This window comes from Artibeus jamaicensis, unplaced genomic scaffold, assembly GCF_021234435.1.
Source record: "Artibeus jamaicensis isolate MK-2021 breed Jamaican fruit bat unplaced genomic scaffold, CSHL_Jam_final contig_700, whole genome shotgun sequence".
Classification (NCBI taxonomy): domain Eukaryota; kingdom Metazoa; phylum Chordata; class Mammalia; order Chiroptera; family Phyllostomidae; genus Artibeus; species Artibeus jamaicensis.
In genome coordinates, this window is record NW_026521930.1 from 9,690,342 (window position 1) to 9,804,748 (window position 114,407).

The 114,407-nt window shown below is 53.5% G+C and overlaps 9 protein-coding genes and 1 non-coding gene across 28 annotated transcripts; 4 read left to right on the plus strand and 6 right to left on the minus strand.

Annotated features, from left to right (window-relative positions):
• Nucleotides 1–1,089: 1,089 nt before the first annotated feature.
• On the plus strand, nt 1,090–53,878 carry MAPK8IP3 (mitogen-activated protein kinase 8 interacting protein 3). Of its 11 annotated transcripts, none has more exons than XM_037157145.2 (31): nt 1,090–1,579; nt 16,861–16,981; nt 19,358–19,428; nt 19,722–19,813; nt 28,353–28,497; nt 32,099–32,345; nt 33,325–33,427; nt 33,650–33,768; nt 41,006–41,017; nt 43,157–43,214; nt 43,521–43,673; nt 44,563–44,644; nt 45,885–46,015; nt 46,608–46,664; nt 46,746–46,916; nt 47,679–47,805; nt 47,968–48,063; nt 48,208–48,366; nt 49,031–49,196; nt 49,514–49,696; nt 49,787–49,976; nt 50,077–50,196; nt 50,272–50,352; nt 50,438–50,505; nt 50,621–50,769; nt 51,206–51,377; nt 51,458–51,571; nt 51,747–51,785; nt 51,908–52,087; nt 52,195–52,344; nt 52,420–53,878. In XM_037157145.2, exons 1-31 carry the CDS (start codon nt 1,262–1,264, stop codon nt 52,539–52,541), a joined length of 3,996 nt encoding a protein of 1,331 aa, XP_037013040.2. In that variant the 5' UTR covers nt 1,090–1,261; the 3' UTR covers nt 52,542–53,878. The 11 variants fall into 11 exon arrangements, with proteins under 11 accessions (XP_037013040.2, XP_037013041.2, XP_053527721.1 ...); XM_037157146.2 differs by having other exon boundaries at nt 28,356–28,497; XM_053671746.1 differs by lacking the exons at nt 51,747–51,785; nt 51,908–52,087; nt 52,195–52,344; nt 52,420–53,878 and adding an exon at nt 25,709–25,732 and having other exon boundaries at nt 51,458–51,589.
• A 41-nt stretch (nt 53,879–53,919) lies between these two features.
• On the minus strand, nt 53,920–55,440 carry NME3 (NME/NM23 nucleoside diphosphate kinase 3). 6 transcript variants are annotated; one of them, XM_037157163.2, is made up of 5 exons: nt 55,005–55,440; nt 54,793–54,923; nt 54,595–54,696; nt 54,400–54,512; nt 53,920–54,289 (listed from the first exon to the last, which is right to left on the minus strand). In XM_037157163.2, the coding sequence occupies exons 1-5, from the start codon at nt 55,438–55,440 to the stop codon at nt 54,172–54,174; spliced, it is 900 nt and encodes a 299-aa protein (XP_037013058.2). In that variant the 3' UTR covers nt 53,920–54,171. The 6 variants fall into 6 exon arrangements, with proteins under 6 accessions (XP_037013058.2, XP_037013057.2, XP_037013056.2 ...); XM_037157162.2 differs by having other exon boundaries at nt 54,781–54,923; XM_037157161.2 differs by having other exon boundaries at nt 54,408–54,512; nt 54,595–54,923.
• Nucleotides 55,433–56,790, minus strand: MRPS34 (mitochondrial ribosomal protein S34). Its single transcript, XM_037157158.2, has 3 exons — nt 56,385–56,790; nt 56,189–56,231; nt 55,433–56,104 (listed from the first exon to the last, which is right to left on the minus strand). The coding sequence occupies exons 1-3, from the start codon at nt 56,703–56,705 to the stop codon at nt 55,812–55,814; spliced, it is 657 nt and encodes a 218-aa protein (XP_037013053.1). The 5' UTR covers nt 56,706–56,790; the 3' UTR covers nt 55,433–55,811.
• Nucleotides 56,791–56,799: 9 nt separating this feature from the next.
• On the plus strand, nt 56,800–60,412 carry EME2 (essential meiotic structure-specific endonuclease subunit 2). The gene is made up of 8 exons (XM_037157137.2): nt 56,800–57,079; nt 57,399–57,535; nt 57,967–58,062; nt 58,823–58,914; nt 59,095–59,188; nt 59,357–59,472; nt 59,609–59,798; nt 59,888–60,412. Exons 1-8 carry the CDS (start codon nt 56,842–56,844, stop codon nt 60,056–60,058), a joined length of 1,134 nt encoding a protein of 377 aa, XP_037013032.2. The 5' UTR covers nt 56,800–56,841; the 3' UTR covers nt 60,059–60,412.
• Nucleotides 60,413–60,501: 89 nt separating this feature from the next.
• On the minus strand, nt 60,502–66,614 carry SPSB3 (splA/ryanodine receptor domain and SOCS box containing 3). 3 transcript variants are annotated; one of them, XM_053671749.1, is made up of 8 exons: nt 66,545–66,582; nt 66,192–66,320; nt 65,096–65,233; nt 62,262–62,442; nt 61,961–62,148; nt 61,776–61,878; nt 61,562–61,687; nt 60,502–61,303 (listed from the first exon to the last, which is right to left on the minus strand). In XM_053671749.1, the coding sequence occupies exons 3-8, from the start codon at nt 65,219–65,221 to the stop codon at nt 60,963–60,965; spliced, it is 1,065 nt and encodes a 354-aa protein (XP_053527724.1). In that variant the 5' UTR covers nt 65,222–65,233; nt 66,192–66,320; nt 66,545–66,582; the 3' UTR covers nt 60,502–60,962. The 3 variants fall into 3 exon arrangements, with proteins under 3 accessions (XP_053527724.1, XP_053527725.1, XP_037013031.2); XM_053671750.1 differs by lacking the exon at nt 66,192–66,320 and having other exon boundaries at nt 66,545–66,614; XM_037157136.2 differs by having other exon boundaries at nt 66,192–66,586.
• A 152-nt stretch (nt 66,615–66,766) lies between these two features.
• Nucleotides 66,767–71,911, plus strand: NUBP2 (NUBP iron-sulfur cluster assembly factor 2, cytosolic). Of its 2 annotated transcripts, none has more exons than XM_037157140.2 (7): nt 66,767–67,025; nt 69,316–69,434; nt 69,585–69,783; nt 70,491–70,645; nt 70,777–70,887; nt 71,046–71,115; nt 71,681–71,911. In XM_037157140.2, exons 1-7 carry the CDS (start codon nt 66,929–66,931, stop codon nt 71,824–71,826), a joined length of 897 nt encoding a protein of 298 aa, XP_037013035.2. In that variant the 5' UTR covers nt 66,767–66,928; the 3' UTR covers nt 71,827–71,911. The 2 variants fall into 2 exon arrangements, with proteins under 2 accessions (XP_037013035.2, XP_037013036.2); XM_037157141.2 differs by having other exon boundaries at nt 66,941–67,047.
• A 1,299-nt stretch (nt 71,912–73,210) lies between these two features.
• Nucleotides 73,211–76,417, minus strand: IGFALS (insulin like growth factor binding protein acid labile subunit). Its single transcript, XM_037157135.2, has 2 exons — nt 76,328–76,417; nt 73,211–75,289 (listed from the first exon to the last, which is right to left on the minus strand). The coding sequence occupies exons 1-2, from the start codon at nt 76,341–76,343 to the stop codon at nt 73,488–73,490; spliced, it is 1,818 nt and encodes a 605-aa protein (XP_037013030.2). The 5' UTR covers nt 76,344–76,417; the 3' UTR covers nt 73,211–73,487.
• A 14,081-nt stretch (nt 76,418–90,498) lies between these two features.
• HAGH (hydroxyacylglutathione hydrolase) lies at nt 90,499–109,936 on the minus strand. Its single transcript, XM_037157215.2, has 9 exons — nt 109,825–109,936; nt 106,550–106,716; nt 105,974–106,038; nt 103,875–103,992; nt 102,899–103,007; nt 99,003–99,106; nt 98,608–98,709; nt 91,284–91,363; nt 90,499–90,804 (listed from the first exon to the last, which is right to left on the minus strand). The coding sequence occupies exons 1-9, from the start codon at nt 109,895–109,897 to the stop codon at nt 90,705–90,707; spliced, it is 918 nt and encodes a 305-aa protein (XP_037013110.2). The 5' UTR covers nt 109,898–109,936; the 3' UTR covers nt 90,499–90,704.
• LOC119058286 (U6 spliceosomal RNA) lies at nt 101,622–101,727 on the minus strand. Its single transcript, XR_005084221.2, has one exon. It is a non-coding gene; the product is annotated as a U6 spliceosomal RNA (small nuclear RNA).
• A 179-nt stretch (nt 109,937–110,115) lies between the features above and the next one.
• FAHD1 (fumarylacetoacetate hydrolase domain containing 1) lies at nt 110,116–111,696 on the plus strand. The gene has a single exon (XM_037157216.2). The coding sequence runs from the start codon at nt 110,323–110,325 to the stop codon at nt 110,986–110,988; it is 666 nt and encodes a 221-aa protein (XP_037013111.2). The 5' UTR covers nt 110,116–110,322; the 3' UTR covers nt 110,989–111,696.
• Nucleotides 111,697–114,407: the final 2,711 nt, after the last annotated feature.

Genomic DNA, 114,407 nt, shown 5'->3' on the forward strand with positions numbered 1-114,407 from the left:
GAGAAACTTGTATTTTAGAATAAGTCAAAATCCTTTCCATTAATTACTTGTTTTGACTTTGGTCACAACTCGTACTACCTGTGGAGCCCTTAAGCTGAAACTCTTGGGTTCATGGTGTCCTCTTTCTTTCACAGAAAGAAAAAAATCCTTGGGAACAATTTATTTTAAATTCTGTCCTAAAGTATTTCCAAGTTCTAAGGAATAGTATCTCAAGGGAAAGAGAAGCAGCCCGGGCAAGAGTCAACCAAAACAACAGACCGCAAAATCAAACCTGCAAAAGCTGCAGATATTGTTAATTTTGAGGTAAAAAAAAAACAACCAAACCCTAGAGATTTAAAATAAGTAGCTAAAAGTGGGAGAAATGAGAGTCTATCCAAATTGATAGACGATAATAAAATTATATAGGAGTACAAATTTAAAACGTAACCATTAAAATTTATAACTCAATGGATGGGTTAGATAGGTTACACGTAGCTGAAGTGAAGCTGGGAAATCTGAAGGAGTTACACACAGTGCAGGACATCAAACAGATGGAATGAAAGAGCTCAGCGGCTGCATTTTAGGATAATAGGCAACTTGCACTTAACTGGAATCCCAGAAGGGACAGTATGGATGGTAGCCACTATGTGAAGAGAAGCTCTGAATGCTTACTGTGTTGGCGTGTGCACTACAGTTTAGTAACACTGTAATGGTAAATCAAAGTACACCAGGTCAGCTCCATGGTCACATCTAAAGGGGAGGGTGGGCTCACAGATGTTCGTTTAAGTCTCTAAATCGTACACAATTGCCTACATATGCTCTTGGGACATCTACTAAGTCACTTAAAAGTCCGGGCCAATGTCTGAGAGCTGACGGGAACACGGTAAATGTCACAGGCGCTGGCGGTCGGACAGTGACTCTAACTGCCTGACCGGAAGCGCTCTCCCCTGCTACCCGGAGCTTCCCGTCCAGAGGCCCGCTCCCTCCTACTGAACTGCCCCTGCGACCCCTAGCGGTGCGGCGCCAGAGGGCTGCGGCGGGAGCGACCTGCAACATTCCCACTCCCTGGAGGGCGGGACTTCCTAGAGGCGGGACTTCCTGCCGCTGAGTGAAGGGCGCAGCATCAGCACCAGCAGCGGCGGCGGTGACTGAGCTCTGAGGCTTTTGCGCTAGCCGCTGCGACCCAGGCGACTGGCCGCGGCCTGCGGATTCAGGGCAGTCGGGGCGGGAGAGCAGGCTCTCCAGCAGACAGCAGGCCGCGCTGGCGGCAGCGGTGGCCGCGATGATGGAGATCCAGATGGACGAAGGCGGCGGCGTGGTGGTGTACCAGGATGACTACTGCTCCGGCTCCGTGATGTCAGAGCGGGTGTCGGGCCTGGCAGGCTCCATCTACCGCGAATTCGAGCGCCTCATCCACTGCTACGATGAGGAGGTGGTCAAGGAGCTCATGCCGCTCGTGGTTAACGTGCTGGAGAATCTGGACTCGGTGCTCAGCGAGAACCAGGAGCATGAGGTGGAACTGGAGCTGCTGCGCGAGGACAACGAGCAGCTGCTTACCCAGTACGAGCGCGAGAAGGCGCTGCGCAAGCAGGCCGAGGAGGTGCGTGGGCCGGCCGCGCCGGGGACCCGCCCGTGGACCACTTACTCCCCGCCCCGCCCGGGGACCCTGTCCCGCCAGCCCATCCCAACACTGCTCTCAAATTACTGGGGCCCCTAGCCCGGCCCAGGGAGTGAGCCCTGGCCACCCCCCTGTCCTCCGACCCCTCTCGCCTGCTCCTCCAGCCTAGAGGCCAGAGCCCGTAACCACTGGGTTTCACCGGTGGAGCTTGCAGCCTAAACAGCCCCTAGTCTCGGGCCAAGCCTCGGTTTCCCCTCAGTACCCACCTCTGGTTCCAGACTTTCAGTTCTGTTTGTTTTTCGCAAACTACATCCCAGTTGCTACCTCTTGTTGCTACAATTCTAAACCCTCCCAGAGAAGGGATATTTGAGATTCTTAAGGTTCTGCAGAAGAGGTATGCTGTCAGACCTCTTCCTTGTCCCTAATCTAATGTTTTGAAGGTCTGTGACATGGATCAATTTGATAATTGATGTAAACACATGACTAAAGTTACAGTTAGGCTGCTTCTTTGGTACCAGGTGAAGGACTCCAGGTCTCCGAGGTGATTTCTTTGCCCCGAAGTTCCCTCGGTTGGGAAGATTGTTAACTTAGGTGGAAAAAGGCTGAGAAATTTCAATCTGGCTTCTAAGGAGCTAAAAGTAGAGTTTAGAAATACTTATGTTCTAGGATACTTCCATGACCTGGAAATCAGTTACTTGTGAACCAGCTAGGAGAACCATGCATTGTAGGGAATGCCACTTAACTTCATTCATTCACCATCAAATATTTAGCAGGATGTGGTAGACCCCAGCAGATGTGGGATGTATGCTCCGGTTTCACTTTGCCTTTGTGACCTTGTGCATGCTGTCTGCCCCATCTGCATTTTGATTTTCCATCAGTCAAATGAGTCTTTTGCCCTAGATAATCTCTAAGGCCTAACATTCTGTTAGTTTAGCCATTAGTTAATGCTGTTTGATGATTAGGCGGTTTCTTATTAAATGAGTTAAACTTTCCAATTAATTTGGCTGAACATAGTCTCGACTTTACCATTGAAATAGAAGATTATTTCAGTATTTTACCTTTTATTTGAACCAAAGTGGTTTATACTCTAGTTTGGTTTAAAGCATGTTTATAAAAATTAACACTGCCTTGTATTAGTCCTACTTTGATTCATTTTGCTTTCATGCGTCTGTCAAGAAACTGTTGTCTATTGATTGGGCTGCCAAGCTCCACCAAAACTGATTTAAAACTCAAGGGGATGCAAAAGTTCATAGGATTTTAGAGTTCAGAGCAGCCCTAGGCATTTACAGGGGAAAGAACTGAGGCTGTGAAGTAAGCAGACTGTACCAGCCCTGGCCGGTGTGGCTCAGTGGATTGAGCACTGGTTTGCGAACCGAAGGGACTGTACCAAGGTCACATGCCCTGGAAGAGCCAGGCCAGGACCCAGTCTCTTGACTCCTGGTTTAGGTTCTCTTCTTGTCATGCTGCCATGGAAAATCAGAAAGCTGCACCCCTTGATGGCTGGAGCACTGGGGCTCCCCTTACCCACCCATGAGGCTATGGCTACCTCTCTTGTGTGGGGAGTTCCTCCCACTTCTCTGACCACTCTTGGTGGCCATTGGATGCCTAACTGAGGTTGCAAGTTTGTATTCTTTCGTCAGTACCTATGTGGCCAACATGGTGGATGAGAAGGAACTAAAAGAAGAAAACCAAGATGGACAACCATAAGACTGAGAATCATAACCTCTAGTTTAAGATTAGTTCTACATAGATTAGAACTAATCTATGAGAGAACTCTGCTCTGCTCTTTGCAGTTCAAGTGCAACCACAAGCAAGTATGCTTCTGACCTCTCACCTCCACTCCCCTGGACTAAGAGCTGGGGGCAGTGTGCTTGTGGTTTGGAGGAAAATGCCTTCAAGGCTAAATCCCACCATTGCCCCAGCTATTAGGAGAAACTGCACAGAGCTTCCTGAGCAGAGAGCCATGAAGCAAATGCCTGGCTAGCCAGCAACACAGCTTAGATTAAATGTGATTAGATGTCCACCCTTAGAAAGACTGCAAAGTGATGTTACAACTGAAAACAAAAATCTTGTAACCATTTTGGCTTTCTAGCTCATTTATGAAACCTAGCAGGCATTCACTCTCAGTTTTGTGGAAAGGACCACTGCTGTGTGGATTGGCCTCCTTTTCTAGGCAGATATTAGGATCACAGATGTGTGTCTGATAGCACAAGAGCTGGCACGTCATAGGCTGCAGACATGTTCATGTTACAGAGTATCTCCGGCACGCGGACCACTCTGCTCCAGAAGGCTTAGTCAGAGCTGGGTAACCTGAGCTGCCTGCAGCCTTCTGAGCAGACAGAATCTTCACCGTTTTTTTTTTCTTCAAAGTCTTGAGCACAGCAAATAACCCTGTCCTCTGCTTCTTGCCGGTAATAACAGCAGTGAGAAATTGCAAGTATGTTCTGGTCCTAGCATGGCTCCTTGGTCCCAGGACTGCTCACTCAATGGGAGTGATGGTAACTAGAGATAGTGGAGTCCAGGGAGAGGGCCTTGGGGTCTGCAGATGAGCTTAAGTGCCCGAGCTGCCCTTGGGAGCCGCCTGCGCGGTGACCAGTCTTCCCTACTCTGGCTGCAGTGGCTACCTCTGTAAAGCGAGTGAATTGTCAGACGTGGCAAATCACTTTCATCTTAAGTGCCAAGTCCCATCACTGGCTCTTGTTTTTCTGCAGAATTGCTGCGAGGCAGATGTAGCGGAGTCAGGGAGGAGCACCCTGATGGATGTTCAGGGCAGCTTTGGTTGGTAAGCACTGGGCACCTTAGTCTGTCCTTGTGCAGGCTTTACCCTTGTAATTGAGACCAGAGAACCTCACTCAAGCTTGCAGAGCTGATTGGACCTATGGCTGGCTTCTGCAATTTCTACAGAGGCCTAAAGATCTTGAAAATTTAAAAAAAATCCAAGCTCTTTCCCATTAGAAAAGAAGGTTGAAAGTGGGCAGTTGACTGGGACAGCTGGAGAGCATGTAGATGCCCCTCAGTAGTAACCCAAGGGACAACGAGGGGGGGGCTCCATGCGCTCTTTCCCTGGGCAGCAAAGAGCCCCCTTCCTTGCTGTGGTCAAGGACTTAGCTGATGAGAGGAAAAATCAGCTAAGCTGAGAGACGGGTGTGAGTTTAGCAGCCATCATTTGCCTTAAAATCTTCTTTGCCCTGAGGAAACTACTACTTATCACAAGCAACCCAAGTGGATGCTGTTGAAGAGATACTGTGTGGCCATTTGCTGATACTGCAGCATTTGGAACTGTGTAAGAAAAGCATCCGACTGGAGGGGAGTTTGACCCCAAACTGTCTTCTAGTTATATAAAAGTAACCCATTTCATGGAGGAGCACTCAGGTGGGATTAGGATGGAGGTGGGGGGAAACTGTAATCCTGCTCCACAGAGATTATCATTTTGCCTTTTTTCATAAGTGAATTGATACATTGAATCAGAAGGTTTTCTTCTTGTTGCCCAATTAGACATAGTAAATTCATCACTGCTTGGACAAGGTATGTGATTTCTCTTTCTGCCATGTTGTAGTGTTAAGAGCAGTTTCTAAAAAATTGTGTGTTTGTTTTAGATGAAGCCATTACGATTGGGTGGCCTGAGCTGCCTTTCCTAGTTGCCTCCAAATGTTTGCCCAGTGTGGCTGTGCCAGAGTGACCAGAAGTACACCAAAATCTCCCCTCAAAATGGAAAAAAAAATAGGTGTAGAGCAGCAAAGAGAGGCACTCTTCGGCTGGGGCGAGCACGTAGACAAGATGCCCACTTCGGTGTGGGGGCCTCTCCCCACTGCTGCGCCCCGTCTGCCGTGGCAGGAACCCTCTGGCGGCAGTTAGACAGTGGGGTCGAGGACTGGTAAAAGTTAGCGCTTCCAAACTGGGATTTCTAAATTAAATTTAATATCTGGTTCTTTATTTGGAACGATTTAAAGCAAAGTTGCAAAAATCATACCTTTCACCCAGATTCCCAGATGTGAACTTTTTCCCACATTATTCTCTGTCTGTCCCTCCCTCTCACTCTGCTAAGACCTTCAGGAACTCGTATGTTCCCGTGGTCCCCCCTGTTCTGGGTCGAATCCTCACTTTCTACTTTTCATGAACTTGATGATTGTGACATCACAGGCCAGTTATTCTGTAGGATGTCGTTCAGTGTGGCTTTCACGTGACCTCAAATGAGATTAAGGGCACCCCCAGAGGTGATGTTGAGCTTGTCTAAGAATCTCTTAAATCTTTACTTGTACACGGCAGGGTGTTGGGGAGATACACAGGTGTGAGACGGGGTTCCTTTTCTCAAGCTCCATTCATTGCTGAGGCTGGGAGGATGATGAGGGTGAGAGGATGGCCGTGAATGCGTGAAAAGATAACTGCCAGAGGCCAAGCCAGGAGCACTGTCAGTGACAACGCGGACTTCCCAGGCATTCGTTTCCCGAGCTCCCTTAAAAGTCAGGGTCCTGGGGCCATCCTTATCACCTCTCATATCTAGTTGCTCACTAAGTTCCAGCATTCTTTTGGTCCAATTTTTTGTTTTTATATGCCTTGTTTTTAAAAAAACTTGTTTTTAATCCTCACCTGAGGACATTTTTTTCATTGCTTTTAGAGAGAGAGGAAAGAACGGAGAGAGGAAAACATCAGTGTGAGAAAGAAGCATCATTTATTTGCCTTCCATACACTTCCAGGCTGGGGATTGGCGCCTGGACCGGGGATCCTTTCCGGTTACAGGACGATGCTCTAACCAACTGAGCCACACCAGCCAGGGCAGTATGCTTTCTTTTTTAAATCTTCCTTGTACCATCCTGGTTCCAGTTGCCACTATCACATTGGTCTCCCCAACCACTCTCTCCTCTCCCAAACCTTTTCCAGCCAGAGTGAGCTTCTATGGAAGCAGATCACACCTCCCTCTCTCGCTCATCCATTTACTCAATGAAATACCCTGAGTGCCAGGCTTGGCTGCAGCCTCTCAGGATTCCGCTCCTTTCTGTCCTGGGGCAGGCACTCGGGTGGGGAGATGTTGGAGGGGGTGCTGCCATACATCCAGATAGTGATAAAATGGGGACGTGGATTGTAGAGTGAAAGGTGGGAATGGGGACTACTTTCAGTAGACAAAGGGACTTCCAGGAGGGGACCCCTTTCTGCTTGAACCCCTGCCCCACTGCACTTATGCTCCTTTCCGCCCTCTCTGCATGCTGTTCCCACTGCCAGCCCACTGGCCGGTGCCTGTGCACATCTGGCACAGAGACTGTGTGCAGCACATTTAGATGCTGGCCGCTTCAGTGAGTGAGCGCATGTGGGGGGTGAAGGTTCCCAGCATTCCGGTTGGCCCGCCCCAGACCTTCCACGCTGCCCCGACCCGGGGAGCAGGCCCCGCACCTGCGCCTTGCACCCCAGCATCCCCACACCTTCCTGCTTCACCAACCGTCAGTGCCCTTCTGGTTCTTTTCTCCCTGATCACACTCCCCAAAGAAATGCTAGTCATCTCAGTGTGTGTGTGTGTGTGTGTGTGTGTGTGTGTGTGTGTGTGTGTGTGTGCACAAGGGGAAAGCTGCTTTCCCCGACCTCTGGGCACATTACAAGGAGCTGTTCTATTTCGTTCCGGAAGGTCAGGAACTCTTCTCTGCAGTGTGAGTGTGAAGCAGCCGTCTGTCCAGCACAGCTTTCTGTGGTGATGGAAACTTCCATTTTGTGCCATCTAGTTCAGTAGCCCGTGGCCACACAGGGCCACTGACACTGCAAATGTGGCTCTGAGGAGTGTGCGTGTGGACAGCCCCGTGTGGCTGTGGGGGCCATCGTACCGGGCATCGCAGCCAAACCCAGTCAGGCTCGGTCACTTTTCTCTTTATTATTATTATTATTATTTTATTGTTGTTCAATTACAGTTGCCTGCATTTTCCCCCCACCCCAGCCAAACCCACCTCCCTCCCTTGCTTCCACCCTCCCCCTTGGTTTTGTCCATGTGTCCTTTATAGTTGTTCCTGTAAACCCCTCCCCCCTCCCCTGTGGTTACTGTCAGATTGTCCTTAATTTTAATGTCTCTGGTTATATTCTGGTTGCTTTTTTCTTTTGTTGATTAGGTTCCAGTTGAAGGTGAGATCATATGGTATTTGTCCCTTACCTGGCTTATTTCATTCAGCATAATGCTCTCCTGATCCATCCATGCTGTTGCAAAGGGTAGGAGCTCCCTCTTTCTTTCTGCTGGGTAGTATTCCATCGTGTAAGTGTACCATAGTTTTTTGATTCATTCATTTACTGGTGGGCACTTAGGTTGCTTCCAGCACTTGTCTATTGTAAATTGTGGTGCAAATCCAAGACACACAGAGAGTCCTAATCTCTGGAAGATGCTCAAAGGAGGGATCATTTTCGTTGCGTCAGTGAACATGTTCCAGAAAGAAGGGAGATAGATCCCAAAGCAGTGGGTTTTGTTACAGGACAGAAGAAACTATGTGAGACAACCAAAAAAGAAAAAAAAAAGAGCGCCAGCTACTTAGCAAACAGCAGAGGTGCTAAAATCCTTGAAAGGCTGAGAAGAGGTCTGGTGGGAAATCCCAGAACCCAGAAACTGTCTGGTGCTTGTGACCCAGAGTGAAATCTTTGGCTTCCTTTTCTTTTCTTTTTTCTCGAAAACAACTTTGTCGAGGTCAGCGCACTAAACTGTACATGTTTGAAGTGTGCAATTTGGTGAGTTTTGACACATCAGTGCCCAGAAACCATCCCCACAATCAACGAAGATCACCATCACCCCCAAAGTTTCCTCGTGCCCCTTCGGAGTCTCTCCGCTCTGCTTTTTCTACCCCTGGTAATCACCTACCTGCTTTCTGTCGCTGTGGATTAATTTGCATTTTTTTAGAACTTTATATGACTGGAATTGTGTAGTATATTTTTTTTCATTCTTCTAGCTTCTTTTAGTCAGCGGAATGATGTTGACATTCATCCAGGTCGCTCCTAGTTATCCTCTTACTCATTCATTACTTTGGTGCTGAGAGGTGTCCCATTGGGCGGGTGTTTATTCGTTTATTCGTCCTCCTGCGTTTGTCAGTCCCAAATCCCGGGATAACGGGATAACGTGTTCTGGAGGCTAAAATCGGTTGGTGGCCTGCCTCCAGCAGGTGTCTTAAGAAAGACACCTGTGGTGTCCTAAGAAAGAACCCTTATTACCCCCATGAAAAAGTCTCACCCCAAAGAAATAAGATATTTGCCAAGACATTAAGAGTCTGCCTAGGCTCAGTGTGGACCACCTCTTATGGACAAGAGACTTGGGAAATGCCAAGTTAAGTGGGACAGGGGAGACGGGGGCTAGGAGGTTTAAATTCGGATTATCAGCAGTGACATATTCCAAGGGGCACCTCTCACTAAAGTTTCCTCGGTGCGCCCACCCGGCTCCCGGGTTCTCCAAACTCTCTGAGTGCTGTTCCCGCTCCGCTTCCTCTTGGATTCCTGTTCCCCGACCTTACCCACTCCAGCCTTCTTACCACTCCTGTCCTCTCGGGAAACAAATACCCAGATCAGGGCAAAGCCCCTGGGTGCTTGCTCATGCATGTGGCTGTGGGCCTCTCTCAAGTTTACAGTGTTCAGTTCTGGACTAGAGCCTTCGTCTGCAGAAAGGCCCGCTACGAGCTTCCTTAGCGTGTCTCCTGTTAAACTGTATGAGAAGCCAGTATAAACTACTAAGATTGCTTTGGAGAATAGAGTTTGCTTGAGTATAATTTACGCCCAAGGAAATTTTTTCCAGGGTGGGATGCTTACAGTTTTTTAAAAAATATTTATTAATTTTTAGAGAGAGGCGAAGGGAGGGAGAAAGAGATGGAGAGAAACATCAATGTGTGGTTGCCTCTCATGTGCCCCCCACTGGGGACCTGGCCAGTAACCCAGGCATGTGCCCTGACTGGGAATTGAACTGGTGACCCTTTGGTTCACAGGCTGGTGCTCACTCCACGGAGCCACACCAGCCAGGACTTAACAGTTTTAGTTTTATCTTTCTTTTTCTTATTTCCACATGTACCAAACTTCCATATGCTATGTTTAATATATAAAGTATATGTTAGTATTTAATATATAGTATATAAATAAGTATACACTATATAAATATTTTACATACTTACACATACATTTTTTCTGTCTTACTAACTCTCGAAAATTCGTGTGAGTTAACCCAGTGCCATTGGCTGGGATTCTTATTAGGCAGGTGCTGAACCAGCGTCCCTTTGACATAACGTGAGGGACCTTTGCCTTTTTTTATGAATTGAGCCAGGTTCTTGGATTTCTGCCTGTTGGCCTGGTCTCTCAGACATGCGTCTAATACTTGACTACAGAAACGCCCTTCCTGCGGGTCGCCCAGCGGGCCTCGGGGACAGCTCCCGTAGGTCCAGGCCCCCCACGCGCGTCCTCCTCCCCTCACCTGCATTCTGGGTCTAAGTGGTGGCAGGTGTGAGGAATGGAAGAAGGAAGCCGGAGAGGAGCGCCTGTGGCTTCAGGGCTGCGGAGGGTCCGCGCAGCACCCGCTGTGAGCCCCCCGGGAGATGTCCGGTCGGTCGGGAGGCACCGTCGGTCCCGGGAACTGGCCGTCAGGAGAGGGGCGTCTCCTCCGGGCACAGGGCCTACACCAAGCCTCCCAAGTGTCTGCTGCTCCGCCTGCCCTAACATAAAAGACCCCCAAAAGCATTTTCCTTCTGGAAATTCGCTCTGCACCCTCAGTCCCAGGAAGGAATTAAATGATCAATAATGCAAAAGAACAAATTTTTTTAAAAGATTTCATTTCTTTTTATTTTTAGAGAGAGAGGAAAGGAGGGAAGGAACTTCCATCAGTTGCCCCTCTCACGTCCCCAACTGGGGGGCCTGGCCTACAACCCAGGCACGTGCCCCGGCCAGGAATGAACCGGCGACCTTTCGGTTCGTGGAGTGATGCCCAACCTGCTGAGCCCAAAGGAACAAGTCTTGGATTCCTGTTGGGTTCATTTCTAATTAGCCAGAGTTGAGTGTGACCCTGGCCTAAGGGACATCTAAGAGGGAAGAATTAAATTTAATGGGATAATTTACTTTGCTATGAAATAACCCTGAGTTAGAAAAGTCGCCCACACTCTACTGATCGTGTTCTTGGAGCGTGTTTACCTAGTGAGTTCTCTTGCATTCTGGGAATTTGAAATATGGGTTTCTGTTGTCATAACTTTATAGTTGACATGAAAAGTCAGTTTCTTTTTTTTTTTAACATTTTAAAAAAATATTTTATTTATTTATCTTTCAAGAAAGGGGAAGGGAAGGGGAAAGAGTGGGAGAGAAATATCAATGTATGGTTGCCTCTTATGCGTCCCCTGCTGGGAACTGGCCTGCAACCCAGGCATGTGCCCTGACTGGGAATCGAACTGCAATACTCTGGTTGACAGGCCCGCACTCAATCCACTGAGCTACACCAGCCAGGGCAAAAGTCAGTTTCTTAACTTTGGGAAGAATGGTCTTATTCCTGCAATACTGAGAAAAGCTTCCTTGGAATCCTAGATTTTGGAAGAGCCCACAGTCAGGGTATTTCAGTTTGTATCTTGAATTCACCAAAAAGAAAATTCAGAAAACCAAGGTTGAACTGAATTTTAAAGTAGCACTTTATTAAAGAGGAGGGGGAGGGAATTATATCTTAAAAACAAATCTACAAAGGGACTCCCAGGTATACTGGTCTTTCGAGGTCAGAATTAGGTGTTTCACATTTAGGTGTTAAGGCTAAGCCGGTGGGTTTTCAGTTGTGTGGTTGCTTGTGGGGGCAACTTGCCAGCAAGTCCCCCCATCTGCCACGGGTGAAAGTAAACTACCAAGACGTGATCTGCTTGGGGAGGAGAGGTGGCCAATCTCTCAGAGGAGAAAGACCAGGAGCCTCTTCCTCAATGGCTTTTATTGGGTTGTAATACACAGGAATACAGGCGGCAAGAATCAAACAGTAGATAACACCTCAAAGAAATCTGAGGGCTTAGTCTGATGTCAGGAAAGGGGGTTACAAAACTTTGGGAGACATACTCATTTCCTGCTCGGATTCTTATCATATGAAAGAAAGCACTCTTAGCAAAGCAGGTTTCACAGGACTTTACGAATTCTTTCTTATATATACCTGATCGCCCCGGATCCCGCTCTAGCTGGCAAGGGGCTGCACCGCCTTCCCCATCATAGGTTTTCAGGCTTAAGTGGATTAGAGCCAGGAAGCACTTCTCCCAGACAGAAATGGGGACTCAGGCTATGTCAGAATAGCCAGGGGGCAAGGATCCATCACTCCCTCCTTGTTGCAGCCCCCTGAGTCCTTCCTTGATGGCCTTGGAAGTGATCCTGTCTGGCTTAGGTTGTCCCTCCTCTGAGGATCGGACCCGTCACGGACTAACCGACCATGCATTAGGGGCAGGGGATGAAGCAGAGCCAGTGTTTGCTACCAGAGACAGGCTTTGTCTCGTAAGTGGCTCGCATTCTGGAGGTCGCTCACTCAGCCTTAGCCATGGGCGTAGTTACAACTCCTGAAACCAGGCAGAGCGGTTCCCAAAAGTTGCTGTCACTGCTTTTGGGGGCACTTAAAGGTTTGTCATAAAAGTAACCTTAAACATCCGTGGGTTTCCATGTACGACTTGACATTTTGAACAGACTTGGTTAGACAGATGATAATTCCAAATAAACTCAAATCCGTAGTATGTGTAAGGGAGAGAGAGAGGAAGAGAAACACTGATATGAGAGAGAAGCATCGATGGGGTTGCCTCTGGTACGCACCCCAACCGGGGTGAAACCGGCAGCCCAGGCGTGTACCCTGACCAGGAATTGAACAGACATTTCGGTTTTTAGGTTTTCACCCCAGCAGTTGAGCCACACCAGTCCGGTCGAGACATGCGTACAATCCAGTGAGCACCGTGCGGACCCGCTCAACCTGAGTGCGGGGGCTACATTTTTATTCTCAGTTTCATTCATGTTTTCTTGTAGTCAGCTTCTACCTTTTTTTTTCTACTTTACTTTTCTTACAGAAGACTTCCTTAATAGACTTAACTTAGTTTCTACCCTACACTGTCCCCGACTGATAAAAGTTCTTGATTCTTTTCAATCTAAAGTAAGCGATCTGTAAATAAAAATATTTTTTTCTTTGAAAACACCTTTTGAATTTTTCTCACTTCAGTCCGGTTTAAGAATCCCCTACTGACGTGGTTCCCCACCCGCCCCAGCTCCCTCCCTTGGGTTGGAAGAGAATTTTGATTTGCAACTTCGTTTCCTCTTCTATTTATTTGACACCAGCGCAAACTTCTGCTTTATATTCGGCCCCATCCACTACTCTTCACCTGTCAAGATAATTTTTACTTCATCTCAAGTCAAGCCCTGAGCATGGCCTCATAAAAAGCAAGGACTAAGTATATGTTTGGTCTTGGCCAGGCACTGCTCCTTCACATCAGTGACTCCTTATAATACTTGATGAGGATTGTGTATTCCATACAGTTAAATGGCTAGCTTCCATTTTTGCTAACTACAGTTACCTTAATGACATTGATTTTTTTCAAGAGGGGAAGAAAGAGGAGGATTTCTTTTAAGCTATAGAGCATCATGTTGTGTCGGTAACATTTTCTTAAAACCTAGAGCCCCTACCGGTCCCTCACCATTGGCCCGGGAAAGGTGCCGCAGACCTCTGAGATGGGGAGGGTCTCACACTGGACAGTGGTGGTCCTCACCCGGCTCAGGCGCCCCTGGAGCCCGGCAGGGAGGGTGAGGCTGGCCAAGGCCAGGGTCCCCTTGAGTCTGCTGGTAGTCCCTTGTGGGTTTCTTGGGGCTTTCTGTTCATGCAGGGGCTTGCACCCTGTGAGCACTCCTACCCCTTGTCAGCTGGTAGTGCCTGGAGGATGGAAAGGATGTCAGTCACCAAGGCCTGAGCATTCCTGCCCCACGGGACCACCTCTGGCACCAGGATTCCATGTGACCAGGGAACCACAAACATCCTGTGTGTCAACCCACCCTCGTGGGATCCATCTCCCTGCCTCTACTGGGTCTTTGCCTCTGGCCTTCAGGCTGTCCACGCACACAGCTGATATAGATGTTATCTCTCTAGGTTAATGTCTCTGTATTTCCTGATGCTGAAAGGCCTTAAAATACCATAGTCAGAGGATTTCGGCATGTGACCTGGTTTGGGGCCAACTTCATCAGGAATATATAGGCCTGGGGATTTGTTGGCATGACAAGAGTTTTTGGCTATGTTGGATTTCAATGATCACCTATCTGGATAGATTTAGAAAAGTCTGTCTGGCCCTGGCTGGTGTGGCTCAGTGGATTGAGCGCCAGCCTGTGTGAACCAAAGGGTTGCTGGTTCAATTCCCAGTCAGGGCACATGCCTGGGTTGCGGGCCAGGCCCCCAGTAGGGGGCGCACAAAAGCCAACCACACACTGATGCTTCTTCTCTCCCTCTCTCCCTCCTTTCTCCTCTGTCTAAAAATAAAATAAGTAAAATATTTTTAAAAGTTTGTCTGACCTTAAGAAAGTGGAGGGGCTTTTTTTTTTTGAGGGAACCGTTTTCTCCCTGCCGCAGCAGGAAGGCCAACCCGTATGTCCTGAGGAATCAACCGCTTGGTTCACAGGCCCGTTGAGTTTTCTTACATTGTCTTCAGTTTGAAAATCTTTTTAGCTGACTCCCAAATATCAAATACAGGTAATATGATGAAATATAGATGGGAAAAACTTATAGTGAAATGATAGTAGCCTTTTCTTTGTATAAAACCTTCTTGAGGTAGGACAGTGATTGCTCTTCCATGTCCCAGCTTCAGCTGCCCCATCACAGTTCTTCACTGGCTCAGGGTGGGTTTTCACCGCATCCTGCGTCTGGCCTTGAGCATTTGTGATCAGAAATAGGGACCTCCTCCCGACGGCCACAGGACTGCTGCTTTCTGACGGGCTTATTCAAAATATAAATGTGTGATTCGGGATGATTCTCAGAGTATCTAGAAGGATAAACCAGTGGGGATAACCAAGCAAAAATGTTTAAAAGGAGACTTCAAGAGGGTGAATACGTATCCGCTGTTAAAAGACGTTGTAACACTGCAGGCCTTTGGTACTGGCTCAGAAATAGATTGAAATATATATTAGAATTTAGCACATGATAAAGGTAGCATTTCCAAACAATGAGGAAGAGAGAACTCGTTAAATAAGTGAACAGCTCAGAAGTAAGTAAACCTCTGTATACACGCACAGCAGTGCATCCTGGGGGCAGTACCTGCAGCACACGAGGCCGGCAGACTTGTGATGGGTGTAGAATGAAGGTGCTTACCCACCATTCACAAAAATATGAACGTTTGGTGGGAAGTGGCCCAAAGGACATAGGAGCTGTTCACAAAAGAAGTGATGTACATCAGGTCCTCAGCTAACGCCCTTTTCTTCAAGGTCATTTTGTTATAATATTGATAAGATGCCGTAGGAACTTAACTGTTGTTTAGATCAGTTAGCCTATGGTAAAATGCCTTTGTTATAAGTTATTGCACTTGAAGTCGCAGAAGCTGTTGACATGCATGTGAGAAATGACTATTTATTACCAATAAATTTATGAAAAATATTTACCAGCAATCAAGGAACTGGATTTGCTAGGCCATTTTCCTACCTGTGAGAGGGGCAGCAGTGTCGTTAAGCTGGTGAGAGCTCTGGGGGAGGGGACCACCCCTGTGCAGGGCGCAGGAGTTGGGACGCCCACCCACCCAAAGGGTCATCAGCAGTGTGGAGCCACGGCCTCAGATAGCAGGGAGTCACCGGGCAGATACACAAGCAGTAGTGGTAGTAACGGACGTTTTAAAGAGCCATAGGCCATCAAATGAGTAAACTGTGGTTCATGTACACATACAGTGGAACACACAGCTACTAAAAATGGAAGTGGCAGAATCTGTTTCTTCGTGTAGAAAGATGCTCCAGTTTAAACGCAGGAATAAATCGGACACGAAACACTGTGCAAAGTGATCGCGGTCTGCCCCACACACTCAAACACTCACTCACACACACAAACCTGCCCAATTTAAACTGGGCGGTAGAATTATGGTTTTTAAGAAATACTCTCCTTTCTAACTTAACATTCTCATATGATTTTTTTTACAAAAGCATATGTTGTTTATGCCATGCTTTTAAGTTTTTTTAAGTAATAGGAATTAAAATGACCTAATTTAAAACATATCTTTACCAGTCAATCAAGAGCACTTGTTCAACTTTCATATGTTGGTTATATCCACGGTCATTCAAAACCACTGATTTCTCCTGGCTGCGGGGCATTTTCTTTTTATTCATATTACTTAAATTACTGTGATGTCATTGATACAGACTTTCTTCCTGAAGCCAAGTCTTCCCTTGCCCACCCCTCCTCTGGGATTTCCACCCTCTCAGTCCCAGCACAGAGTAAGTCGTTGTTGGGACGGGAGCCACCCCGCCCCACAGCGGTTTTCAGCACAATGACCTTCGAAACTCTGCAGGCAGAGGAAGTGTCTCTAGGGCCCAGTGTCAGGGTCGGGGGACTGGGTGTAGGTATCAGGGGAAACGCAGCTGTGGCTTTCCCAAGTTAATCGACCTTTCGAGATACCCCAGACCTAAAATCAGTGATGTTTCTTATTGCCATCTGAGAAACTCTCTGTCTTAACCCAGCTGATACTAGTTCTCACTACAAATGAAATGAAATTTCTCAGTAGTATTTTTTCCTGTACTGTGATATCGAGGTGTTAACAGCTCCCCCTTGAGGCTGTCACAGGAGTTGTAGCTGGTGGCATCCATGTGGCTGCCAGTGCTCATCCCTGCCCCCACCAGAGGCTGGCTTCACAAGCTGCTTCAGTGTGAAGCTAGGTCTCCTCCTATGACCTTTCAAGAATTTCTTTTACTTTTCAAAGGGCTTTCTTTTCACTTGGTTTGATAATTTTGCTCAGAAACTTAGCACAAGGACCAGCTACATAATTTGTGGGGCCCAGTGCAAAAATGGAAATGCAGGGCACCTTGTTAAAAATTTCCTGAGTTCCAAAATTAAACCAAGAATGGGGGCCTCCTGTGTCTTCCCAGATGGCTGGTTACGAGGTTACAGAGTCAGTCACTCTTGCCCCTGTGGTCTGTGTCAGGGTTTGCCTGAAGAAGGTGACAGGGAATGTGACGTAAAGGGAAGCAGGTTTTGGGTTGGGGAGCCCTGCATTATGGCCCGAGCCTGGTCTTTCGCTTTGGTCCTTGAAGCCCGTGGCCCTTCCAAAAAGGGCTGCTGCCGCCTGACCACCGCACGTTCATGACACCGGCTCTTTCCCTTCCATGTGCAGAAATTCATTGAGTTTGAAGATGCCTTGGAACAAGAGAAGAAAGAGCTACAAATCCAGGTGGAACACTATGAGTTTCAGACCCGCCAGCTGGAACTGAAGGCCAAAAACTATGCAGATCAGAGTAAGTAGCCGGCCAGGGTTGAAATCGCATTGTTTGTTGTTTTCGGACCCGCCCCAGCTGGGCAGGACGTGGAGAGCCTGTGATAAACTGAGTGAGAAAACCCAGTGATAGCCCGATGTTATTTTCTCTGGGATTCCTTCAACCATTACACTGCTGTGTATTTCTGTAATCAGCCTCCAGTTCTTCGTGGAAATGGAGTAAATAATTAAGGCTCCTTGGGTGATGCCGCACTGTTGCACATACTGCTTGTCTGACCCCAGATCACAGGTCTGTGACCCTCGTGTGGTCCTTTGGGACAAAGCTCCCCAGCTGCCTCCCCGCCCTGCAAGGCTCTTGTCCACACCCCACTGAGGAAAGATCGCTGTTTTGTGACCTGGAAGTTGGGCTTGATGATGCAGCCCCCTGGAGTGACAGTTCCTAGGACCTGATTAAGGTCCCTATAGGTTCCTTCCTCCTCCTTGCAAGGAGAGGGGAAGAAAGGGGCTTTTGATTATTCTTGGGATAAGAACCGTTCTTTTCAGAAGTCTTTGTTGAAATTGTACTGTCAAAGTTAAAATGATCTGTGTGATTTCAGTTTTCTGTAGTTAGAGGTTTTGATGATGGAGACCTAGTTTGCTGCGTTACCTAGTTCCCTTGGATGGTGGGAGCTTTCATTTCCCTGAAAACTTAAGATAAAAATTGGGAAGAAAAATGGTTGGATGTGTTGGGTCTATCCCTGTCCCAAACCAGGACTTAAAGGCCAATCCCCCACAGGGTGGTGGTGAGTTCTGGGCAACCAGTGGTCCGTTGGCTGCATGTGTGTACAAACACACCCGTGTTTGCATGCCTGTGTTTGCACACCAGACGCGAAGGAAAGGCCCAGCTTAGGCATGCACAGGTGAACCCTTTCTGTAACCACACAGACTCCTTAACATTCGATTTGCTTAGAGTACTTTTCATAGTGAAACCTTTAAACACGTAAGCGCCAAATTACAGATTGAAGTCGATCCCTTGGTCAGTGCCAGGAGCGGGAGCCAGAGGGGAGCAGAGGAGGAGTCTCTGGGCAGCGGTCTGTACACTTGCCCCAGCGGAGAGGTCAGCAGAGGTCGTGGGACTCTGACCCCGAAGTTCCCTCCTGGGACTCGTGCACAGACGGCCAGCCCCTCCCAAGGCTGGAGCAGCGGCCGGGGGTGGGGCCTTCCTCTGGCAGTGAGTTCTATGTGTGTACGTGCCAGAGTCTGTAGGCACTTTGAGCTCTTCCAGGGATGACCAAGCTGTTACTCTGCTTTGTGCAAATACCTGTTGCTCCTCAAAGTTTGGTCCTCTGACCGGCGGTGTCAGCATCATCTGAAGTGTTAGAAATGCAGGCTTTGAGGCTCTACCTGTTGGTAGGGAACGACCTTGGCAGTGTAGCCTTCAAGGACACTGCTGGGGAATCTGCACCAGGAACCGTGGGACAGGAGAGCATAGGGACTGAGTGGGGTGCTGAGTAGTGTCGCTGTTCAGTCAGTTTACAGCAGTAACCAGAAAGTGGGGCACATGGAGAGGCTCACATGCTGAGGGCAGGGTGCGTGCTGGGAGGACTGCCACGTGAGTTCTGGGCCCATGACTGTCGTGTGTTCTGTCCCCGGCTCTGCATATCAGCTGTCCCCTCTTGGTGGGACTACAAGGACAGAGTTGCAGTTTGAACAAAGGACCACAGATGGGAGGTTTTTGGGTCCAGCGGCACGCTTGCCCTGTCGGTGAGGTGTAGGGGTGTGGTCACCAGCTGTAGCTTCCCCTCAGAGCAGTCAGGTGGTAGAACATATGCGGGCCAGAGGGGACCATCCTGTCACAGGGACTGCCAATGTAGGGGGACACAGCTGCCAGCCTGCAGGTAGTATAGTCATGACTTGGTTTTTTTAGCCTTTGGTATACCCGTGTAAGGGACACTGTGTGTCTGTCGTGTGTCTCAGATGTGGGTACGCTTTGGCTCTTTACCATACCTTAGAGGTTATTCACTTATGAATTCTGCCTTTCTCCACAGCCACTTGCTCACTTCTGGTCTACACTTCACACATCCTGTGAGTTTTGCCTGCATCTCTGAAGCTGCTAGCTAACTTCAGCTTAGGTAGTAATGCTTCCTGTGTTTCACCTGTCCTGTCCCTTTGTGTAGCAGAAAATAGCTTCAAATAACGCAGCACACAAACGATGCACACCCCAGGCCAAGTCAGAATCTGCATTCTAGCATCCCAAGGGCATTCTCTCCTGCTGCTAGCAGCCTCTAAGCTTCAGATGCTGCAGTGGTCTGCACCAGGCTTGTCCTGGAACCCTCCACCCTCCACCCAGTAAGCCTAGAGCAGGACGGAATTGTGAGAACTGGGTCGTGTGGTTGACAAACAGCTGTTTGTTTTCCAGTTTCCCGATTAGAGGAGCGGGAATCAGAGATGAAGAAGGAGTACAACGCTTTGCACCAGCGACACACAGAGGTAGGTGCCCAGCCATGACCTCCAGCCCACACAGGCCACACTTGGAGTGAAATCACAAGAAAGCAACCACTGGGGCGGCCGCTGACCTGGGGTTGCCTCCTTGGCTTTTCTTTTCCTGGTGTTCTACTGCCAAGCCAGTAAGCTGTCAGCCTCGTGCTGCTCAGGCTCCATTTTGCTGAGCTCCGTCATTTGCACCAGAGCACAGCAAGTCGAGGACACTGTAAGTTAGAGAGGGGTTGCAGACAGGCCTTGGGCAGCAGGCATTACTCACACAGAGGTGTCCTTCTCCACAGATGATACAGACCTACGTGGAACACATCGAGAGGTCCAAGATGCAGCAAGTTGGGGGAAACAGCCAGACTGACAGCAGCCTGCCTGGGCGAAGGTAGGCAGCGCCAGAGCCTGCGGAGCGCAGTGGTGCTTCGTCGCAGGGGAGGCCAGAGAGCTGCACCCTCCTGACTCGGGAAGAGGGGCGTCTGGTCGGAGCGTGTGGCTTAAACCAAGAATGCGTGCTGAGATTTTCCCAGGCACTAGAGTAGGGGCGAGGGAACGTGGGTGGACCTCCGCCGGCCTGCGTGCAGTCACCAATGCCCAGGGGAGGTTGTGGACAGTTGAACCTAATACTTGCAGATTCCATTTTTGTGAATTTGCCTACTCACTAAAATTTATTTGTAGTCTCAGAATCAACACTTGCAGTGCTTTTAAGTCATTTACAGACACGTGCAGGGTGGTGAAAAGTTTGAGTCACCCAATATACATGATGCCCATTAAGGTCAAACAAGGTACCACTTCCTGCTTGTCCCAGCCTCATGAAGAGATGCCCGAAGGACGGAGATGGAGGGTGGGACAGTGTTGCGCAAGTCTCGTTCAGTGGCCCCTGCATCCGAGAGCTGCACTCCCGCTGCAGGGCAGACAGTGCTGGTGCCAGCAGGTTGAGAGGCCCTGGCTTGTCTGAGCTCAGGAGCTCAGTGCTGGTTTATCAGAGGAGTGGGGGGGAGAAGCCTGCAGAGGCCAGGCTCCTTCTCCATCTTCTGTACCCCTGGGTCAGATAAACCCAGACCACAGTCCCCAAAGGAGCAGATGGTCAGAGATCTCCAGGGTGTTGCCAGCTTCAGGGAGTTGGCCCATGAGCGACCAGAGTTGTTGACCTGGGCTGGGGAGGTTGGTACCAATGTTTTAAGTCTCTATGAGGCAGGATGAGGGACTGAGGTGAGCATCCCAGGCCCCACAGACTGTGCTCAGCCACGGGCCCATTTCTAGCTGTGACCCCGTGTTCCTGCAGGCAAAGGCTTACAGCTTCTAGTCAGGTCACATGTAGACCTTGTTGGCTACGAAAGGTTTTTTTGTCCTGCATCCTTATGAGGCCATATCTGTAAACAACTAGACTCAGATCCTTCCTCGTGGGCATCCTCAGTTATTCTGTGGGTCACTGTGGACAAAGCTATTGCTGTACTGGAGTCTTCAAATGTGAAAACAGAAACGTGCTCTTTGGGACTTTCAGTCAAGATGGCAGCACAGGCAGACATGGCTCGCCTCTTCGCACAACCACATCAAAATTATAACTAAAATACAGACCAACCATTCCTCAGAACTGACAGAAATTGAGTTGAATGAAGGTCTGACAACTATGGAATTAAAGAAACCGCATCCATCCAGACTGGTAGGAGGGGTGCAGGCGCAGACAGGCTGGTCCCACATCCACGTGTGGTGACTAAAAAATTGGGAACGGTATCCTGGGAGCGAGTGGTCTTAGTGCCATGCCAGGCCCCAGACCACGTTTCCAGTGCCGGGAAGATAAGTTCTCACAACCTCTGACTGCAAAAACCAGCGGGGATTGAGGTGGCGGAAGAAAGTGCTGGAGCCCCAGGCAGTTCTTAAAGAACCCACACACAGATGCACCAACTCAGACTCACTTCCCCTGGGCTTCAGTGCTGGGGAGGAAGCTTGAAGGGCAACAGTGGTGTGCAAGGGGAGGCTGAGGTGTCTGGCATCCAGGCGAGCAGAGGCCATTGTCTCTTTTCTGGGCCCTCCCCCTACAGAGTCTACAGACTGATGCCATATCTAAGATTCCATCAACCTGGCTAACACTGTTTGACCCACCTTGGAGATCTCCAGAGACTCCACCCCACCCAAGCTGCTTTTCCATATGAATGGGTGGTCAGGATTCGTGCTTCACAACTTCCTAAATACTCTCAAGCAACAGCTGGCCTCAGTGAGCCCCAGGCCCGGAACTAGCAGCCTAGATTCACAGCCTGACTTTGCTTGGGAATCTCTAAACCCAGCACAAGTAGCAACCATCTCAGATTACTTTACAGCTCAGGCAGGGTACCCTGGGAAAAATACCAGTGGGGGCTGATCTTGCCCTGCACTATCCGGGAAACCCCAGGGCCAGTGCACCCAGTGGACAGTAACAGACCCTGTCAAAGCACCACATCCCTGCCCCTGCACAGCTGATCCTCCTCTGAGGGCAAAGGTTGGTGGTCAGTGGTCACAGCCAGTCCTTGCAGCTGATTGGCCTGGGTAAATCCCTCCCAGTGATCTGCCCACAGAAGCCAAGGCTCAACTGCAAGAGGAGAGTGTACTCAGCCCACACCAAGAGCACATCTCAAGTACCCAGCTTTGGTGAGGGGAAGCTGTGTCACTGGACCCTACAGGACACTCACTACATTAGGCCACACTAGCAAGACACGGAGTCGAAGCAGCTGCACCTAATACACAGAAACAAACACATGGAGGCTGCCAAAATGAGGAGACAAAGAAACATGGCTCATATAAAAGAACAGATGAAAACTCCAGATAAAGAGCTAAATGAAATGGAGATAAGCAGTCTATCAGATGTAGTTTCAAACACTGGTTATAAGGATGCTCAAGGAAATTAGGACCTCAGCAGCATAAAAAAGATCCAGTCAGAAATGAAGGAAATACCAGTTGAAATAAAGAATAATCTATAGGGAAACAACAGCAGAGTAGGTGAAGCCAAGAATCAAATCAATGATTTTGAGCATAAGGAAGCAAAAAACAAGCAATCAGAACAAGGACAAAAGAGAATCCGAAGAAATGAGGTTAGTGTAAGCAGTCTGTGGGACAACTTTAAGCAAAACAACATTCTCTTCATAGTGGTGCCAGAAGAAGAGAAAGAGCAAGAAATTGAAAATCTGTTTGAAAAATATAATGAAAGAAAACTTCCCTAATTTGGCGAAGGAAATAGACATGCAAGTCCAGGAAGCACAGAGAGTCCCAAACAAGACTGATGCAAAGAGGCCCACTCTAAGACACATCATAATTACAATGCCAAAGGTTAAAGATAAAGAGATGGGAGGTGGGTGTAGGAGAATGAGTGAGAGGTGAGGGATTAAGAAGTACAAATAGGCAGTTACAGAATAGCCTTGGGGGTGTAAAGTACAGTATAGGAAATGGAGCAGCTGAAGGACTTGCATGCATGACCCGTGGACATGAACAAGTGTAGGGGGAACGCCTGAGGGAGTGGGGTGCTGGGTGGAGGGGAACAAAGGGGAAAATCAGGACAACTGTAATAGCATAATCAGTAACATGTAATTTAAAAAAGAAAAACTAAGGAATATGTATTGTGTACGCAAAGGCTGAGCAGGGCCCAGGAAGGGGGCGCGATGGGAAGAGCAGCAGCTTGCAGCTGCCTGTGGGGAGTAGGGCCCACAGCTGCTGAAAATGCCCCTGCCCTTGAGACGGGCATGGAAGCTGTCCCCTAGCCAGCCCCGAGGCCTGTGAGAACTGGGGTGTGCATCAAAGACTGTTAAACTACAGAACTCTGCAGGAATTATTCCTGTATCAGGTATATGTGAAAGTGGGGAATACAGATCTCCAAGCTATGGTTTCATGGCTTTGGGCATTTTCTCCTGAGCACCCTATGAAACCTCACTCTTGGTACTCATAAGTTAGTGAGGGAATTCCAAAAGCACTGCCTTGGAATGCTATTCTGGAATCAGGGGTCTTCGTGTTGTTTGGCGGGAAGGTGAGCAGGGCAGTCTGAGCCGGGGCATCTCTGGTGAGTACTGGGCCCTGGGCCAGCCCCCAAGCTGCAGCATTCTAGAGCCCTGAGGCCGTTTCCCCAGCAGCTTTCTTCAAGGCAGGAGCCCCTCGAAGGTCCTGCAGTATTGGGCCCAGGGAGAGGGGTGCAGTTTTCCTGGGAGCCAAGGATGTGTGACCTCAACCCAGGGCTTAGAGGCCATGAGCATTCAGGGTCCTAAGTCACAGTGGTCAGTACTCTGGGCCACAGGGTTTGCTACAGAGAGAGATGCCCCCAGAACCTTAGGATGTTGTAGGCTCAGCCAAAAGCAGAAGCTGCGCATACTCCATGGCAGGGTCCTGAGGGTCCTAGTCTTCGTCGGGGGCCGAATCCGACCTCCGATTCCTCCTCTGCATGGAAGAGGCGCTGTGAATGCAGGATGGGCTGTGCTTTCTGTGGCAGCCCCCGTGTGTGGTGGAGGCAGGACCATGTCTGGGAACCTGCCGTCAGTATGCGTCATTTGGCAGAGTTTGGAGGAGTGTAGCATTGGCTCCTCCGGTGTGCTCACCTCTCAGAGTTATGCTTTAGCCCCCATGGCAGGCAGGCCTGTGGGAAGTTAGCATCTTCTTTCCCCAGAGAAGCCCCTGGCCCTGTGGCACTGTCTTTGTGGTCATGAATCCTGGACCTGCATGCGGTGGCTCACAGGGTCCCCTCTGAGGCCCCTCAGCAGCTCTTGAAGACTCTGTGTTGGACCTCCTCCTCCCCAGGGAATTAGAACAGACTGCTTGTAAGAAGCCCTCCAACCTGCTTCATGGGGGATGGGGCCTGTGGGTCTTTTTTCTCCGTGCCAGTGGGGCCTTTGGAGCCCAGAGTAGACAGCAATGCCTGTGGTGGGGTGGTGCCAGGTGGGGGCTTTCTCCACACCAATCTGTGGCCCACAGGAGCTCCTTCACTTGTAAAGCAAACCCTCTGGCTGTCCAGGAGAGGCTGGGGCTCTGGTCCAGATTTCTGCAAGTCTGGCAGAAAGGGATGCCTGGGGCCCCGGTGTGCACCCTGTGTCCGGTGTCACTATCATCTCCAGGCCCTCGGCGCTCTCTGTTAATAGACCTGCCCGATCCAGAGTTGCCACCTTGTCAGAGAGATGCCTGCTGGAGGAAGAAGGTGCCTGGGGCTGCCAGCCACAGTCCTGGTGAGGGAGGTCCGCAGCTGAAGGAGGAGCAGGCTCCCGTGGGGTAGTGGCTGGAACAGCACTAGTTTGGGAAGCAGGGCACAGGAAATAGGGGTGGAGCACAGTGTATTTGGGCGCCCTCCCTGCCTGGCCAGCCAGCTGGAGGCATTTAGCTTCATCAGCAGCCCACGGTTGGTTGTGCCGTGTTTGCCACAGCAGCATCTGGACTCCAGCCTTCCCTGCAGCCGTTCCTCCAGGGCCCAGACACTTGCTGGGAGCGAGATGTTCTGAGGGCAACCATGTGCCCCTGGACCGGTTTCCAGGTGAACAGACGTGGATGGCCACCACCGCCTCTCGTTTTCACAAGGACACTCACGGACACAGAGAGAGCGTGAGCTCTCTGTCAGTGTGCTGACACTGGCCTCTGTGGGTCTCACGGGGTCAGACATTCCTCTGTGACCCGTGCTGCTACACTGATGGGCTAAGGGGGAGGCCCTGCCTGTCATCCTGGACCACTCTGCCCTGGGGTGCAGCCTCTCCTGCCACAGCGCGGGACCTTTGGGGGACACGTGTCTATCTGCCCAGCTTCTTCACTCGGGCCCCCTAACCCCTCCACGAGGGCCCACCCTCAGTGCCGGGGAGCCTCTGGCTGCCACTGACCCCAACAGGCATTTTCCTTCACTCCTGGCCTGGCTTCTGGAACTGTGTGTTGTTAGAGTAAAAACCGCCGTGTGCTTGAAACGCTTGGTTCATGGACACGTGTGGCTGTGTGCTCCGTCCCCGCATGCCCATGTGCACACGTGTGGTGAGCCACATGGAGAGCACACTTGCCCACTGCCCTGTGCTGCGTACACACTGTGACCTGCTGACCTGCTGCACAGGCCTCGTTTGGGACCTTCCGTCCAAGCTAAGAGGGTCACGTGTCTGTGTGTTGTGCGTCCGTACGTGTAGATGTCTGCATGTTTCAGCATCTGTCTCAAGTGTGGAGTGGGGCACCTGCCTGGGTCGTCGCACATGCATTCTGTGTGTGGGCAGATGTGTGTCTGGGTGTGCTCTCTAATGCTGTCTTCTTGTCTTGCTCTCTGTGCTGTCACTGCCGTCCGCTGGCCTGTGTATGTCGCTGTCCACAGTCCTCGTCAGTCGTGGAGGAAAAGGTAAAGCCTGAGCAGTGTTTGCGCCGTCACTCAAGGTGCTCGCGGGCCTCCAGGGTTGGGAAGGTTAGAATTCTAGTGGTTCGGAATTACAAGCACAGGAGGTTCCCGAGTCCACCGGACACATTTCCTGTGGCCTTGTTACAGACCACATGCTCTTGACAGGGCATTTTGAGGGCCACGCCACTGAGGCGGCGGCAGGCGGGCCCGAGCTCCCCCAGATGGCCCTGCAGTAGATGCTGGTGCAGGGGCTCCACTCAGCGAATGTCCATGCGCCCACGGGTGGGACCGTGCATCCAAAGCTTGGGGCTGGCACTGCCATAGTGGGCAGTGGGGGAGACCTTGTGCTGTGGTGTCAGACAACCTCGCTTAGTCACTTAGGGCCCTGGTCCCAGAGCCAGCAGTGTGACCGTGACTCCGCAGGCAGCATGACCTTTGCAGATAGCACGACCCTCTTGGGCTGCAGTCTCCGAAGGGGAGGAGCATAGGTTTCCCCTGAGGGAGCTGCAGGGACGAAATGAGAGGAGGCACTGGCCAAGCTTCAGGCAGAGCTCTGGGCTGTCAGTCAGCAATGCCCAGCAAGCGCTAATGGGGCCCAGAGAATAGGCCCATCTGAGATTCTATGGGGAGCAACAAAGAGATGGTGAGACAGAATTCCTGGTGATGGGTTCTGTTGGGGGACAGGGGTCTGGCTCTGTCCGGGTGTGGTGTGTGTCTGCGCACAGAGCTGTGGGAGCAGGGTACGGACAGGTGTCCCCTGTCCTTTGAGGATGCCACACTCTGCCCCTGCCATTAGCCTATAGCATCTGGTGACAGCTAGGATTGAACTTCTCTGGGAACAAGGGGCCCATTGTGTGCACTTCACCCAAGGTCAGAGGAGCTCCCCATTCCAGCACTGGGAGCCCCAAGGAGGAAAACTGAGCAAAAGACAGACTGAGAGCCCCAAGGGAGCTGGTGGAGGTTGCAGCCTGTTCTCCCCTGGCCCCCCTCCTCCAGGGACCTGCTGAGCATGGGGCAGGGGCTGCCTTCCCAGGTGCCTCAGTTCTTGAGGGCGGAGTTGAGTCAGAGCCCGAGTGAGCGCTGAGCTGTGGGCCACTGACGTCTTGATGCATCTGCAGACTCAGAGCTTTCCAACTTAACGTCTTTCTTAGGGTCTGAGTTTCTTCAACTTTTAATTGACGTGACTGAGAAAGTTTCCTCTGTCACAGGTGTTGAGAGCTATGTGAGGCACTTCCTGAGAGGCCTTGGCCCTGAGCCTGCCCCTCCGCGTGGCTCCCTCAGGCATCAGCAGCCCCAGGCCTGTGGGAGCCCACTGCTCCTCCGCTTCTGTCCCTGCCACAGACCAGCTCCCGTGACGGGTCAGCCAGGTGCCCCTGGGTCCAGGGACCCTGCTCTACGGGAGACAGCAGCTTCCTGGACGGGACAGAGGAGCTGGCCACAGAGGGGCTAAAGCTGGGCTTGGTTCACAGGTTTCGTGTTTTATCCTGTGTGGCGGCCCCAGCTAGAGAGACCCCTCCCCCAGGCTGGACTGTCCGCCCGGCCACAGTCAGTTCTGGTCAGCAGGGGTTGCCCTGCTCCCCTCTTCATCACCTGCATCCACCCAGCAGCACAAGGAAACCCATTATCTCTCTCCAGAATATTCTAGCCTCTGTACCCAGCTCCTTGGAACCCCTGAGGAGGTCCCTAGCACCCCTTCCACTTCCTTCTCGGGGACCAAGCTCTGAGCGTGACAGGCTGAGGTGTGAGGGGCCGTAATGTGTGGCCAGCACAGCCCTGAGCAGCGCGAGCCCTGGAGACGACGGTGCCTGGGGTGCAGTGCGTCTGCTCTGGGGCGGGGTGGGAGCTGGCCTTGTCTCCTCCACCACCAGCGCCCGATTTGCCCTCACTGGTACTAAGGGCCACCAGTGTCTTCTCGGGGACGAGCCCAAGTCTAGGCTACCAGACAGTCCCAGCCTCCTAGCACAGCTTTGAAAGAACCCCTCCCTGGCGACAAGGGGAACAGCGCACAGGGCCAGAGAAGGGGCCGTTGAGGGGGTGACCCCTAGCACAAGGTCAGGACCCGCTCCATACTCTGTTCAAACATTTTTTTCAGTGAGGTCCCGTGAGAAAAACAATAAGGAGTAGGGACGGGGACTGAGAGGGGCAGAGGCAAGTAACAGAACAGAAGCAGAAAAGCAACGAGAGCCGATTTTTCTGCCTGGCTCCACATGGCGGCCGTCACTAGCGGGAGCCGGTCAGCGCTGGCCCCTCGCCGGTACTGCTTCGGGGTGTCTCAGCGTACACAGCAGGTGTCTGTTTAAAAATCAAAACGAAAAATGATACATCAGAACATAGCAGACAGGGAGTGTTTCATAGGGTCACAGCGAAGCAGCCTCCCCTGAGCGTGCGCATACCTCTGATTGAAGAGCGGCTGTAGCCAGGAGGAGACGGGAGGCTCCCACGTGTGACAGGCTTCCCAGAAGACCACGGCCTCACAGCAGCCGACCTCTCCCCCGAGCCAGGCAAGGGATGTCGTGTAGAACAGTGCCGTCCGCAAAAGAGGCATCCGCATGTGCAGAGCGTGTAGTTCTTTCGCGAGCCACGGTCTGACCCTCCGCTTCCTGTCCTCTTCCTCACATTTCAGCAGGAAGGAGCGCCCCACCTCTCTGAATGTCTTCCCCCTGACCGACGGCATGGTACGTGCACAGATGGGGGGCAAGCTCGTGCCTTCGGGGGACCACTGGCACCTGAGCGACCTCGGCCAGCTGCAGTTCAGCTCCACCTACCAGGTTTTGTAGCCGTGCCGTGGAGTGAGGGTCTTCTCCCTGTCGCCCCATGTCCATTCAGGAAGCCCAGCCTTTGCATACAACCCTTTGCAGCTTTTCCTGGGTTAGTGGGACCCCTCCCTGAGGTGCAGTGACAGTGGAGACAGTGGAGGTTCAGGAGGACGTGGTCTCGCACTGGCACCTACCAGTCCAGGCTAACCCCCTCTGCAGTTAGGGTGTGCTCATTTAGGACTGAGCTTAGCGACTGTCCCCCAAATAAACCCCAAAGTACCAGCCTCTTGGCCAGACTGGGTGCTGGCCCAGAGTTTTCCGTGCTTCTGGCGTCTGAGGTTTGCTCAGCAACCAGGAGAGTCAGGCCAGGAGGCAGCTTCTCTTCTCTGGGCTGTTCTCACTCGCCTGTACATGGTAATGGCCTTCTGGATTTCCGAGTATGAGAAGGTGACGTCCTGGCTGTGCACCCGGAATGGGGGGCCCTGGGAAAGCCGAGGGCGGGAACTTTCCCTGGTCACTTGCAGCCAGTTTTGGTCTATGAGCTCAGCTTGTCTGGCGGAGGCAGACTGTGGCAGGACAGGAGACTGACCCCTTGTCAGGTAAGGATGCCACCCTCAGGGGTGGAGGAGGTGACCCTGGGACTGGTGGATTTCCTGTAGAGGCTACTGGAAGACACCTGCAGGAGGCAAAGGGCCTTGGCATCTGGGCAGGGCTGGGCTGTGGACATGGGGCCCAGGTGTCCTGGAAATTTCCTTTCTGCTGTAGCTCCTTGCTGACTGTCCTCAGCCTCTCGGGGTCTGGCTTGCCTGCAGGAGGTAGCTGCAAACTCTGACTCCAGTGGCTTTGGCTTTTGTTTCAGGGAGTGAGCATGTGTCTGGGACATTTGACTCAGGCGCTCACCTGCCAGTTACAGGCTCTCCTGCCAGTGGGTGGGGGCTGGGCAGAAGGACACGGGCCTGTGAGGTCCCAGTTATCCCCACCATTCAGGCCAGGCTTGTCCATTTAAGCTGGCTGCTCACACTCACTCTCTTGAACAAAAACTGAGCCTGTAGCCTGGGCTTCCCTGGAAGCTCTGGAAGAAGCCGCGTGAGCCTCCGAAAGCCTTCGGGGCCCTGCCTGCTCTCTCGCCTCCTGGACTGTCGTTTCTCCCACCTGTGTCCGAGCGGCTTTTCCAGGACGTCCTCTCTCTCTCACTGTGTTGTCTGGCGTGGTCTTTCTCTTAATAAATTGCAGTGTTTTATGTTTTAGTTCTTAGATGTGTTTTATTTGATTTCCTTCTTTTAAACAATTTAATTTCTTTTAACTTCATGCTCTAGGTTTTAAGGTTTTTCTAATTTGTTAATTTTTTTTATCGTTTTTGTTTTGTTTTTTATTTTTATGTACTGTATTTTCAGTGTTTTAACCAAACAGTTGTGGCTACTCTCATGGTGAGGAAAGACCGCTAAGAGTTTGGGTTCTTTGCATTTGGAGGTCACTACCACACGTTGATGTTTAGGAGGTTGAGAGGTTTGCCTTTAGGTAAGTGGTGGCCAGGGGGAGTGTCCGTGGGTAAGTGGTGGACCGTAGGGTGATGGAGAGCTAAGGGAGCTTGGGGGTGTCTTGGTTGTGTCGCAGAATTTCCCACAGTGATTACCAAGGTCAAGGATACCCACGGAAAATCCACAGGTACAAGTTTAAGGGTCAGAGACAGGCCGGGAAACGGGGCTGATGAGGAACAGGAGGCGTGGCTCCCTGAGAGGGGCCCTGCCCCTCACCTCCCCAGGCCTGCCCGGAATTCCCTGTGCATATGGTCTCCTGTGCTCTTGTCTCCTTAAGTGCTCGCATGGGACCAGGTGGCAGCAGAGCGCCCCCTCCTGCAGGACACCCAGGGGCCTCTGGTGTTCGGAGCGACAGGGCACCCCGGGAGTCATGACAGAGGTGTTCAGTATGGGCCGGTGCCGAGGAGAGGAAAGGGCTTTCCCTTCTCAGTTTAGCCCTGCGCGGAGGGACCCAGGCCCAAACTGCAGTGCACAGAGAGAGGCGCTCCTGGGGAGTGAGGGGCAGGCCCTCCAGCAGGGCTTCTCTGCTCCATGCGGCAGCAGTCCGGGCTGTGCTCAAGCGACACCCTTACACTCGTCCACCACATGCCAAGAACATGTACACTCCCAGACGTGATGAGCACAAGTGTCTCCGGACATCACAGGTGTCACCTGGGGACACAGGCTCCCAGGTTGAGAACCCCTCCCTGGAAGAGAGTGTGGGATTGTGAGATGCCTGCTGGAGACAGGAGGAGCCTGTCACAGGAGGCCAGGACTCACTCGCTGCCCCAGAGAGGGGCAGCGTCCTGCCCAGGGACTCGCTGTGACCCCGCTGGTCAGGAAACGGGGTCTCAGAAGTCTCCCAACCAGTCCTGGCCGCCGATCCCCTAGAGGTCAGCCCTTCCGGTTGGGGGCGGGTACGGGTTGGTCCCAGCATTCATCCAGCTTTATGGAGAGAGTGGAACCTCCCCCCCATCAGCCCCTCCCCTGTTAGAAAGTTTCCCCGGAAGTGTGCCCTCTGGGGAAACCATGTGACGTCCCTGTAGGGTGACTGGGATGCGCATTGTGAGCCACCTCTCAGCAGCACCCCACCCCGGGGGGCCGCTGTAGCCCCCCCTGAGACTGTGCCCCTTCTCAGCACCACGAAAGAGGGGACAGGCATTGAGGGGAGCTGCCGCCCACGGACTGTGAAGAGGCTCTGAGACACCTGCTCAGGGTGACTTGGTATCGATATTAGTTAACAGAGGAGTGGGAGCTGTTTTTATTGTGACTGTCCAGCAGTTCCATCGGGAGAGACCAGGAGAAGAAGGTGTTTGATTCACGTCCCGGACTTAGTCCAGCAGCATGTACTCTCTCCACAAAATTCTTCAGGTTCACTGTTGATTGCAGTTTTTAATAACCTGGTGTTTTTTCACTCCTAGAATATCTTGAGACTGTCCCATTCTGCAGAAGTGGAATTTCAGCTTGTTTGTATTTACGTAGACATGTAGAGTAGACTTTGGTCCGGCCAAGCTGTGGAGGTTCAGCATTGCATGTCCCCTGGTGTCTCTGTTTGGGAGGCTGCAATGGGCAGAGCCGGAGGGGTGCGCGCCCCTTCACAGCTCCCAGCTGGCTGGGGTGGGGCACAGGCCCCAGGGCGGGTGGGAGAGCCAGCCAGTGCCAAGCAGCAGATTGGTAATGGGATCAGAGGGCGTCCTCCCTGGCCCCCTTATTACAGCCCTCTGCCCACCCTGTGCTGCAGCTTGTTTCCGACCACCCCCACCGCCTGCTGCAAAGGGTTGCCTGCCATATCCGTGCAGCTCCATGTCCATCACACACAGCGTCATCGGGGAGCGTGCAAGCTGAAAGCCCCGTCTAAACCATTTAAATAAGGTGGCAGCTGCCTCTGGAAAGCCGGAGCAGTGGCTAGATGAGCCAAGCGACGAGGCCGTGAGGAATCAGCCCAGCAGGAGGGCAGGGTCCACCTGTCCCTTCCAGGGCGGATGCTGTTTTCTTATGGTCAAGTGGCAAGAAGCCGAGTGAGGGGCCCTTGTCCGGGGCCCCAGGGGGCCGTGACCCACACAACAAGCTTCCCCTCTTCCTGTGTTTGGCTCTAGTGTCCACACGATGAGATGTCCGAGTCAGGCCAGTCCTCAGCGGCTGCCACACCCAGCACCACGGGCACCAAGTCCAACACGCCCACGTCCTCCGTGCCCTCGGCCGCAGTCACGCCCCTCAATGAGAGCCTGCAGCCCCTGGGGGACTACGGCGCTGGCACCAAGAACAGCAAGCGGGCCCGGGAAAAGCGCAACAGCCGCAACATGGAGGTTCAGGTCACGCAGGAGATGCGGAACGTCAGCATCGGTACTGCGGCTCTCGGGCGCTCCCTGGGCGGGGCTGGGCGGGGCCGGGCAGCACCCGTCCGCTCGCTGCCTGCTCCTTTGCCCTCCCTCCCCCCTCGTCCAGGGAGATTTCTCTCCCTCCCACAGATTATAGTTTTGGTACATGTATCACCCTGCTTGAGCCGCCATAATAAACACCACACATTGGGCGCTCGACACCATAGAATTTATTTCTGGAGACCAGAAGTTGGAGATCTGGGTGTCAGCAGGGCTGGTTTCTCCTGAGGCTTCTCTCCGTGGGGTGTAGACGCCTTCTCCTCCCCGCGTCCGTACACGGCCACCTGAGTGTGTCTACGTCCTAATCCCCTCTTTTCCTAAGAACGGAGTCCGGTTTGATCAGGGCCCACCCATGCGGCCCCATTTTCCTCGGCCATCTCTTTAAAGCCCCTCTCTTCAAATACAGTCGCATTCTGAGGTCCTGAGGGCTAGGGCTTCAAACGTGAATTTGGGGGATGCAGCTCAGGGTCTAAAGGTGGACCACCATCTTCCAGAGGAAAGGGAGGGGAAATAGGGCACGTGACCTGTTCAGATAAGATCACGAGAAGGGGGCAGTGGGGGGGGGCACCAGCCTTGGAAACCCCCCCTTTATTTTTAGACTATTTATTTCTATTGAGAGAAAAGGGAAGGGAGGGAGCGAGAGAGGGAGTGAAATATCGATGTGTGAGAGACACATTGGTCAGTTGCCTCTCACATGCCTCCAACTGGGGGCCTGGCCTGCAGCTAAGGCATGTGCCCAGACTGGGAATCGAACTGGCGACCCTTTGGTTCACAGGCTGGCGCTCAATCCACTGAGCCACGCCAGCCAGGGTGGAAAAACCCTTTCTTGACCGTCTCTGCCTGGCAGTAGTCTGCAGGGGTCTAGACATCGGGTGAGAGGACAGCCATGAGTAATGGGTGCCCCGCTGCGCACCCCCCTGACCTCGGTCCTGTCTGCCCCCCAGGCATGGGCAGCAGTGACGAGTGGTCTGACGTTCAAGACATTATTGACTCCACCCCAGAGCTGGACATGGGTCGGGAGCCCCGCCTGGACCGCACCGGCAACAGGTACTCACTGGGCCCGGGCCCGGGGCCTGGCGAGCCCAGCGTTCACCTCGGGAGGCCGTGCCTTTGCTGAGGGTGCCCCGCAGCCTCTCCCAGGGGGCGGGTGTCCGGGGCACCGGTGCCTGCACGAGGATTGTTGGCACTGCGCGCCTGCGTGGGGTGTTGGAGAGTCTCCATACTCGGCCCGAAGACGTTGCCCACTCACTCTGCCGCGTGTCCTCACAGCCCAACCCAGGGGATCGTCAACAAGGCTTTTGGCATCAACACTGATTCCCTGTACCACGAGCTGTCGACTGCGGGGTCTGAGGTCATCGGGGACGTGGATGAAGGGGCCGACCTGCTAGGTAAACCTGAGCTGTCTTGTGACCCTAGGGCCCTGGGGCTGTTGGTTTTGTCTGTAATAAAAGCAAAGTCCTACGAGCCGTGAGCTAGGGACTCCTTTTTTTGCAGTTTTGACATGTGATTCCCACACCACAGAACTCAGAGCTGTGCCACTGTGTAGTCTGGACAGGCGTTCACCCAGAAAGAAACCCACGCCGGTCAGAACCCCGCCCTCCCCCCAAGGCAGTCCACTCTCTAGGAATGTACTGGGCGGTGGCTCTTGCCAGCTCCTCTACTCTGAGAGGAAAATGCCCAGACAGGCTCAGTGCTCCTCCACGCCCTCCGCACCTCTGGTCTCCCCCAGAGCTCCCTGCGTCTGGGTCCAATGTCTGCGGCTAGCGGTTCAGCACAGACTTGCTCACGGTTGTCCCTTTCGTCCCGGGATGGTGGTCGGGCATGTTGAGCGCCTGCGTCTGCCGGGCGGCTGCTGGTGGCCAAGAACTGCTCACATGGCTTCCAGGCCAGGCTGGGCCCCCCTCCCCGGTGCGGCAGGCAGGAATTCAGGAGTGTCACCTCGGGAGACGCTCAGTGGGGCTTAACCCTCCTTCCCAGACCGTGTGTCCATGTGTCCCCCCACCCCAACCATCTGTCCAGAGCCCGAGTCTTGAGAAGCAGCCTTGTCCCCAAATCCATGCTGCCGGAAGAGCTCCAGGACCTCAGGGACTGCAACTCAGTGCTCCCTCCCCACTTAACCCCCTGGTAAGGCAGGCTTCTGGGCACCGCGTGTCTGTTTCCGGGAGCCATGGCTGTCCTGGTCCTCTCGCCACACCCAGTTCCACTGAAACGGCTCCAGGGAAAGGGCTCTCTGTCCTCGTCACTTGAGAGGGAGCAGCACCTGGTGCTGCGACCACCAGGCGCTCCCTCGGTCCCTCAGCTGCGCGTGCGGCAGGTTGGGGCGGAAGCTGCTTTGCCCCCGGAATCTTCGAGGGCTGCCTCTGACCTGAGGATCTGTATTTTGTTTTCTGCCCAAGAAGACAGAGCTGTCTCACACAGAAGAGTTTCATTGCTAGTCTTTCTGTGGGTGTCACTTCACTGACAAACATTGATGTTCCAAAATGCGACCGGGCTACATGCTCAGCACTTCTGTGTGGTCAGCGCTGTCCCCAGTGACGCGGCCGGCCTCCCAGCTGCAGCCACCGCTGAGGCTGGGCCTGCAGGGAAGGCTCAGGCGATGCTTTCAGTTGAACAGTTGTCACGTCCTCTGCCCTGGGGCAGGTGGCCTCTTGGTTGCTTTTGTGAGGTGGTGGACTTGGGGTGGCGGTGCCGGCCGCGAGCAGAGCATCTGGGGTGTCAGCACCGGCACTGCCTGCGCCTGAAGTGGGAGTTTTTTTCAGCCGCTTTTTAAAGTTTGGTGAACTGCACACAGGACTGGCCGTCTTGTACGTTTCCGAGTGTGCGGTCCAGTGCTGTACATGACATTGACACCTGGAGGTGAAGGACTGAACGGAGAAAGGTCTTTGGTCTGAGATCAGGAACAGTACGCCCACTCTTGGCAGCACACATTTCAATGTAATCTTTCTCATACATTGTAAAAAAAATGACATTTAAAAATTTACAGAAACTATATTCAGAAAAATCCAATTCGGGCCAATCACTTTTAATATTTTGACATTCTTCCACTCTACATAATTCAGATAATGTGGTACATATTATGATTTAGGCATTTTTTTAATTTTAGAAAAATGATACATGCATATTATAATATTCAAATAATATCAGAAATTGCCAAGAAGAGAGTAAAAACCATAGGACCCCCCCCCCACGCCGTGTGTTTTCCTGCCTCGGCGATGCCTTCCAGGTGTCGTGGGTCACGTGGGACGTGATGGGCAGCTCACGTCTGTGCTTTTCTCTGGGTGGCCCTACCGTCTCCCTGACCCCTAATCTATACAGTTTAACTTTGCTTCCTTTGTATGACTGTAAGATATCTAAGCAGTTCTCTCTTGGTTCTGATTCTTGCTGATCAAATACTGCTTTTCTGGAAATCTGTGCCCACCTGGGCCTCTTTGCCCGCATCTCTAATGATTCCTTTAGGACAGATTTCTAGGCGAGGGAACCCCAGGGCGAACGGCGCGGACTCTGGAGGACTGGCTACAGGTTGCTTCCCCGCACGCTGCTGCCCTTGGGTTTGCACTTGCACCAGCAGGGGCGGGGCCTGGCTGTTACCTCAGGCAGGTGTGCTCGTCATGGGAAGGCCACCTGTCAGCAGACCTAGAAGGCACAGTGGTCAAGGCTGTTCCATGGTCGCACACACTGGGTCCCTGGGGCCGCACCTTTCTGTCCCGGCCAACTTTGGAGGCTACGCCACTACAGGCCCTTCAAGCTTGTCCTGGGAGGGGGCCTGTCTGGTGAGAGGGTGCTGTGTGTGCTGACAACTGACAGCAGATCACGATGTGCTCTTCAGCTCTTGGGAATTTTTAAAAAAGATTTTATTTATTTATTTTTAGAGACAGGGCAAGAGAGAGGGGGAAACGTTGGCCTCCAACCCAGGCATGCGCCCTGACTGGGAATCGAACTTGAGGCCTTTTGGTTTGCAGGCTGGCGCTCAGTCCACTGAGCCACACTAGCCGGGGTGAGCCTTTGAGAATTTGATAAATACATGAAAGACTCCTCCCTAGAAAAGCACACAGGCAGGTGACATTCACATCTCTGTGTCAGGGCCCCGCGGGCCCAGAGGAGCACTGGAGGAGGTCGGAGGCTATTGCTGGCCAGCCAGGAAATGGAATGTAGGGAGGGGTGGAGCGGGAGCCCACCGCACCGGTACCTGTCTCCAGGGTAACACCAGCGTTTTATGTTCATGGCCGCTGTTAATCCGTCGTACTGCTCGTGTCCCCATCTTATAGATGAAGAAACTGAGGTTAGTGAGGGTGAGATAAAGTGTCAGGGCCACAGTCAAACCCAGGTCTGACCCAGAGTGGCAGCCCTGACTCTCACCACCTGCTGTGCTTTCTTTTTTTTTTTTTAAGAGCTTTGTTGAGACGGAGTTTCACACCATAGCATCCGCCCACTCGAAGTGTACTTTATGGCTGTGAGCATACTCAGAGCTGCACCGTCACCAGCACGTAACTGGAACGTCTGGCCTCCCGAAGGGAGACCCGTGCCCGTTAGCGGCCGCCCCTGCCCCTGCCGGTCTGCGGCGCTGGCTCCTCTGCTCCCGTCTGTGCTTTTGCTGGGTTTTAACGTTTCCTGTCAGCCGGCCTTTGCTGCCTGGCTGGGTTCATTAAGCATAATGCCTTTGAGGTCCATCCAGGCTACAGCAGGCACCAGAATTTCATTCCTTTTTATGGCCGAATAATGGTCAGCCGTCTGGATGGACCACACTTCCATACCCGTCCACCCACTGGTGGACATTTGGGCCATCCCACTTTGCCTGTTGGGACCAGTGCTCCTGCCACACCTTGGGCCCCTCACACGAGCCGACCAGCTTTCTCACTACCTGGTGTCTCCGGGGAGCCTGTCTGCCCGTCCGTCTGTGGCCCCAGCAAGCTGTCCTCGCTGGTGGGCCTCTTCACGTGACCATGTCCTCCATCGTGTCCCAGAGCCCTGAGGGCTGTTGGATGCTCTAGCATGTGACTGCCTCCTGTGGTCATCGTCAGCTACCGATTTAGGTGGCATCACTCCAAACGTTGCTTTCGTACAGAGCCCCCACAAATAGTGATGGGAGGGAAGGCCGTGAACTAGGAAGTGCACATTAGCGAGCTTTACCTGGAGGCCACTTGGCATGGGTGTCACTAACTCTTAGATGTAGTAGGTTCCTGGGAGGGTAATGATGCCTCATCCATCTCCTGGGGCCAGCCCACTGCACAGGGTGTTCATTTGGCATGGTCTTTCCACGGGAAGGCCGCACAAGCACGTTCCGTGGGTCTTTGTTCTGAGGACGTGGAAGCCAAAACCCTTCTCTCACAGGGGGACAGAGCGTGAGCACGTTGCCATGCAGCCAGCATTTCCTCTGCGATGCTTTTTCTTTGCAGGATCGTGGTCATCTGGGCACCACTTAGCTCTGGTTGGAACAAGAACTCAAAGGAGACCCTGCCCTGGGGGAGACCTTCCGGTGCCTTTCCAGGCCCTGAGCACAGGGAGTGTGGGAGACCCAGGCAGCCCGGGGAGCTGAGGCGGGCCGGGGGCAGTGCAGTCGGGCGGAGGAGCGCGGACACGCGCGGCCCGGTCTGGGCCTGACCAGGGGGAGGGACCCCGCTGTCACCAGAGTGTGGCTCAGCCACAGTAAGTGTCAGTGACGGGAGCTTGGGTCCCCCACGCCCGTGTTTCTGAAGGCACCTGCTGCGGGAGTGAGCGCCTGACTCCAGGCCCCTTGCGTGACTGCTAATCTGGGAAGAGACCGGGACAGCGAGTGGTCCTGTCAGTCTTGGTTTTGTGACAGTTTTCGCAGTGGAAAGACCTTGTAATCTCAGAAACAGGTTCATGTTGTATCTAAGAGATAAGGTGGGTGGTTCTGGGGGCGGGCGGCCTGGTTGATGATGGCGTGTCCGAGCTCCAAGTGCTCGGAGCGGCTGTTTCATGCCGCCCTTGCCAGGCCGTGAACCTCTTTAGCATGGAAGCAAGAAGAAGGACCCCAGCTGGCATGTCTTATTATATGTCATTGAAAACCACACGCCACTGATCATGTGACACACCATTATTTTAGAAATCTCCTAGAAAGAAAAAATGCTGCTAATTAAACTAGACCATGTCATTGATCATAAAACCCATTTATAATTTCAGAAATGTTATGATATGAAAATAGGTATCACAGACTTGACATAAGTGTGGAGCAAGGGAATTCATACACACCGCTCAGCAGGAAGCTGCAGGACGAGCCTACACTAAGGAGACGACGTGTCCATCTCGCAGATGAGGAAGCGGAAGCTCGGAGCCTGAGTCACTTGCCCTGCGTCACTTGGGTAGAATCTGAAGTTCTCTGCAGGCTGATCCGACTTCTGCTCTACTCGGCTGCGCCCAAGTCCAGGAGCAGGTCCCAACCACTTAGTAATGACACCAGAAAAATGTCTATAAATAGTCCTGAGAAATGGAAAAATCTTTGTAAAGAAAGTTAAAGAGTATAATTGAAGATCATGAAAGAGACCTCATGTAGATGGAGAACAGCGACACATTCCTGAATCTAAACATAAGCCTTATAAGGCTGTCGGGTGGCGTCACGCACAGGTCGGCCCACTGTTTTTCTGTGAATTCATTCATACCAGTACAAAGACCCACACGGTTGGCTTTTTTCCTGGAACTTGAATTCTGAAGGTCATGGAGAAGAGTAAATGTGTGAGAGTAGTCCAGAAAGTTTTGAGAAAGAATAAGGTCGCAGGATGGCCGTTCCAGGTTTCAAAGCACTTTGTAAAGCTGCGGTCACGGGAAGAGGCAGCTCGGGGCCAGCTCTGGGCCAGCGGCTCTGTGTTCCCGGTGGAACAGCCAAGGACAGGCCCACAGCCGTGTGGGGAGTCGTGTCTGACATGCGGCGTTTCAAGTGGTGGGAGAGCAGGTGGGCTGTGATACTGACTTAGCTGAATAGCCACTTGGAGAAAAGCAAAGTCTGACCCAAACAGCAGCACATCACACACAAAAGGGATGTGTCGGTGGGTTAAGGACCTAAACCTAAAAACGCAAGGACAATACAGCAGGAGGGGAGTGCGGGCAAGTATTTTCATGATCTGGGTCTCTATAGCCATGGCCGTGGTGGGAAATGTTGCCAGGTGTGACCACATGGAAATTGAGAATAAATGTTTATGAACTCCATCCATCATTAAAGTTAAAAGAAGGCAAGTACAATGAAAAATGGGAAGAGAATAAAATAGGGTATTCACAGAAGATACCAACAATCATGAAAAGGTGCTCCATTTCAGGAATAATAGAGCAATATGAAAATTAAGAGAAAATAGAGATCACTTTTTCACCTCAGAAGACTGACGAAGACGGAGCAGGCCGTGTCCCGCCCCACCGGCGGAGCGGCCCCCACGGTGCGGGCGAGGAGCCGCACTCTGACAGCCAGCAGGCCCGGAGCTCCCAGAGAACACCACCTTGCCCACACGGGAGGCTTTGCGTGGCAGTGTCGTGGGTGGTCATGCAAACCCATAAATGCCCTAAATACCAGTGGGGTGAGTGCTGCAGTAAGGGGCGAGGTGCCCTGCACAGGAATAGGACAAAGCGTTGTAGCCGATCACAGGTCTCTGATGTGGATGGTTCTGTGATACACTGTTAGGTGAAACGAAGTATGTTGCCCACAAGATGGATAGTATGGTTGTGATTCTGTTTCTTAAAAATTGATGTTTATCCAGAAAGAGGTCTGAGGGGAAGCATCTTGAGTGTTAAAAGTGGCTGCCCTGGGAAGGAGAGAGGGGAGTGAGGGTACTCTTTGAATCGGTGCACTTCTGTACCTGAATTCCTACAATGATTTATGTTATTTTGCCATTTAAGTTAAGTGACTTTTTAATGCCATTTTCCTCATTTGGAACCAAATGGAATGGTATTGTCTCATCAGATCTTCAGCTTCACAGCAGAGGGCGGTTTGGACCCACGTGAGGATGGCACGTGTCAGCGTGTCCCATCCCCGTCTCTGCTCTCTAACTCAGTGTCTCCCTCCCTACGCGGTGGGCCTTGCACCCTCACCTGAGACCTGCCCGGGGACCCTGCACGGCCAGGCGCCTGCCAGCTGCTCGCTCACTCCGAGGGGCATCTTTGTAGCTGGATGCCCTTGGCACCTCAGCACACCCCGCCCCTAGCAACCAGACACATACATACCCAGACACACTTTGTGCACACATGCACGGCCACTCACACACACTGCCACGCAATCCTACACACACAACTGTGTGCAGGCACCTGCATACAACCGCACACGCACTCATCTTTACAGGCCTCGGCCGTCGGGTCTGCGGCCCTCCTGGTGGATGGGTGACAGGGTTAGAGGGGTGAGCAGACTTTTGGTTCCCATGCCTGCCCCCGTGTTCGGGGCACTCTGGGCCCCCAGGAGACTGAGGGGTGTTCTGTGCTGGGCTCCCTTTTCCCTCGGGGCTTCTGCTCACAGTGGGATTTGCCGCACAGGCCCGGCGACATGTGGGTGTTCTTCCATGCACTTCAGCATGGACGTGGCTGATCATTGTTGCCTTTCCTTTATAAGAGTTTATTTTGTTGGTTCCAGTTCCCAACTGACCGTTGTCACTTCCTTTCCCTTCCCTCTGTGCTTCGCTGGACACGGCCCAGGAGAGTTCTCAGGTGTGTATCTGCCCTTCCTGCCGGCAGCCCCGCCCCCCACGGTGCAGTCCAGGTGCAGTGGGGCTGTGCCCCTCGGGCTCCCCCTGCTGCTGTCACACTCCAGTCACCGCTGGCTGGGCAGCCTGTCCCTCCTGATTCCGTCCCAAGTCACTAAGGCACACGTGCTTTTGCTCACCAGCCTGCTGCTGCTTGGAAGTTTACTTTGGTTTGCTCCACTAGCCCACTGACAGTGACCTTGACATCTGAGGGAGACGCTGTGCCCTGACCCTGTCTTCTCGAAGGCCGAGAACCCCGCAGTCATTTGTGACGGTCTCACAGTTGTTGGAAGCATAGGACAGTTACCCGGACAAGGCCTGCAAGCCAATTCCGCGGTGCCTCCCCTCCACCGGGGGTACCCCAGGTCTGGGGTACCATGAGGCCCCCGCCAAGTGCAGCTCAGGGGTCTCCTCATGTGGCAGGTGGACTGAGATCCTACTTTCTTGCTTTGCAGTAGGAGGCTCTGAGGCCCGCACCTACCTGAGTGCAGCCCTGCAGCAAGTAAAAGCACGAGGGTCCAGGGCACAGCTCTCCCTCCCCTTAGAGACTTCGGTCAAGTGACTTTCCACCCCACCCCTCACCACCCAGGCTGTGGTGTCAGGTGCCAGTGCCTTGACCTTCTGCTTCACGGGCAAGTGCTCTCGGCCTGGTGGTCTGTGCGACCTAAGGAGAAACTTTCCAGAAGGAGTAGCTGGCTCCCTCCCATCCTGCTCCTGTACCTACCTCCAACACAACAAGAAGTAGCCCTAAAAGACTTCCACCTGCTGTCCGCACAGGCTTAATGCGCTTGTTTTCTCTCCCCTCCTCTCTCCTGATCCTTCCTCTCGCCCTGGTTGCCCATCTCCTGTGGGACCGGGACGGCTCCCATAGTGCGCGATGATTTTTTTGGTAAGGCCAAGGCCCCGTTGCAGTATGTGTGTCTCCCGTTTTGGGCTTCCTTTGTGCACCCAACACCTTCTCATGCTCATGAGCCGTCTGTTTGTTCTGCATGGTGGGGCAGAGGTGGGGTCAGCAGGGACTTCCGGGGTAGGGGTGTGGGCCTCCGCCCTGCCACCCCAACAGCCCCCCTCGGAGCAGACCCTGGAGAGCTGAAGAGGGGCGGCCCCAGCCTCTCTGGGCCCCTAGAAGCTTAGGGCGGGCCAGCCCCTGGGGTGCGCCTGCTCGGTGCCTGCTGTGTCCCGTGCGAGGCGGTGGCAGGCCGCATGGGAGGCAGAGAGATGGGAACAGAGACAGGCAGGTCCCCAAGCGGAGCACAGTGTGTGCCTGCGTGTCTCATCTCCCAGTCGCGTGAGACCGAGGCGGGGAGTGAAACTGAGAGGCACGGACCGACCGGTTTCCGGGCTGTCCCAAAGGGTTAGATTCAGTACTGAGAGGGGTTTTGTGATACGCCTGCAACGAGCTTGGTCCGTGGGGTCCCCTGTGGGGCCTGCGCACAGAGCAGCCAGGTCAGTCCCTCTGGGCCCTGTCCTCCTCACTCCCTCTTTCATCTCCTGCTGGCCCCACCCCACCAGTCCTGCTGCTAGCCCCAGCAGAGGGCTGCGCTTGCGGGGGGCCATCCCATCTTCTCTGTATCTTGTGCTGTCTTCTCTGTTCCCGCCACCACAGCTCTAACCTCCATTCTCCTGGGGGCAGCTCTGTGGGGTGAAAGGGGTGATGCCGGGCAGGGGCACAGAGATAGAAGTGGGTGCACAGACACAGCTCAGGGTCTGCTCAGGCTGCTGCTGCCTGAGCCCGGATGGTATACAGACTTCACATTGGTAGAAAGCTGTAGGGACCCAGCCCCGAGGTCTAGGATGTAAGCCCAGGGCTGCTGCGTCCGTCGAGGCAGTGGGGACCTGCGCAGCACCTTCCAGGGGCCATTCTGGGCGCCCCTTGGGGCTCACGCGCTGCAGGGTCAGCCCTGGCTGCCTGGCTGGGTGGGTGGAGGCCCCTCCCGACCAGCAGAGGTCTCTCCCGTAGTTGCTCAGGCCTCTGTCCTGATGCTTCCCCTCGGCCCTCCCAGCAGCGGGCCGCCCCCTGGGGGGTGTTTGTTACTCTGCAGTAGGTGTGTTAGCACCAGCGGCTGGTGTGCCAGGCCCAATACCTCTGCACCTTTTGTTTCAGGAATGGGCAAGGAAGTGGGGAATCTGCTTCTGGAGAACTCCCAGCTTCTAGAAACCAAGTAAGAACACCCTCCTCCAGTGCCTCGGTTGCTGAGATAGCCCCCTGCCAGGGCCTCCCCGTGACAACTGTGCCAGCCGAGCCCAGAGGGCAGCCCCAAAGGAGGACCTGGGGGCGCAGGGCTGAGCCCCCTACTCCTCCGCACGGTGGTCACTTTAACGGGGGCATGTGGTAACCGCCCGCAGCCACATTCTGGACCAGGGGCTGCCTTCTCAGACACACAAGTGCAGGTGGACCCCTCTGCAGCTCCCATCGTAGGATGTTCAGCTGGCTCACACGAGGCTCCGGTCTTTCTGCCTTTTCAAAGAAATGCTCTGAACGTGGTGAAGAACGACCTCATTGCCAAAGTGGACCAGCTGTCTGGGGAGCAGGAGGTGCTGAAGGGGGATTTAGAAGCTGCCAGACAAGCCAAACTGAGGCTGGAGAGCCGCATCAAGGACCTGGAGGAGGAGCTGAGGAGGTGAGCAGGGCTGGGGGCGGGGCTCGCGGGAGGGACAAGGGTCGGCAGCGAGGGGGACAGAGTGAGACACCCACCCAGCCTGCTCGGTCCCATCTCTCTTCTGCCGGCGACACCCCAGAGGTCGTCCCGTCCCAACGCAGCCCACTCTGCGTGCTCGCTTCAGCACCCCCCCCCCCGTCCTCTTTCAGGTGCATCCCATGCTCCACTCCACCCACCTGGCTCCTGAGTTGTCCATCAGCCTGTCCCTCTCATTTCCTTCCTGGCTGGAATCCCACACGAGGGATGGCAGTCCCATCTTTGGTGCCTTTCCCCCAGTGGCCGAGCTGGGCCTCCCTGCTGCTCTCACCCCATTACATTCACCCCGGAGGAGGAAAGGGAGGATTGAGGGCCGGCCGTCCTCCACCTGGTGCTCCCCAGCCCTGACCCACCAAGGTGCAGCCTGCAGCCTGTTTGGGAAGCTCTGGGGTCTCCTCCCCAGCAGCCTGCACTTCCCGGCAGTGTTTCTTTCAGCCTGGTCCTCACCCCACTCTCCCACAGAGGTGATGGGAAAGGGGAAGTGTGAGAGGGGGGCCCCAGGCAGGGGCGCCTGTGCGGGGTTTGTGAGAGTGGGAGCCGGACCTGCTCTAGGCTTTCCTGAAGCCCGCACGGTTCCATCCAGCCCTGAAGCATAGCTGGCTCTGCTTTTCTCATCAGCACCTGGCTGCTTGGGGGAGGCCCTGTTCCTTGGCCGCAGCAGCTCGGACAGATGCGTGGGCTTCAGGGCACTGGCACCGGTTCTCGGGGCGTAGAACCTGAGGGAAGAGTCCTGAGCACAGCTCAGAGGTGGGACAGTCTGTGGGCCGGCGCTCAGGGGACCCTTACGCTACCTGGCTTCCTTCTCGTCCTGCAGAGTGAAGTCCGAGGCCATCACAGCTCGCCGTGAACCCAAAGAAGAGGGGGAGGATGTAAGCAGCTATCTCTGTACAGAATTGGTATATTCCACTATTAACATGTGGGGCATGGGGGGATGGCAGTGGGCGGGCTACCAGGGGTGCACTTGTTCTTCTGGGCCTCTGGGCCCCTCACCTGACCTGAATGACAACCACACCTAGCAGCGTCCTCGTCCTCCCCCCACCTCGGGATGTCATGAAGTCAGAACAGTTCCTCCTCAGCCCCCGGTCCTAGTGGATGCATTTTGCACAGCCTCAAGCAGGGTTTCCCTGCCCGTGCAGCACAGCCGCTGCCCCCTACACTCCAATTTGCAGAGCAGGCTGCAGAAATAGTGTCAGTCGCCACTGTCCCTAGTAGTTGAGGTGCTGTGAGGCCCTCAGTCCACTCATCTGTCCTCACCTCCACTCTGAGGTGCATGGGATGTTCTGAGGAAAGTCTGCCCCTGTGCTACCTGTACTACCTGAATGAGGCAGTCACGGGTCTTCACCCCAGGTGAATTTTGGACCTAACCACTCACTAGCTGTTAATTTCCTACTCATATGATGCTCCCATCAGGATGTAGGCAGGCACTCAGGAAACAGTAGCTATTCCTGTGCAGCACTTCACTCCAATTGCTCTAGGAGAGAAACAAAGTTGCAGATGAATCCTTAAGTTCCCCCAGGCCCCTCCAACGTGGCAATGGAGCTGCCCATTTGTGTGGGGCCTGGGCTGCATGGGGTGGGGCCACATGGGGAGGGTGCATGCGCCCACTCACCTGGTAGTTCCCTCCTGGGCCCCCTTATCCCTGTGGCCACCAAGGACATGACTTCACAGAGTAGACTTGGCCTTGCCACAGAAGTTGCTGACAGCAGACCCCTTGCAGATCCACCAGGACTTCCAGCACTCAGCTTCCTTTGCCCACTGGACTGTCCTCCCTGAGCCTCTTCCTGCAGTGTCACCTTGGGCCAGTCCTACCTGGTAGTTTCACTGAAGGCCTTTGGGATTGCCGGTGTCCAGGGGCTTACGGGAAAAGTCACTGTTGTGCCCTTCAAGTGTATCCGGTGACCTTCTGGAAAGAAGGTGGCACCGTTGGCGTGTAGACTTCAGTGGCTACCATCCCCCTGCCCACACCTTCCACACCCATTTGCCTGAGTCTATGGGAATCCACACCTGGATTCACCCACACCTGGAGGCCAGCCCGAGAGGAATCTAGGTGTGACCTGGCCTCGGAGGGCACTGGACTGACCTGCCAGTTGGTCCTTCACTGGCTGAATAGCTGTGCCTCTTCTCTCTTCTCTGCAGGACAAGATCCCCATGGCACAGCGCCGCCGCTTCACGAGGGTGGAGATGGCCCGTGTGCTTATGGAGCGCAACCAGTACAAGGAGCGGCTGATGGAGCTTCAGGAGGCCGTGCGGTGGACTGAGATGATCAGGTGGGCCCTCAAGGCTGCCCGTGGGGTCTCAGAGATGTGCTCCTGTCTGTGAGGCATGCTCATGGCAAGAGGTCCTGGCAGTGGGTGTTGAGGCTGATCTCTACCCCAGCCGCCTCCTTCTTTTCTAGGAGGATTGGGAAGGTGAGGGGGCTCTCAGGTGGGAGCCTGCAGGGGGCCAGGAGAGCCAGGCCTCAGCTGCAGCCCTGCCTGGCCTGGCAGGGAAATGGCAACTGGCCCAGAGCTGGGCGGGCACCGTTAGGGCTGGTGTGGCAGGGCCCCTCTGGGGAGTTCTGCCCAGGCCCCCTCTACTCTGTTGCTCTGTTCCCAGTGTGTCCGGGGTGAGGGTCTTCTGCAAGGGAGGCGAGAGGGCACCCAGGAAGAGTGGGGCCTAGTCAGATTGGTGGGGCCAGGCCTGGCCAAGGCGGTTGGGCTGGGCAGTGGGTGGGTCAGAGGGAAGTGGGCGGGGCAGAGGGGAGTGGGCGGGGCAGAGGGGGAGTGGGCGGGACAGAGGGGAGTGGGCCGGTTGGGCGCGGTGTGAGTGACAGGCTGGGCAGTGGCTTAGCTGGGCTCCTTCTCTGCGCCTCCCTTGTAGAGCATCCCGAGAGCACCCGTCTGTCCAGGAGAAGAAGAAGTCCACCATCTGGCAGTTGTGAGTGGGGGTGCTGCGGTGAGGAGGCTGCAGGGAAGCTAATCCCAGGCCCACTCCTCACCTTTCATTCCTCTGCGGCAGCTTCAGTCGCCTCTTCAGCTCCTCATCCAGCCCCCCTCCAGCCAAGCGGTCCTACCCCTCGGTGAACATCCATTACAAGTCGCCCACTACAGCTGGCTTCAGTCAGCGCCGGAGCCATGCCCTGTGCCAGATCTCAGCGGGCAGCCGGACCCTGGAGTTCTTCCCAGATGAGTGAGTGTCCCTTCCCCTTCACCCCTCCCCTGCACCTCCCTCCTGGCCAGCGCTGGGCAGGCCGTGTGGCCCAGGGACACGGAAGCAGGAACTGCCTCACCTCCATGCTCTGGGGCTGTGTGTGGAGTCCAGAGTAGGACACTGGCTGAGGCTCAAGGACCATGACTTCTCTCCTAACACACTTTGCGCCCTTCTGCTCCCTGGTGGGAGGCTTCGCTGTCCCTTTGCACTCTCCCCAGGCTGTCTCAGTCCCAGTGGGCGCTGCAGCAAGCCGACCCTGCACACCTGGCCTTCCCAAGGGTACTTGGTGCTGACAGGAAGTTTTCCTGCAGGGCTGGGTTTCTTCCTGTTTGTAATTTGTTTTTTCCATTGTTTTGAAACCAAGAAATCCAGACTCCAGGGCAGAACTGGGGAATCCTGTGCCCTGTCAGAGCTGTAGAAGTTTCCCTGAAACGCCCAGGGGGATGGGAAGCTGCACTGTAGGTCTCTGTCAGCTGGCCCTTAGTGACAGGGACAGCAAAACAGGAACCTGGATGATGACACGTGCTGGGTATGGTCTCCAAGTCCAGTGCTGGGAGAGCCACCCCCCGCATTTAATGGCAGCCCAACTGGGGCAGTAGGAGCCCTACCTCGGTGGCTGGGAAAAGACAGCCAAGTTCAGACCGGAGAGTTCCAGGGGCATCGTGTGCTCCCTGCAGAGCAGGCCTGTGGGCCTGTGGGTCACCAAAGACTGAGAAGTACCCCATCCTTCCTCTCACCCAGCGACTGCACCTCCTCTGCCAGGCGGGAGCAGAAGCGTGAGCAGTACCGCCAGGTGCGCGAGCACGTGCGCAACGACGATGGGCGGCTGCAGGCCTGCGGTTGGAGCCTGCCGGCCAAGTACAAGCAGGTGCTGCGGGGCACAATACGCATGCGCAGGGCGGGGTGGGGGCACAGGGCAGATCCACAACATCAGCCCTGATTCTGGAGGGATGAGTAGCCGAACCACTGTCCGTGCACCTGAGCTACCCCAGGCCTCGTGCCCACAGCGCTTCTCTGCCTATGGTTGCAGCTGAGTCCCAATGGCGGCCAGGAGGACACGCGGATGAAGAACGTGCCTGTCCCTGTGTACTGCCGCCCTCTGGTGGAGAAAGATCCGACCATGAAGGTGAGGCGTGGCAGGACAGGGAAGTGGGTGAGGCAGGGAGAGGTTCCCATCCAGAAACTGGGTCCAGGAAGGTTTGGGACGGCAGGGAAGGCTCTGTCACACACCCGAGGTGTGCTGCCGCAGCTTTCATGTCCCTGTTCTCAGCTGTGGTGCGCTGCAGGTGTCAACTTGAGTGGGTGGAAACCCAGTGAGGACCACACTGGGAATGGAGTCAAGCTGGAGCCAGGCTCTGACCCTTTGACCTGCAACCAGGAAGTGGAAGGAGAGGTCAAGAGCAACCACGCATCCCCGGAGAAGAAGAAGGTCAGAGCGGCAGGAAGGAGCTGCGCCCATCTAGCCTGTGTCTGCTCTTGTTCGCATGCTTAGCCTGTGCTCAGCACCAGAATCTGGGTGGTAGTGACAGAAATAGAGGAGAGTTAGGGACAGTGCTCCAAGACTGGGCTCATCTGAAGTACCCTTCCTCTCCCTAGTGCAAGCCTGGGGCTGAGCTGCCTCTGGTTCCGGGCCAGCACCCAGGAGCTATGAGTTGTGGTGGGTGGGGAAGATCGGAGGGGTCAAGACTCAGCAGGCAGTAGGGCTGAAGGGGTCAGGTCCTCTGGGACCTACTCTCCTTGCAAGGAGCAAATCTCACTGCCTGCAGAGGAGCAGTGGAAGGACTAAGTAAGGCAGAAAAGGCTTCACACTTGGAGTCCAAGGCTTCATTTTATGTTCTGGCTTGATTTGGGAGCCAGGGACTTCAGGCTCGGACCTCATGGTCTCCTGCGCAGGTGAGACCGCCCATGCCACCAGTCCAGACACAAGGTGCGGTTCTGAGTGCTCAGTATTGGGTCCTGGGACAGGACAGCCATGCCCCCTAAGGCCATGGGCAAGGCTAGATCCTAAAGATTCCAGGAGGCTCCCAGGACCTTGTGTGGCTGCTGGAGGTGCCCACCCTTGGGCACCTGCCCGGTCTCCTGTGCTCTGACAGGCAAAGGAGCTTCCTGAGACAGATGCCACCTCTAGCCGTGTGTGGATCCTCACCAGCACCCTGACCACCAGCAAAGTGGTGATCATTGATGCCAACCAGCCAGGCACCGTTGTGGATCAGTTCACCGTCTGCAACGCCCACGTCCTGTGCATCTCCAGCATCCCCGGTGAGTGCTGCCCCACACCAGAGCCAGCGCTCAGGAGGGTGGGGTTCGCGCTGCTCAGAGGACACCTAGGATGTTGGGTAAGGAGACTCGCAGAGCGGCACCTGCCTTCTGTGACACATGCTGTGGACACACAGGAGCTGGTGGGGGCGTGTCCAAGGAGGGCCTCACTGGTGGTCTCGTCCTGCTTAGTCTTAAAGATGCAGAAGATGCAGTGTGGTGCTCACTTGACTAGAAGTAAATGGGACAGCCTCAGCAGGTGACCCCCCTTTCCTCCCTTGCACCCCATGGGGACATGAGCTCTGGGCGTGGTCTTGCAGCGGCCAGCGACAGTGACTACCCTCCAGGGGAGATCTTCTTGGACAGCGATGTGAACCCCGAAGACTCTGGTGCAGACGGAGTGCTGGCTGGCATCACCCTGGTGGGCTGCGCCACCCGCTGCAATGTGCCGCTGAGCAGCTGCTCCTCCCGAGGGGACACCCCAGTGCTGGACAAGGGCCAGGGTGAGTCATGGGTCTGAGCCCTGGCGCAGCCTTCTTTCTGCTCCCTTGTTCCTCCGCCTGCCCAGCCAAGCTCACCCCTCACTCCCACAGGGGAGGTGGCTGCTGTCGCCAATGGGAAGGTCAACCCATCTCAGTCCACAGAGGAGGCCACGGAGGCCACAGAGGTTCCCGACTCTGGGCCCAGTGAGGCAGAGGCAGCTGCAGTTCGGCCGGGGCCCCTCACAGAGCATGTCTTCACCGACCCGGCCCCTGCTCCACCGCCGAGTGCTCAGCCTGGCAGGTGGGCTCTCTCAGATGGGCAGAGACGGGAGGGGTAGGCTGGCAGAGGTGGCAGGGATGGGTCTCCACAGGCTGCCCTGGAACCATCATCCTTCCTGCAGTGAAAATGGGCCAGAGGCCAACTCGAGCGGTGTGCAGCCCGAGCAGGAGCCCAGCGGAGACCCCAAGGGGGCCAGCAGCAGTGCCTTGCCCACCATGTGGCTGGGAGCCCAGAATGGCTGGTAGGTGGGGCTTCGGGGGAGGAGTAGGGGCTGGCCCCTGGGGTGAGCCCCCGCCTACGCCGCCTCCTCCCACAGGCTGTATGTGCACTCAGCTGTGTCCAACTGGAAGACGTGTCTGCACTCCATCAAGCTGAAGGACTCGGTGTTGAGCCTGGTGTACGTGACCCCTGGCCAAGGGCCGGCATTGGGAGGGGGTCTGGGATGGCCCAGCCTGAGCCTGGCTCACCACCTTCCCCTCCAGGCACGTGAAAGGACGAGTGCTGGTGGCTCTGGCAGACGGGACTCTAGCCATCTTCCACCGAGGAGAAGGTGAGGCCCAGCAGTCGTGGGCAGGTGGGCGACACCTGATGGTGCCGGCAGTGTATGAACTGCCCCCACTGTGGGACCTGGCCAGGCCCAAGCAGGTATGGTGGACTCTCTGCAGATGGCCAGTGGGACCTGAGCAACTATCACCTCATGGACCTGGGCCACCCACACCACTCCATCCGCTGTATGGCAGTTGTGTACGACCGTGTCTGGTGTGGCTATAAGAACAAGGTGCACGTCATCCAGCCCAAGACCATGCAAATAGAGGCAAGTGCCAGCGGCAGGGGCTTCAGGGAGGGAAAGGGGCTCTTGCTGCCAGCATTTCTCCCGACACACCTAATAGATGTTGCGGTCAAAGGGACTGCACTCAGGACAAACCTGACTTATTTGTCCAAGGTCACAGGCAGGCAGAAGGCGGCTGGGCTGTGAACGTCAAACTGGAGCCCGCCTACTGCTTCATTCTGAAACAAGTCAGGTTGACACCTGCATGGGATCCATGCACTTGCCCTCAGCCACCTGGATGCAGGCTCATGGTGTGGGGTGGTTGGCTGGGGCCCTCCTAGGAGCCTAGACCTGTGGGAGCCAATCAGGCACTGGAGCAAAGGCTGCATTGAGCTGGGTGGACATCAGGGTGAAGCTTTGGCTATGGCGAGTTCAGCTCCCTTTCCTCTGCCGCTGTTGATGGGTTGCTGTGACCTTGCAGAAGTCATTTGATGCCCACCCACGGCGGGAGAGCCAGGTGAGGCAGCTGGCGTGGATCGGCGATGGGGTGTGGGTGTCCATCCGCTTGGACTCCACACTGCGGCTATACCACGCCCACACCCACCAGCACCTGCAGGACGTTGACATCGAGCCCTATGTCAGCAAGATGCTGGGTATGGCTCTGTTGGGCTGGGCCTGGTGGGGCCGAGAGGAGGGCCAAGGCAGTGCTGACCCCGCCTCCTCCCCCACCCAGGCACGGGCAAGCTGGGCTTCTCTTTCGTGCGCATCACTGCCCTGCTCATTGCGGGAAACCGGCTCTGGGTGGGCACTGGCAATGGAGTCGTCATCTCTATCCCTCTGACTGAGAGTGAGTGACCCCAGACACCTGCACAGGTGATGATGGCAGCTGCTGAAGGGTGCATGGCGGGGTCCTGGGGCGGGCATGCTCTGCCAGGCCACACACGGGACACTGGGCTGTGGTGGCCACAGCCACCCACAGCCTGCCCCTCCTGTGACTGCTTCTTTCCTCTCCTCTCCCCCAGCTGTGGTTCTGCACCGAGGCCAACTCCTGGGGCTCCGAGGTAAGTCCAGAGGCCTGCTCCTGCTCTCAGAAAGAAGCCCCCCTACCCTCTGCCCTCACCTGCTAGAAACCTCCCAGTCGCTGGGCTTGGCCCCTCCAGGCACTCTGTCTCTCTCTCTCCAGCCAACAAGACATCTCCTACGTCTGGGGAGGGGGCCCGGCCCGGGGGTGTCATCCACGTGTACGGCGACGATAGCACTGACAAATCGGCTAGTAGTTTCATCCCATACTGCTCCATGGCCCAGGCCCAGCTCTGCTTCCATGGGCACCGGGATGCCGTCAAGTTCTTTGTCTCTGTGCCAGGTCAGTGGCTTGGCCCCAGTCCCTGCAGGGCAGCACCTGTGGCCTCCCTTTGGGAGCCTTCGTGGGTACTCTGGTGGTCCGACTAAGGTCCCTGTACCCCATGACAGGGAACGTGTTGGCCACTCTCAATGGCAGCGTGCTGGACAGCCCATCCGAAAGCCCTGGGCCCGCAGCCCCTGCCTCAGATGCTGAGGGCCAGAAGCTGAAGAACGTGCTGGTGCTGAGCGGTGGGGAGGGCTACATTGACTTCCGCATTGGTGAGTGGGTGCTGCCTTCAGGCCCCAAGGACTGCCGGGTGGGGACTGCCCCTCACAGCCACCTGCTCCTTCCAGGTGACGGAGAAGATGATGAGACGGAGGACAGCGCGGCAGACATGAGCCAGGTGAAGCCCATGCTGTCCAAGGCCGAGCGCAGCCACATCATCGTGTGGCAGGTGTCCTACTCCCCTGAGTGAGGCACGGCCTGCACTGCCCCTGCCTGACATCACCCTGTACATACGCTACGCCCTGCTCACTTGCCACGACTGCCCCATGGGGCAGCCCACCAGCCCCTCTCTAACCTCTCAACCTGCAGCTTTCACCTTAGGTCCGGCCTGGGAGCTGACAGGGGCAGCAAGCAGCAAAGCAGGTCTGGCTGGGCAGGGGGATGTGGGTGGGAGAGGCAGCCTTTGGGAACACCCTTTCCCCCAGCAGTTCCTGGCCCAGGGTCCAGAATTCTGGAATTAGCAGCCCCCAGGTAGCTCTCAAGTGTACCCTGGGCTCCCTGTTCTCATCATTCACTCCTAGGACACCCAGAACAGGAAGCAGGGATTTCAGTCTGCCAAATATTCTCCCACCTAGGGCCCACTTGCCTTTGCCTGCTGTCCATGAGGGTGGGGGTCTGACCCTAAGGGAGCCAGCCCAACCAGTAGCCTGCCCTGGATTCCCCCCCAGCCCCATCCCTTCCAACCTAGGAAGTGGCACGAAAGCATGCATCCAGGCTCCCTGGGGCAGCTGTTTGATAAGACGGATGCCACCATCCTGCCCAAGCCCCCTGATTGTCCTGTGTGACAGGCTCTCGGAGCCCTCATTGACCCATGTCCCCTCTCCCTGTCCTGGGCAAGCAAGCCCTGCAGTCCTGTCCCCCCTGGAATCCCCTAGGGTGGAATTTCTCAGTCTGTCAGGGCAGGCCTAGGCCTCATCATAAAGGTGGGGCCATTGGGATGCAAGCTCAGCCTCAGGGTGATGGGGGAAGATGGGGGATCCAGGGCCTGCCTCCCAAGCAGTCTCCAAGGAGCCCAGTTCCCAAGACACGCTAAGTGCCTCGGGCTGGTGGTGTGGCCTTCTCCCTCAAGGGCAACTGACAAGCTGGCAGCAGAGGCCCTAAGGGCTAAGGACAGGGACCACCTACCCAGCTCCAGGAGCATGCATTCGCCTGCTTTGAAGGGTACTGCCCTGGACTGCTGCCTCTCCACCTGCCCAGGCCTTACTCCTGCTCCAAAAGGCACTGATGAGGGCAGCCCCAGGCCCTGCTGCCCACCCACCTCCCACCAGAGAAGCACAGATCTCGGGCAGCCATCCCACAGCCCAGCCAGACACCGCTGCACTCACATGCAGCTGCAGGATTCCCCCCACCACCCTGCCACTCTCCACTGTGACGTACGTCAGGTCCCTCGTCTGTTCCCACAGGGCCAAGAATGACTGGGGGGTTATGCAGGTGGGTGCAGCTGGGGGAAGGGGCTGGGTGACTTTTCTCAGGCTTTGGCCCTGCAAGCAAACCTATGTAACTGCTCTGTATGTAATAAATGTCTTATCACGGTACCTCTGTGTCCCTGGACCCAAACCAACATGAGCTCCAGATTTTCTTCAGTTTATTATAAAAAGAAACAGTGGACCAAGCTGAGTGCCAGGGTTCCCCACCCTGGTGCATTTCCAGGCATCCTGTAAACTGCGGCATGCCAGGCTTGGGCAGACCCACCTTCCCTGTTGGAGATCCTAGAGGAGCACTGTGAACCCCAACCTATAGCAGCACATTTATCTCAAGAGGCCCTGGGCTCCTGGGGTTGGGTCCTCTGCCGCTTAAGGAGGACTGGCCCCGCTGCCCCATTACTCATACAGCCAGTGCTCGGCGCTGTCCTCCCAGCAGAAGAGCTCGTTAGGGTGGAACCACAGTGCGATCTCACGGCGGGCGCTCTCCACGGAGTCGCTGCCATGAATCACGTTCCTGCGCAGGAAAAGCGCCAGTAAGCACTGGAAGGACTCCCACGATGCACAGCTGGGGTAGTTGAGGCTGGGGATAAGAATGTCTGGGGGGGGGGGGGGGGGCGGCCTTACTTGCCGACCTCGATACAGAAATCCCCGCGGACAGTGCCGGGGAGGGCGTTCGCTGGATCTGTGGCCCCGATTAGCGTCCGCGAGGTGCTCACAACGTCCAGCCCCTGCCACACCTACGGACAGATCTGTGGAGAGGGGTCTGTGGAGCGGGGTCCAGGGTGCCGTCCAGCGCGCCTCCCGCCCTCCTGCACTCACCATGGCTACTACCGGCCCCGAGCCCATGTACTTGACCAGTCGGTCGTAGAAGGGGCGCTCGCGCAGCTCGGCGTAGTGCTCTCGCAGCAGCTCCTCCGAGGCCTGAGGAGGGAGGGGGTCCGGCTCCGAGGCACCGCCCTCTCCCGCGCCCAACAGCCCGCCCTGCACCCTCCTGCAAACTCTCACCCCTAACTTCACCTGCACCAGTTTCAGAGCCACCAGCTTGAAGCCCTTCCTTTCGAATCGCCGAACGATCTCCCCTACGAGCCTCCGCTGCACGCCATCGGGCTTCACGGCCAGGAAGGTGCGCTCATGCACCCCGGAGTAGGCTGCGGGACCGGGAAAGTGGCACGTCCCACTGCAGCCCCTCCCCACCCAGCTTGGCCCCAGGACCCGGCCGCGCTACTTACCCCCTGAGAAGAGGTTAGCGAAGATGGTCAGCACCAAACAGATCATGATGGCGGCAGGGGCTGGAGCTGAGTGCAGACTGGGTGGGGGAGGGGTGGAGGCGGGGCCTATGGTTAAAGGGGCCGCGGCCCGACACCCCCCCTTCCGACACCCCCCCCTTCCGGAGTGGAGGCGTCCAGGAGGGCGGGAGCTGGGAGAACGCAGGCGAGGAAGTGAACCCTGGCTGTCCTCCACGCCCACCCCAGGACCCCAGAGGCCTCGGGGGCCTGGAGGTTTCCGTGTGACGACCACATCTGTGCCACCCCCAATCCGCTCTTGTCTCTGTCCATCAACCCAGATACACCACGTTGTCAGTTTTTTTCTCCCCACACTCCTGCAACCCATCAGCCACGGTCTCCCGACCCAAACTCGAAGAAACCACAACCCGGGCTGCTTCATTTGTCTTTATTCGCGTTTCAGCTTTAGTTCTGGTTGAGGCAACGCACTGATAGGAAGGGAAGCGACAGGTGCCTGGGGCGCTGGGGCTCCACACCCGCTAGCACCGCTTTCGGGGCCCCCCCCTCCCCCGCAGCTGCCTCCTGTGGGCCTCCTCGGTGAGATCTGGGTGTTGGGCAACAGGGTCAGAGGAGGCACAAGTGCAGGGTCTGGAGCCAACCTTTGTTCAGTGCAGTCTCCGAACAAGTCACGGAGGTCGGATAAGATAATCAGCATCCGGGGAACGGATTCAGGTGTAACCCAAAGATACTTTGTTTGATCAGAATGGTGCTCACTGCCTTACACCCTTCAGGCAGCCTGCCGGTCCTGGCATTTTAGACTGGAGTGCCCTTAGCCTTACTCTTTGCCTCTTGTTTCGCAGGGTAGTCCCAGGGATCAATGCGTATTCTCCCCAGATTCAGCATGGGCTCCTCGGTGCTGTTGTCCCCATTTTTCTGTCGCTCTGCTAGAATCATGGCCCGGAGCAGCGGAGGGTAGGGCACAGAGGGCTGAGTGTCCTCTGGCCCCGGCGTGAAATTGGTGAAGGCCTCCTCCTCATGCCTGGGCACCAGCCGCCAGTCGTGGTACATGACCTGTTCGATCTCCCGGGGCTCGTCTTCCGTCTTTCCTGAGGAAAGAGGGACGAGGTGTATTGCATACTTGCGGCACACTCTGTTGCCAACAGCCACCCCACCCATCTCGGACTCCTTACCTTTGAAGGTCAAGATACCCCAGGCCTTACCGTGGTCCAAGTTCTGCAAAGCAAATTGGGAGGGAATAAGCTCACAAAGCTTTCCTTCCCCCAGAGATCAGGACGCAGGAGAACCCTTCCCACAAAGCCGCGTGTAGGGTGAGCAGTGCAGCCCCGCGTTGCTCCGGAGTCGGGAGGCAACAAGCGGCGCACGAACCTGCGCCGTGAAGTCCGGCCGGACACGCGTGAGGCGCCAGTAGCACGGTTGGTCGTGCCGCCACAGCCAGGACTTGCGCGTGACGAGACGGCCCAGGCCGAAGAACGGGAGGCGGCCAAGCAGCTGCAGGAGGCGGCTCTCGCGCTGCACGTCGGCCCAGGCCCGCACCGGCAGCCGGCGGCCGGAGTGCGGCCGCGTCAGAGTCTCGTAGTCAAGGGAAAAGCGTTGTGAGTCCCGCGGCCGGTCCCGCTGCTCGCGGAAGGCCCGCACCCTGCGGGCCAGCTCCGCGATTAGCCGCGGCCGCACTTTCTTGCGCGCCATGGTCTGTCCCTGCCCGGGTACTCCTCCTGGAAGCAGCCGCCGCACTTCGCCTGCCCGGCCCGCCGCCGGAAGTGCCTGGTGTTCTCCGTGAAGGCGTCCGGGTGCGGCCGGAAGCGGAGGGGAGACCGGACAGTCCATGGCGAAGGCTGGGCCACGGGGGGCCCGGGGCTCCTATCGGTGCCGGGGACAGCGGCGGCCCCCGACCTGGGAGATCTCGGACTCGGACACCGAGGGCGCCGCCAGCGCGGAAGCGGACTCGGAGACCGCCACGAGGACCCGGGACCCGGCGGAGGAGCACAGAGCGACGGCCGAGGCTCTGCGGCTGCTGCGGCCCGAGCAGGCTCTGCGGCGACTTACGGTGCGCGTGGACCCAGGTGCGCCCAAGGGTGAGGGTAGGGGCCCTGTGAGAAGCTGCAGTTCTGCTGAGCCTCGAGCTTTGGAATCTCCTGGGAGGTAGTCCCCGGTCCACTGTGGGGTGAGAGGGGCATCTGTCAAGGCTGCCTCTTGGCCAGGAATTGGCTCCGGTTTTCCAACTGGGGAGCTTGAGGAAAAGACTCCGGGATCTGAACCCGGTTGTGCTCTTGGAGCTGGGCGAATCAGTGTGTTTGTAACACGCCGCCCAGGTCTGGGTCTGCCGTGAGTAGCATCCTCATGTGGAGGAGGAGTGACAGTTGTCAATTCTGCCCACCCCAGCCATTCTGGAAGATGCAGGTGCTGATATCCTGATGGAGGCCTTGGGCTCTCTGGGCTGTGAGTACCACATCGAGCCCCAGCGCCCTTCCCGGAGCCTCAGGTGGAGCAGAGTGAAGCCAGAGCCTTGCCTCAATAGTGTGAGTGTCGCAGCAGCCTCGTTTCCTGGTTTACATAGTGCGGCCCTGGGTCAGGTGTTTCACCTCTGTGATTTCATATGAAGCAGCTGCTCTAATCATGCATATAAGCTAAGAACAGGGAATGTGGAGTGGGTGATTGATGCCCAAGCCACCCTGCTGGTCAGATGCTGGCCTGGGTCCAGGGTCTGAACTCAGCTGGTGGCTGAGGAATGTTCCATCCCCATTGATCCTGTGATCAGTGTTCCTGCCAGCCCTATGGACCAGCCTTGGTCTTGGCCTCAGCAGGAAACCACATTGGCTTTTGTGGAGTAGACCTTGTGGGCATGGGCTTGCCTGTGGCCATGAGCCTTACAGCTGCTGTGGTGCCCAGCCCGAGGCCCTGGGGCTCTTGAGCTGAGGGTGGGCAGCAGTACCCCTGGATGTCCCCACAGGTGCCTGCTGAGCTGTTGGCTGCAGATGAGCAGGAACTTCTGCTGCTGCTGCTGGAGCCTGAGGAGTTTCTGCAGGGTGTCTTCCAGCTGACCCAGGTGCTTGGTGGGGGCTGGGTTCTCAGCCTGGCTGTGATGTTCTTCCGGCCCTTACCAAGGGCAGAGGAGCTGGAGAGGGCATGCAGTGGGCTGAGCCCCTCTCTGATCAACAGCCAAGATGTTGTGAATGAGGTACAGGGAGCCAGCTGGGCTTTTGGCCTGGGAGCAGACCAGAGCCCCAGTTGTTTGTTGAGGGCAGAAGCGAGGATAAGGAGGGCCCCCTGTAAAGCTGAGTTAGAAGTCATAGGTGGGAAACTGGTGAGATGGGGCCTGGAGATTTGGGCTATGGGTTGGCTGTGCAGTCCAGCTGTGTGAGCCAACAGCCCAGCCCCTACCAGGCAGAATGAGCAATAGGGACGGCTCAGCTGATGTTTTCAACAGCGTGTCATTAGGCTAGACCCCCTTCCTGGTCCCAGCAGCGTCTGAGGTTCAACATTTATCAACCACCTGCTGCCAGGCAAATGCCAAGCTGTGGTGCAGAGTAGATCAGGAATAGGAAGAGGGACTGAGCTCAAATCTTTTTAGGAGTCTGGGGCACGCCCCCAGGCTTTCATAGGTCTCCTTGACCTCATGGTATGCACACAGCTGGTTTTCTAAAGAGAGCTGGCTGGGAAGAGAAAGTTTGCTCCAGTCTCCTCCCAGCACCACTAAGCCTTTCTTGCTTCCCATCCTTCTGCAAACTGGCAGTGGCCTGGTGGCCCACGAGCCCTGCCTGCCACAGCCCTGAAGAACAGGTGTGATAAGTCTTCTTAACTTGCAGATCTGTGGCCCAACCTGCTCAGTGCCCTGGATCTCTCCTGAGAGCTGCACCTGCCCCCACCTGGCTGTCATTGGACTGGATGCCTACCTGTGGTATTGGGCCACTCTCATACCCTTAGCAGGCTTGGTTGGGTGGGCAGTTCAGGGAAAAGGTCAGGGTAGCTCTGCGGCTACTGTGACATGGCTAAACTCCTCCCATGGGTGGCAGTGGAACGGGAGAAGGGTGGGCCCAATGGGGTACAGGGAGCTGGAGGGACAGTCATCTCTGTGCAGGTCTCGCCAGCCCAATGCCCAGGAGATGCAGCAGCCAGAGAGTCCAGGCGTGGCTCGTGCCAAGGTGGTGGTTGGCTGGCCTGAGGTGGAGGAGGTGAGAGGTCAGGTTGGGTGAGGTGGTTGGCCTTGGCCCTCACACTCAGGCCGGTCTGAGGCCCAGCTGCTGGGTTTGGTCACAGGAAGACATGTGGGGATGGTCCCAGCTGGGTGTCCCCCAGGGGACCCCTTCTCTGACCCACCCCTGTGGGTACGTCTTCCTCAGGCCCTGGTGCTGCTGCAGCTCTGGGCGAACCTGGACGTGCTGCTGGTGGCCTCCTGGCAGGAGCTGAGCCAGCGTGTGTGCGCCTTCACCAAGGCCCTAGCCCAGCGCCCCTTCAAGTGCGTGACCCCTACCCCAGCTGATAGCTGATACCAGGAGGGTGGCAGAACACTCGGAGGGGTGGCTGCTGGGGACCTGTATGATCAGGAGATGAAGCCTCTAGAAACCTCCCTGTACACCCTGCCCCATCCTCAGGCGGTTCCAGGAGTCCAAGGCCTTTTCCTTCTGCACAGCCAGGCGCTGGGTGGCAGGTGAGCGAGTGACAAGAGATGGCACAGGGCTTCGGGGGGCCTGGTGGCGGCAGATCAGGCAATTCAACCGGGTCAGCCCGGCAGTGGCTGATGCTGTTGTCACTGCCTTCCCATCACCCCGCCTTCTGCAGCAGGTGAGCCCTCTCCCACCCCCACCCCCGGCTCCCAGATGTGGAGGCCAGGTCCCTGTGGCCTGCCCTGCTCATCACTGTGCCTAACCTAGGCTTACCTGGGCTGCAGCACCGAGCAAGAGCGCATGGCCCTCCTAGCTGACCTTCCCGTGAAGGTGGATGGAAGTGGTCGGCTTCGAAGGGTGGGGCCCGACCTTTCTCGCCGAATCTGCCTCTTCCTGACCTCCACCAACCCTGACCTCCTGCTGGATCTGAGCTCTTGACCATGCCAGCACGACCTACAGGGCCTTCTCTGCCACCAGCAGGACAGCAGGCAGCCCAGCCAGGGAGTGACCAGACACCAGAAAGGGTGAGGGGGAGAGCCGTCACCTAGCACAACCTGTCCCTCAGCCTGGGGAGGGGCTCTCCATCAGGTCTGAACCCGAGGGGGGCACAGGTAGCAGGAAAGGTTCTGGAATTAACAGTGTCTCTCCAGATGGCGTGCTGGTGAGGCTGGGGGCAGGGCTGGGGAGCACCCATGTTTCTGCTGGGGGACAAGTACCAGTCACCTGGAGGCTTGGGGGCGGCGCCTTCAGAGAGGAAAGGTGTGAAAAAGTTCTGGAGGAAGGGAACCAGGCCACACCACCAGAACCACGGGAGAAAAGCTGCGAGCACCTGGGAACCCAGGTCTCAAGGTGGATTCCTTTTCATTCTACCACTATGGAGATGGCAGGCATAAACTCTTAAGTTTATTACGATTGTTTCAGTCTTGGACAGGAGAAACAGTTGATGACATGCAGAGCAAGTGAGGACAAACCCAAGGTTCCCCGAGGCTGGCGGCTACAGGAAGGCCGACCTCAGACCGGGCCATGGACCACGCCTCCCGGCCTGTGCACTCAGTCCAGAAGGGCTGGGGGGTGACTCCTAAGAGATTCTAAGGAGGGAAGCAGTGGCTCCCACACCTGGCACGGGAAGCAGATGGACTCAGACAGTCCTGGTATCAGGATCCCAGGGCCTATGGCCCCTGAGCCCCTGTGGCAAGGCCTGTCCCAGCCTCCAATGGCAGAGCGCGCCCAGGCAGACCTGGGCTCAACTCCTCCCTCTCCTGTTACCTGGAGCACAGCCTGAGGGAAAGGATGAAGAAAATGCCACCTCAGCCTCAGAAGGCAGTTTTCATTGGAAAATAAGTTAGGTCCTTCGGCAGCGCTTCCTCTGGTAGAGCCGGGTCTCTGGGCTGTTGGGACTGGCTGTGGCCTTGGGTGAGGGCACAGGGGACTTGTGGTGGCCACAGCTCATGCTCAGGACCCAGCCCAGCTTGTGGTGTAGCACCTGCTTGAGACCAGGTGGCAGGGGCAGGCCCTCAAGTGTGTCCCCAGAGTTGGGCCGCAGCTGGCGCAGGCGGTGGCAGCACAGGTACTGCAGGGAGGTGGCGCTGGCACAGGAGCGGATGACCTTCATGCTGCTCTTGGCTGCCGTGGAGCACACCATCGGATAGAACTTCCTGTTCTGCAGCTTGGTGGCTGCCACTCCTAGAGGAGGAGGCATGGTCTGAAACCTGGGCCAGGAGGGGACTCAGCCACTCCTTGGACACCCTCCTGGGGTAACAGGTGGCGTTTGTGCTGACCCACCTTCTGGAGACCTTGGGACCTTAGATTTCTTTCTCCGAGGACACCTTTATGGGAGCCCTGAGGCTGCTCGGCCTGGCCCCGTCTCTGCTTCCTGCAGTACCTCAGTAAGAGCAACCCCCCCACAGGCACGTGTCTCCCCTGGAACCCTGACCCCCTTACCGATGCACTTCCTGTTCTTGAAGAAGGTCAGTGTCCCATGCCAGGTGTCCAGGTGCACACCAATGATGGAGCCCTGGCCGAACCGTGAGGAGAAGCTCGTCTTATCGCCCTTGTGGTGGAGGAGCCCTGGGGGACAGCGGGGGGAAGGGGGGGTCGTTAGCTCTGAGGCATGGGGGCTCCTCTCAACCTGCCTGGCTGTAGGGACTCCACGCACCTGTGTAGGAGAGGCCCCAGCTGTCCTCATCCCTGCCGAGTAGGCTGCAGAACGTGTGGTGGTACTTGTCCAGGTCCACATCTGATGTCCCGATGCCCACCATCTGGGGACCATAGGCTGGGCAGAGAGGACCGGGGGCACCCGGCAACATCCCCTGCCCATCCCCTGCCCTGCCACCAACTTACCATGTCAGTGCCATAGACGGGGGAAGTCATCTTGATCTCCCAGAAGTGCTGCCCCTCTCCCAGCTCCTTGGTGCCTCGAATGGCCGCCGTGCCACAGCTGTACTCCACATGGAAGTTGACTTTCCTGTTGTCACAGCTCAGCAGGGTGGCTGAGGACTTATTCAGGTCGTCCCAGACCCAATCAAAATCTGGGAGAGGAAAGGCCAGGTGGGGGCAGTCTTCTGGGCCCTGCTGGGCCCTCCTCACCCAGCCCCAGAGGCCTGCCTCAGCCAGCCCTGGCTACCCCACGCCAGGCGCTTACATTCATCTTCCTCCCCACAGCGGCAGTCCCTGCCCCGGTGGGCTGCCGTGTACAGGCTGCTGCAGAAGGAGGCTTCACTCTGGTTATCACAGTTGCAGAAGGACTCGCCCGTCACAGGGACAGCGCTGGGGATGGATGGCGGCAGGGACAAGTACTCAGGGTCAGAGTCAGAGTCACTGTGCTGAGAAAGGAAGGCAGGTTGTTCCACATTGTGCCCCCTGCACCCACCTGCCGTGCTGAGCACAGGCCAACGGACGAACTGCTCTGGGGCCCCAAGGAAAGATCTGGGAGTCTGGTCTCAAAGGGCTTCCCCAGGTCCCCGGTGCACTGCGGGCCCACACTTCTACAAGCGCCCCCAAGTGGCCCTGGTTACCACCTGGCTCAGGAACTGGGAGGGCCTCCTTCCCAAAGGCCCACCAGACCACGAGCTTCCCAAGAGTGAGCTTAAGGACTCAACCCAGTTCTTGCATATCCCAGGGGGCCTGGAGGCCCAGGCCCAGGTGAGCCCACAGCAGGGCTTCCTGCTTGGCCATCAGTCTCCAAGTGGCTTCAATAGCATGGAATAGCCAAGGACCCACCAAGGGTGGCCTGAAGGAGGGGAGCCTCTTGGCAAAGCCCCTGGGATGTAGTGAAGGCAATCCCAGATCTCCCCACAGGCGGAAGCCGGGCCTGACTGGAACTCCTAACTGTGGCAGTTACCTGCACACATCCCAAGGCTGCAGCTCTTTCGTCACCCTGCAAGTGGTGGCCCTTAGCCCCTAACAAGCCCAGGGGTTTCATGCTGTTCCTTCAACCCTCTGTCACAGAAAAACATTCACTGGGTGCCTGGCCCTCTACCTGGGGGGCTCCATCCTGGGCTTAATCCCAAGCCGAGCTCATCAGGTTCTGGTGACCCACCTTCTCCTGGAGGCCAGCAAGATGCGCTGTGCAACTAGTCATTACTGCTCCAAAGCCACACAGGCCCCTCTCACACCCGCCCTGGCTCTGGACCCCAGGCTGACCCCGGGGTCCCCACTGACCAGGACCCAGAAGGTACAGACAGCTTCTGCCTGCCTGCTCTGCCGCCCTCTCGGGATGGCCCAGGGGCCTGGTCGGCTCCCGCCTCCACACTAGTCTCTGGTGGTTCCTCTTGCCTCCTTGAAATACCCTCTATGTATCAGCCCAGGTGACCTCGCTGAGTCCTAGGGCAACTCATGCAACCCTGAGAATATGCCACACTCTCCATCAAAGCTCACTAGGCTCATTCCCTTGCCCCCAATCTGTCACAGGGGAAGTCTCTGCCCCCAATGGCAGCTTTCAGATGTCACTTCAAAGATGTTCCTCTAGCTCTCCCTCCTGGGTCCTCTTCCTTCTCATCTCTCCTCCAACAGGCTCATTTGTCCTGCTGATCTGTCTCCTCCCACCAAAACTGAAGCTCTGCTGGGGAAGAGCCTTGGCCTTACTTTCCTATTATGCCCAGGGCCCATATAGAAGCCTGTGAATCAACCAGAGACTGAACTAAGGGGGTTGAACCCAAGTCAGAGCCCAGAAAGGAGACGAATCAAGCCCAAATCACCCCACTAGTATGGAATGGTGATTCCCCCAAAGCCAAGGCAGCATACCATCAGCCAGACACAAGTCCCTTCTCAGAGTCAGAAGCCTGGGTGCAGACCTGAATACTGTAGGCCTGGAGGTCAGTCTGGGTGGACGACAGACCCAGTCCCAGGGCAAGCCATAATAAGGGCAGAAGGGAAGGGAGACATCTGTGTTCAGCCTTCAAAGATGCTAGGATGACACACCCATCAGCCCACACACCCAAGCACTCCAGACCAATTAGGTGATGGGGCTGGCTGCACACAGGCATGTGTCAAACACAGTACCCCAGCCCCACAACACTGCCTGCATCCCAGAGTGATGAGCCAGCGGGGCAGGGACAGACGCAGGAACACAGACTGTTGCAGGCCACATGGTCAGGACAGGAGCTGGAGGCCGGACAGGAATGCAGGCCTGGGTCTCTAGCTGGCCTGGGCAGGGATTTTGGGGAGGCCCCAGAATGCTATCAACCCAGAATAGTTGCCTCCAATTCTCCTTTAAGGCCTAGCAGTTCCATAGGGCTAAGCCCTCACTCTAGGGAGGAGAGGTATGCACTTCCCCGTCCCCGAATGCCTGGCTGAGCCAGGGCAACATGCAGAGCGGGTGTGACAAAGCACAGACAAGTCACCCAAAGATCAGCCTTGCAGGAAATGGTGGAGGTGACTCAAGGCAGAGCCAACCCCCTGCTCTGATTCGAGATTCTGGAAGGTGATTGAGAATCCACCTGCCAGTCACCTAGCAATGGGCGCAAAAGCCACGCAGCCCGGCCATTCACAGGGTGGGAACGGTCAGCCTCCAGCTACAGAGCCTTGGGTACATCAGGCAGTTTGCACTGAGACAAGTGGCTGGGCTGCTGTTCCAACCTGAACTTGGAGGTGGCTGAGTGAGGAAAGGCACCAGAATTGTAGTTTTCAAGACAGTATCTTTTTTACATGCATACACACAAATATAGAACACATCTGTACAGACAGAGGAACTGTCCAGGAGGCTAACATGGAGTTAACAGCAGCGACCTTTGGAAACAGGCTGAGAAATGGAATGGAGATGTTCTGTTGAATGAGCTGACCAAAAAAACTAACTGCCACCCTCTCCAGTGCAAAGAGTATAAACAGGAATGTGGTGTCTGTCTGGAGGTCCTGTCACCTCAGGGTCGTGTGGGTGCTTAACCAGGGCAAACCCAGGGTGAGCAGTAGGGTCCTACTACACCAGGGGAAAGCCTGCCTCGGGGGTCTCCTCACTTTATTCCAGTAGTACCCACTCACCTGCCCGTCCGAGTCATAGCTGCGGTTAGCGGTCCCTGCGAGAGCCATGGCCCGGGCATCTGCATCTCGGTGGGCTGCACTAAGGACAAAGTGCCATGCTCTGCTGCTCCGGGGGCGCCTGGCCATGGTGGACAGTATCTGGGAGGAAACAGGTGTTGAGCAAAGAAAACACCCAGCACTTGGAAGGTCTCCCAACAACCCCGGCATCTGTCCCTTGGCCAGCTGTGCCAGACCACCTCCCTACGAAGGTGGAGGGTTTCTTGAGCCAAGTAGGTACCAATCTGAGGCCCCGGAACTCTCCGCAGAAGTTCCTACCTCACTCCAGTGTCCAAGCATCTTGATGAGACCTAGGTACAGAGTGTGAAAGGCCACCCAGACACCCATGACTCTCAAATACATATCTCAGCCCAGCTCTGAGCTCAGCCTCAGGAGTCCAGGTGGGCAGCTGTATGGCCCTCAGGCATCTCAAATCTCACCTGGCTCCTCCTTCATTGTACAGTTTGACAAATGGCATCTCCAACCTCCAAGTTCCTCATGCCAGACTCATAGCCGTCACCCCTCTCCCACCCACCTACCTGCCTTCCTCCTTCCTACCATGGCCTAAGGGCCCTCACATACCCCACCCCACCCACTTCACTCCCTATAGTCAAGCTGTTTTTGAAATAAGTCTTGAACATTTAAGTAAATCTTAACAAATCTTCAAACTTCTCAGGGCTTATCACTGTTCTTAGAATAAAAGAAAAAAATCCCCCAAAGCCTATCAAGTTCTCTTGGTCTTCTCCAATCTGCAGTGGCTTTGTCCTAATCGCTACCTCTTCCCCTCCCTTTGCCAGAATGCCTTCCTCTGCCCTCTTTGACTCTCAGCTTCCGCAGCCGACTCACAGTAACACTTCGACTTCCGTGATTATCTACTGCCTCGCTGTCCCCTGAACTGAACCCCCCAGGAGGTCAGGGACTGTTCCTCAGTGAGGACCCCTCCAGGCACAGGCCTGTGCTGTTGGTGAATCAGCGTAGGCACTGCTTTCCAGGGTCGGGAGCGCCGTCTGCAGAACCAGATTCCCCTCCCTCCAGCAACGGCGCTGCACCGCTCCTTCACCTGCGTGTCGGAGCCCGTCCATCAGCCGGCTCCAGTCGGCCGGCCTAGTCACCATCTGCTGCGTCTGCAGCGCCCAGTAGGCGCCACGCGATACACGCGGAGTGACCAGCGTACGAGACTGTCCCCGGCCTGGAAGCAGGAGGACTCCTACTAATTCCAGTTTCGGTCAGCGTTGCGGCTCCTCCCCGCGCTGCGAGGCGGGCCTACCGTGTGGGCCAGCCCGTTCCGTCCGCCCCGCCCCAGCGCCGGCCGCGAGAACAAATGCTCGGCTGGGCTCCGCCGCCGGGGGTCCCGTAGGGCCACGGTCCTCCCCGGCGGGCGGGCGGGGAGACGCAGACGCGACCCGGTCTCACCTGCACTGCTCCACTGTGGCCGCCAGCCGTGACCCACTTTCCGCTCCCGAGCTAGACGTAAACAATCCCCACCCCCTGCATCGCATTGGCCAAACAGCCGCAGGCGGGCACTCCGGACCTTGGGCTCTGGCCAGCCGCGCGGCCCGCGCCTCTTGCTAGGAGGCTGCTGAACCTGTCAATCTTGACTCCGTATTCTCATTGGTCATATCTCAAGCTATCGGAGACAACACCCGCCCACCCACAAGACGAAGGGCGAGGTGGGGATGCTGCCCCACACTCAAGGGGTTGACAAGGCTGTGTGTTCACCTCCGGTACGGCGTCCGCGCCGGAACTGCGTACATCCTTTGTGCAATTTGATTGGCTAGGGAGTAGCAAAAAAAGGGGATGGGCTCGAACTACCCATTGGCCCACTGGGTCTACACTCTGGTTGGAGGTAGGGGGAGAGAGAGCTACGGCGCGGAGGGCGGGCTTGCCACCTGCGGTAAGGATGGAGGCAACGGCGGGTGAGTGTGCGGTTAGTGGAGGTAGCGGGAAGAAGTCGTCCCGCATCTGCTGGTCGGAACTCTGGGTGGGTAGCGAATTGTTTTATTTGCAGTGAAAAGGAGACGCACGTGTACTTATGCGTGTATCGTCATCAAGTTACAAGTTTTCGTGTAACCGCAACGCTGCTCGGGAACGAGGAAAACAGGGAAACTCAGGAAAAGCACGTATGCCGTTTGTCAGTAAAAACACAATACTTCCCCGATTTATGCCATGGTTTTTTTGATTTGGTGATGCCGCAAGAAAACAGGAAGAAGTCGTTTAAATACGAGGTTATAAAAAGACACCAGAACATCACATACTTTTAAATTACTTTGGGGAGTTTTATTCTAGTTTTCTAAACCTTAATACTTGAAAAAGTAAAAGTTGTGTTGAACGGAATACCAGTGGATATAATCAGATTTGCTTAGATTAACTAAAATAGACTTTTATAATTAAGGGTTTGCCACATTATTTTTTGAAAGACTTCTAGTCTGGTACTTTGGGTTACTAAGCTCTTATATGGTGGATTCATCTGTCAGATTATAAGCATAACACTGGAGGGAAAAATATGAAAGGGCAGACTTGCTAAAAGGAAAGAATATCTTTTAGGTTGATTAGTTGTATTAAGAAGAGCTAGTTGCTATTTTAACTAGGGGAAGATGCAGATAAAAATAAAAAGGCCTAACCAGGTATACAGAAAAACAAGCTTGATTTCTCTGTGCCCAGAAGGATTCTCTAGGGTCAGTTACTTGTATCTTTCTAGAAAGATTCTTTACATATAAAGAGCTACAAACTTGTCCAGTGTATCAAATAATTGTGATCGGTTGGACTTAACGTTGGTTGGACTTACAGCTGAGTCTGAGCAGGACACGTTTCCCTCAAGGGGCTCCTCACTTCTGAGCGGAGAAACCGCCTCCAGCACAAACTCTCACCTGCAGTAGGAACTTGGTAGTTTGCTTAGGAGTTAAAGGTTCGGTGGTTAACCCCTGAGGATTGTTGTCTGAGAAGTCCTCCCTGTTACCAGAAGAGAGTGAGTGTCCTGTTTGATTCTTGGCTGAAATGCCCCATTCCCACGAGGAAGGAAACTGCATCCTCGTGATTAGGGGCTGACTGAACTGACTGGACTAGGACCCACATCTGGCATTTGTTTCCACCTGAGCCCTGCTCTCCATCTGAACGAAAGCGAAGTTGATTCCCAAATACCTTTTGATGTTAAAGCAGTTAAGCTTTTAAATTGCCACTGGGGTGACCTCAAGCCATGGTCTGGAGCTTCCTGTTTGCAGGCAGTCATCCTGTTTGGGGTTGTGTCCTTTCCTTGTCACCTTACAAGATGCCCCAGCCCCAGGTGCCGGAAGCATATTTAGGAAGGCCACTGGTGACAAGGAACTGCCACCAAAAGCCAGGGTAGGCACCCTCTGAGTTCTTGTTAGGGAGGCTTTGGAGGTGGGAGCCTTTGAACAGGTCCTTGAGGTGTGGTGGATCAGGAGGAAGACTGTTTCTGGGTTGATGGTTGAGCCCTGTCCGCGTGTGGGGAGGGTGGTGGGGAAAGCAGCTTGTTAGAGGTGCAGTGAGGTCCTCAGGGTGCTGAGGCCAGGACAAGGGGGTGTTGTAGAGGGGCTAAGGGTTGTATGAATACAGATGGTAACGCCTGCCTGCAGCAGGTATTGAGTTGGTAAATATTTATTTGGGGCTCACTGGTAGGAAGAGAGCTGAGTCAGAGTGGTTGGCTGCCAACTCTACAGAGTTGTGAGGCCCAGGGCCTGTGGGAGTCAGTAAAGGAGGCAGGGACACCCTGTGGCCGCCCTCGTGTACCTAGTGTTTCTTAAGGCACGGCTGGCAGCCAGGTGACACCAGCATTCACACGCACATATGATTGGTCCCCAGAGCTGCAAGGTCCCTCCTGAGAACTGGAGTCCAAGGCTGCCTTGAGTACCTCTGACCCCAGATGAGTGAGCGGGGCGCACTGTTTCCATTGAATCAGCAGGGAGCCGGCAGTCTTTGCCTCGCTGCAGTGCATGTATTAGAATGAGGAGCAGTTTGGGGCATTTCAGACAAGAGGGGGAGCAGCAGCATTGGAGGAGCCAGTGGGGCGGGTCTGGGCCTGCAGGGAGATGTTCCAGTGAAGGGGCAGGTCTCAGCACTGCCGTGGTCTCAGGACTCAGGACACAGGAGGAGGCGTGCCGTTACCCGGTGAGCGGGCGGTGAAAAGCATCCGTGTGAAGAGTCTCTTCTCTTATCCTCCTGAGCAGAGTCTGGAAACCTGGCTGGTGTCCAGCACATCATCCTAATCCTCTCTGGAAAGGGGGGGGTCGGGAAAAGCACCATCTCTGCGGAGCTGGCCCTGGCCCTGCGTCACATGGGCAAAAAGGTGAGCACCTCCCACCCTCAACCACAGTACCTGTCCCCTCCGAACCACTCCTGCCCCTTCCCCTGTGGGTGGACACACAGGGAAGCCAGCTGGTTTCTTCCTGCCTTGGGAGACCCCCACACACCAAGTGCACATCCTGGCTCCTTGCAGGTGGGGATCCTCGACGTGGACCTGTGTGGCCCCAGCATCCCCCGCATGCTCCAGGCGCAGGGCAGGGCCGTGCACCAGTGCGACAGTGGCTGGGTGCCTGTCTTTGTGGACCAGGAGCAGAGTGTCTCCCTCATGTCCGTGGGCTTCCTGCTCGAGAAGCCAGATGAGGCTGTGGTGTGGAGAGGCCCCAAGAAGAATGGTAATGTCCAGGCAGGGGACTGAGCTGTCAGCCTTCCGGCCTCCCTCAGTTGATCCCTCGATGTTCAATTAAAAAGCCGAGCAAGAGCCTGGGGCTGCTGGCTCCCCCCGCCACACAGGCCTCCCGCTGCTCACTTGACCAGTTAGGCACAGGCGTGGTATTTGTGTCCACGTGGCTGGTAAGGGCCAGGAGGGCAAGATAGCTCTGTGGCCATTCACAATAGAGTCCTCTCCCCCTCTGGTCTGCTCAGACCCGAGCCCAACCTGTGTGTGTTGGGTGCCAGGGGGTACCAAGGTTGGGCTCCTATGCCTCACCTGCTGGAGGTGTTAAGCCCCCTCCAGCTGGCACTGAGGCAGCAGGTGTATGCAATCTGGCACAGGGCAGGGGCTGCTCCACTCAACATCATTTCCTCTTGGGCTGTGAGGGGTCTACACAGGCGTCCCAAGAGGGTCACAGCTCCAGCTGGCCTTTACTGAGGCCTGAGCAGAAGTCCTGTGGGGTGGGGTGGCCACTGCTGAGAAGAAGGGGGTGGTAATTGGGGGCAGGAATGGGCGTGCTCGCTGCTTCCTCGTGCTCCCCGCTCTGGGTGAGGAGCGCCTGGAGCCCTCGTGCTCACTACGTCAGCAGAGGCGGCTCTGCACCAGAGGCGGCACCGGAGGCCAGGTGGAGACCGTTTTGAGACCTCTGTCCTGCCTGGGACTTTGCAGCTCTGATAAAGCAGTTTGTATCTGACGTGGCCTGGGGGCAGTTGGACTACCTGGTTGTGGACACGCCTCCGGGAACCTCTGACGAGCACATGGCTGCCTTGGACGCCCTTCGCCCCTATAGCCCTCTGGGGGCTGTTGTGGTCACTACACCCCAGGTACTGCAGGGCATTGTTCCGTGTTCTGTGCGCCACCTCCCCTAGGCAGGCATCTCTCCCTGCGCTTTATGCTCATCTGGGTGACTGTTCAGGATTCCCACTGGCTTGTCCTTGCTCTTTCCTGGTTGCAGGCAGTATCTGTGGGGGACGTGCGGCGGGAACTGACATTCTGTAGGAAGACAGGGTTGCGGGTGATTGGTGTTGTGGAGAACATGAGCGGCTTCGTCTGCCCACACTGCACAGTAAGTCGCGGCAAGTTGCGGGGCAGCCACCCGCAGGACGTGGGGGTGATGCTGGGGGAGAGGGTGCCGCGCCACACCTCCCCACCCTGCTCCCTGGGCCCGGACCCCACTCCCCGAGTGTGAAGAATCCTCAGGTGGACCCTGCGCCTCTGTCTTAGGAGTGCACCAACGTCTTCTCCAGGGGAGGCGGCGAGGAGCTGGCCAAACACGCTGGAGTCCCTTTCCTAGGTGAGAGGGTCAGGGCTGCCCCTTGGGCCCCTAGGTGGTCCCACCTGCCTGCGCCTCCTGCCCAAGAAGGGGAAAGATAAGGGCAGCCATGTCCACTCATCTTTCTCAGGTTGTGGGTATCAGTTCATCTCTAATGCCAGTCACTGCCGACCAACTGGAAAGAAACGGCCTCAGGGAAAGGCATCGCCCCCCAGGCTCTGAGTGGCAGTGGCTGATGCCTGCCGAGACCCCATTCAGAGCAGGAGAACAGCTCTGGCTCTGGCTCTGGGAGCGCCTCTGTGTGCGTGGCCACATGTTCCCAGTGCTCGCCTTGCACTCTCTGCAAGGGGGCAGGGTCCGAGGCGGCAGAACTGGGCCTGCTGGGTGGGCTGGTGGCTGTCCGGGTGGAAATTGAGCCTAAGAGCCTTTCCAGGCACCTCAGCCAGAGTGAGACCAACAGTGTCTGCTCTGGGCTAAAGCAGTGCTGACAGCAGCCCTCGGGCCGTGGGAGGTGTGTGGACGTGGCCTCCCAGGCTTCGCTGTTACCACCTCACCCCTTCCCTGGCCCCCTTTCCTCTCTTCACAGGCTCTGTGCCTTTGGACCCCGAGCTCACAAGATGCCTGGAGGAGGGCCGAGACTTCATCCAGGAGTTCCCTCAGAGCCCTGCCTTCCACGCCCTCTCTGCCATAGCCCAGAAGATTGTGAAGGAGACACCTGCCCAGCTTTCCTGACTGAGACATCTCTTCCTGGCGCCACTGTGGGGCTCAAGCTCACAAAGCAGGACCCTCTAGCCTGGGTCCTGGGCGTGGTTCCTGTGCGCACCTCTCCCTGACCAGGCACTTCAGCAGCAACTGGGCACCAGAGCTGCTGACAGTGAGTGGTTCTGCTGGGTTGGTCTGTGGCAGGCCCCAGGGGACAGCATGAGGTCCTAGTGCCTGCACTAGCTGTCTGGCTGCACTAGGCAGTTCTGGTGCCTGCACACTCTCTTTCATGTCATGGTACTCATGTGCCTCAGACAGGCCTCACCTGATACCCTAGTCTCCATGCTGTCCACAAAGCTTGTGGGTCTGGAGGCCGGCAGGGACTTTGTCACCCGCAGACACTGTCTTGCCAGTGGGGATGTGAGCGACCGTGATGGTAGTTGCGGAAGGGAACAGCACCCTGTACAGTGTTAGCTTCAGAGGTGCCTGTGATTAAATGTGTCCTGCCACCATGGTTACAGGTCTGATATTTCCAGGTCATTCCACTTGGGTCCTGCCTCTGCCTTAGCGTGTGGCCGTGCCCTAGAGCAGACGGGGCGCACCCTGAGTCCCGGGGCCGGGCCAGTAGCTCAGTTCTCAGCAGGCCTGTGCAGACTAGGGTGGGGATGTGTTCGAATGGAGTTTGCAGGGGAAACTGCTGTCAGAGAAACGTGCGCGCGGGGGCCTCGGCCAGCCGGTAGTGCTGACTGCTGCCCGCCCTCCACACCGCGGGGACCTGGGGGCAGAGTGAGCGGAAGAGGTGAGTGTGAAATGCAGTCAGTCCCAGGAGGGCAGGAGAGGAGACCGTTCTGGAAAGCAGAGGCCATGGCAGGAATGCCACTCTTTCCCAGGGAAGAAGGGCTGTCAGCAGAGAAGATGTAGTAGCTCTGGGGTGAGGGTGGCAGGGGGTCTGGGGAGGCATCTTAGGTAGTGTCCAGGAAGTGTCCTGGGGGTGTTGGGGCACTGAGGGAGGGCCCTGTGCCAGGGGAAGAAAGTAGGGGGAGAAGGAAGTGCCATTAAGGGCTCTGGCCAGGAGTAGGGGTCTAGACAGAGGACTGGCATGCACTCTGGCCCCGGGTGACATTAACCACTGAGCCGCTTGGAGCAGAGGCTCCCTGTGCCGTGCTCTGGCTTCCCGGGACTAGGTTGCCTCCCGGAACACTGCCTGAAGGGAGCCTGCGTGGGCGCACTCCGCTCCTCCGGCGGAGGCAGGCATCCGGGGGGACCCAGCGTGGGAGGGTGTGAAGGGAGTCCAAAGCTGAGGGAGGGGAGAAGGGGGTGCGGGCTGAGCTGGCGTCAGGAGGGGATCCCACAGGTACACAGGGTGACGCTCCACTCCCCTCTCCTGCTTTCACCCCTGTGGTCATAGGCAGGGTTTATAACATTGCTTTTAATGGATGACAGCTGGGGAGGGTTGGGCCCCCAACCCTCCTGATCTGGCCCCTCAGGGACCAGGTCAGCACCCACGGGTCCTGAGCCCATGCCGGCGAAACCCCTGGGCCTGTGTGTTCCCTGAGGAAGAGACCCCCAACAAGTGAGCAGTGTGGGCCCTGGGAGCTGAGGGGTGGGGCACCTGGCACCCACCAGGCTCTGGGGATGGTTGAGAGCTCGTGCTGGCTCCATGGTGGCATCTGGCCTGGACAAGACTTGGGTCAGCAGGAAGCAAAGTGGTCCTCGCCAACATCGCGTAGGTCAAGTCCCAAGAGGCTGGGCGGGCTGGCACAGGTGACGTTGTTGTAGGTGTACACAGGTGGCTGGCAGTCGTCCCCCTCTGGGACAGCCTGGACAAAACGGGGTACAATCGTGGGGTGTTGCAGGGCAAAGGCCCTCAGGGCCCGGAGAGGGCAGCCACAATGCCAGGGGTTGCCCTCCAGCCACAGGCGCTCCAGGCCAGGGGCCTGTGGCACGAAGGTCCGCAGGGAGTTGTTTCTGAGGCTTAGGTAGCGCAGCCGCCCCAGTGGCGAGAGGATGCTCTCCGGCAGGGCCTCCAGATGATTGTACGAGATGTCTAGCCAGAAGGTACGCTGCAGGGGCCTCAGGACTTCTGCGGACAGCGCCGACAGCTGGTTGTGGGACAGGAGCAGGTATTCCAGCTTGCCAAGGCCCTGGAAGAGCTGACCAGGCAGCTGCGTGAGCTGGTTGGAAGTGAGGTCCAGTTCCAGGAGCTCGGGGAGCCCCCACAGGCTCTGCTCCTCAATGGCTGTGATGCCATTGTCCTTGAGGAAGAGCCGGCGCAGCCCCGAGAGGCCAGTGAAGGTGTGCTGGCGAATGCGGCCCAGGCAGCTGCCCTCCAGGTGCAGGCTGTGCAGCTTGGCCAGGCCCTGGAACAATCTCACTGGGAGGTTCCGTAGACAGTTGCCAGAGAGGTTCATGACAGCCACATTCAAGAGGCCGAGGAAGGCCCCGGCCTTGACCTCCTGGATCTGGTTGTGGTTGAGTGTGAGCACCTCCAGCTGGCCCAAGCCCTCAAAGGCCTTGTCTGGCAGCTGCCGGAGGCGGTTGTGGCCCAGCCGCAGCTCCTCCAGGAAGTGCAGGTCCTTGAAGGTCCGAGGCCGCAGGCTGGTGATGGCATTGTGTGACAGGCGCAGGACGTGTAGGCCCAGCAGGCCTGGGAAAGTGTCCTCCAGGAGGCCACCTACACGGTTATGTGACAGGTCCAGCCAGCGCAGTGCTTTCAGGCCCAGGAAGGCGCCTGGGGCCACAGCAGCAATGAGGTTGTGGTTCAGGTAGAGCTTCTGGAGCTTGGGCAGTTTGACAAAGATGTTGGCCTTGATGCTTCGCAAAGCATTCCTGCTCAAGTCCAGCTCTCGGAGCTCGCCGAGGCCGCAGAAGAGTGGGGGTTGCAGGTAAGCCAGCTTGTTGCCTGCGAGTACCAGCTCACGCAGGTTGGCCAGGCCCTGGAACACGGTGTCAGGAAGCACAGCCAGGCTGTTCCAGCCCAGATTGAGGTTCCAGAGATTGGCTAGGCCTTGGAAGAGGCCCTCATCCACCCTGCTGAGGAGGTTGTTGTTGAGGCCGAGGGAGGCGAGACCTGGTGTGTGCAGGAAGGTGCCGGCTGCGAGGCTGCGCAGCTGGTTCCGCTCCAGGTGCAGGTGGTACAGGTTCTTTAGGCCCAGCAGCGCCTTTGACTCCAGGCTGGCCAGCCCGCTGCCCTGCAGATTGAGGAAGCCCAGGCCAGAGAAGTTCTGGAAGGCTGCCTCAGCGATAGAGGAAAAGTTATTGCCATCCAGCCACAGGGCCCTGGTGCCATCTGGGATGCCGTCAGGCAGCTGTGTGAGGTTCCGGGAGCTGCAGAAGACGCTGAGCTCCTCCGTGAAGTCATCGTGGCCGCAGGTGCAGACGACCGGGCACTGCAGGCCCTCGGTGTCCCCTGGTGCTCCTTGCTCCACTCCCTCCAGGCCCCGGGGGCCTAGTGCTGCCCAGGAGACCAGCAACACCACCAGGGCCAGGCCTCCTGCAGGGAGAGGAGCTTGGGGAGAGGCGGCACTGAGGGGCTCAGGATGCGAACCCCAGGGTGAGTGAGGCATAGAAACTTACGGGCCTCGGGCTGTACGTGTGGGCCGCCATTTAACCTAAACACCCAGACCCCGGCAAGGCACTGTAAAGGCACTGCTGATCGGATGAGGGAAAAGTGAGTGAGGTATTCGGTCGCCCCACTTAAATCAGAAGCAGAAAGTGGGCAGGTCAACTGGGATGTTCTCCAGCTCAAAACAATCACAGGGTTAACAGGGCAATGACAACTGTCCCAGAATAAACTGAGGACTGGTCACCTGGCAATTAGGCTATGTGTCCATTTGTGTCCCAAAGTGGGGCAGTCAAGCTGGGCCAGGCTGCCATCTGGGCCCAAAGGAAGCCATGATCAAGAGAATATTCTGGAGCTGGCCCCGGGTGGGTATGCACTTGTTTCCTTTGGAGGCTGGACAGACACGTTCAGCCTGCAACCTGGTAGGTACTTGACCCAGCACTGTCGTAGGGAGAGGAACAGGGTGCAGGCCTTGGTGGCAGACAGGGACCCAAGACTGTCTCCTCACCAGGGTCAGGTTTCGTCTGGACAAAGGGCACCAAGCTCCCCAGCAACGATGCCCCAGAAGCACTGCTGGGCTCAGGGCCGTCCCCCCCACTGGCCCATCCCTGCCCTTGGGGAGCTCGGGGTGGGACAGAGGCAGCACCGGAGAGTGCCCTGTATGCAGCTGGATGGGGCTGGGCCCCAAGATGGGACAGGATGGCAGTGGCTTGGCTTCCAAGTGGCTGAGAGGGCAGCAGGCCCTAGCCCAGCAGAGGACCCCCCCCCTGCCTCCCTTGTGCCGCTGTCCTGGGCCCCTAGGCAGGGAGAGGAAAAGGAGACCCTCTGGGACCAGGTGCAGCTGCACTCTCCAACACCCCTGCAGCCCCATTCCCCCCATGGGCTCCCCAAAGTTCAGGCCTTCCCAGAGCTGAGCCTTCCCTGGGGGCTGCAGAGCCCCAGTGGGCTTGGGGACACAGGGAGCCTCACCTTTCCTCAGGGCCATCCCGCATGCAAAATAGGCAGCAGGTCTGCTGGGGGCTGGCTCTTCCTGCCCTCTGGATCTCCCCACCTCCAGGGCGGCCAGCACCCTGTCATAGGCCAACCCATCCCCACTACCCTGAGCTCCATTAACCCCCTCCTGTCTGGCGGCCAAGTGCCCTGGGAGTAGATGGCAGAGGGGTGAGACTGGGAGCTGCATCCGCCCTGAATCCACCCTCAGGGTCCAAGGAGGGCCGTGGTGCAGCTCTGAGAACCAGCAGGGCTCTGTCCTGTCGGCACCGCCTCCTTCCAGCCCAGGCCAGCAGAGTCGGGCCAGTGGGGTCGGAGAGGGGTTGGGGCTGGGGGCGCCCCTCGGAGCAACCTGTGAGGGGTTGGTGCTTGGCTAGGTTTGGGGAATCCAGGAAAGGAGGCCCCCGTGCTCAGCTTCCCTGCCCATGGATGGACTTCCTCGGGCAGCTCCTGGGGCCCCTGCACTGAGCAGATGGCAGTTTGAGGGTTAAGCAGGAGCCACCACGTTTCCCAGTGGACCTGCCCACCTGCCCTGGCATGCTGCTCACCCCCTTCCCATTTCCTAACAGCCTGGGTGGAGTCGCCCAGCCCAGCCTTGGCTTTTTCTGTGACCTCAGGGTCAGCTGGTGTCTGGTCACTGCCCCTCCCCTGCTCTCAAAAAAAAACCACCTGGCAGAGCCCAGCCGTCTTGTGTTTACTTTCAACAGGCAGGCGCCGCTTTCCCTGGAAGAGAATGGGGGGTGGCCTGGCCTTGGGACCAGCCTCCGCCCTTTGGGAGCCCCCATGCTGTCCTGTAAGGCTCCTGTAGGGACACAACCACCCCATTCTGTACATAGGCTGCTGGGATGTGTGCCCAGTGCCTGGCCTGAGGTCAGCCCAGGGTCAGAAAGTAGAAGGGGACAGCTGGCAAGGAGGGCTGTGGGAGCCCAGGGAGCCCCACCCCGCCCTTATTCGCCAGCCTCCGTCTCTGTCCTTCCTGCTCAAACCAGGTACAATCTGGCCCTCAAGCCGTCCCTTCCCTCCTCTATGGGGGACCCTTCCTCTGGCTTTCAGCTGCATCTACCCACCAGAGTCCCTCCTCTGCCCCTGCTGGTGGGCCTGCGTTTGGAGGGGACTAGAGAAGGCACAGCTGAGTCGGGAGAGCAAGTTTCACTGAAGTTTAGGGGACTCAAATGGAACAGGTCTGCGTCCAACTGGATGGACAGCAGGCAGAGGAGGGGGTGAGGCAGGCAGGAGCTCTTGGAGCAGACCCCCGTGGAGTCTGAAAGCTCTGCCTGGCCCCTGGGTTGGCTACTTACAGGGCCCAGGGGCTGGCACCCTCCCCCTGCCCCTCCCCTGCCTCATCAGAGGTAGGATATGGGGAGGCAGCTTTATCTCCCTCCCTTTATTGAGCTTTGATATTTTTCCAGGTCGGTTCTCAGCTTCTGAGAAATTATAGATCTGCCAGGGAGAAAGTCCACACCCCGAAATTTACAGAGTAAATACACATTTACACAGTAGAAAGTGCAGATTCAGCAGGAGTTCTGGGGCCAGTGGGGCCCCTTCTGGAAAGTTCCCCTTGTGGATGGCCCTCTGTGCTGGAGAATGTGGCTAGAGCAGGGTGTCTGCAGGTCAGCACGGAAAGGAGGGTTGGTGGAGGGTTGCTGAGCGTGAGGGTTGGGACAGGAAATTCCTGTGACTCCCGATCAAGCTTGTGTGTCTGAGAAACCCTTACAGGATCTTACCACTTGGGTGGGGCAGTAAAATCTCTGGGTTCTGCAGTAACATCAGTGCTCAATGTTCTGAAGAGAACTGCCACCTCTGCCTGGCCGGCTCTGGTGCCAGCTCTGGTCCCTGCTCCCCCGTAGTGAGCTGGCTGGTCACTGCCCAGCCTCTTTCTAGTTGACCAGCTGAGGGTCTCCCCGAGGAGCCGCGTTTGTTTCTGACCTTCCTGTAAATGGTGGCACACAGAAGCGCTGGGTCTGGCTGCTTGTCGGATACCAGTGTGGGGTCTGTGAGATGAGCCAGGTGGAGCTAGAACCGGCTGTCCCTGTGTCCTTCAGGTCACGGGACGCACTGACCCACCTGCCCAGGGACAGCGGGGCGTTTCCTAGGTGCTGCTTGGGGCTCTCGGGCCCGTGTCTCCTGGGGGACAGACACTTCTGTTGGTGCTGAAGGGGTGCGTCTTAGCAGGCGAGGGAACCCTCCCTGGGTAGTTAGGGGGCCACGCCCTCCTGGGGCCCCAGGGGCTCCTGACAGCACATGCCCCTCTGTCCGCCCTTCTCCTGGAGGGGTGGGGACAGCGGGTTTCATCGCTGCGTCTTCTCTGTCCCCAGTTGGATGGCAGCTCCTCAGAGGCTCCCTGGCTGGTGCGCCGTCCCGTCCTGTGAAGTTTCAGTCTCTGCCCATTTTCTGCCTGGTTATCTGTCAAGTCTGATTTGTAAGCCGTTTGTCAGGGGTGGGAGGCCCATCCTTTCTGCTCTGTAGTTTGCCTCACTGTGCTCTTTATCTCGGTTGCAGCAAGAGTTCTTAATGTAGTATCATAAAATATCCCTTAAATGTTCATATTGAACTTGACTTCTCAGATACCATGTTGGCCAAAAAGTTGGTTTAGTTTTTTCCATCCAATGGCCCTAGTAGCACTTAGTTGTCTTTAAGTTCACTCAGAAAGTTTGTTAGATTGCATTGTGTCAGCACGCATTTTTAAAGGACTTATCAGAATTGGTGAATTTTTATGCAGCCATTTTAATATTGAAGATGGGAGAAGATACACAACATTTTTGGCATATTGTACTTTGTTATTTCAAGAAAGGTAAAAACGCAACTGAAACAAAAAGAGATTTGCATAGTGTATGGAGAAGATGCTGTGACTGACCAAACGCCTCAAAAGTGGGTTGTGAAGTTTCTTGGTACTCTTGGCATTTTGGCCAAATAATTCTTTGCTGTGCACTGTCTTATGCCTTGGAAGATGTTTAGCAGCGCCCCTGGCCTCTGTCTACTAGAAACCAATAGAAGGAGACAGCCGGCACACTCAAAATATCCAAATCAATAAAGGTATTGCTGAAAATGAAAAATGTCTCTCTCATTTTATGGAAAAAAACTAAACAGACTTTTTGGCCAACCCAATACCAACAATAAAGATGGAGAAAAGCAGCCTGGCTGGTGTGGCTCAGTGGATTGAGTGCCAGCCTGTGAAACCGAAACATCGCTGGTTTGATTCTCAGTTGGGGCACACGCCTGGGCTGCAGGCCAGGTCACCAGAGGCACACAAGGCGCAACCACACATTGATGTTTCCCTCTCTTTCTTCCTCCCTTCCTCTCTGTAAAAATAAATAAAATCTTTAAAAAAGAGAAAGAGAAAGAAGCATCAACCCGCTGCTCCCCCATCCATGCATTTATTGGTTGATTCCTTGTATATGTACCAACCAGGGATTGAACCCTCAGCCCTGATGATGTTCCAACTGAGTACTTGGCCAGGGCTCTTTTGCCCATTTTTAAAGATTTTACCTATTTTTAGAGACAGCGGCAAGGAGGAAGAAAGAGGGGGGAGAAATATGGGTGTGCGAGATACACATAGATCGGTTGCCTCTCACACCCCGCCCCCCGCCCCCAACAGGCACCAGGCCCGAAACCCAGGCATGTGCCCTAACTGGGAACTGAACTGTGACCTTTTGGTTTGCAGGCCAGCAGTCAATCCACAGAGCCACACCTCCAGCCAGGGCTCCTTAGCCTATTTTTTAAAAGGTTTTATTTATTTACTTTTAGAGGGAAAGGGAGAGAGAAAGAGAGGGAGAGAAACATCGTGTGTGAGAGATACATCCATCATTTGCCTCTCGCATGCCCTCAACTGGGGACCTGGCCTACAACCCAGGCATGTGCCCTGGCTGGGAACTGAACCAGGGACCCTTTGGTTCACAGGCTGGTGCTCAATGCACTGAGCCACACCAGCCAGGACTCTTTAGCCCATTTTTTAAATTGAATTGTCTTCTTATTGAGTTCTGAGACTTCATATATAATGGATACAAGACTTTATATGTACGTATGTATTTTATTTTGGATTATCAGATATAACATTTTTTATATTTTTCCCAGTTTATGATTTGTCTCATTTTTTAAATGCTGTCTTTTTAAAAAAGATTTTATTTATTTACTTTTAGAGAGAGGGGAAGAGAGGGAGAGAAACAGCAATGTGCCAGAGATACATTGACTGGTTGCCTCTCACACACCCCCAACTGGGGACCTGGCCTGCAACCCAGGCGGGTGCCTGACCTGGAATCAAACCAGCGACCCTTTGGCTTTCAGGCTGGCACTCAGTCCACTGAGCCACACCAGCCAGCATGAAATCCTGTCTTTTGAAGTGTAAGTTTTTTAATTTTAATGAAGTCAAATTTACCATTTTTTTGTCCTTTATTGGCTCACACTTTTGGTGTTGTGTCTTATGAACAATACCTAACCCAAGATCACAAAAAAATGTTTCCTGTTTCTCTCTAAAAGCCTGATTACTTTTAGATTTTACATTTAGGTCTATCTGTGATCCATTTCGAGTATATAACTCAAAATGGATCATCGTTATATCTACATATATAACTATGTATAGTGTGTTACATGTAACTATATAGTTATATGTATATGTAACTATATGTATAGTAAGTTAAAAATTTTTTTCTTACCCTCACTCAAGGGCATTTTTCCATTGCTTTTAGAGAGAGAGGAAGAGAGAGAAACAGCGCTGTGAGAAACATTGATTGTTAGACTCTGGCCGGCGCCCCAGCCAGGGATGGAGCCTGCAGTCCAGGCATGTGCCTGGACTGGGAACTGAACCCTCAACCTTTCGGTTACAAAACGCCACTGAGCCATGCCAGCCAAGGCTACAGTAAGTTTTGAAATCAGGCTGTGTAAGTCCTCTTACTTTGCTCTTTTTCAAAATTGTTTTGGCTCTTCTAGGTCCTTTGTATTTCCCTATAACTTTTAGGATCAGCTTGCTGCTTTCTCCCAAAATCCTGCTGGGATTTTGATAGGAATTGCATTGGATCTATACATCAATTTGGGGAGAAGTAACACTTTTTAAAGCTACTTTTTTATTGTATAATCTTTATTATATTTTTCCATTGCTATTTAGTCTCCTTACATACCCTCCCCCAAGCAGGACACATGGACACTGTTGTCTGTGTCCATGAGTCCTTTTTCCTTTTTGCTCAATAACCTCCCCCCCAATAGCTGTCATCTGCTCTCCATCTATGAGTCTGTTTTGTATTTCAGTTCAGTTTGTTCATTAGATTCCACATATGAATGTAATCATATGGTGTTTGTCTTTCTCTGACTGGCTTATTTCACTTAGCATAATGTTCTCCCAGTCCATCTATACTGTTGCAAAGGATAAAATTTTCATCTTTTTTATGGCTGAGTAGTATTCCATTGTGTAAATGTCCCATAGTCTTTTTTTTAAATATTTATTTATTTATTTATCTTTAGAGGAGAAGGAGAGAGGGAGAGAAACATCAATGTATGGTTGCCCCTAGTGCGTCCCCTGCTGGGAACAGGCCCGCAGGGAACTGGCTTGCAACCCAGGCACGTGCCCTGACTGGGAATTGAACCGCAACCCTCTGGTTCACAGGCCTGCGCTCAATCCACTGAGCTATACCAGCCAGGGCTCCCATAGTCTTTTTATCCACTCATCTGTTGATGGACACGGGCTGCTTTCATATCTTGGCAATTGTAAATAATGCTGCAGTGAACATAGGGGTGCTTTTTTTTTACTTCTTTAAAAAAAATTTTTAAAAATAAAAATGTTATTTTCAGAGAATGGAAGGGAAGGGAAAAAGGGAGAGAAAAGGAGAGGGAGAGAAACATTGACTGGTTGCCTCTCCTACACACCTCGATGGGGGACTGAACCCTGTCTGCCCTGACTGGGAACTGAATCCGTGAACATTTGCTTTGCAGGATGACGCCCAACCAACTGAGCCACACTGGTCAGGGCAAGTGATGTATTTTTTTTGGAATTTGTCCCTTTCCTAAGTTATCTAGTTTATTGGTATAGAGTTTTCCTACTACAGATGTTCCTTAACATTGTAGTAATCCTGATAAACCCAAGGAAGTTGAACACACTTAATACACCTAACCTACCGCACAGCATAGCTTAGCCCGGCCTACCTTTACTGTGCTCGGAACACCTGCATTAGCCTGCAGTTGAGCAAAATCAGCGAACACAAGGCCTATTTTATAAACAAAGCATTGACCATCTCATGTCATTTGTTATGTGCATCGTTTTTGCACAGTGTTAAGTCACATCACTATCCAGTCCAGCCCTCTCTGCGCTCCTCTGCAGGGTCGTTAGTGACGTGCTCTTCTTCAACCATCGTTTGGACGAATTTGTGCCATCTCTTACTTTCTTGGTCAGTATAACTAAGGATGTGTCGATTTTGTTGATCTTTTCAAAGAACTAGATTTTTCTGTTTTTGTTTGCTTTCTATTCCATTCAGTCCCTCTCTGATTATTATTTCTTCTGACTCCTTTGGGTTTCATTTGGTCTTCTGTCTCCTAGTTTCTTAAGGTTGACACCGAGGTTTTTTTTTCTTTGAAGCCTTTCTCTTTTCTCATACAGTTGTTAAAAGCAAATAAATGTTCCTATAGCACCGCGTGAGACACATCCACAACTTTTGATACGGCGCGGTTTCATTTTTCCTCTTATTTGACCCACCTGCTATTTAGGAATGTGTTATTGAACATCCCAACATCGGGGCACATTGCTGGACTTCGTTCTGTTGTGGTTATCTAATCCCACTGGGATCAGAGAACATATTGTATGTAATTTCAGTCTCTTAATGTCTATGGTGACTTATTTTGTGGCTTAAGATATGGTCTATCCTGGAAGACGTTTCAGAGCTACCTGAAGAGAATGTCGGTGGAATGTTCTATAAATGAGTAGATTCACTTGAGTGATAATATTCCATCTTCTTTATTTTTGCTGATGTTTTGTCTAGTTGTCCTAGAATCTTCATTTATCATTGCTCAGTTACCTAGTTTTCTTTTTGGTTTCTAAGATTCTTTTTCTTCATCAACTGCTCCACCACCTTTGCCCATTGAAACCAGGTGTTTGTTGCCATAACAGAGGAATGTTATAACAGAAATCATAGAGAAAAGAAAAATTATGGTTGTAGAGCTCAAGTCAAGGTCACGGCCTAAGAATATCTGCTGACAAACAGAAAGAACAAAGACTCTGAACTAGGTTCCACGCAGAGAGTGAAAGAGGAGAAAGGACCCGGTTCCCGGTGTCCTGCCCCCGCGGCCCGCCTCCTGCCCCACACACGCACCCTGGGCGACTCTCTCTCTCACACTCCCTCTCTTCCATGGAGAGACCCATCGAATCCCAGATGGGTTTAAAGTCTGTGCTCAGAGGTTCAAGCAGACAAAGGCATGCAGGAGGAATGTGTGTGTCCTGGGGCCTTTCTCTCAGGATCTATTCGGGGTCCCTAGACCAGGCTCCCTGCATCCATGGAGACCCACGTTTTTCCCAGGCCTCTCTGCTGTCCCAACTCAGAACCAGTCACCCGTAGAAGGGTGGGCGGGGGACACCAGGAGAGGCCTCTCCTTTTACCGTTTCACTCACAGATCAATGTAACGATTCCAAGTTTCAGATCACTAGGCAGAGGTGGGGGCTGCACAGCAATGCGAAGAATGTACTAAGTGCCTATGAATTGTACACGTTTAAACGTATGTTGTATGTCTTTCATCTCAATTTAAATAGAAGTAATTCTAAAAGGTTCTTACTAGTGAAACACAGTCACTACTAAAACTAAGCGATTTCACAGCTAGAGAGAAATGTGCTATGCTGGGACCAGCACGTGACACAGAGCAGATCGGCTGTGTCACTGTCAAAGGAACAGCAAGCACCTGGGTGGGCCAGGGTGCTGGCTGGCTGGGTGCAAGACCACCAGTGGGCAGGTCCCAGAGGCACCAGTAATGGGTCACGCTAAATGCACAGGGACGTGGCTTAGCAAGAGATGAGCTGCATCTAGAGAAGCAGGTAACGGAGCAGCGGAGCAGCGGGAAAAATACTTTAACATAAAAATGCTCAGAAGGAAGAGGAAGGCACTGATGAGTCATTGGTGAAGAGGGCTGTGTTTGTGTTTGACAGGGTAACTTCAGTGTCCTCGCCACCTGTGCACGGGCAGATCGGAGAGGAGATGAAAAGGAGAAGCCATTCAAGCCCCGTGTGGCTGCGTGTGGCGTGCCCAACACAGGGCACTTGACGGGATTCTCAGCTTTTCGTTCCTGCTGGGAAGGAGCAGACTCCCCTAGTAGCTGAGAAAGCAGGGACCTGACGCAAGAGGGCAGACAGCAAAGAGGGTTCTGTTAAGGAGGAGAGGGAACCCAGGTGCTCGTGGTCCAGACTGTAGGACAATGCAAATGCGATTTGTAAACATAGGGAAGAAAAAAACTTACCAAATGCAGCTGGAGAATAGAAGTATCCCTTAAACCATTCAAAATACCCGTGAGAGAAAACGCTAGACTCGGGCCAGAATTACCCTCTACGGGCCCTGAACAAGTCAAGAAACACTGTGGGTCACTTCATCATTTGCCAAAACCAGACAGACTGCATGGGAAAGCGACCAGCCATCCAAACCAGCGCTGACATCCTGATAGAATGGGATTTAGCCCAAGACTATAATGACAATGTAGCACTGAAAAATGTTCACATAATTCACCAGACCAAAGAGGAACAGTCAACTGGTGCAGGAAAATATGTGATGAGATCCAGTTCCGGTTTGGGATGGCTTCTCCCAAAGGAGAAGGAAGGAACATGCTCAGTGTAACATCAGCGACTCAGCCCGGCTGCTGACCTGGAGGGGCCGACCGGCCTTCTGTGCCTCTGCCAAACCTGCCGCTTCCTCTTGGCAACACTACTCATCTGGCTTCCCTCCACCTCATGGGCTCCTCTCTGGCTGCAGACCAACGAATTCCTGACATTCTGACCTCTCACTCTTGCACGACGGCACCTATCTCCTGGCTTTAGGACCGGCCCATGCTGGCCACTCCCTCCCACGCATTTCCAGGCTGGACCTTGCCCTGAGCGTCCTCTGCCTGCTCGGGGGTTTCGCGGGCATTTTAAACTCGACCTGTCCTAACCCGGCCCCACATATCTCTGGTAAGTAAACGGACGCGGAGCCCCCTTAATTTAGCACTCGCAGCTCAGACCTGAGCTGGGGGCAGCCTCAGCCTCCGCCTCAGCTCACACTGGGAACCTGCCACCTGTCCTGCCTCTACCTGGCCTCCCCCAGGCGGCCTGCCACCCCAGCTTCCTCTCCGGCAACCCTGCCGTGACACTCAGAGAAGTCTTCTCAGGGTCAGCTGTGACTCGCCTCTGCTGCACATGTCAGAGTAGATGTCAGAGAGCTCGCTCGGCCTACACACTGACCCACCACTCTCCCTGCACTGCCCTCACAGGTTGCTCTTCCGCAGACCTGCCCCGGCGACTGCGCTTGCTCCCTCAATCCCCTCAGTTTTTCACTCTTGTGTCATCTCCTCAGTGAGGCCTCCCCTTAGCCACTCTTTTAAGGAGAAGTCATGGTGCTCTTGGTATCTTTTCCCGTTTTATTTTGTCTCCTCTGTGTGACCTGCCAGCACTTCAACCACCTTCACTGTCTTCATCAGTCCACCAGAATAGCAGCTCAACAAGGGCAGGGACTTCTGTCCATTCACTCTGAATCCCTGGAGTGTCCACACCCGCCACACCTTCAGTATTCAGACATTTATTAAGTTAATGAAGTCAGAATAAAGGTCGCCATGCCCACTTGCCGCCCTTTAACACAGGGAGATGTGGAAAACAAATGTCCTGTTTTGCGCTGGGACCTTAAAACAGCTACAAAGAAGAGAACATCAGGGTGAGCGTGTTCAGAGGTTTCTCAGGAACACAGGAAACTGCCCTTTACTTTCTGACCACGGGAGCAATTTAAAAGGAGGTGTCATTGCCCTGGCCAGGTAGCTCCATTGGTTAGAGTGCTGTCCTGATACTCCAAGGTTGCGGGTTCCATCCCTGATCAGGGCACACACAAGAATCAACCAATAAATGCAAAAATAAATAGAACAATGTTTCTATTTCTTTCTCCCTTCCTCCCTCTCGCTGAAGTCAATTTTTTTAAAAAATCTTTAAAAGGTGTCATTTACAATACATCAAAAAACAAAGTACCCAGGGACCAGATGCTCCCAGAGAACTGGCCTCTGGGGAGAAAGTTAGAAAATCTGATAGAAAGGTACCCACCAGATAATTAAGAGTTTCTCTGGCCTTTTGTCCCTGTGGAGGGGAAGGAGCCTCTAATTCCTTGGGATTCCCCCTGCCACCTGAGTTTGCACTGATGAGGTGACTCAGCAAGGGCTGTCACACCAAAAAGACCTGCCCTGTGATCAAAGGGCTGGATGTGGGAGGGGGTGGCGTTCAATCACGTGGCCACTGGTTCCATGGCTGATATCGTGACACCCCAAACCGACCGGATAGCGAGGCCCACGGAGTTTCCTGTAGGTGAGCGCGCTGAGGTGCCGGAGCAGGGGCAGGTCTGCATTTCCTGGGGAGGGCAGAGCTCAGCATTGGGTGCCCCCAGACCTCACCCTGTGGGTCTCTTCACTTAGCTGGTCCTGGTTTGTATCCTTTATAATAAAACCAGAAGTATGGTGTCTCCTGAATTCTAAGTCATCCTAGTGAGTTACCAACTGAGGGGCTCATGGAACCTTCGTAGCCGGCTGGTCGGAAGCGCAGGCAGCCCGGGGCCCCAAGCTGCCAGCGGTGTCCGGGTGAGGGCGGTCGTGTCGGGGACCGTGCCTCCACCTGCAGAGCTGTACTGACACCGGTGGCCAGCATCAGAGGTGCGCATCAGTGGCATGGTGTGGATGGCACTAGAGATCCAAGTGGATGGACACGCAGTGTTCAGAATCTGACACTGTCCATGTCACAAAGTCATTTCTTCCAATCCAATGAGTCACCATCACTCCAGCTCAGATCTCAGATCTCAGTACCCTCATATTTACAAATAAGAGCAAAGGGCCAACACTCTCCTGAAGGATGAGGTTGGATCACGTCCCTTCCTGGAAATGAAGAATTACTCTCAAGTTGTAGTAACAGGGAATGTAGGGCTGGTGTCAGGACAGACGGACACACAACAGAACATGGAGCCGTGAAATGTGCTGTGCCCGGATGCTCACCGGGGCTGACAGGGACACCCAGGGGCCCGTAGCCAGCACAAACAGCATTTTCACGTGAATGACAAACCTCGGTGTGAAAGGCGAAGCGAAAAAGGACTGGTTGAAATTACAGGAAGGCATCGGAGGAGGCAAGGAGTTGTTAAACAGGACACAAAAGCGTTTACCATAAAGTGAAAAAAAGATACATTTGACTATAATAAATTAAGAATTTCTTCAACAAGATTGGAGTGTGAAGCCAGCAGCAAATGAGGTGGTGACTGCGCACGCACACGACCAAAGAACTCACGGAGCGCGCCGTGGGAAGCGGAAGGCCTCCTGCTCCATGAGAAGTAACACCTGGCCCTGGCTGGTGTGGCTGGCTCAGTTGGAGCGCTGTCCCATAACTGCAGGGTTGCAGGTTCAATTCTGAGTCAGAGCATATACCTAGGTGACAGGTTCGATCCTTGGTCCAGGTGTACATGGGAGGCAACTGATTGATGTTTCTCTCTATCCCTTTCTCTTCCCCTTCCTCTCATTTAGAAGCAATGAAAAAGAAAATGTCCTCAGGTAAGGATAAAAAAAAGAGAAAAGAAATAAAACCTAGTATAAAACTAGGAGAAAACCTAAGAGGAGAGGCCATTCACAGAGGAGGAAATCCCAACGGCCAGTAAGTGTGGAAAAAAGCGCTCAGCTTCCCCGTAACCAGGGAGATGCTGGTGAAGCCACCATGAAGTGCTGTCATTCCACATTCTCTGGATGAGCAAAAATAAACCAGTGTAAACCCCAGGTGTGGACCTGGTGTGCGTTTGCCTGCTGACACGGTGGACCAGTTCACTGTACTAGAGGGACCAGGTGTTCTGAGTTCAAACGCACATCTTTCCATCCAGTGTCTCTGCCGCCAGCTGCAGCAGGGGCTGGAGGAGGGTGGGTCAAAGCTGTGAATCCAGACGCAGGCACAGGCCACGTGTCCAGCGTTGACTGTGAGAACACTGGCCCCACAGACCAGGGACGGTGCCAGAGACCACCCAGCAAGTCCTGGAGGGCAGCTGCGGGACCCCAGCCCACCAAGGGAACGCACCCATTCTTGAAGGCTCAGCTCTCCCAGAGGACCAGGAGGAGGGCTGACCCTGGCCAGCTGGATGGTGGGGTACATTTCCTTATATTCCCTACATTTCATACATGTTTTGCTTCTACTCTTTGATATTTAAGTGTGCAATCGGTAACAGGAACTGGGAGTGGCAGGGTCGTGGAGGACAGTGGCGAGCGGGGGATCTGTTGGCAGTTGGTTAAAACGAGAACCACTCCTCTTGAGCGCAGCCTTCCTTCCTGTAGCCAGGGAAGCCGTGCGTGCTGGTTGGAACCAGCAGTTACCTCAGTGTCCCTGGGGCGGGGCTGTTGACGACACGAGACACCCCGTGAAGCAGGCGCCAGGCCCAGAGGTGCACGCGGACCTCTGCGACCTCCAGTGTTCCCAGGCTTCACACGGCGATGGGATGCCACGTCCACCAACATCTGCAGCGGCGTCTCCACAGCCGGTACAAAGGTGCGAAATGCAGGGTCTAGAGGACCCATGAAAACCCCGTTTCACGACACCCTGACATGTGGGGAAGCTGCTGGTCAGGGAGCTTTGGCTTTACCTAGAATGTCTGGTCTTTGGGCAAGAATGTTTCTATGTGATTTTCGTGTGTGTTTTAAATGCCCTGGGTTCCTACACTCACAGCAGCATGGCCCACGCGGGCAACTGCAGAGTGGCGTGCGCCCCAAGCTCAGCCAAGAACGGGGACAAATGGCCCTTGGGATGTGAGGACGCTACGAGAGTGGTAATAGACAGCCAGGCCTCATCACCAGCTGTCCGGGATAAGGAGTAGAAGTGGTACCAAGAGAGGTGGTAGCACACAGTCTGCACGGGCATCGTCACAACAGGAAAGACTGACTAGACGCCAGTGCCTGGCACTATTCTTTTGTCACAGATAGAAGCGAATCTGAAAATGTCACACACAGAAGGACACTTATAGATCCAGAAAAAGTTATTGGGGAGCAAACACTCCTTCATTCTTCCACCAGTGGTCCTCTGGGTCTGGGCCACCCGCCAGAATCCTATTCCCACCCCTCCCACCTAAATACCCTGAGTGCCCTCAGGACGTCCCATGGCTGCCCCTCCCGCTCCTCCGCGCTGGGACAGCCCGCCTCTCTGCCTGGGAAGGGACTCAGTGCATGCAGAGCTCACCCAAGTGTACTCGGGGCCCAGGACTAGCCCGGCATTGCAGCTAAGGAGCCACACCTGGCATGGCAGCTCCCCAGAACGGCCGCAGTTCTGGTTTTCTCAGGCAAAAGCAGAGGGTACAGCTGCAGAGTCGGGACACCCACGCTGAGAGCTCAGCCTCAGGCTCTCCCACACTGCCACTGGGAGGAGGGACCTGGAAACCTCTGCCTGCTCGGCCCCATGTGGGTCAGACCTTGGGCAGGGCTGCAAGGTGCCCACATTCATGTCCCACAGCCACGTGGGCACCCAGTGACTGTCTACCGCAGATGGCACCCTGATGTCCCTCCCATCGGCTCCTTTGCCCACAATAGTCCCTGGGAACGTCCCCCGGACAGGCCAGCCTTTGCAGAGATTGGGGTGAGTGAAGTTTGGGCCGTGGAGGTACCTCATGCCAGGGGTTCTCAGCCCAAGCCCCTGGGCCTCGCCCCAGCCTCTAACCTCACTGCATCTATGACGCAGCCCAGGTAGGTGCTCAGGGCCCGACTATATCAACAGAGATGACTCTGTAAAGATGACACAGGACCCTTGAGAGGATGACTTCTTCTAGAAGAAGCTGGGGGAGGGAGGGGGAGGGAGGGGGGGGAGGAGAAGGAAGAGAGCGCACCTCCTTCCAAGTGCCCTGTCCCAGTGAGCACGGGGCTGCTGGCCGTGACTGGAGAAAGACGGACAGGTATCATTGGGGTGTCATGCAGGGGCCCACAAAAAAGCTAGAGAACACACAGTCTGCAAGCAGAACTTCCAGGGATAAATACTTTCTAAATTCCTCTCTTATAAATATGCATTAAAACATTTGATAACACAAGCAAAGGACTCTGAAGTTAATTTAAAATTAAACCAAGACTCAATTTCCTACACTCCCAGCAGGAAGTTCACCTAAAACACCTGAATACCCAAATGCACTTGAAGTCAGCAGCCACGGGCACCCCAGGCCCCACGGCCACCTCAGTCCCGGGGCACCTTGAAATGGTCCTTCTCTTTGCGGATGGCCCTCATGGTGGTGACAGGGTCCACCTCGCCCGCGTGCTGCTGCACAGTCTTCTCCCTGCAGAGCCAAGCATCAGGCTGCGGGCCACAAGCCCCGCCTACTGCCCTCCCAGGACACCGGGGACAAAACGAGCCTGGAGGAGTCCGGGCATTCTTAAAAATAAAATGCAACGGCAGAAGGCCAACGTGGGTGTTCCTAACAGTGGGTGCCCAGACAGCAGGGACATCAACCCCATGCTGGCGTCCAGCACTGCCCAGCACCATGAGGCTCCCCAAGGATGCACTTGTCCACCTATGGGTCCTGCCCCCATGCCCTTGCTAGGGCACCAAGGAAAGTGTTCCTCCTCCCGCCATGCCCCGGCTCCCACCTTTAAGAAAACATGTCTGATTCTGTGGGGATACTTAGTCAAGATTTCAGGGCAGTTTCCTCCACCACTTGGGATCTCCAGAAGGAGTTTCAGCGAGTGGACACGGTGTTTGAGTGAAGCAGAGGCCGAGACGCCCAAGGACAGCACAGGTCCCTGCCTGCGCCCTCACCTCACTCTCATGAATGGATTATAGGTGAACTCCTCTGCAATGATGGACGGCACTGTGGGTTCCCCAATACTGTACTTCTCCTGCAAAAGAAACGCATCACTTTAATACAGAAACTTCTAAATGCCTTCAATCCAAAATACCTTCTCATGATCTTAAAACGTCATCTGACTGAGAAGGCAAAGTGAGCACTCAGGTCGGTGTGAGGTCAGGCCCTTCCTGCTCGTGGAGACGTGGGAGTTGCAGTGGCCGCCAACAACTCGTCCTCCTTCCCTCGCAGCCTTGGAGGCGGAGGGGGACACAGAGCTTCCTTTCCATTAATGTGAAGTTTATGTTTTACATTATAGAAGCAATAAACAGCAAAAATGCAGAAAACACAGAAAAGAGGAAAACGCCCACTGGCCGACTCCCAACACAGTGCACGCGTCGTGCACAGCTCATTACTGGGAAAAACTGTGAGAAGACAAACGTCGTCCCTCCCTGGGGTGACAGCCCACCCCAGAGGGCGGTGAGTTCTCTTCGTGAGGTGTTCAGGCAGGGCTTCCCCTACATGGCTGCCAAGGGAGGAGCCCCCAGGAAGAGCCCTTGATGGGCACCTTATCACCTCCAGCCGGGATGATCTTGCCCCTGACCAACACTGACCAAGGCAAACAGAGAGAAGATGCAAACCAGGCTGTTTGGCCAACTGTCAGCTTCTACAGAAACTCTACGGGAAGGTCAGAATTAACAGCTGGCAGTCTCCACCCTCCTAGCAACCCTTGCCCGTCCGCCTATAGCTAACCCAGAGGGTCACAGGGCCAGAGCTGGGACAGCTGCTGACACCCAAGCCCAGGCTTCCTGACCACCAGGGGCCTCAGACCTGAGGCTCTGGATCTTACCACCCCCAACACTGTGACCACTGGCACCAACAAATAATCCTTCTGCTCCTTTGAAAGAATATATGCACACCTATGTTCACTGCAGCACTATTTACCATAGCCAAAATTCAGAAGCAGCCCAAGTATCCATCAGCAGATGAATGGATGAAACAGCTACAGTTCATTCACACAATGCAATACTACTTGGTCATAAAAAAGAAGAAAATTTTACCCCTTGCAAAGCATGGATGGACCTGGAGAACATTATGCTAAGTAAAATAAGCCCGTCAGAGAAAAGGCAAGTACTGTATGATTTCACACAAATGTGGAATTAAATGGACTGAATTAACAAGCAAAATAGTGACAGACTAATAGACGACAGCAGGTGACAGTGCTGAGTGGGGTAGACGGGGCGGAGGGATGGGGCAAAAAAGAAAACAACAGATGGACATGGACAGCAATGCGATGACGGCAGGAGGGAGGGGGTGGGTGAAGGCAGAGGAAGGTATGGGGGATAAACGGTGATGGAAAAGATACAATAAATAAAATAATAAAAATAAGTAAATAAGTAGAGCCTTAAAAGAAAAAGAATCCTTCAACCGTGACAGGTATATCCAGTAGGAATCTGGCAGGAGGTCAAGATGAAGGTTTACTGCTAATTTCTGTTCTTTCCCTCCTGGTAAAAACGAGCTTAGAATGTTTCATGGTATCCTCTGTGCTTCTCCAGCATTGACTTCTCCTAAAAAGTCTCATTCTATCTCCTGTGAGGGAAGAAAACAAGTTAACGCTTCTAAGGATGATTCTGACACAGGCTCTCACACAGTGGACTGGGGGCATGCGAACCATCATAACCTCTTGGATTACCTATTGCAGTGAGCGTCGGCGAGCCCTGATTTTCCTACGGAAGCGGGAAGGATGCAGAAACGTAGACACTGCAGCACAATTCACAAGAGCAAGAAAGTTGGAAGCCCTAAGTGTCTTCCCCAGTGGGGTTGGTAAAATGATACCTGGGTCACATTCACGCGTTAGTGTGTTTGAAAGTGAGATGGATGGATAGGCAGCGATAAAATGAGCACCGTGAAATGTCATCAGCAGAGCAGGTGTAAGGAATACGAACGTTCACTATGAAGTCCTTCAATGTTTTTATGTGTGTTAAAATTCTCACAATAAATGTTTAAAAGGCTAAAAAAGTTTAACAATTCATTACAAGCCATGTGTCAAAGAAGCAATCACAAAGGACATTTTCTAAATATTCTGAATTGAAGATAATGAAAATGCAACATTTGAAAGTTTGTGGATGCTGCTAAAGCAGGGCTTGGAAGGAAGTTTTTAGCTTTAAGTGCTCATATTAGAAAAGGAGAAAATGATAGTGGAAGAAATACAATAAAGATAATAAATAAAAAGGAGAAATGTCTAAAATCAATTAACTCAGGTTCCATATTAAGAATCTATAAAAAGGGCAAAGTATATTCATAGTAAGTAGATGGAAGGAGTTTTAATAAAGAAGAGCAGAAATCAGTGCAGTAGAAAAACAAACAAGGAAGATTGAGGCAAAAGTCATTCTTATTAAAAATCAACAAAATTTCCCTGGCTGGTGTAGCTCAGTGACTTGAGTGTGGGCCTGGGAACCAAAGGGTCACCAGTTTGATTCTCAGCCAGGGCACATGCCTGGGTTGCAGGCCAGGTCCCCAGTAGGGGGCGTGCAAAAGGCAACCACACACTGATATTTCTCTCCCTTTATCCTTCCCTTCACCTCTCTCTACAAATAAATAAATAAAATCTTTATAAAAAACATCAACAAAATTGGTAAAAAGACACAAATTACCAACAATGGAAAAAAGACACAAACTACCAACACAGGAGAAAAATCTGACCTTGGTAAAAGCAGAGATGTCTTAGTTAGGTGACTAAAAGTATGAGCCATAAAAGAAAGTTAATATGCTGGACTTCACCAGAACTTAAAATGCTTTTCAAAAGACATTGTTGAGAAAATAAAAGTCAAGCCACAGAACAGGAGAAACTATTCACCACACTGTATCTGACAAAACTTGTATCAGGAACATACTTTTTAAAGATATCTTATTATTCAGTAAGAAGAAGACAATCCAATGTTTTAAATGAGCAAAGAGATTTGAACAAACACTTCATTCACAAGATGGCCAGCAAGCATATAAAATGATGCTCGGCATTAGTGGGCACTAGGTAAATGCAACTTAAAATCACACTGAAACACCACTACATAACCGGTAAGATGGTTAGTTAGACTGACAACAGCGAGTGTTGGTGAGGATGTGGAACAACTGTAACTCTCATCCTTTGCTGGCAGAAATGTAACATAATACAAATACTTACAAAAATAGTTTTGACAGTTTCTTTACAAGTCAAATATATACCTAATCCACCCCAGCCATTTCACTCCTAGGTATTTACTCAAGAGAAATCAAAACATGTCACACAAAGACTCGTCCGGAAAAGTTCATAGCAACTTTATTTGCAGCAGCCAATTACTAGAAACAAAACAGACATCTATCAGTAGATGAATGGACAGACAAAATGTGGTCTATCCAAGCAGTGGAATACTATTTAGCAATACAAAGGAACTCATGTTACTGATACATGCAACAACACGAATTCATCTCAGAATCATTCTGCATATGGTACAGTTCCATTTATATATAACACTACTAGAGAATGCAAACCAACCTCTAGTGGCCCACAATAAGGCAGCAGTCCTCTGGAGTGAGGGCAGTGAGAAAGAGGCATGAGGAAGATCTGAGGGTGATGAAATTTTCTGTGATCTAACTGTAGTGGCAGTTGTTTCACTGGTATCCATGTCTGCCACGTTCGCTCAGTTCTTCACTTTAAACTGATGCATTTATTACACGTTTACTAAACCTCAACAAAGCTGATATTAAAAATGGAACAAACAGTATGAAAACCCTGGCAATAAATTTGAAAACCTTGATGAAATGAACAAATTTCTTGAAACATACAAGTTGCTAACAAAACTAACTCAGGAAGATATAAAAATCTAATAGCCCTACACAAAAAATTAATTCATAACCAAAAATATCTTTCCACAAAAAATAATTCAATATCCACATGGCTTCAGTGGTGAATTTTAACCAACATTAAAGAAAGAAATAACAATGATCATAGAAAACTCAGAGAAACTAGAAGGAGGAAACACTTTCTCATTTTATGAGGGCAGTATTACCTTGATATTAAGACAAAGATGATGCAAGAAAATAACACTACAGACCAAAATTCCTTAAGGACAGAAACATAAAAATAGACTCTAGCAACATATGAAAAGGATAATAATAAACTATGACTAAGGTTTATGCAGAAAGCAAGGCTGGTTTTACACCTGAAACCAACTGATCTACTCCACCACATTAACAGAGTAAGAGGGAAAAAAAGTGATTATATAATAAACGAAGACAAACTATTTGACAAACTTCACCACCAACTCATGATAGAAACTCTAAAAAAAAACAGGAATATAAGTAAACTTCATCAGCCTGATGAAGAGGATTTATGAAAAACACACAGCTAATGCCATATTTAGTGGTGAAAACTGAATGCTTTGTCCTTAAGACTGAGAACAAGCCAAATATGTCCACTCCCTCCACTTTTGTTAGCCGGTACAATAAGGCAGGAAAAATAATAAAAGGCATGTAGATTCAAAAGGAAGAAAACTATCTCTACTAGTTGTTGACATGATTGTATGCTAAGGAACTGACAGAAAAGATGCTAGAATAAGTGAGTTTAGCAAAGTTATAAGGACAGGAGGACCTTGTATTTCTAAAGTCTATGAACAATCATTTACAATAAAATCCAAAAACAACTAATGGACCTCAATAAATGGGAAGCTGTATCATGTTCATGGAAAGACTCAAAAAATTTTAAAATATTATGTTTATTTATTTTTAGAGAGAGGGGAAGGGTGGAAGAAAAGGAGAGAAACATCTTGGTTGCCTCTTGACTAAACCTGCAACACAGGCATGTGCCCTGACTGGGAATGGAATCGGCGACCTTCTGCTGTGGGATGACGCCCACCCAACTGAGACACACTGGTCAGGGCAAGAATCAGTATTGTTAAGACCTGAATTCTGTCCAAATCTTTTGTTATAACGTAGTCCAAATCAAAAGTCAAGCTGACTTTTTTGCGGAAGTTAAAAGATGATCCTAAAATTTACACAAAAATGCAAAAGGTTTAGAAGAGCCAAAATCCATTTTAAAAAAGAATAAAGTTAGAAGATTTATACTATCTGATTTCCAGACTTACCAAAAGCTATAGTAATCAAGACAGTATTACTGATGCAAGGGTAAGTCATACAGATCAATGGAACAGAATAGGGTGCAGAAGGAGATTTCTACAGGGTCCATTTTATTCAGCAAAGATGCCAAGGTAGTCCACTGAGGAAAGGACAGTCTTTTCAACAAATGGTGCTGAGCAATTGAATGTCAATATGCAAAAACAGTGAACTTCTACCCTTACCTTATACCATAAACAAAACATTAACCTGAAATGGATCATTGACCTATGGATAAATTTATATGAACATAAAAGATAGAACTGTACAACTTCCGGGAGAAAACAGAAGTCCGTGATGTAGAGGTATGCAAAGATTGTTTTAGATAGGACACCAGAAACATTAAAAAATTAATAGACTGAGCTTCAACAAAAGTATAAACATTTATTCTTTGAAAGATACTGTTAATAAAATGAAAAGGCAGGCCACAAACTGGGAGAAAATATTTGGTATCTATATCCAACAGAGACTTATTCCCAGAATATACAAGGAATTATTACAACTCAGTAAGAAGGCAACCCAATTTTTTAAATAGACAAAAGATTTGAACATACACTTCGCAAGGGAGACATATATAGACCAATAAGCACATGAAAAGACAGTTTCATTAGCCATCAGATAAAACCACCAGGAGATACCACCACATACTATTAAATGGCTAAAATTAAAAAGATCAACAACACCAAATGCTGGTGGGCATATGGAGCCAGTGGCATGTTTATGCATTGCTGGGGGAAAATGCAACATGGTACAACCGACTGGAAAATGGTTTGGTGGTTTCTTCGAAATTAAACACACACTTACCACACAACCCAGCAATTTTACTCTTAGGTACGCCCACATGTGTCCACACACGGACTTGCACACAAAGGTTTGTAGCAACTTTATTTACAACAAGGAAAGGCTGGAAACCCCTGCATCTACAGATGAGTGGATAAACTAGTTGTAGTATATCCATGAGAGATATTACTCAAAAATGAAAAATGAATGAATCTTCAAACTGAGGAAAAGTGCCAGACACATCAGAGTAACGTTGTATGAAGGTCTGGGAAACAGTAAATCTGCAGTGATGGAAAACAGACCAGCAGCTGGATGGGAAGGACGCTGAATGGGAAGGGGAGGAAACCTTTGGGACGGTGTGAATGTTTTTTATCGTGATCGTGTTGGGGGTTACACGGGTACATACATGGTCAAAATGCATGAACTGTACAATGCTCGCTTGGGTACTTTTCATTGTATGTAAATAATACTTAATAAAATTGAGTTTTTAAAAAGCAGATACCCATGAAAAGCATGAGTTCAATAAGTAAACTGCTACAGAAAGAGCACTAGGACCAAATATGAAGTGAAAAGAAAGCCACAAAGCAGTATGTATGACTATTTATAGCATCAGCTTTTTATACTAAGTACTCATACATGAGCAGTGTTAAAAAATGGGCTATTTATCAACTGATCATGACAGTATTTGAATTTTTATAGGTATTATAAGTCCACCCTCAAAAAACTGATAAGGATGCTCAACGAAATCAGCGAATTCATCGAAAAGAAAATAACCCGTGTGAGGTAGCTGTAAGTCAGCAGAGGGGAGCCCGCCCGGCCCCCCGGCCCCCCAGGTCTGTGTGTTCCTCCCTGCCACCGTTTCTCATGACTGAAGTGGGAAGACAGACGCCTGCAGTCCAGGGGAACCTCTCTGCCTGCCCAGGGCACCTGCAGCTGTCTCCAAACCCCTCACCGAACACACCTTCAGGTGTGTTAAGCCCTGGGCTGAGCAAAGGAGCAAGTTTGGAGCCATCGCTGAAATAAATGACAAATGGCCTCCAGAGTGAAACTGCTGCCACACAGTCCCACCTGCGGCTCAGGGCACGGGCAGTGCCTGGGGATCTGCCAGTTCGGCCTGCAGGGGCACTTGCTGGAAACACACTCCTAGGCCCGGCCCAGACCCACTGAAGCCGAAAGGGTCTGACAGCCACCTGGCTCCCGCACAAACTTTGGGAGGTCTAAATGTTAGCTCGTTTATGGCCCTGCGCAGCACTTGCTGCCCGCTCTAGAAATGATGCCTTGAGTGCCAGCAAACCAGGTCCTCCATGGTCCCAGGAAGTCACTTCACAGTGACTGACCCACAGGACATGCCCCATGGCACATCCCACTCACCTTGGCCCAGGCCAGTTTCTCCTGAATGGCAGTGTTGCTGGGCTCCACGTGGCGAGCAAACTTGAGATTGTTGATGGTATATTCATGGCCACAGTACACTCTCTGAGGAAAAAGCCAAACCCATGAGCTCTGAAGAGACTTATTAATCCCTCCTCAAACTCCTCAGAGACGGGCCTCAAGGGCCCTGGGCTGGACCAGTGACACCCAGGGAGACGTGCCTTAGGACAAGACACTCCTTGCATGTATATGAAACAATAAGAAGTACATTGACAGAAAACTCACAGTTCTGCCCTCCCCACAAATAGGGGTAACCACCAGAGGGGGGGCAGGTGGGACAGAAGGCAAGGGGACAGAGTAGGAGGGCAGCCAGGGAGCTCGAGAAGGGCTCTGCCTACTGTGTCAGGAGGGAGCCGGCCCAGGACCTCGAGCAGGGCTCTGTACATCTCATCCGCTGTCCCTTCATAGAACTTCCCACAGCCGGCCACAAACAAGGTGTCACCTGAAAGCAAACAGCCACGGAGCAGTGAGGCCACCAGTAAGACACACCCCCTCGAGAGGCTGATGGTTCACTACTGGATAATGCTGACCACCCACCACCTGTGGGCCAAGGCTTCCCCTTGTCCCTGGGGCTGACTGGGGCCCAGCCTCAGATGTACCCACCACCTAGGTAGCTGACAGGGCCCAAAGAGAGCCCACAGCTCTTGGTTCTTACCTACCCCAGAACTTCCCACTGAAGTTTCACCCACTGGTACCCCCAGCCTCCAAACAGCTGCTCAAACCCAAACCTTAGAGTCACACTGACTCCTCCCTTCATTGCCCAGTCCCATCAGCTGTAGTGACAAGATCCCCACACCTGCCCAGCAGCCCCCTCTCAGGCCAGGCCTCCCTGCATCTTCCCTTATCCCCGGCATCCAGGGCCATCCTGTAACACCCTCCATGATCTCACCAGCCCCATGGGGCACTCCGGAAGCCCCTCATAAGGGACCACAGACCACGAGGGCCCTCAAGATGCAAACCTGCCACTGCAGATCACTCCTTCCTGCCTCCGACCCTTAGACAGTGTCCTCTCTGCCTGACACCCACCAGGTCTCCGCACACTGCTGCTTCCCTCTCCTGAGAACCAGCTCCATGCCAAGTGGAAGCCCACAGACACTTGTTCTCCAGCCCCTTTATTTTATTTATTTATTTATTTATTTATTTATTTATTTATTATCTATCTTTAGAGGGGAAGGAGAGAGGGAGAGAAACAATGTGTGGTTGTCTCTAGTGCGTCCCCTGCTGGGAACTGGCCTGCAGGGAACTGGCTTGCAACCCAGGCCTGCACTCGATCCACTGAGCTACACCAGCTGGGTGGGGTCCAGCCCCTTTATATGAGGAGGGCCTGGGACCCCTCAAACACTGAGCAACATCCCTCTTCCATCAGCACTTGTGAACCCTCCTCCCCATCCCACACAGCAAAAGCCAAGGCTTCCCCTCAGAAAAAAAAACAACTATGGAGTGAGGTAGGGGGTAGCCTATAAGCAAAGCCTCAGCACATAGGTCAAGGGCCCTGCAATTTGAGTCTGGGGACTGGCGAGAGGCCAACGAGACCCAGAAGAAAGCCAGCCACTCAGGCAGAGGGCCCCGTCCAGGGATGGCAGCACCTGCTGTCTGCACACCCAGGAACTTCATGGGCCTTCTGCTGCTGGGGCCAAGGGAGCCAGGTCCTCATAGGGTTGCATCACGGCAGCGAGGACACTAAGCGACCTGGGGCCTCTGTGTCCCTCCCTGGCAGCCAGGACCACTGTTCTGCACCCTGGCCTTTGTTGTCTCTCTCTCACACTCTACCGCCAGCTGCCATGAGTGCCAGGGGGCATACCACCTCTCCAACAGGCCCAGCTCTCCAGCAGGCCGCCCCTCTACCCCGAAGTCCTGTGGAGCTAGCCATGGTTCTAGCACCTAACACGGCCTCCTTCCCCGGGCAACTGAGCTGTTCCTGTAGCCTTGGCACTCATTGCCATGAGCTGGGGTCCAAGACCTAAGGTCCCAGACTACCCGAACCCTTCAGGTGCAAATGCCCCACTGGCCAACATGGCAGTACCCTGCTCCCTCAACCGGGCCTGTCCCTAGATCGCCTTCCCCACTTCCTCCCCAGACCTGTCGGGGCTCAGTCCTGCCCACCACATCCCAGGGCCAAAGCCACACCCTTCTCTGCACTGTCACCTCCTCTGATTACATCTCAGGGAAGAAGCATGGCCTTGGGTCACTCGGACCTGGGCCTGAGCCTGGGGCCATCAATACTCCCGCCTTTGGATGCTGCAGGCCACTTTGCTGTACACACAGGCCAACTGGGGCCCTGCTGGGCCGTCCTACTTCCCACACCACTAGTCCTCACTGTAGATGCCCCAGACCCCTTAGCTTCCCCACTGAGGACACTATGACTTTTCACGTAGTTATGATTAAAGTCGTCAATAAGACAGTATCCTCCCTGCCAGCTGCTGTCACACAGACAGCAGTAATGACTCATGCAGGACATAGTTCAGGTCTGTATCTGCAGCAGTCAGCCCTCCACACCTTGCAAAGTGGGACTCAGCTTCTAGCAGCACAGTCCCCAGGGACCCACCCCCCAGGTCTTGACAACCCTGAGAGGCACTGCCTTAGCAGCCAGCAGATAAGCAGACCGAAGTCCAGTAGGGACAGGAGTGCGATGTGCTGAGGGTTTGCCAACCCAGGCACCAGCAGCACCCCCCCTTCATCCTCAGGCCCACCCACTCAGTGGGGAACATTTTGCTTCCACAGCACCCACAGGGAAAACCACTTCAGGGCAGCATACACGTGGTGCGTAGGCCAATTTCCCTACTCTGCACCACCATCAGACTTCACCCATTATGAGGCCGGGGCTGCCGTGGTGTGCCCAGGGACCTGCAACCTGATCCACAGCCCCAAACCCCCATCACTGCAGTAAAGATACTGAAAGCAGCTGTATATATATTTTAAAAACCACAGAAAAATTTTATACCTGGAGATAATTTTTAAAAAATACAGAACGCTTCACAAATTTGCGTGTCATCCCTGCACAGGGCCACACTAATCTTCTCTGCATTGTCGCAGCGTTAGCGTGCGCGCTGCCGCAGCGAGCACAGGTCTGGAGATAATTTTGGGTTTGTAGACAAGCTACAAAGACTGCCTAAGCACCCTGCTTTGGCTAGTATTTCCCTTAACATCTGTGTCCCCCAGTGTATCTATCAAAACTACAAGCCTGCACACCCATGTTGATATTGACTAAACTGTAGCCCAGACTCGATGCACATTTCCCCTCAACACCCCTTTTCCATAGCAGGAGCCATGCCAGGAGCCCACTTTACATTCAGCCATTGTATTTCTAAACGAACTCTCACGGCAGCTACAATATCATGATTGTGACTTAGACTTCGGGAAGGCTCCGAGCTCAAAAGCTGTTTACAGTCGCTAAACAAGTTAAGGCGGCAGTGGGGCTCCCTGGGGCCAACAAGCCTGCTCTCAGCTGGGCAGTCTTAACCATTCCTGCCCATCGTGGCCACTGGCTCTCCTCACCCTGGTTGCCGCACGGCCATTCCACTTCATAGGTTCCCCAACCAGCATCAATGTTCTTTCTTCTCTCAAAAGAGGAAAAATACCTCCAATTGCTGGCAAGGCCTGCCTGCCCTGACTGAGTGCCACTCACACAGCCCAGTGCTGGGCCATGCTTCACAAACCTTACTCCAGGCCACAGCCACTGCAGACTGTGGCTCCCACCTGAACTCATCCAGCACCACCTGAGCTTGTCTGGGCTGCCAGGCCGGCTGCTCTCAGGGTTGCTCTGTGTAGGAAACCATGACCAGGGGCTGCTATTGACTTTGCCACACCCAGCGAGGCTCTCAGCCAACGAAGGGATGCACGATGGGAGTACTCAGAAGGGCACGTGAGTCCCACGTGAGGCAGGTCTGAGGCTCACTGCCCTGCCCACCTGGCAGCTGATGGAGGCAGTAGGGGCTGGGGCTACACCCCCACCCACCATGCAGTCTCTCAAGGAAAGTGTCCCCAGGGCACCTGACAGTGGTCAGAAGGAAGCACAAGACCAGCCTTGCCAGGAGCCACTCTCCTCTCTGTCTACCCAGCCTGCCCATGCCCCAGTGTGTTTGAAGCTAAGCCCCAGACTTTGGCCCTAGGGCTGGGGTCCTCCTCACTCAGCCCTGTATAGTTTTAGGCAGGAAATGCTCTGCTTCTCCTCCTCTGTGCCGAGAGGGTATTGCAAAGAATGCCCAACCTCCAGCAAACACACCTGAACCCTCACCTGTAAACACAGCAGGGGGCTCAGAACTGCCAGGCTTGCTCACAAAGTAGCAGATGTGTCCAGAAGTATGACATGGTGTTGACAGGCACTTGACATTGAGAGACCCCACCTGAAACAAAGCACATGCTGGTGTGTGCTCTTAGGGCTCATAAGTGCACAGCCCGCTGGTCCCACAGGGTCTCACCTCAGACCCCAGGCCCACTACACAGGAAGACATGGATCTTGCTGGGGACCATGGGATATAGCCCTCGAGTGTGACCCCAGGGGCAGGGATCACTTTAGAACCTGATATTTGCTGACATGCAAAACAAAAGGGGCTCATTTTGTTTTTTCCCTCAAAATTGGGCCAAATCTGAACTAGGTGTCTTGCTAGAAAAGATGGTTTTACTTCTTAGGTACTTGGTCTTTTTTTCTGTTTTTCTTCTGTCTTCCTCTCCCTCCACCTCGTTATATCAAAGATACAAAAAATTGAAATAAAGATGAAAATCCACATGACCTTTACCTGAGTCACCAAATGCTGACAGTTCCATCTGTGGTATATGCTCTCTCCACACACACGCATTTCAAGTCACACACATCCTGACAAACTGCCCCTAAATAGTCCAGGTGCATCTACTAAGAAAAAAACATCCTCCTACATAACCTTGCTATCATCACATCCAAGAAATTTAGCACCAGCATGAGAATATAATCCCATGCAGAGCCTGTATTTAAATTTCCCCAATTATTTCTACACAGTTATCTATAGCTTCTTCCCCCATTGAGTCACCATTTGCACACTGATTTGCTTGTCATGCTTCCAACAGAGGGAAGTGTCCAGGCCTGGGCAGCCCCAAGAGGCCCTCCACCCACCCACTGGTCAGGCTAAGTCCAGAGCCCGAGCCCTTATGTGCCCCTCTAGGTCCCTAGAATAATGGAGGGGACAGCCCTAGGCTCTAGGGCCTGGTGTCCCTTTCTGTTGGGGTCCACTCCTCACCTGCAGTGTAGACAGGTGTGTGACCTTGTGAGTCAGGGCCCCGATCCGGTCATCGCCCCCGTACACCTTCAGTCCAGGCTCCAGCTTGACCAGCTTCTCATTTCCACCAGCATGGTCCCTGGAAGTCAAAAAGACCTAGGGGTACTGCCAATATGATGGGGGTCTGCTTGCTTGTCAACCCTGACCAAATAGGATTATTTTTCCTTTTTATTCAATTTATTGGGGTGATACTGATTAATAAAATTATATAGGTTTCAGGTGTACAATTCTGTACATCGTCTGTCTATTGTATTATATGTTCACTACAAAACAGAATTTTTATTTGCCTAGTTACGTTTCTGAGAAATAGAAATGCACCTTCCAACACAGGAAACTGGCTCCACCGAAAGGAATGTCCTCCGACACCCTGTCCCTAGCCGGTTCTTTCCGTGGCCCCGCCTCAGCAGCGCTTCAGAAAGGGGTCCAGGGAAGAGCTCTGCTCCCTGGCTCTAAGGGGCCAGTCGCAGGGCAGGGCGAGGAACGCACCAACACCCGACTGTCAGCCACTCCAGGGCGAGGCCAGGGCTTTCTGGTCACGAGGGAACATCTGCTCCTCACTACATATTCACTTACGGACTCTTCTGATACGCCCAGAAGCAGCAGGGCCCGAGATAAGGGGAGGCAGCCCTCCGCCTCCCTGCCCTCAGAGGGCCAGCCCCTCAGCCCACTCAGCACCACCACCCATAAGCGGGAAGGAGGCACACCCTAAAGCTCAGTTTAGGGCCTGGTTTAGGATCTGTGTTCTAGCATAAACATGAGGTCCTGAGAAAACCCTCCAGAGAAGCAACATCTGACATGGGGGTTTCTTAGGAGAGAAAAGTAAACTGTGCAAACCTGAGGAAGGAGGAGGCTTCCTGCATCTACATGGAGGCCCAAGAGGCCTGAGTTTTTCAGAGGAAAGTGTGGCTGTGCTTTCTTGTTCAGGCCATGGACAGGGCTGTAGACTCCGTCCCTTTAGGAATTAGCACCTGACATCCCAGAGACTCAGCAACTTAGTTACATCAACACAGACATTTCTACCATTTAACAAATGTTGGCCAAACCACATCCATTCAACACTACAGGTGAAAGGCCTCATTTTATTCACTTGTATTTTTTAAAAGATTTTATTTATTTTCATAAAGAAGTGAAGGGAGGAAGAAAGAGAAGGAAAGAAACACTGATGTGTCAGAGAAACATCAGTCAGTTTTCTCTCACACACACACCAACCGGGGACCACACCTGCAACCCAGGCAGGTGCCCTGACTGGGAATCGAACTGGAGACCTCTTGCTCTGCAGGACAACACAGCCTACGGAGCTGTGCCGGTAAGGGCAAGGCCTCACTGTGTTACTGGGGGGAGGGAGCCAGTGAAGTGGAGCGCCTGCAGCCTGACTTACAGCCTGCTGTGGGGACGGGTCCGTGTGAAGGCATCAGCTGCCCGCAAGCAGTGATTTGGAAAAGAAAGTTCAGAGCCAAATAAACATTTTTTTTTTTTTAGCTTTGAAGAGCCTCAGAAGTTTCAAAAAATCCAAAAGAAAGACCTTGGACAGAGTTCTAGTCCTAGTGCTTTTTCACCATTTAGCCTTTTTATTAATTAAAAGAAAAAACAAAACAAGCAAAAAAAACCCCCTCCACAACCTCTCCAAATATGGCTGCTGATTTTTAAAAACACTAATGTCTAGTCTAGTTTCTTCCCCAACATTGAGGCCAACATCCCATCTCACAAACACAGGGCTTTCGAAGACACTGCTGGGGTCCTCGCAGGGCGGAAGGGCCCCCAGCACAGCATCCCCCCGAAGCCCCTAAGTTACCAGACCCATCAAGGGCCCAGGGAATGAGGCAGCAGCGTGGAGGCTGACACCTGAAGCCTTTTCAGAATCCCACTGGAGGCAGAGCCTCCGTAGCACAGTGGTCACAGCTGTGGGGCACAAGCGACCCAGCTGCCAGCTGCAGGAGGGCCCAGGCAGCCTGTGAGAACCCACCTGACTCCACCCGCAGGGTGTGCCTGGCACGGAGCCGTCAGGCCCAATCAGCTCTGCTGCCCTAGAGGGAGCTCGGCTTCTGGGGAGGAGGGCTTACCAATGGTGGTGGGTGGTGAGCAGTGTAGTCAGCTTCACACCGTGCTTTTTCACCATTTCTACAACCTGCAACCAAATGTGAGGCAGGACAGAGGCCACCATCACACTCCCAGTGCTGGCTCAGCGGCCTGCAAGGTGGGTGTGCCCGGCGGAACCCAGGGTGTACCAGGAATGGCCAGGTCCGGTCCTGACCCTGCCAACTCAACCTAACTTCAGTAGAGCAGGGTGAAGGTGGCCTTTATCTCTTTTAATCCGCTTGGTAGCTCAGTATCCCCCACAACCTCTCTACACCCCTCTGGCCCAAAGCCTGAAGGGAGGGTGGACAGTGCAAGGACACCACCTGCTTCTCTGCCCAGGGACTTTGCAGACAAGCCCTTTCCTTTCTTTCTATGCCAAAGCCCCTGGTCACTCCTACCCCTTTCATGGGCCCTTTGCCCCCAACAGCATTGGCTGGGCATGAGTTAAATTGTTAAAAATTAATGGATTAATTAATAGTTAGCTTCAGCCAAGTTGCAAGAGCACTGCAGTTATCAAACCCATGGGGAAAAAGAACTGGTGCTGGGGACACACCTCTCACCTTCTGGGGTTGCACTGGGTCCACGATGGCGGCCTCCTTGGTGTCGTCATCGATGATCAGGTACATGTAGTTGTCCGTCAGAGCTGGTAGTACCTCAACCTTCATGGCGGTCTGTTCCACAGTCAAGCTCTTCCTCAAATCCGTGTGACAGAGGACTCCTAGCAGGGCTGAAGACAGAGTGCAGTTTTGGTCAGCATCCACATGAGGCCACATCAATCATAGACTCAAAACAAGTCCTCAATGACCCAGCAGTAGGGGCATCCTGGGGACTTGACATCCAGGACTGACATGGGGCAAACATCCAAGCATGAGGCTCGCAGTGCAGGATTTTTTATATTTCTTTGATAGAGAAGAAGATATTCTCATTTAACCACATCGATAAGGAAAATCTAGAACATGGTTCATGTTTGTATTCAAGGAAATCAGCTCTTTAGGATTTATAATACTTATTTTCTTTTTCAAGAGTTCTAAAGGGATAGAAAGACCAGCCTGTGGCTGTAATTCAAACAATCAGCATGCACACTATTGTCAGTTCTAGTTGTTTATGCCTGATTCAGAGAAGACCATGAAAAGAAGAAACCCAAAGTGAAAGTGCCAAGCTGGGCTATTTCTTACCCACAGCACATCGCTGCCTCTCCAGCTAATGCAGCCCAGTCACCTGGAGCTACTTGCAGCCCTTCTTAGGCCTCCAGCCAGAAAAGAAAACAATACGGCAGGAACTAGAAACTTGGAGCATGCACAAAGACCGACAGGGCGTGAGAAACGGAGCGTTGGCCATAAGTGCTCCAGATTTGGGTGCCCAGGATATAGACTCAGCATCCAACTGAGCCAGAGGAGTCTGCCGGGACGGCGGGAGAGACTGAAGGGCCAAAGCATCTTCTAGACAGCAGACAGGTGCCGGGGTATTTTCAACAATGCAACTCTTATTACTATTCAATCTAAAAATTCGCAGAGGCCCCAATAATACTTTAAGTATTAGTATGAAAGGGATTAAAACTGCACAACAAGTGTCGCGGTTCGATTCTCAGTCAGGGCACATGCTTGGGTTAAAGGCCAGTTCCCAGCAGGGGACGCATGAGAGGCAACCATCCATTGATATTTCTCTCCTTCTCTCCTTCCCTTCCCCTCTAAAGATAAATAAATAAAAAATTTGAAAAACAAAAAAACTGCACAACAGAGGTGACAGAAGGCGTCCATGAAATTCTGGGGTCGGTGCTGGGATGGGGACCTCTCCCTAACAAGATCCAGAAAGCAGGAAGCACCAACTGACTGAAAGACAGACCAGCCATGTCTCCAGGGGCCGTCTAAAAGCAGATTCAGCCCTGGCTGGTGTGGCTTGGCAGACTGAGTGCCCGCCTGTGAACCGGAGGGTCACTGGTTCAATTCCCAGTCAGGGCACAAGCCTGGGTTGTGGGCCAGGTCCCCAGTAGAAGGTATGGGAGAGGCGACCACACATTGATGTTTCTCGCCCTTTCTCCCTCTTTCTAAAAATAAGTAAATAAAATCTTCAAAAAAAGAGAGATTTTTTTAAAAAAGTAAAATAAAAGCAGATTCAACGGTATACGCCATGGCCAGGGAAAATGCCTGAACTGCAGCTTTAATGATCACACACAGATGTCCTTTCCTTTGACAGCCAGCTGGGCATTTTCCAGGCCTTTTCCTCATGCATAGCAGAACAAACATTTTTGTAAGGTTAAGTCTCTGACGTTCCTTCCACCTTCCCTGAGCCCCAGTGCTATCGGAGCCTGAGAGCTCTACTACACAGAGCAGTGTGTGTACTAGGGATGGGGGTGGGAGGAGAGCTAAAAACGAAACTCCACATCTGGAAGCATCCCCCTCAAAAGGGGGCCCTGTTTATGTATTTCCCATAGAACATTATCTACACTGCCCAAGTGAAGGAAACATTATTCAATTGGCTCCTGGGAACCTGGAGAAGATGCTGCTATCTCTACGGAAAGAATTCATCTGGTGCAGTCACCACCAGAAACCTTATTCCTTTGCCAAAAATTGTGTCACCTGGCCTGCCACAGCCTGAGAAACGCCCCTAGCTCACTGGTTTGCAAATGTGATCTTCTGTGTAATCAGAGGGCACAGACCTACAGCGTATGGCACTTCTGGCAATTCCCAAAGTCCCACTTACACTATCTGTCCGACTTCTGACACAAAAACTCTTAGCTCTGACACTTTGATGAGTTTTCTTAAATGGAAAAAATAGGCTCTTTCCTTAGTAATGGTGACACTTTACCCACTCCAGAACCTTGACTGCTTTCAGTGGGATTTGGAAACGGCCAAGGGTGGCTTCACTGCTTGTTCAATCTGCCTGCCTGGTGCCCTCCCACCATTTAGCTGTTAACCGGGTCCTAGAGGCTGGGGTTAACCTAGTGCCCCTATTGCTACATCGGCCAGATAAAATATCAGGAAATAAAGAAAAGGAGATTTCAAAATAAAGGTCAAAATATTCCAACAAAGCAATAGGTTGGACTCTAATCTGACAGCGGAAGAGCCCAGCCTTGGAGGCCAGTTTGCCCAACGCCTCTCATTTCAGAGGCACCAATGAAATGACAGCCAGGGAGGGCCAGGGCCCCACGGATCACAGGACCCAGTCTTGTTGGAATCCAAGCATTGCTCCAGGGTTCTCCCCTTTAATATCACTTCAGAATCCGTGTCCCGGGTTCTTGTCAGCCAAAGCTCGAGATGGAAAGATGTGATTTAATTTGTGGAGAATATACATAGCGTTCCTCTGGCTCTAAGCAGTGACATCACACCTGGGCACTGGAAATACGGAGTTTCGGGATAGGGTGAAGGGGGGGAACTATGTGGGGAAACCGCCCCCCCCCCAGCAGGGAGGCCGGTCGGAGCGCCGGGGAGCCGTGTGATCACTTAGCATAAACCCTTCAGCAAACCCAGCTGACCAGGTACCCTGCGCTCACCCCTCTCAAAATCCGACCCAACTGCGGTGCAGCCTTCCTCCACCACTACCCGCACGCTGCAGCCAGCGAGGGGGGGAAATCCTACGTCGACAACAAGCGGCGTCAGTCTCCGCGGCCAGTTGATTCCCCGCCGACACACCCAAGCGGGCGGGCGGGCTGCGTCCGTGCCCAACGCCCGACTGCGGGGCGCCGGCGCTTCTGGCACGTCTCGGGGAGCGCGGCTGGCCTAACTGCCCTCACCTGGCTGCGACATTCGGCAGGAGTCAGGCACCCAGCCGGTCCCCGCCCCCGGGGCCCTGTCGCTCTTAGCTCTGCCCTGGCGCTGGCCACCCCCGGCAGACTTACCCAGGCCGCGGCGGGCGCAGGCAGCCCCCAGTGCGGTTAGACTCCGAGAGCCCAGAAATGGGCCCAGCACCATGACAGGGGGAGGCGGACCGGAGGCTCCGCAGGGCGCGGGTGGGCGGCACTCGCCAGCCTCCCCGCCCACCTCCCCACCAATCAGCGCTCGCGCCCAAACCCGTGCCCCTTTCCCCCCGCCCCTCCCCCGCAGGCTAGAAGCAGGGAATTGGCTGCAACTGGAGAACAACACTAGAGCCTCCGCCTCTTTCCGGGGACCTGGCGGGCGTCCTAGACAGAGCCCGGCAGCCCAGCGGCAGCCACCAGAGGGCAGCTCCCAGGAGGCCGAGCGCTGCGACTGGGGCGCACGGTGGGAAGCACAAGCGGAACCTGCGGTCGCGGTCGGGATTGAGCTCTGAGGTAATTCGTCCTCTCCGGGTAGCCGTAGGCATCAGGAGATCAGCCCAGACCCAATCTATGTGACTGTTGGGGCCTTAGGCTAGAGGCATGGCGGCTTCCAGGCAGCTGTCTCGCTTCTGGGAGTGGGGAAAGAACATCGTGTGTGTGGGCAGAAATTACGCGGACCACGTCAGGGAGATGCAGAGCGCGGTGCTCAGCGAGCCAGTGCTCTTTCTGAAACCGTCTACCGCCTATGTCCCCGAGGGCTCGCCCATTCTCATGCCAGCCTACACCCGGAACCTGCACCACGAGCTCGAGCTGGGCGTGGTGATGGGCAAGCGCTGCAGCGCTGTCCCGGAGTCCGGGGCTATGGCCTATGTGGCCGGTTATGCCCTGTGCCTAGACATGACCGCAAGGGACGTGCAGGACGAGTGCAAGAAGAAGGGGCTGCCTTGGACTCTGGCCAAGAGCTTCACAACCTCCTGCCCTGTCAGCGCATTCGTACCCAAGGAGAAGGTCCCAGACCCTCACAACCTGAAGCTGTGGCTCAAGGTCAATGGCGAACTCCGGCAGGAGGGTGAGACATCCACCATGATCTTTACCATCCCCTACATCATCAGCTACGTTTCTAGGATAATAGCCTTGGAAGAAGGAGATATTATCCTGACCGGGACGCCAAAGGGAGTTGGCCCTGTGAAAGTAAACGATGAGATCCAAGCTGGCATTCATGGCATTGTCAGCATGAAATTTAAGGTGGAAAGACCAGAATATTGATTCTACACAAAACACCATAACATCTTAGTTTTCAGAAGAGAAGGGAGCTGGACAGAAGCAAGCCAAGGTTATTAAAAGTGACAATTCTTTAATAATAAACCAATTTTTAAAGATGATTTGATCGGATTGCTATGCCTCAACTCAGGAAAGACGAAAACTCCAAGAAAAACAACCTGGAAGAGCTGTGTCAGAAATGGAAAGGAGAGAGAGAGTCTCTCTCTTCTAGGAAACCAACAGAATAAGGTATTTGTGATGTCTCCAATGAAGAGAATTTATCAAACCAAATGTTCAGAAGACATTCCCTTCCTAAAATTGAACTGGTTAAGATTTTTCTGTGAGTCATTCTGGGATCAGTAGTTCAAGAATTGAAATATGCAAAGGACGTTGCAAAGCGTGCTTCAAATCAGTGCGTCCCATAGTTCCTTGGTCACGGTGATCATCTGGAGATCTTTTAAAAAGATATTTCCAAATTACCAGTCCATACCAGGCGCACTGTATTATTCTCCAGCAGAATTAATCTCCAGCACTCCAAGTGATTCTTACGATGTGTAGAAAAACATTACTCCCCATAATCAGTTAATTTAAAATTTTCTTTAATCAGTTAACAATGAATGATGACCTCACTTGTTTGTACCCTGGCTCATAGATTCTGAATTTAAGAGATAATTTTGAAACAATTGTTTACAAATAAATATGCTGTATTTTGTGTGGCCTAAAGGTGTGCTTTTTTTTCTCCCCTGATAGTGGCTGGGAGGGATATTTCCTTATTAAGAGGCTTCAGACCTTGGTCTCTGACCTTTGGTCTGGTGAGCACTGTGCCTTATTAACAGTTAGTCAGCATCTCTACGTCCTGACTAGAAATATGGAGGCTTTAGGGAAGTTGAGTGGCCTGGGAGTGCTACTTTTGCTTTCACCTGCTTCCCCCTCTAAAAAACAAGGCTAGTCAAGCCCTGGCCAGGTTGCTCACTTGGTTGGTGCCTCATCACGTTGCAGGTTTAATCGCCAGTCAGCGTACATACCTTGGTTTCGGGTTCCATTCCCTGTCAGGGCATGTATGGGAGGCAACTGATCAATATTTCTCTCACAGTGATACTTCTCCCTTTCTCTCCTTCCCTCTTTTCTCCCCCTTCCTGATCTCTCTTTAAATTCAATTAACATGGACCCTTGGGTGTGAATTATTTTTTTAAAAAAGGCTAGGGAACCTGCAGAGCTCTCAGGCTGCTGTATGGAGTCCTTTAGGCTTAAGCAGGGACTCCTGCTGTTAGTGTAAACAGAAGACATTTGCTGACCCGAGGATGCTTCAGTACAGTAATAACGGCTAACATTAAGCCCTCAGTACTGCTAGGAACTGTGTCAGGAGTTTTCCATGTATTATTTAACCCTCAACGAAGCTGTGAGGTTGGTACTGCTACCATCTCTGTTACACAGATGAAGATGTAGATTCAGAGGCTGGCCAGCCAGACTCTCCAGCCACTCAGCTGAGTGACAGAGCCAAGATGTAACCCCAAAATCCCAATACCAGAACCTGAAGTCTTGACCTCAGTGTTGGCTGCATCTTTTAAGTAGATATATAAAAAGTCACAGCCCTGGCTGGTGCAGCTCAGTAGATTGAGTGCAGGCTGCAAAGCAAAGGGTTGCCAGTTCAATTCCCAGTCGGGGCACACGCCTGGGTTGTGGGCCAGGTCCCCAGTACAGGGCGTGGGAGAGGCAACCGTATATTGATATTTCTCTCTTTCTCTTCCCCTTTATCTAAAAATGAATAAATGAAATATTTAAAAAATAAATAAGAGTTCTGTTAAAAAATTATAAAAAGTCACAAATGTTTAGGTATTATGCAACTCTCATATTTAAGTTATAATTTACTATGAGGCACTCCCATTGTATTGATTAAATGTGCTATCTTTTAATCAAGTTTTTAATTGCTTAAGTAATACATGTTTATTATGGAAGAGTTAAAAATTACAGATAAGCAAAAAGCAAAAACTCAAAATTTCATCTACCCAGAGACAGCCAAAGTGAAGCATTTGATGTACATTCTTCCAAATATGGAGTAATTGTAATTTTTAGCACCTCACTCACTCACGGAACTTTATAACCTAGTTTTTTCACCATATAGTGTGACAATATCATGTCAGGCTGCACATTCCTATAGCACTATTTGCAGTAACTGCATAAGATTCTGAAGTCAGTCCATTTTTGGCCATTGAGATTGTTTCTACTTACTGGCTAGCAGACTCAGCCCGCTGTTACTTCCTTTGGCTAGGTTCCCAGAAGCAGAAGAGTTGAATCAAGTGTGTACTCATATTGAAAGTGTATTAGTGCAGTTAGCAGTTACAAGATTCAGCTGAGGTAAGTCTACCAAACGGACAGACTTGAAAGCAGGCTAAAGTTGAAGTCACATAGCTCCCTTGGGTGGCACAAGCCAGCACCCAGGCAGTGTACGGTGCCCCCGAGGTCAAGGTTCACCACAGTGGTTCACAAGCTTTGTCTCAAACAGCTGACAACAGCATTTCAGGTGTAGCGCACAAAATCCTTGGCTGCAAGAATAAAAAACTAAGAGAATCACTAATTCCCGCAAATCCTGATGTCACTAAAACACGTGAATCCTAGCACCTAGAAGGTACATTTCCCCCCTTTTTATTTTGAATAAATTTAAACTTAGTAAAAAGTTGAAAGAAATAGTACAACAAACTCCATATACCCTTCACTACACACACACAAACACACACACCCAGATGGGCAAAAGTCGGTTTACAGTTGTGAGTACTCAAAAGTTTATTTTTATTTTACTATTTATTAATTATTGTTTTATTTTCTATGTGAACAACTGTAACACCAAAGCCTTCCTAAAAACTTAGTTAAACGGCCATTTACAATTTGGTTCTGTGTTACGAAAACATCTGGATAGACAAGAAAGGGTTTTCAATATTAAACAAATGAAAGTTAACTTACACAGCCTTTTCTCCCATATCAAACATGTTTCTCAAGTTGAGTAAGCATAGCTGAGGGTAAAATAACTGCTGTCAGAGCCAATAAAGTTAGTCTACTTTCAAATTTTTCTTTCCTTTTAGATGGAGAGGTAGGCCTCTTTGAGACTGTTGAATTTAAAAATTTTAATTTATAGGATACAGAAATTGTAAGAAATGTTATGACTAAGACATTAATTATATTTTTATTTTTTAAATTTTTATTTATTTATTTTTAGAGAGGGGGAAGGGAGGGAGAGAGAGGGAGAGAAACATCAATGTGTAGTTGCCTCTTATGTGCCCCCCACTGGGGACCTGGCCTGCAACCCAGGCAAGTACGTGCCCCACTGAGAATCAAAATGGCGACCCTTTGGTTCACAGCCTGCGCTCAGTCCACTGAGCCACACCAGCCAGGACTAATTCTATTTTTATCTGTAGTAAGCCTCGCATTTT

Bases quoted from the DNA above. Each gene is read 5' to 3' on its own strand.
- SPSB3 (XM_053671750.1), bottom strand. From the start codon at position 65,221: ATGGCCAGGCGCCCCCGGAGCAGCAGAGCATGGCACTTTGTCCTTAGT. The intron at 62,443-65,095 runs GTGAGTGGGTAC...TTCCTTTCTCAG, and splicing joins GCTATGACTCGGACGGGCAG to CACAGTGACTCTGACTCTGA. The intron at 61,879-61,960 runs GTAAGTTGGTGG...TATGGTCCCCAG, and splicing joins CCGTCTATGGCACTGACATG to ATGGTGGGCATCGGGACATC.
- HAGH (XM_037157215.2), bottom strand. From the start codon at position 109,897: ATGGTGCTGGGCCCATTTCTGGGCTCTCGGAGTCTAACCGCACTGGGG. The intron at 103,993-105,973 runs GTAAGCCCTCCT...TTTGACTTCCAG, and splicing joins CTCACCACCCACCACCATTG to GGACCATGCTGGTGGAAATG. The intron at 98,710-99,002 runs GTAGGCAGAGCC...CTTTTTCCTCAG, and splicing joins GCCGGCTCCCTCCTGACACA to AGAGTGTACTGTGGCCATGA.
- FAHD1 (XM_037157216.2), top strand. From the start codon at position 110,323: ATGGCGGCTTCCAGGCAGCTGTCTCGCTTCTGGGAGTGGGGAAAGAAC.
- MRPS34 (XM_037157158.2), bottom strand. From the start codon at position 56,705: ATGGCGCGCAAGAAAGTGCGGCCGCGGCTAATCGCGGAGCTGGCCCGC. The intron at 56,232-56,384 runs GTTCGTGCGCCG...TTTGCTTTGCAG, and splicing joins GGCCGGACTTCACGGCGCAG to AACTTGGACCACGGTAAGGC. The intron at 56,105-56,188 runs GTAAGGAGTCCG...CTCTTTCCTCAG, and splicing joins GGGTATCTTGACCTTCAAAG to GAAAGACGGAAGACGAGCCC.
- NUBP2 (XM_037157140.2), top strand. From the start codon at position 66,929: ATGGGCTCGAACTACCCATTGGCCCACTGGGTCTACACTCTGGTTGGA. The intron at 69,435-69,584 runs GTGAGCACCTCC...GGCTCCTTGCAG, and splicing joins TGCGTCACATGGGCAAAAAG to GTGGGGATCCTCGACGTGGA. The intron at 70,646-70,776 runs GTACTGCAGGGC...TCCTGGTTGCAG, and splicing joins TTGTGGTCACTACACCCCAG to GCAGTATCTGTGGGGGACGT.
- EME2 (XM_037157137.2), top strand. From the start codon at position 56,842: ATGGCGAAGGCTGGGCCACGGGGGGCCCGGGGCTCCTATCGGTGCCGG. The intron at 57,080-57,398 runs GTGCGCCCAAGG...TGCCCACCCCAG, and splicing joins TACGGTGCGCGTGGACCCAG to CCATTCTGGAAGATGCAGGT. The intron at 58,915-59,094 runs GTATTGGGCCAC...ATCTCTGTGCAG, and splicing joins GGACTGGATGCCTACCTGTG to GTCTCGCCAGCCCAATGCCC.
- MAPK8IP3 (XM_037157145.2), top strand. From the start codon at position 1,262: ATGATGGAGATCCAGATGGACGAAGGCGGCGGCGTGGTGGTGTACCAG. The intron at 49,697-49,786 runs GTGAGTCATGGG...TCACTCCCACAG, and splicing joins AGTGCTGGACAAGGGCCAGG to GGGAGGTGGCTGCTGTCGCC. The intron at 52,088-52,194 runs GTCAGTGGCTTG...ACCCCATGACAG, and splicing joins GTTCTTTGTCTCTGTGCCAG to GGAACGTGTTGGCCACTCTC.
- NME3 (XM_037157160.2), bottom strand. From the start codon at position 55,440: ATGAAGCAGCCCGGGTTGTGGTTTCTTCGAGTTTGGGTCGGGAGACCG. The intron at 54,513-54,594 runs GTGAGTGCAGGA...ATCTGTCCGTAG, and splicing joins CGGGGCCGGTAGTAGCCATG to GTGTGGCAGGGGCTGGACGT. The intron at 54,290-54,399 runs GTAAGGCCGCCC...TTTCCTGCGCAG, and splicing joins TTCTGTATCGAGGTCGGCAA to GAACGTGATTCATGGCAGCG.